The sequence below is a fragment of the Rhinoderma darwinii genome, chromosome 4 (genome assembly GCF_050947455.1).
Source record: "Rhinoderma darwinii isolate aRhiDar2 chromosome 4, aRhiDar2.hap1, whole genome shotgun sequence".
NCBI lineage: Eukaryota > Metazoa > Chordata > Amphibia > Anura > Rhinodermatidae > Rhinoderma > Rhinoderma darwinii.
The window spans coordinates 360326146-360470324 of NC_134690.1; the positions used below are offsets into that span (position 1 = coordinate 360326146).

Sequence of the window (144179 nt, forward strand, 5' to 3'; positions counted from 1 at the left end):
CTTTCTCGTTCTTTTCTAGATTTCTGGCCACAGGCAATAGTTATCATTCGTTGCATTTTGAATTTCTTTTGGGAGTCACCACCATTTCCTTAATTGTCATATCCACCTGTGTCGTGTTGTGGCAGAGGTTAAAGAGCACGGTCATGCCTCAGCCCACGACAGAACAGTGGCTAAGTATTTCAGAGGGATTTCTTAGAGCTACTGAATTTCCAAATTGCATTGGTGCCCTTGATGGCAAACACATCCGTGTGAGAAAGCCCCCACGCAGTGGCTCGCAATACTATAACTACAAGCAGTATTTTTCTATGGTATTGTTAGCCTTGGCGGACACTAATTATTGTTTCACTATTGTTGACATTGGCTCGTATGGAAGCTCGGCAGATGCACGCATATTCCGTACATCAAGAATGGGGAAGCGACTCGTGAATAGGCGACTGGCGGTGCCGGAACCCTCCATCCTCCCGGGCTCCAGCGGGCCCCCAATCCCGTATGTAATCGTGGCGGATGAGGGGTTTGCACTCACAAGGCAAGTCATGCGTCCCTTTGCAAGAAGGGGCTTGGATGTCCGTCGGCGCATGTTCAATCTCCGCCTGGGCCGAGCTCGGCGATGTGTGGAATGTGCCTTTGGCATTATGTCAAACAGGTGGCGTGTCTTTCTGTCAACAATGCAATTGTCCATGCAGAATGTCACACGTGTTATACAAGCGGGTGTAGTTCTGCATAACTTCTGCCGCATTAATGATGCTAACTTTGATGCAGAATATATCCTAACACATGCAGGCACCACTGACAATGTCCCGGTGATTCCTCTCGGCCGATCTGTCTCCTCCGGCCTTCGAGTGCGTGATACTTTGGCGGCATATTTTGAGTGCCCATCTGGACCAGCACCGTGGGGGGCTGATGACCTTTGAAGGGGTGTATGTTGTTTGGCGGCTTCGCTACTCACGTCACATGTGACCATTTTTTAATTTTGTGTTTTTTTGGGGTTGGTGTTGGGTTAGGGACTCGCAAAACATGAGGACCCTTGACGCGGGTTGCGAGCTTACATCTCTCGGGGTTTGAGCAGGACTTTAGACAGTTGCCGACTTACTTTCCCCAGATATCCTGTTGTGCCGACTACAGTTAGGAAAGTCCAATTGTAAGTGTACTTAGTTTGCCTCGGGGCCCATGGCAGGACCTAAACTTTGCCATCGCTTGCAAGCCATGTCAAACCCTGAGAGATTAACTAAAACCTCATATCACGTGGGCATGCATTGGCCCAAAAGGCCAGAAGTGTGTGAGAGTGTAGGCAAAGGAAATGTGTTGCAAACCTTGTGTTGTGTGGTATAAATGAATAACAACACGAATTCAAACCATTAACCATGAAACATTTTATTTACGTCTTAGGACCAAACACAAACTTTTAGTAGCAAAGCATAGACACCAACATGGTGTAAAGTAATCCAAATCAAAAACATGAGCCCACAACAAACGTGGCCAGGCCTGCACCACACACAACTGTGGCGTCCAAATCTATTGGCACCAACACACTCAGAGGTGTTGGTATTGTTGTCCTGGGGAGGCATACGCCTGCATTTCAGCACCACTATGCTGGACCTGGAGCTGGGTAGGTTGTTCCTCGCAAGCATAGTGGTGCTGATGTTGTGGGTGGAATGTTGGCCCTGCGAAGTGGGGAGCCATAGGGCGCATGTACGGATGCGGCCGGCCCATCTGGGGGACAGGGTGGAATTGGGCAGGCACCTTGGGCATGGATGGCGGCATGTATGCACTGCGCCATTGCTCTATTGCCGTGAAACAGATGTTTGGATTGTGGGGCGGTCTGCAAGCGTCGATCAATGTGACTATTGACGCCTGCAGACGGCCCATACGGTCCATGGGCACCAGGCGTAGGAGGGGGACTATGCTGCGGCCGAAGGCATCATTCCCGTCCTCTTCTGCGGCTCGCCTAAGATAGTCGAGGACCCGAGTATCGACCTGGGCAGCTGTGGAGGGCTGTGGTGCACGAACACGGCGACTGCGGGCACGCACGGGGCGCTCCTGTGCTGGAGAGGCGACGGGCCCTGCAGACTGGCCAGGTGCGGGCTCCTGGGGTGTCGGCTCGGGGCTGGGCGGCAGGACATTTTGGAGCAGGAGGTTCTCGCAGAGACTCCCCCACGTCAGTCTCCTCTGCGGTGTCCTCCAAATTGTCGGTGGTTCTACAAGGAGAAAAAAACGTAAGAATACAATATAGAACATTGCCCACACCAACACGTTGGCAAACAGGACATTGCCAAACACACATTAGACACATGCAAAGGCATAAACTCTTACGTGCGCATATCCATGATGTCCTTCAAGAACATGAGCTGCTTGGTGTAAATGTATGGGCGTTTGCGAGATGCCCCATCTCCGCTGCGACCCTTGTCACCCATCTCTCGCCTAAATTGATCACGGCAGCTCCGCCACCGTGTCTTGATATCTTGGACTGTTGGATGTAACAAAAACATAACACGCCATCAGAACTATCACCTCTCACTTCTAAATGAAGGGCCCTGCAGTGCTAATGACGTGGGACACGGGGATGCACCTGCTCCACCTAAGTTTCTCGTGCTAATGAGCGGACTACACATACAGGGCCCCAGGTCTTCTATGGGGATGACAGGCATTGACAGAAAATGCGTGGTACTCACCCAACCGAGTGCGGTCCCGGGTTCGGCCAGTCACCCACTCTTGCTCAAACAGGTTCTGGGCGACCAACTCCCATGCGTCCTCCTTTACCGTCCTGTTGTGGTACTCCTCTGATCGGGTGTCCCATATTGCAGGATGGTCCTGGACAAACAGGATGAGGCGCTCGACATCCATCCCGCGCGGCATGGCAGTAGAATAGATGACACGCTGAAAGCAACCTTGACAGAGTCTCCAGGCACTGGCTAGGCTTGCCCCCTCGCACTGGAAACGCAGGCACTTCCTGGTTTGGGTTTGCTTTATCTAGCTTTATAGACTCTTTTGCATGGACATAACAGCTCTTGCGTGATTTTCGTGCATACAACGCAGGAGCGTCCGTGTGTTATGCGTTGTTTTCACGCACCCATTGACTTCAATGGCTGCGTGTTGCGTGAAAAACGCACGATTATAGAACATGTCGTGAGTTTTACACAACGCACTCACGCTGCGCAAAATTCACGCATCGTCTATACTGCCCCATAGAGTAATATAGGTGCGTACGACACGCGTGAAAAGCACGCGCGTCGCACGCGCGTATATTACGCTCGTGTAAATTAGGCCTAAGGGGGGATTCACACGAGCGTGTATTCGGTACGTGCGGGCCGCGTGGTTTTCACGCGGCACGCATGGACCAATACAAGTCTATGGGGCAGTACAGACAGTCCGTGCTTTTTGCGCAGCGTTTGCTGCGCAAAAAGCGCGACAGGTTCAATAACTCTGCGTATTTCGCGCATCACGCACCCATTGAAGTCAATGGGTGCGTGAAAACCACGCAGGTTGCACGGAAGCACTTCCGTGCGAACTGACTGAAACAGCGCACCAGCTGTCAAAAGGATGAATGTAAACAGAAAAGCACCACGTGCTTTTCTGTTTCCGAACATCCAAACGGAGTGTCTTTGCGATGAGCGAAGCCGGACAAGCGAACCGAACTTCACCGGGTTCGGCCGAACTCGTTTTGGCCGAACCCAGCAAAAAAATTATCGGTACGCGACGTCAGGAGATAGTCACTGTCCATGGTGCTGAAAGAGTTAAACTGTTTCAGCACCATGGACAGTGACTTCCGATCCCAATATACATGAACCTGTAGAAAAAAAAACGAAGTTCTGACTTACCGATAACTCCCGGCGTCTTCCTCCAGTCTGACCTCCCGGGATGACAATTCAGTCCAAGTGACAGCTCCAGCCAAGCACAGGCTGCAGCGGTCACATGGACTGGCGCGTCATCCAGGGAGGTGGGGCCCGATGTCGAGAGGCGCGTCACCAAGGACGCGTCACCAAGGCAACGGCCGGGAAGTTCTCGGTAAGTACGAACTTTTTCTTTTTTTTCAACAGGTTTTTCGATATTGTGTTCGGCATTCACTGTCGAGGGTGCTGAAAGAGTTAGCTCTTTCAGCACCTTGGACAGTGACGGGCGTCGACTAGCCTCATCTCTATGAAGCCGGCTGCGCGAAAATCACGCAGCCGCGCATCAGACACGGATGACACACGCACCTGCAATACTCATAAAACGCGACGTTTTTTGCGCGCGCAAAAACGCAACGTTCGTGTGTATCTGCCCTAAGGCAAAATTCACACGAATGTGTGCGTTTTGCGCGCGCAAAAAACGCTGCGTTTTATGAGTATTGCAGTTCCGTGTGTCATAAGTGTTTGGTGCGTGGCTGCGTGATTTTCGCGCATATGGCATCGTTATTACACTGTTTTTATGTTTAGAAACAGAAATGAAGGAGGTGCTTTTATCTTTGCCTTCATTTCTTGAACAACTGTTGCGCGAATCACGCGCAGCACACGGAAGTGTGTCCGTGTGCCGCGGGTGATTTTCATGCACCCATTGTCTTTAATGGGTGCGTGATTCGCGAAAACCGCTCAAGTATAGAACATGTCGTGAGTTTTACGCAGCGGACACATGCTGCGTGAAAATCACGGACTTTCCGAACGGCCCCATTGAATTACATAGGTCCGTGAGTTACAACGGACGTGAACTACGCTCATGTAAATAAGGCCTAATAAGTACAGAGCCATTTATTCTAACATGCATACAGCTGTTTCAGACGTATTAGCCTTCTTCAGTGCACAAAAACGTGGCTCCATAGAGTTAGGATTGGGGGTGCGTTAATCTGAGTTAGATAACATGTTAAGGGCAAGAAAGGCAATTTGGCATACAATAAGGCCTTCTTAAAACAAAAGGAGTATTGCCTCATAGAATGGTACAGCAAGAAAGAGGCCCAAAGAAACAAATCCTGTACAGTGGAATTACAATCTGTCTGGTTACCATTTTTTTGGGGGGTGCATTATACACAGCACAATCATTTACACCACAATTTCCCCACAAAATTTTTAATAGGAAAGTGTAGTCTGCTGTTGGGCACAGTTGGCTACCATAAAAGAAAAGGGGCCTATGGAAGATGTATGCCACTGTATACAGTCTTTGCAGCCTGTGAATGCTCCCAACCTATGCACCAAACGTAAAGTCCAAATGCAATGTGAACAGAGCCTAAGGCCTCTAGCACATGGTAGAGCAGTGACAAACAGAGTCCCTACTCCGTGTGCTGACCAGTCATGCGGCACAATATTATGGACATATTCTCCCCTATAAGCAATGCTTCTAAGGGAGAATACCAATATAATTTGGCATCTAATAGGGCATGCCATATTTTTCCGAATGAATTAAACAGAAATAAACCTCTGTATGTCTCCATATGAAGTCACAGGCATATAAAGGTGCTTAGTAGTACCATGTATTAAGGCTCCATACGATGTGGGGCTTCTATGGTTGCCGTAACTTGGCCATGTGTATCAGCTATAAAGTGTTGAGCCCCAATTTTACAAAATGATTGCCAATAAAAAAATCTAGTAATTAAAGTGTAACTAAACGTTCGACAAACTCCTGACATGTCAAAAGTTCTGATTGGTGAGCGCTCAGCCGCTTAGTTTCTTTTCGGCCTTTTCCGGAAATCAATGTATCGTGTACGGGCTCAATAGAAAGTCTATGAGCTCGTACTCCGATACATGGGCTTTACGGAAAAGGCCGAACAGAAACCAAGCGGCTGAGCGCTTCTGCTGCTTCGTTTTAGCGGTTGGTGGGAGTCCCAGTGCTCGGACCCCCACCAATCAAAACCTCTGACATGTCACTATGTCATGTGAGAAGTTTGGTGAACGTTTCGTTACCCTTTATACATTCTTTTTTCACATAAAAATGCTGAACAGTAAACTTCTGAAGCTTTCTTGCATGGGAGAGACATTTGTTATGTATGAAGAATTAGAAGTGAGAAATGATCCTTTCATCAATTATTGTTCACCCTTTTTACATGAAGTGATTACTGTTATGTTTGTTTGCTTTCGGCTAATCTTACTAATATCTTTATGCATAAATGCTCCTTTAATCCGGGAGGTTCAGTGCCGTTATTTACAATAGTTTTCATTTGCAAGTCACTGACAAACATTTTGTTGTTCTCTAATGAGGATGTGCTGCTATTGACACAGACTCTGGGATGGAAGCCTAGTCCTTCGAATAAAGGTAAAAGTATACAAACACGAGCACAATTATTCCATTCATTGCTTCTTTGTCGAAGAGAGATCACAAAAATGACACTTTTTATGCATGAACAGTTATCTGCGCAGCAGAGTGAATAAAACAAAACCACCAAGAGGTCGCTTTAAAATATTTGTATTTCCAGACATAACATGGAGATGGTGCATTCATGTCACTATGTCGCCATTGCAATTAAATGAGGGTTACCAAATCAAAATTCCCTTCCCAATTCTAAATATAAGAAACTTTCATAATCGTGTATGAGATTACTTCCATAATACAGGACAAAACTGACCTTGCAATGATTATTGTTGCTCTGGGGTAGCAGGAATTTAGGACCTACACTTCAGTAATACAGAACATTGCAAAAGAAGCTCTGCTGTTATCACTTCACCGATAGGCATAATCCATGGGCAAATATTACTTGTAGGTTGGCGTTGGCCTTCTTCCGTGCTACCTTCTGGTAAGTGGCTAAGGTAGTGTGAACTTAGCCTAAGCATAGAAATGAATAATAAAAAAACACCAACCCTAGAAATAAATCATAAAAAAAACACCAACCCTAGAAATGATTAATAAAAAAAAACACCAACGCTAGAAATGATTAATAAAAACCGCTAAACTTAGAAATTAATAATAAAAGTTAACAACATAAGAACTTGGCCACAGTGTTTATCAGTCCTCAGGACTTTCTGCATGACTTTCAGACTTCTTACAGAGAACACAGTTTCCAAAGTGGCCATAAACGTGAAATAACTGTTGACCGAATGCCCGTTCGGCCAACAGCTATTTCTACCGACTCCGGTTTGGCAAAGTGTGCATGTTTTATTCAATGTGGTGAAGGGAATCAACCGCTGCCAGAGGGTTAATTCTTTTCGGAACAAAGGATCAGGCTTTTGAAATCAGACATCTGGCTTCGGGGGGTGGCTTGGAGGACAGATTTTCTTATGTGTATGGCCTGCTTAAATTTCTGCTTGATACCTTCCATTTTTGTCTTGGCTACAGCTAAAAAAGTCATCTGTGAGATGCAAAAAATGTAACACTTTCATATGTATGAGCCAAAAAGTGTTAAAAATGTGTAAGGCCCCATGCACACGACCATATTATTCATCGTATTTATGGACCGTAATTACGGACCCATTCATTTTTATGGGCTACAGACTCCTTTTTGTATTTTTATGGATGGGTGTCCGTGCCGTAGAAATAATATATTATTACGGCACGGACTCCCCATAGAAGTCTATGGGGGCTTCCGTAATTACGGATGCTACGTATGTGCATCCGTAGCTGTCCGTAATTACGGAAGCATTTCTATGCAACGCCAGGGGATTACCCAAGATTTGTCCTTGTTTTTTTGCGGATCCGTAAATATGGATGCATTACGGATGCACTACAAACTGTATTTACGGACACACTTCCGTATATGCGGATGACTTACGGATGACTATAAATGACTACAGATCCATATTTACGGATGGATGAAAAATACGGTCGTGTGCGGTTTCAGTGCTTTTTCACCATTAATAAAATAAGGAGGATATTAAGACAACACACTACAGCCCCCACCAGGCCAAACAAAAAGACACTATTGAGACATAAAGACACCAGAGAATGAGGAATGAATAAACTGTGCATAATGATTCGTTCAAGATACACCGATTAATCAGCTGGCGTAGAATATGATGAATTATTGAGGACTCGTTTCACATGATGTATTAGTATTATGTCAGTATTATGTCTTATTTGGTTCACTAGTGAACAGTTACCTCCATTTATCTTCATGCTACCCATAATGTGATAAGATGTGATGAATTGTTATGTAGTGCATCACTGATGTGGCGTATCATTGACATTATTAATCTTTTTATTTTATATCCATTTTAGTATAGAATTACCTAGAATAATGAATTCTAGGTAAATAATATTTTTAATCCATTAATACATTTCTAATTATCAATTTGTCTGGCTTCCGTAAGAACTCCAGTCCCCAACTCTCTGTCGGCCCCGAGTCCTTGTTTTCTTGTATTGGCTTTTTGTATTAAGTGGCAACACAGCACCTGGTAAGGAGTGCCCTGCCTGGGGAAAATAAGTTCCAGGATATCGCTGTGGCACCCCTGGCACCAGAATACCACTGGATTAGACAGGTCTTTGGTAATGAAGAATTTATATTGACTTTTTCATATTGACTAACAAATATAATCTAGCGAATGGTATGATCTAAGGAAAGGTCACACATCTGAAATCCAGCATATCCAGACATTGAGCATTACATCAGCAGACATCCTTGAACTATAGTTGACAACCAGTTTGCTTTGCTGCTCAGACAGACAGATAAAAAGCTGGCAATGTAAAAGGTAGAATGACCCCAGACATTAACAAAAGTCAATAAAGCTGCTGCCATGAGCAGACAAGAGAGAATCCGGTTTTACGTGCCACGTCTTATGACACCACACTGCAATACTAAGTTGCACCAATGTTCCAGTTGAATGCAACTTTGCTGTGACATAGATGTGTATGGAAGTCTCCCGACTGCAGATGTCAGGAGAAAAGGGGATCGGACATCTCAAATATCAACATGCCTGATCCTTTTATTCAAAAAGGAGATAAGACCGTCAGAAGTGTCTGGCAGCAACTTGTCTCCATCTCCTTATTGAGCCGAGCAGGCTTGTTTATGGAGAGGGGAAGGGGTAATAATGTATCTTAAAGAGGCTCTGTCACCAGATTTTGCAACCCCTATCTGCTATTGCAGCAGATAGGCGCTGCAATATAGATTACAGTAATGTTTTTATTTTTAAAAAACGAGCATTTTTGGCCAAGTTATGACCATTTTTGTAGTTATGCAAATGAGGCTTGCAAAAGTCCAAGTGGGTGTGTTTAAAAGTAAAAGTCCAAGTGGGCGTGTATTATGTGCGTACATCGGGGCGTTTTTAATACTTTTACTAGCTGGGCGCTCTGACGAGAAGTATCATCCACTTCTCTTCAGAACGCCCAGCTTCTGCCAGATCACGCTGTGACGTCACTCACAGGTCCTGCATCGTGTCAGACGAGCTAGGACACATCGGCACCAGAGGCTTCAGATGATTCTGCAGCAGCATCGGCGTTAGCAGGTAAGTCGATGTAGTTACTTACCTGCAAACGCTGATGCTGCTGCAGAATCAACTGTAGCCCCTGGTGCCGATGTGTCCTCGCTCGTCTGACACGATGCAGGACCTGTGAGTGACGTCACAGCGTGATCTGGCAGAAGCTGGGCGTTCTAAAGAGAAGTGGATGATACTTCTCGTCAGAGCGCCCAGCTAGTAAAAGTATTAAAAACGCCCCGATGTACGCACATAATACACGCCCACTTGGACTTTTACTTTTAAACACACCCACTTGGACTTTTGCAAGCCTCATTTGCATAACTACAAAAATGGTCATAACTTGGCCAAAAATGCTCGTTTTTTAAAAATAAAAACGTTACTGTAATCTACATTGCAGCACCTATCTGCTGCAATAGCAGATAGGGGCTGCAAAATCTGGTGACAGAGCCTCTTTAAAGGGAATGTGTTGTTAGCAAAAAATGTTGTTTTTTTTTAGTTAAACAATTAGTGTGTGGGTGATTAAACATTGTTCTAATTTTTTTCACGAGTCAGGAAATATCATAAATTGGATTCAATTGGATTCTAATTTATAATATTTCCCATTGCTGGTCACTAGATGGAGCAATTCCCAAAATTGCAGCATTGCATGTGGTAAAGCAACCACATTGCTTTATGCTGCAAAATTGGGAAAAAATCCCTCGCTCTAGTGAGCTCTCAGAATCCCCCCCTCCTTTATCCTGGCTAGTGCCGGGAGAAACGAGGGGATTGAACGGTCTAACCTCCTACACTGTGTGTCGCCATTTTTTGAGCTAACACAGTGTAGTAGGTTAACATACACTAGTAAACACACACTAAACCACGAACATACATAGAAATCACTTACCTGCTCCAGTCGCCGCCGCTCCCTCCGGACCGTCCGCTCCGTCTGCTGCCGCTGCTCCATGTGCACAAGTCCGGAAGCCACGACCGGAAGTAGTAATCTTACTGTCCGGCCGCGACTTCCGGTCCACAGGAAAATGGCGCCGGACGGCGCGCATTTCAAATTGGACTGTGTGGGAGCGGCGCATGCGCCGTTCCCACACAGACGGCGTACACCATAGTGGATGGAACGGGCCCCGTTCGCAGTCCCTATGGGACTAGAGCTGCCGTATTCCATGTCTGTATGTGTCGTTAATCGACACATACAGAAATGGAAAAAAAATGGCAGCCCCCATAGGGAAGAAAAAGTGTAAAAATAAAACGTAATAAAAAGTAACACACAAACACACAAATAAATACAAACGTTTTTAATAAAACACTAACATCAAACTGATATAAAAAAAAAATTGTTGGTGACACTGTTCCTTTAAAGAGGCTCTGTCACCAGATTTTGCAACCCCTATCTGCTATTGCAGCAGATCGGCGCTGCAATGTAGATTACAGTAACGTTTTTATTTTTAAAAAACGAGCATTTTTGGCCAAGTTATGACCATTTTTGTATTTATGTAAATGAGGCTTTCTAAAGTCCAACTGGGCGTGTTTAAAGTAAAAGTCCAAGTGGGCGTGTATTATGTTTGTTACATCTGGGCGTTTTTACTTCTTTTACTAGCTGGGCTTTCTGACGAGAAGTATCATCCACTTCTCTTCAGAACGCCCAGCTTCTGGCAGTGCAGACACAGCCGTGTTCTCGAGAGATCACGCTGTGACGTCACTCACTTCCTGCCCCAGGTCCTGCATCGTGTCGGACCAGCGAGGACACATCGGCACCAGAGGCTACAGTTGATTCTGGAGCAGCATCGGCGTTTGCAGGTAAGTCGATGTAGCTACTTACCTGCAAACGCTGATGCTGCTGCAGAATCAAATGTAGCCTCTGGTGCCGATGTGGCCGACACGATGCAGGACCTGGGGCAGGAAGTGAGTGACGTCACAGCGTGATCTCTCGAGAACACGCTGTGTCTGCACTGCCAGAAGCTGGGTGTTAACGAACAGAAGTGGATGATGTTGATTCGTCCGCATCATACACTCCCATTCCTAACGCCCAGCTAGTAAAAGAAGTAAAAACGCCCAGATGTACGCACATAATACACGCCCAGTTGGACTTTTACTGTAAACACGCCCAGTTGTACTTTTGCAAGCCTCATTTGCATAAATACAAAAATGGTCATAACTTGGCCAAAAATGCTCGTTTTTTAAAAATAAAAACGTTACTGTAATCTACATTGCAGCGCCTATCTGCTGCAATAGGAGATAGGGGTTGCAAAATCTGGTGACAGAGCCTCTTTAACTGTATGGCCAGCTTAACAGAAGACGCAACAGACCCATCCAATACAGAAATCCCACATGTTGCAATATTTTCGACTTGTAGTGGCCTTTACACTTTTTTTCTTTTCAGAAGCAGAGCCTCTCTAGTTTGTGGGCTGCATTTGTGGCAGCTTTCAAGTTAATGAACCTAAGTTGCAGTACCAGAAACAGCCAGTAGACAAAGGGTGGCACTTATTCTGAAAAAAAAAATCAGACCCTTTTTTCTAATCACATATAACTTTTCTAATGACATATCACCTGATATCTAAAAGGAGGTTCAGCCATAATTGTCAAAGTGACCATGCACGGTAGACAAAACTCATTTGAAACCAATTTTGTCAGGTTCGGCCGATGATCTAATTTGTATAGGGGCCACTGACAGTTATTTCATGTTTGGCCACCTTTATCTTCTGTCAGTACATACTGGTGGATTAGACCATATCTTTTGTGTCTTCTGTCCTCACCCAGTTATCAAATAATCTATTTCTAAGATCTGGAGGCATATGAAGCAATTCCAGCGGATGATGCTTTTATTGCAGTTGTAATTGGCTTTATAAATGAAGTGCTCAGCTTTTAAAATCATGTAAATTCCTCCTTCATGACCGATCATCTCATTTATTGTAAATGTTGAGGCTTCTGTAAGTAGCATCTGAGGAGCTTTTGTCTTTCTATTAACAGGTCTGGTGAGTCAGAGTGATCTCATTGTCCAAGATTGTTTTAAATTACTTTATTAGATATTTAAGTATGAAATGGTCCTATCTGTAATAACAAATGGGTTCTACCCCGGAAAGTGCTTATTGACCTGTGAGGTTATAGAGAAAAACTATTGGTTCTATCTGAACATAGATCACTATGGACCCCTAGCGTTATGCTGAATCGGACGTATATAACCATTGAACCCTTGAATAATCTCAATTCACTTTAGCAAAACAGTAGGTGTTCCAGGTGTTGCAACCATAATACGGACACAGAAATGAGGCTCACGTATTTAGAATAAGAAATAAGAGGTAAGGATTTGTGGGAGATAAAGTACAGAACTAGCCTAGTGGGCTTAGTGTCAGAAGTCGCACCCCCATTGATCTGACATTAACGAGGAGACCCCTTTAAAGAGGATCTGTCACCAGTTTATTAATTCCCTATCTCCTAACTAATCTAATAGGCGCTTTACTGCTGATCACTACAGTGTGATTTGTTTTAAAAAAACGTTTATTATTTGCAAAGTTATGTGCATTTTTCTAAATATGCTAATGTGGCTCTAATAGCCAAATGGGAGGTGACTCTTTCTTTTCACTCTGGGCGGTGTAATGTTTTCTGTATGATGCTGTCCAATGAGCATACAGCTTCTCCCCCTTCCCTGCAGAGCAACACAGTGTGATCATATAGTATACAGCTTCCCAGAGCCGGCGTCAGCACCCGGTGAACCCGGGCAAGTGCCTGGGCCCACTACACTTGGGGGGCCCACTCGGCCGCCGGGTGCTGACACTGCCATCGTCACGGCATCACTGTCCATATATGGACAGTGATGGAAGAAGGAGAGAAGGAGTCCCAGGCAGAGCGCTAGAAGCGGCTCTGCTCCGGGACTCTGTCACTGGAGAAGCCCCTGACATCACTGTCCATATACTTTATGGGGGGCATTATAATGTATGGGACAGCTATACTGTATGGGGGGCATTATACTATATGGGGCATCTATGGGGGCATTATACTGTATGTGGCAGCTATGGAGGGCATTCTACTGTCTGGGGCAGCTATGGGGGCATTATACTGTATGGGGCATTATACAGTATCGGGCAGCTATGGGGGCATTATACTGTATGGGGGCCATTATACTGTATGGAGCATTATAGTGTATGGGGCAGCTATGGGGGCATTATACTGTATGGAGGCATTATACTGTATGTGGAAGCTATGGGTGGCAATATACTATGGGGGCAGCTATAGTGGCATTATACTGTGGGGCAGCTATGTGGGGCATTATACTGTGGGGGGCAGCTATGGGGGCATTATACTGTGTGGGGGCAGCTATGGGGAGCATTATACTGTGGTGGTCAGCTATGGGGGGCATTATACTATGTGAGCGGCAGCTATGAAGGGGCCATTATATTGTGTGGGGGGCAGCAGTTTTGGATAAAGCATTATACTGTGGTGGCATTATAGTGTGGGGGCAGCTATGGGGGGCATTATACTGTGGGGGAATTCATGGGGTCTGTCGGGCAAAGTATCTGGGCATAGGCGTGCGCAGGGGTCTGGTGGTGTTTGGGAGGGATAGGGGGGCACAAGCTGAATTCTTGCACCAGGGCCCATGAGCCTTTAGCTACGCCCCTGGACCCAGGCATAGTGCTAGTAGTTCTCTGACCGGGACTATGGCTCTGGGGTTGCCCCTGACAACACTGTATGGACAGTGATGTCAGGGGCTTCTGAAGCGGAATCCCCAGCCAGAGCATCGGGAATGCTCTGGCTGGGGATTCCACTCCTAGAGGGAACCCCAAAGGCACTACCTACAGGGAGGATAGGTGTGTGGCACTACCAGGGAGGATGGCTGTGTGGCACTATCAGGGGAACTGTGTGGCACTACCAGGGGGGGCTGTGTGGCATGACCGGGGAGCAGGGCTGTGTGGCACTACCTGGAGGGGAGCTGTGTGGCACTACCTGGAAGGGGGGGGGGCTGTGTGGCACTACCTGGGAGGGGGGAGTGTGTGGCACTTCCTGGTATGGGGGCTGTGTGGCACTACCTAGGAGGGGCTGTGTGGCACTACCTGGGAGGGGGCTGTGTGGCACTACCTGGGAGGGGGCTGTGTGGCACTACCTGGGAGAGGGGCTGTGTGGCACTACCTGGGGGGTCTGTGTGGCACTACCTGTGAGGTGGGCTGTGTGGCACTATCTACAGAAGGCACTAAATTTATGGGGGTACAAACTGGGGGCCTAACTTCTATATGGGGGCATAAACAGGGCCCAACATCTATATGGGGGCACAAAGTGACGTTTTCTGCCATTTTACTGCCGCCGTGAGTTCCCCCGCAAGGGCCCACATAAACCTAGAGCCGCCCTGCAGCTTCTATTCCCGACTGTGTATTCAACTGGTGTTACCTCTGGTTGTTTCACAGCTAGAACTGTGATCCTGGTGTCGTATGAAAGATTAGAATCTCCCCGTTCATATTCCACCGCTGTTATAGGTAGTCCACAGCCCGAGATATGGCTATTTGAAGTGATCCCCCTTCCCTCCAGCTTCAGTCTCTCCCACTGTGTGAAGCAGCTTCATGCTGATAGGACATCGTCAGAGGCTGTGAGGCAGCTCCATCTCAGGAGAATCGTTGGTTTTTACACCCACTTGTCTAATAAAGGCTCATTTACATATTTAGAAAAAAGCTCATAACTTTCAAATAATAAATGTTTTGGGACACAATTTTCACCAGCATAATCAGTGGACAGTGCCTATTAGATTAGCTAGGAGATTAGCTAGGGCATTACTGATCTAGTGACAGATCCTCTTTAAAGGAACAGTGTTACCACAATTTTTTTTTTAATATGTTAAAGATGTTAGTGCTTTATTAAAAACGTTTGGATTAATTTGTGTGTTTGTGTGTTACTTTTTCTTATTTTTACACTTTTTCTTCCCTATGGGGGCTGCCATTTTTTTTTCCATTTCTGTATGTGTCGATTAACGACACATACAGACATGGAATACGGCAGCTCCAGTCCCATAGGGACTGCGAACGGGACCCGTTCCATCCACTAACATGTACGCCGCTGTGTGGGAACGGCGCATGCGCCGCTCCCACACAGTTCAATTTGAAATGCGCGCCGTCCGGCGCCATTTTCCTGTGGACCGGAAGTCGCGGCCGGACAGTAAGATTACTACTTCCGGTCGCGGCTTTCGGACTTGTGCACATGGAGCAGCGGCAGCAGACGGAGCGGATGGACCGGAGGGAGCGGCGGCGACTGGAGCAGGTAAGGGATTTCTATGTATGTTTGTGTTTCAGTGTGTGTTTACTACTGTATGTAAACCTTCTACACTGTGTGTTAGCTCAAAAAATGGCGACACACAGTGTAGGAGGTTAGACCGTTCAAACCCCTCGTTTCTCCCGGCACTAGCCAGGATAAAGGAGGGGGGGATGCTGAGAGCTCACTAGAGCGAGGGCTTTTTACCCAATTTTGCAGCATAAATCAATGTGGTTGCTTTACCACATGCAATGCTGCAATTTTGGGAATGGCTCCATCTAGTCACCAGCAATGGGAAATATTATAAATTAGAATCCAATTGAATCCAATTTATAATATTTCCTGACTCGTGAAAAAAAATAAAAAAATTAGAACAATGTTTAACCCCTTCCCCCTGCTGGCATTCTGGGCCCTAATGTCCAAGCCATTTTTTAGATTTTTCCATTGTCACATTCGAAGAGCTGTAACTTTTTTATTTTTGCGTCGGCATAGCTGTATAAGGTCTTGTTTTTTGCGGGACGACTTGCAGTTTTTATTGGTACCATTTGAGAGTAGATGCGACTTTTTGATCACTTTCTATCACATTTTTTTTAAGTCAGGATTAACAGAAAACAGCAATTTTTCCATTGTTTTTTATTTTATTATTTACGGCGTTCACAGTGCGGGTTAAATAATGTAACAGCTTTATAGTCGGGGTCGTTACGGACGCGGCGATACCAAATATGTGTAACTTTTTTGCTTTATTGTAGTTTTTTTTAATAGTAAAGCATTTGTAAGGGGAAAAGCTGGGTTTTTCTTTTTTTTTTTTTCACTTTTTTTTTTTATTAACTTTATTAAACTTTTTTTACTTTTTTACTAGTCCCACTAGGGGACTTCACTATCCTCCGATCGCTATTATAATACACTGCAATACTTTTGTATTGCAGTGTATTACTGCCTGTCCGTTTAAAACGGACAGGCATCTGCTAGGTCATGCCTGCGGCATGATCTAGCAGGCATTCGCTGCAGGCAGACCTGGGGGTCTTTATTAGACCCCCGGCTGCCATAGAAGACACAGACACTCGGCGATTTTATCGCCGGGTGTCAGTGAGATGAGAGGGAGCTCCCTCCCTCTCTCCAAAACCATTCAGATGCGGTGCTCGCTATTGTGCACCGCATCTGAAGGGTTAAACGGGTGAGATCGATACTAATATCGATCTCACCCGGCAGAGCAGGGACGCCCCCAGCCCTCAGCTGCTTCTGGCAGCTGAGAGCAGGGAGATTTCACGGCTCCCTGCTCTGTTTACTTTATTCTACAGCAGCGACGTAGTTTGGCGGCGCTCTAGAATAAAGCCCACTAATGACCGCCGTAGAAAGACGTATCGGCGGTCATTAAGGGGTTAATCACCTATACACTAATTGTTTAACAAAAAAAAACAAAACATGTTTTTGCTGGCAACACATTCCCTTTAAGGCTTGTTTCTGACTTCAGAGATTGGTGTATACATTAACTCGGCTTTGGTTCCCTCTTTATATGTGATGAGGTTTGCTGGATTTATTCTTATTTATATTTTGTTTTGATTCCCAGAGAGGGTAAAAACGGAGTGTCTCCTTGCTGCCTCCAGCCAGATCATCTTATCTTCTTCATAGAAGAGAGACTTCTACTGTTATGCTGCTGCTGTATTTGGCTGCTGACTGGTAGTTTATTTGTCCGCAAAAGAATCATAGTACCTAAGGGTAATAATTTATTAGGATAGACTTATAATAGGTAGAGAGAGAATAGTGGAGAAAATTAATTTTGTTTGGTATATGGCCTGTTTATAGCATGTGCGTGTTCACACATGTGCAGTAGTCATAGACTCTATACATGCCCAATTTCGACCCAAAAAAACCAAAACATTTACTATAAAAAGAAATGGATGTAATTGTATACAGACTGTATATAGTACTTTCTTTAGACAACTTTGTTCTTTTTTCAAAAGGGAATTAAAGTCTTTTTCTTTTTTTTTTTTCTTTTATACCTATGCACAATGGAAATCTTTGGGTATACCACTGTATACATTATTTCTGTATACAGAGAAATACATATGAGCACCTTTTTTCATCTGAGCGTGGTCTGAGTGAGTGGTTTCATTATGGGCCAAAACATCAATGCATTTTTTTTATCTAGGTGGTATCTGTTACAAGCATATGGTATCTTGTCACATTGTATGCATTTGCGTCTTTGCACTTACAGGATTGTATAGTTTACAATCTCTGTTTTGTCCGCTGATAAACCCACATTCAATGGGGAAACGTGTTCGGACATTGTGTAAGGGAATCTGGAGGGTGAGCTAGTGTTATTGGACGGCACCGCCTCTTTTGGGGTGAGTACTTCATTTAATTTAGGTTACATAGGGCTTAGCGATTGAACAATTTCCCTGGCTTCATCAATGATTTTGTGCCCCTGTCTACCAGTAGCCTTTGTTTTTCTCCTCTCCTTACGTTTGTTTGGCATCTGTAATACCCTTGAGTATCCAGGACTCATATGACTCTGTTTTTTGTGTGATTTCTGATTTATAATTTTGTGTTTTGTTATTTTTTATCTGCACCTTATTACAAGTTGTGTTTTATTTTGCTATGCTCCAGTGATACAGAAGTATACAGACATATATGTCTGTTATAGGGCACAATCCAGAAAATGATGACCTTCAGCTGATAGTTGAATGGGAGCCATGACATTTGGCATTTCTTTAAAACTGTACCACCTTCTTCATTGATGGTGAATTATATTCCATGTGCTTATAGTCCATGCAAAAGGACAATGATCCAAAGGATATTTCTAATCTAGTCAAAGAACTTTTTGGTATAAAGCCCCTTTATTCTAAAAAAGAAGTGGTATCCTGAGACCACAAACTTAAAGCTACTCACCTCTTCTCTGTTCTCTTGTGGCTCCTCTTCTGGCTGCATAAATAAGTGGGCAGATGCTGGTGAGTGATGTCATCAGCTGTGCCCACTCGCTCTATTAATTTGCTGTTGTCTATTACAGGCATCAGCACAATGTAGTGAGCATTTCATTTGACCACTTACTCAATAATGCCACCGTAGGGAAACAAAGTCTCCATGACTAGTTGCTACCACAATCCTATTGATGAAAGGATCTCGGGGATTATTATATCTATTTAGCCCTGAAATCAAAAGTAATGTGACTGCCTAACTGAACAGTCGCTTTAACCAATGCGATCCTCTTACTTTAAAAGGGTTTATGTGGGGACCAAAAATTATTATCAGTGTACTCACTGTAGTATGTGAGTACACTCGCTAATATACATTCCGGTCCCCTGTCATGCTGAATCTAAGATTTTCATAGATTTTTTTTTTTATAGCGCTGGCGGGGGACGGGAAGTCTAGTTGCACGGCCTTCTTTGATGACGATGCGACTCTTTATTATGTGACCGACCCCGCTGTACTCCATGTACAAGTAGTAGCAGTATCACAGTGAGTACATAGTGTACAGTTGGGTCGGTCACATGACAAAGAGTAGTGTCATCATCAAAGAAGGCCATGCAACTAGACTTCCGGTCCCCCGCCAGCGCTATAAAAATTTATGAAAATCTCAGAATCAGCAGACGGGGGACCAGAATGTATATTAGCGAGTGTACTCACATACTGCAGTAAGGTACACTGCTAATACTTTTTGGTCCCCACATAAACCCTTTAAATATGACAGATTTTTAAATATCACATGAACACATAATGTAATAATAAAAATGTAGAAAAACAAATTAAAAATAAAGTCGAGCGCTGTGTTTGACAGTGAGGTGCTGATAATCGGGTTAGCCTTCATTTATACACATAAAATACTCTAGTCTACATAGTAGTATATTTCTGTGCCAACTGTCTGAAGGAGAATCACTGGAGCGTTTGCTTCTTGCATGGCCTGGATTGCTAATGTCCCCAGAGGTTCTTGAGAACCTGCATAGGTCTCCTTCTACATGACTGCCAGGACTGAAGCCAATCCTGAGGCATCAACTAAAAAATACATTCGGGCATTTAGACTGCAGAGTATAAATTAATTATTTATCTCTTGTGAGTCACATCCTGTTATTGTAATATAATTGGTGTAGGGTAGGAATGAATATACGGTACAAAATGCACACCAACATGTTTATATGCCAATCAATATGCCAGGGACTCCTGCGTGTTAACTCATCAGCTGCAAAACATTGGTAATAGGTAGTTCTGTTATTCTAGACAGCTCATGTAATACTGTAATTGTTTCCTAGTCAAATATTTGTTCATAGTGAAGTAAAAGCCATTAAACGTGGTAATTGCTCATCAGTTTGTTGTGGCAAGTAGGCACAATAGTTCATGTAGAAAATCTAGACACTGAAAATCCAACCAGAAGTAAGTATAGCTTAAAGGGATATTCCCATCCTTAAATTTTGTGACCTATTGCTAGGGTATGCCATAACATTTTGATTCGTGGGTGTCCAATCTCTGGGACTCAGGCCGATCCTGAGAATAAAGGGGCCACAGCGCTGGTTTAGTTTTTCCCTGTATAGCTGTGCTCCTAGCCACTCGCGGAGACGCAGCTGATCAGAAAGTGTTGGAATATTCTAGCCATAGCCTCGGCTACTTAGCGCCAGTGAAAAATCTGTATTACCTAACCACCAATGACGCTTTTGCTTTCTGCTACAGAATATTGGTAGAATAATAGTTAAATCATCAAAACTCTGCAGTAAGACAAATAAAATGATGCAATCACAATTTTTTTGGTTTTTGCAATATTTAGATATTTCCCTTTATAAAAGCTTTTCTCACTTTTGGCATTGTCTTACCCAAATTTATGAGGAAACCACTATTGATGATATTCCAACAATCTTGGAGGAGTTCCCATACATGCTGGCCACTTGTTGGCTGCTTTCTGTTTACTCTCTGGTCCACAACTCATCCCGAATCATCTCCATTTTAGATCAGGTTACTGTGGACGCCACGTCATCTGCTTGCATTTGTCAAATAGTCCTTCAATAATCTGTAGTTATGTTACAAGTATTCGTCCTGTAAAAAACGAAATGACACACCAAGTGCAGGTCACTTGCATTGGCCTGTTCCTGGTGAATTCTGAGGTCATGCAGGTTAAGTGTGCTTTCCGTTCAAAATAAACGTTTTTACCCATGCATCAAGGCGTGAACCATACATCCCGATATCATCTGCTCGCTTCTCAGGTGTTTGTATCCAAAAATTGCAAATTTAGACTTACCAGAGTCTGATGCTGATGACGTACAGGTAACTCTTGGTCTCCCTTTCCTGTGGCCAGTGGCGTAGCTACAGCCTCATGTGCCCTGGTGCAAGAGTTTAATTTTGGCCCCAACCACCACTTATGACAATGTCAAAATCATATTTATTTATTTATTTTTATGTATATATGTATATATATGTGTGTGTATATATATATATATATATATATATATATATATATATATATATAGATCCCATAAACACAACAAAAATTGAACAGCACATTCCAACTAAATGATACAAAATACGCAGGTGCAAGAACACCTGTGACTGCAGATATACAGCAGATATAAAAAAATGGCGACAGCACCCTGCAACACTAATGCCACCTAAACCACTAAATATAAATAGATATGCACTAAAGCTCAATCTACCTACAAATAGGGAGGTTCTTAGTGCACATTTTGATCAAAAAGTGTTAGCCCACCTGCCACGACAAGGCGACCTCTGTAAGGTGGGAACCTACGCTGCACATACACCCAGAACTGGGACTAAGCCTACATATATACCTGGGGATGGTAGGATCCAGCATTGAACTGATTAAAATCACCCAGGGCAGAGTGGGAGGAGTGCAAGAACAACAAGTGGAGGCAGTCACTAACCCCACATATATGGATCCCATAAACACAACAAAAATTGAACAGCACATTCCAACTAAATGATACAAAATACGCAGGTGCAAGAACACCTGTGACTGCAGATATACAGCAGATATAAAAAAAATGGCGACAGCACCCTGCAACACTAATGCCACTTGTTGTTCTTGCACTCCTCCCACTCTGCCCTGGGTGATTTTAATCAGTTCAATGCTGGATCCTACCATCCCCAGGTATATATGTAGGCTTAGTCCCAGTTCTGGGTGTATGTGCAGCGTAGGTTCCCACCTTACAGAGGTCGCCTTGTCGTGGCAGGTGGGCTAACACTTTTTGATCAAAATGTGCACTAAGAACCTCCCTATTTGTAGGTAGATTTAGCTTTAGTGCATATCTATTTATATTTAGTGGTTTAGGTGGCATTAGTGTTGCAGGGTGCTGTTGCCATTTTTTTATATCTGCTATATATATATATATATATATATATATATATATATATATATATATATATACACACTGATCAGTGGTAACATTAAGACTCCTGACAGGTGAAGTAAATAGCAATACAATGGCAGCTTTCAATGGCTGGGATATATTAGGCAGTAAGTGAACAGCCAGTTGTTGATGTGTTGGAAGCAGGAAAAATTGAAAAGTGTAAGGATCTGAGTGAATTTGACAAGGGCCAAATTGTGATGGCTAGACGACTGGTTCATAGAATCTCCAAAACAGGTATGGAGTGGTTTGTACCTACCAAAAGTGATCCAAGGAAAGACAAACAGTTAACCAGTGACATGATCATAGGCACCTGTCTACAATGGGCACGTGAGAATCAGAACTGGACAATGGAACAATAGAATGTCAGTCAGTCCTTGATGCTTTTTCTTGTAGAGAAGTGGCTTCTTTGCTGCCCTTCTTTGCTAGCCTCCAAAAACCTTCGCCTCACTGTGCGTGCAGATGCACTGACACCTCCCTGCTGCCATTCCTGAGCATGCTCTGCACTGGTGTTGAACTGATACCGTAGCTGAATCCTCTTTAGGATATGGGGGTGCCCTGAAGCCTTCTTCACAGGAATTGAACCTCTCTGCTTGAAGTTCTTGATGATCCGATTAATGGCTTCATTATGGGGAATTTTATAAGCAGCAATGTCCTTGCCTGTAAAGCCCATTTGATACAAAGCAATGATAACTGTATGTGTTTCTTTGGAGGTAACCATAGTTAACAGAAGAAGACAATAATTTCAAGCACCATCCCTCTTTTAAAGCAACTAGTCTGCTCTAATAATTCAATCAGCATGACAGAGTGCATATCAGCTGCCTTGTCCTTGTTGACACTGTCTCCTGCATTTGCAGATGATACTAATATGTGTAAGGTAATTAGCACAAATGAGGACAGTTTTCTATTGCAAATGGATCTGGAGGCACTGGAGGCCTGGGCAGAGAAATGGCAAATGTGGATGAACATTTGAACAAATGAGGTTATGCATTTGGGAAGGGAAAATACCATTACTTACTAAATGAGAAAACACTGGGTAATACTAACATAGAAAAGGACTTAGGAATTTTAGCTGAGAGCAAACTAAACTGTAGCAACAAGTGTCAAGTAGCTGCTGCCAAGGCAAATAAGATCAGGGGGTGCTTCAAAAGGGGCATAGATGCACATAACGAGAAGATACCGTATTTTTCGGACTATAAGACGTAGTTTTCACTTTGGGGTTGCCCCTGACATCACTAGCCGTATATATGGACAGTGTTGTCAGGGGCCTCCCCAGAGCTGGAGTACCGAGGCAGAGCCTTTACTAGCGCTCTGCATCGGACTTCAGCTCTGCTCCGGACATTACTATCCATATATGGACAGTGATGTCAGGAGCGGAGCAGAAGTCCCAGGCAGAGTGCTAGTAGTGCTCTGCCCGGGACTATGGCTCTGGGGTTGCCCCTGACAACACTGTCCATATATGGACAGTGATGTCAGGGGTTTCTCCAGAAGCGGAATCCCCAGCCAGAGCATCGGCAATGCTCTGGCTGGGGATTTCACTCCTAGAGGGAACCCCAAAGCGCTACCTACAAGGAGGAAGGCTGTGTGGCACCACCAGGGAGGGGGGCGGTGTGGCACTACCAGGGAGGGGGGCTGACTGGCACTACCTGGGAGGAGGGGCTGTGTGGCACTTCCTAGAAGGGGGGCTGTGTGGCACTACCTGGGAGGTGGGGGCTGTGTGGCACTACCTGGGACGTGGGGGTTGTGTGGAACTACCTGGCAGGGGGGCTGTGTGGCACTACCTGGGAGGGGTCTGTGTGGCACTACCTGGGAGGGGGGCTGTGTGGCACTATCTACAGAGGGCTCTAAATTTATGGGGGTACAAACTAGGGGCCTAACTTCTATATGGGGGCACAAAGTGACGTTTTCTGCAATTTTACTGCCGCCTCCCGCAAAGGGGCCTACTAAGTCTGTGTCGCCCAAGGGCCCACATAACCTGGAGCCGGCCCTGCTGAGAGGGGTATATATTCGTGAAATTACAATTGTTAAGAATAAGACTAGGCAGCTGGGGGTTGAGTTGACGCAGAGAGTAACGTCCACTGAAAAGCGACACATTTGGGATGGTACCCCGGACACACTGGTGAATTGGAAGAACGCCCAAAAATCGCTAAGGGATTATAGTTTAGAACAAACCGAAAATAAGAGATTATTTTTGAAGCAGCAGTACTATGAGGTGGGTGAAACTAATGGTAGACTATTAGCCAACATAGCGAGACCGCAGAGAGAGGGAACTTTTATACACCAACTGAAGGACGAGGGAGGGCAAATGGTTACTGAGACAAGAGACATTTTTTTTTTGTAAACAAATTTTATTGAGTTTTATAACATTATTACAAAAAACCAAATGTAGTATATCAAAATTGATACATGAGAAAAGGAAATGTACAATAACAGCCACATATTGCATAGGAGATGACAGAGTATACAGTATTCTACATCATTTACAGTATCACAAATGTGCATTAAGATACTTGTTGTTACAAATAACATTAGAACAAAGTAACTAAACAATCAAGCGTAACCCCCCCCCCCCCACCATAGCTCAAGGACCCATCAGTTTTCAATTAATCTTCAATAGAAACCAATAGACGAAAATAGGACATCAGATCTAATAGTCATATGTAGCTACATGTTCAAGCTTCGTGTACCCCCTCTCCTTGCAGTAGACCTTCACTGAGGCCCCAAGTTACCTAGCGTCCCCGCAACCGCTCTGGTCAAATACCAGGACGTGTAATGAAATGGTGCCATCAATTCCACAATCTCGCTTTGTTGATAGTGTTTACAGATAAAGATCTTCCATTTCTGGAAAAATTTGGAAGCTTTGGCCTCCGGTGTACGCTCTATATCTAACTTATCCATATGTATACCCTTCTTCATCTGGTACATTAGATCTGTAAGTGGAGGTATAAGGAGCATAAGCCATTGTGCCAATAAGCATCTTTTAGCAATCAGCAAAAATACATGAAGGGCTTGTGGTACACGAGGAAGATCGGGAAAGATATGGAACAGCAGAGACAGAGGGTCCAGGGTAAGTGAGATTTCCCAAGTATCCTTTATAAATTGCACTATCTCGGTCCAATACGGAACGAGTTTGGGACACTTCCATAATCCATGTAGAAGATCGGTTTTGGGAGTGGCACATCTTGGGCAAGCCTCCAATCTATCGGGCGCATTTGGGTGTGGGGTATATTGAAACCATAAATAGCACGATGTAGAAACTTAAAATGTGTCTCACGCCATTGCTCATTTACTACCGCTTTTCTCACTTTCAACCACCCTTCCAGAATTTGTTGAGATAATTCTGAGACCGGGAACTCTCTGTTCCAGGCTTTAAACAAAAGTGCTGCCGTAGACCTCCCCTGTTGATCACAAAATGTTTTATAAAGAAGTGATAAGGAGGTTTTAGATGGAGCAGAACCAATCATAGAATCAATAGGGTTTTCCAAACACGCCAGATACATATCTCGGCTTAGGGAGCGTATAAAAGAACGTAACTGACAATAAGCCAAATAATGATGTAAAGGGATATTAAAAGTATCTACCAACTCCTGAAAGTTCATTACACGATTTTCAGAAGGGTGCAGAATGTGCCTAAGTGTTGTGATGCCCAAAGCGCGCCAATGCCGAAAATCAGAGTTCTCTCTCCCCTGTGAGAAACCCGGGTGTCCCCATAGATTCATGTGTGGGGATAGGCACTGAGGGAGCCTAAATGAAGACCTAAGGGTCTTCCATGCCATTATAGTATCCCGTAATAATATGCGTCGTCTCACATTGTCAGGAAGCATACCAAAAGCAGTGTGCAATAGCGATGATAACTGCAGCGGGTATACCAATCCTGCCTCTAGGGAATAGTTGGAATAGTAGTTAGATTGCTGCAGCCAATCTATCCCATGACGAGCAAGGCATGCTAAATTGTACCTACGGAGGTCAGGGAAATTAAGGCCCCCCAAGTCTTTGGGTAGCATAAGCTTCCTCAGCGCTATCCTTGGTCGTTTTTGAGACCAAATAAAGGAAGTAAAGGCAGCATTAAGTTTCAGAATATCAGTGTGTCTAAGGAGAAGGGGTATAGTCTGCATCGGGTACAACAATCTGGGAAAGCTTATCATCTTAAAGAGGCTCTGTCACCAGATTTTGCAACCCCTATCTGCTATTGCAGCAGATAGGCGCTGCAATGTAGATTACAGTAACGTTTTTATTTTTAAAAAACGAGCATTTTTGGCCAAGTTATGACCATTTTTGTAGTTATGCAAATGAGGCTTGCAAAAGTCCAAGTGGGTGTGTTTAAAAGTCCAAGTGGGCGTGTATTATGTGCGTACATCGGGGCGTTTTTAATACTTTTACTAGCTGGGCGCTCTGATGAGAAGTATCATCCACTTCTCTTCAGAACGCCCAGCTTCTGGCAGTGCAGATCTGTGACGTCACTCACAGGTCCTGCATCGTGTCGGACACATCGGCACCAGAGGCTTCAGTTGATTCTGCAGCAGCCTCGGCGTTAGCAGGTAAGTCAATGTAGCTACTTACCTGCAAACGCTGATGCTGCTGCAGAATCAACTGTAGCCTCTGGTGCCGATGTGTCCTCGCTCGTCTGACATTATGCAGGACCTGTGAGTGACGTCACAGCAGTGATCAGGCAGAAGCTGGGCATTCTGAAGAGAAGTGGATGATACTTCTATACACAACGCCCAGCTAGTAAAAGTAATAGAAACGCCCCGATGTACGCACCTAATACACGCCCACTTGGACTTTTACTTTTAAACACACCCACTTGGACTTTTGCAAGCCACATTTGCATAACTACAAAAATGGTCATAACTTGGCCAAAAATGCTCGTTTTTTAAAAATAAAAACGTTACTGTAATCTACATTGCAGCGCCGATCTGCTGCAATAGCAGATAGGGGTTGCAAAATCTGGTGACAGAGCCTCTTTAAGTAAATGACATTTTCCCATAAAAGATAATGGCAAGCTGCGCCATCTCGTTAATTCATTAACCATTTTAGACAACAGGGGAGGGTAGTTGAGAGTATATATGGAGTCTGGGGTACGGCCTATATGGATTCCCAGATATTTTATCGAACTTTTGGCAATGGTCACCGGGATGTTTAGAGTGGACCAGTTAGATGAGGCTCGTGTCCGAGACAAATCTAAGAGTTCACACTTCGCCACATTCACCTTAAATCCGGAGGAGGCCTCGAAAGCCCTCAGCAGGTCAAAAACCCGAGGAAGATCCCCAAGCGGGTCTGATAAAAAGACCAAAACATCATCCGCAAAATATGACGCCTTAACTACTGTTGAGCCTACCGCTATACCATGAATATCCCCATCAGCCTCCAATGTCCTAATAAAAGGTTCAAGGGCAATGTTAAAAAGAAGAGGGGAAAGCGGACAGCCTTGGCTGGTGCCCTTAAATAGAGGAATAGGGGGTGACAGGAAACCAGGAGTATATACCCGTGCTGACGGTTCTGTGTAAAGTGCGGTCAAGTATGTGCGAAAAGGGCCCACTATGTGCATGGAATCTAAAGTCCTACCCAACCATCCCCAGTCCACCATATCAAAAGCTTTTTCGGCATCCACGGTAAGGATCGCTGGGGATGGATGAGCAGAAATATTAAGATTTACGTAGTCTAGGACACTCAGAATTTTCCGTATATATGCGACATTAGAGGCTGGTGGAATCGGCTGTCCGGACAGGTAGCCATTATATAGTTGAAGCAAACATGGAGCCATTTGATCCCTCAGAGCTTTGAAATATTCCCCAGTATACCCATCGGGGCCTGGCGCTTTATTAAGTTTCAAGGAATTGATAGCAGATTTGAGCTCATCTTCCGTAATTGGGGAATCTAAGAAGACTTTCTCTTCCTCAGAATAGGTAAATTTAGGGAGTCTAAAGAAAGAAGAGTCACACCAGGTGTATTCTGGCGACTAGCATATAGGTTGGCATAAAAATCCCTCAAGATGGAGTTGATCTGTTTGGGGTGACTCTGCATCTGACCCAATTGATCCTTCAACCTAGCAATAACAGAGTGTGACCATGGACCTTTTGAAAGTCTTGCCAGGAGACTGCCTGCCTTATTGCCAAATCGAAACAATTTCGCCTCTAAGGCCGAGCGCTTCAGTTTCTCACCCTTATCTAACCATAGCTCGTAGTCACTTTTGGCTTTTTTCCAGGATTCTCTATTAACTGGAGAAGGCGAATTCTGGAAAAGAGTGTAGGATGCCCTGAGAGTTGCACTGTAAGTCTCAATTTTTTGCTTAGTACGGTAACTTTCTTAAAATTGGTGACATACGCCATTAATTGACCCCGCATGACTGCCTTTGCTGTATCCCAATAAAGCTGAGTGTTAACTGCATGAGCTCCATTTGTCAATTCAAACTCCTGCCACCATCCTTTAAGTTTGATTTGGAAGGATTCCTCCATAGCTAGATTAGACGGAAATCTCCATAAGTAATCAGTACCATGGGGGAAGCAATCATGTACTTCCAATAATACAGGAGAATGATCCGAGATAAGCATCTGCTCTATTGCACACCCTCGCATTCGTTGCAATAAAAGTAGAGATGCTAACATGTAGTCAATGCGAGACCAGGATTGATGAGGATGTGAATAATGGGAATACTCCCTACCGTCTGGGTTATGTAATCTCCAGATGTCAGTCAAATCGGTGGCTGTAAGGATTTTTTTTAATATTGTTTCACTTGTGAGCAAGGGGACCCTCCTACCCTGAGCTGCGTTGGTCTTATCTTCACTCGGTTGTAAAACGACATTCAGATCACCTCTTAAAATTTTATACGGATGTCGATCTGCTCCAATTGTAGTGCTTCAATTATGAAAAAAGGATGAGCTACGTGTATTTGGGCCATAGACATTGTACATACTGATTTGTTCTGTGGAGCTAGTAAGTAGCACATTTACCCAGCAACCTTTCGAGTCCCTGGACACCAGTGTCACTGTAGAGGACAACTTTTGGTGTATAAGAACAAGAACTCCAGCTTTCGAATCGACAGCCGGGGATCCGAAATACTTGGCCTTCCCATAGCCGTTTCATCCTAAAGAAATCTGCCTCTGACAGATGCGTTTCTTGTAAGAGCGCTATGTCTGCACGCAAACGCTTCAGGTGTCGCAGTACCATCATGCGTTTATGTGGAGACCTGAGTCCTTTGACATTCCAAGATATAATTCTCATATAAGAGCAATTAAATATACGGTATGGATATATGTGCCCCTGAGCATGGCTTCCCACAACATAAACTGCAAGATCAACCTTTTAACTGGAAACAATAGAACAATCCCTGCACTGAGAGTGTGGATTAATACCTTATCTCCCACCCATTGGTGCAACAAGACTTCGCTTATTTCCGACACGCAGAAATACATTACCAAAAAAGCATATAGGTTATGTATCATAGAACAATTACATTCAGTAGCCTTCCATTCCCCCCTACCTAAGTAAAATCAACTGGGGTAGCTGAATAAAGAACAACATGTAACCGTTAGTATGTCCATACCACATCTTCCATATCGACAAGGCTCAGAAGAAGTGAAGACCCGCCATCCAGACCATTCCCACTTGATCTGGCAGGTAATAGAAAAGACAACTCAAATCAGGCAATCGTCGGTGAATAAAGAACGGCTCTGTCCGTCTGTGTTAGCCATCGAAATCTTGTCAGGTATCAGCTGAAACCAGACGACACACCCGCTGGGGCTTCGGAGAAGATGGAGGAATTGTAGTAATGTCCCGACTGTCTTCTACACTCTGCCTCAGAAATCCAGGGGCAGAGTGAGGAGGGGGCGTAGGAGAATCCTTCGAAGTCGAGGGCTTCAAGCTCGCAAGGGCCTCTTCCGGAGACTGGAACGATTCGAATGATCCATCCGATTGGAAAATTGTTAGAACCGCGGGACACAGTAAAGCAAATTTCATCTTGCGTTTGTACAGATCTGAGCAAATTTGAGAGAATGCTCGCCTTTTCTTAGTAACCTCCGCCGAGAAGTCTCCAAAAATAAGAATACGATGACCTTTGTAGTTTAAACCATCTTTTCTGTTCTTGAAGGATTTGAGCACAGACATCTTGTCAGAGTAATCTAGGTACTTTACAATTACTTGCCTCGGGCGATCTCTCATTGTATTCGCATCACTGCGATTATCCAACTTTGCCGCACGCAGATCAGCGCCAATTCTATGTGCTCTTTCCACCCTGCATGGATGGTGGATGCCCAAAGCTGCCGGCAGATCCAGCTCACATAGACGTCTCAGATCTTTAGATGGCACCGATTCTGGTAAGCCGACGATACGCAGATTACTGCGCCGAGAGCGGTTCTCTAGATCTTCTACCCGCTCCCACAATTTCTTGTTTTCCAGCCGGGTATCTCTTACGTGTTGTTGTAACTCCACAAGTCCAGAATCCATATTCTGAATCGCCATTTCCAGCTTATCTAGACGTTCCTCATGCTATGTCACAAAGGTATGCAGCTGTGACAATGAGGTTTCTATAGTTTTAGATAGGGATTCCTGCAAATCCGGGGTAATTAATTGTGCCACCTGTATCGCCAGTTGCTTATAATCAATGACACAGGATGTGTCGCCTATGCCCAGTACTTGTGAGGAGCTGAGCTCCGAGTGTTCAGGCGAGACACTAGGTGGGTTAGACCCGTCCGCCATATTGGGCGGTTGTTCAGCCACACGGCCTGATTTGCTTTGCGTCTTGGATTTCCCCATTACTGAGACAAATCTGTCCATGCACTCACCGGTCGATCGGGTTCGGCGCCCGGAAGGTGGCTGGGTGATCTGTGCTTCCCCAGAGAGTGTAAGTACGATCTGACAGGGAGATATGTGGAACGAAGGCAGGAGCGCTCTCAGGCGTGCATCTCTACATGACGGGGCCGGAATCGGAAGTCCTCGACAAGAGGCATTTTACAGGTGCTGAGAACATTCTATATGTCTCTGTATATCATGCAGCGAGATGAATGAAAATGCGGCACTCACCCATTTTGGCTCTTATACTTTATTTTGTTGTGAGATCTAGCAAGAATAAAAGCATTCAATGGAGGACATAGCAGATTGCAGGTTACAGCCTGTTTCGTGCTTGGAATAGCGTGTCTTCTGACCTGAAACGTCATTGCTGGCGGTGTTCTTATAAACTCCCGTCAGCTGCAACTTCCGTGGTAACGCGTGTAGCAACAGTGAACGGCCCCTAATACACACCCCTTTATGTTAAACAATCTCGGGAGAAAAGAAGACCTCTTTACATCATAACTGGGGCGGATACTAATGTCCCACCTGATCTTAACATATAAGCCGCTGGGAAGTGAGCGTCTCTTTTGCGGCTGTGTGGGACTAGTCCAGGTAAGAGGAAAGTGGTTAACAGAATCTCTAAAGAGAAGTTAGGAAAATATCTATTAATAAACATGGGGCAGTAAAATTTGAATGATATTTTGTTGTATAGAATAACTTTAGATAAAGTTACCCCATATATTGGGTTTTTATAAGCCGTTCAATGTCCCTTTACAGAACGCAGGTTTACACTTTTGTAGATATAAGTGAAATTAAAATTAAAATGCAGAACATATTTCAATGTGCAGCAAATTAAAAACAAAACCATAAGCACAAAAAATATTATTAAAAAAACTGGCATATCATTTTTATGATTTAGACAGACTGGGACCTGCCTGTCTAAATGATAAAAATTATATGCCAGTTTTTTTTATAATATTTTTTGTGCTTATGGTTTTGTTTTTAATTTGCTGCACATTGAAATATGCATTTGCACATATAATCCATCCTGCTTCTTTTCTGAGCAAAATCTTATGTCTATCTCCCCCATTTTCTGGAATTGGAACATGCTCGATACCTGAGAACCTAAGTGAGGAGAAATCTCCTCCATGGGCCTTTCTCATATGATCAATTAATCTTGGAGCTTCCTCTCCTGTTGCTATTGACTTACAATGCTCTCTGAATCTAACGTACAAACATCTAATAGTTTTCCCTATATAGAAACGTCCACATGGACAATAGATGATGTAGACAACGAATTTGGTCTTACAACTAATGAATTGCTGTATTTTTTGTTTCATACCTCCAAAATTCTTGGAGGTAATGGGTAGTTACCGCAGCGATGGTTCCCTTTCGGGGGTTAGTTTTTCGAGCCAATTTTCTTTAGTGGCTCTGTATAGCTCTAGGGTGGATTATACGACAGACCCTTATGGAATATTTAGAAGAGATCTCATGGGTACCTTGGGTGTGAAGGACAGAGATATGTTGGAAGGTCCATTGACTATTGATGAGATACAGGAAGCGGTGCGCTCAGTGGCGAATGATAAGGCGCCGGGGTTAGATGTCTCACCCACAGAAATATAAAAAACTTATGGAGAAGACTTGTTGCCACACCTGTTGAGTGTGTTTAAAGATGGGTTGAATAGGGGAAGATTGCCTCGCACGATGTTTGGAGCGGACATTGTAGTGCTGCCCAAGGAGGGAAAGGATTTGACGCAACCTGATTCATATCGACCTATTTTTCTATTAACCTCTGACATCAAGATTTTGGCGAAAATACTTGCCTGTAGATTGGCTAGGGTGATTGCATCTGTAATATCTCCGGATCAGACAGGCTTTATGCCCTCCAAATCCATGGCAACGAATTTGCGTAATGTGTTCTTAAACATCCAGGCAACTCCAGAGGGCCCCCATTCTAAAGCTGTTCTGTCCCTAGATGCCGCTAAGGCATTTGATAGTGTGGAGTGGGGGTACTTGTGGGTGGTGTTGGAGTGGTTCGGGTTTGGTCAGATTGTCTGCAGATTGCCCTAGGTGTCTCATGAATATGGCAGACCTAAAACACATGTTCTGGGGCTGTATTGAGCTGGCTAGTTATTGGCTGGCGGTACGGGACCTGATAAAGAAGGTGTTTGGGATGAATGTACCATCAAACCCTAAGTTATGCTTTCTGGGGTGTGTGGAAGGCCTGGGAAGTGACGTGGCTGAGACTCTCAGTAATCGGTAAAGTTAGGGAGTTGGTTTGGTGGGGGGTGGGAATGTTTATTATCTTACTTTTTTGTACCAAGTAACACATGTATAGCGCTTTGTATACCTGTAATGACAATTTACAACATATTGTAACAGCTATCCTGTTTATTGTTGTATCTGAATAAAAGTTATCTGATTAAAAAAAAAAATCTGATTCTACTTGATCCTAATAAAAGTTTATTGGTAATTAAAAACAAAACAAAACAAAAAAAGAACAGCTAGGATGTTCCATACGCTATTACTTGCTTTGTATATAGGGCATAAAACGAAAACATACAATACTTATACAATAAAAATGAATGCAAAATGTAAAAAAGGCTTCATTTACCTGCAACATACCACCATATTTTTTGTGAGAAAAAAACAAAACATGACCAAAAAGTATCAGTTCCCCCGTCTTTTATCAGTGTGCTGGCACATTGGTGCTAGTGCTCCCCCTGCTGTCACACAGCAAGCATTACAAATATACATGCTCCATAATTTTTGCATCCTCATCCTTGGGTGAAATCTCCACTACTCCATCTTGTGATATGACGATAGACATGATCTTCTCAGACAGCTTTCTGTAGTCATTGCTGGAACATTCCTCAGCAATTTCTACCCATCCTTCCGGGGTGCAGACGACATCATTGAGGATGACTTGCTCCAAAGCAGCTTGGTAAAAAGAAAGAAAAGATACATTATATCCTTTTATATTTGTTTCTAAAAAGATGGATGCTGAATAATAACCACATGAATGATATGTATATAGTTCCGACGTAGTAATAACATATCAGTATCTCCCATAACCCTACTGGATATTTTCCATATAGGATGAGTACTAGAAATGTTCATTATGGAGGTGACGGGTTTAAACAGGTTTAACTCATTTTCTTTCTTCCTATTGAGGAGACTCAGGCTCCATCCTGGGGAAAGTAATTGCAAAAGTAATTTAAAAAAAAAATCCTGATTTCAATTAGTTCAATTGTTTCCAGTCATTACCTTGTCCCCATGGCAATTGAACACTTGCCAAATACTGGTTATGTAGACAGAACTGAAGTGATCAATTCTCATGTAAAAATCAAAGTTATATAATAATTCACGGTATTTAACAATGCTCATTTATTTTTTATTTTTTTAAAGCACACTATTTACCAAGTGGGTCTACCATCCCCTGGTGATTTTCAGGTATACACTTTTTCACCACTCTGGGGGCAATTTGGATCCCCTAAAGGGAGTACTTAGTGCGATTTATCAAATAGCTGATTTAAGTCGTAAATAATGTTTAGCAATATATCTGATGCGACCCAAAAACTAGTGAATCTGAACTTTGGATTTAAACACCGTGCGACTTACATTACTTACCTAGGGATTAAGTTAACAATGTCCTTACAATCCCTATATTAGGTCAACTACCCACCAATGTTTCCTTAAGAGAGACTTAGAAAAATGGGATTCGCCGTTTCTGTCATGGATTGTCCACATACATTATGTCAAAATGGTCACTTTACCGAGATTGTTGTATTTATTTAGAACACTACCTATCCTAGTTCCTAAACAGGATATTGACTCTATTCAAAAATCAATCTTTAGGTTTAGAGATGAGCGAACTTATGAAAAGTTCGGTTCGGCTGGTTTGCCGAATTTCATGGAAAAGTTAGATTCGGACCGAACTAGTTCTGACCGAACCTGTAATTGGAGCTCCCGTAATGACGGGTGGCTACATGTGTGCACCCGGCATTACGGCAGCGTTGCTAGGCGACGTCAGTAAATAGTCACTGTCCAGGGTGCTGAAAGAGTTAACTGATCGGCAGTAACTCTTTCAGCACCCTGGACAGTGAATTCCGATCACAATATAGAGCAACATGTAAAAAAAAAAAAAGACGTTCGTACTTACCGAGAACTTCCTGCTTCTTCCTCCAGTCCGGCCTCCCGGCCTTGGTGACGCGTCCCTCTCAACATCCAGTCCGACCTCCCGGGATGACGATTCAGTCCAAGTGACTGCTGCAGCCAATCACAGGCCAATCACAGGCTGCAGCGGTCACATGGACTGCCGCGTCATCCAGGGAGGTCGGGCTGGATGTCAAGAGAGGGACGCGTAACCAAGGCAACGGTGACGCGTCCCTCTCTTGACATCCAGCCCGACCTCCCTGGATGACGCGGCAGTCCATGTGACCGCTGCAGCCTGGGATTGGCCTGTGATTGGCTGCAGCCTGTGATTGGCCTGTGATTGGCTGCAGCGGTCACTTGGACTGAATCGTCATCCCGGGAGGTCGGACTGGAGGAAGAAGCAGGGAGTTATCGGTAAGTAGGAACTTCTATTTTTTTTTACACGTTGATGTATATTGTGATCGGAAGTCACTGTCCAGGATGCTGAAACAGTTACTGCCGATCGTTTAACTCTTTCAGCACCCTGGACAGTGACTATCTCCTGACGTCGCGTACCGGAAAATCAGTGACTCATAAGGTGCCAGTCAGTCAGGGAATGCTGACTACGCAGGCGCCAAAATTTAGCCGGGTTCGGTCAAAACGTGTTCGGCCGAACCCGGTGAAGTTCGGATTCGCTGCGAACCGAACTTTTCCCGATGTTCGGACCGAAACCGGGTTCAGTTGTCCCGGTTCGCTCATCTCTATTTAGGTTTATATGGCGCTATAAACGTCCACTCATCTCAAGGTCTATCATGTGTCTACACAAAACGAAGGGTGGATTCTCTGTGCCTCATTTATTTAAGTATTATCAGGCTGCTAGACTCTCTCAATTGGCTAGTGTGATGTCGGGTGCCCTAGCACCTCTCTGGACTAGTCTTGAAGCCCATTTAGTTTCCCCTATGTCGTGGCCCACGTTAATTTGGACCTCTGCTCTATATCCTAACAATTTCAGACAGGTAGCTCCATTTTCCTACTTTGACCTGGAGTTATGGAGGAGCGTCAGGTTTAAGTTCGCTTTACAGGGTGGTCGGCCTTCCCTACTAACGCCTATATTTGTAATCCTGAATTTCCCCCAGCTTTAAACCCACACTCATTTAGATGGTGGTTAGACAATAAACGGATCATCGTGAGAGACTTTATCATTAATGGCAAATTGATGACTCTTAATTATTTCAATGTTAAGTTTCACCCGCTGTCTACTGAACTTTTCCATGATCAACAGATTTTGCAGTTTTTTTTAGAACAATCACCTCTGCCTCCCAAAAGTTAGACTTAGCACCTATGGAATCCCTATGTCTTTTTAGAGCTAACTTACCAGGATCATTGTCTTTTCTTTATTCTACTTTAAACTGTTCACCTACTGGAGGCAAGTTGCCGTTCATGATCAGATGGGAGGAAGAGCTGGGGATATCACTTGATCATGAGCAATGGGGTTTCATTTGCACTACTGCTAGTAAAGGGAGTTTACAAGTCACCCTGATTAAGACCTCTCATAACTTATTGCATAGAGTATATATGGTACCGACCAGAATACACACCATGTACGCTGATATTCCTGACACATGCTTTAGAGCAGGGGTCTCAAACTCGGCCGGGTAAGTGGGCCGCATATAGAAAAAATGGGAAGTTGACGGGCCGCATTACTTTCAAATTTGATACAATACAAAATTATTGTTAATCAATTCGTTATTTGAACTACTATAACACTATATTACTAGAATAATAATACTACATTACTATAATAACACTGCTAGGTTTAAAATTTGAGATATTTCTCCACGTGCTTATTTCAACAATCCAGCTGTCCAGTTTAAGTGTCGCTAAATGCAGTCCGGCGGCTCAGTTAGCACACATGTCAAGATTGGGCAGCCCCTTTTTAGATAGTGCCGCAGTGCCCTCTGTGGATGCTGCCGCAGTGCCCTCTGTGGATGCTGCCGCAGTGCCCTCTGTGGATGCTGCCGCAGTGCCCTCTGTGGATAATGCAACACACCCCTAGATAAGGCCACAGTGCCCTCTGTAGATAAGGCCACAGTGCCCTCTGTAGATAAGGCCACAGTGCCCTCTGTAGATAAGGCCACAGTGCCCTCTGTAGATAAGGCCACAGTGCCCTCTGGAGATAAGGCCACAGTGCCCTTTGTAGATAAGGCCACAGTGCCCTCTGTAGATAATGCAACACACCCCTAGATAATGCCAGTGTCCTCTTCAGATACTGTCATACACCCACTTGTAGATAACGCCACAGTGCCCTCTGTAGAGGCTGCCACAGTGCCCTCTGTAGAGGCTGCCACAGTGCCCTCTGCAGAGGCTGCCCCAGTGCCCTCTGCAGAGGCTGCCCCAGTGCCCTCTGTAGAGGCTGCCCCAGTGCCCTCTGTAGAGGCTGCCCCAGTGCCCTCCGTAGAGGCTGCCCCAGTGATGTCAGGGGCTTGCCCAGAGCTGGAGTCCCAGGCAGAGCGCTAGTAGGCTCTTCCTGGGACTCCAGCTGTGCTCCTGACATCACTGGGACTCCTGCTCTGGGGAAGCCCCTGACATCATTGTCGATGTATGGACAGCGATGTCAGAGGCTTCCCCAGTCCCGGAGCAGAGCCGATAATAGCGTTCTGCCCGGGACTCCGCTCTGGGGAAGACCCTGACACACTGTCCATATATGGGCAGCGATGTCAGGGAATTCCACGGAGTCCCGGAGCAGAGCCGACACCAGCACTCTGCTCGGGACTCCGGCTCTGGGGAAGCCCCAGACATCGCTGTTCATATGTGTACAGCGATGTCAGGGAATTCCACAGAGTCCAGGAGCAGAGCCGACACCAGCGCTCTGCTCCGCTCTGGGCAAGACCCTGACACACTGTCCATATATGGGCAGCGATGTCAGGGAATTCCACAGAGTCCCGGAGCAGAGCCTGTACTAGCGCTCTGCCCGGGACTCCGGCTCTGGGGAAGCCCCAGACATCGCTGTTCATATGTGGACAGCGATGTCAGGGAATTCCACAGAGTCCCGGAGCAGAGCCGACACCAGCGCTCTGCTCGGGACTCCGGCTCTGGGGAAGCCCCAGACATCGCTGTTCATATGTGGACAGCGATGTCAGGGAATTCCAGAGTCTCCGAGCAGAGCCGATACTAGCGGCTCTGTGTCCCGCGGGCCGCAGATGACAGCCCCAGGGGCCGCATGCGGCCCGCGGGCCGCGTGCTTGAGACCCCTGCTTTAGAGGGTGTGTGGACCCCGGCACTCATCTGCACACGTGGTGGACTTGTCAAATGCTTTTGGAGATCGATTATGACATTTGCTAATTCAGTGATGAACACTCACATAGAGCTAACCACTGAGGTTTGCTTACTAGGGGTGAAACCAGGCGGTCTTTCTTACTCTACCTTTAAATTGCTTCAACTCCTAATGATGTCAGCTCGTATACATATTGCTCAAAATTGGAGAAAGCCGTCACTTTCAATTACAGCAGTAAAAAATCACATGAATAAAATTTGCCGTTAGACAAGATACTGTAGCACAATTTGATAAGATTTGGTCCCCATGGCTGCGAACTATGGCAGTCCCAAACCTTTCTTATTATTTAGCAATGTGATGGGCTCTATGTGTGGTGGAGGAGTGCTCGGGTCCCTATCCTTATTCTTTGCTTTGCCTATTATCGGGACTTTATGGTTTGGTCTACCCCAAGGCTGTTTCTATACCCGCCCATGTGACTCGCTGAGTTTTCAGACATATGTTTGTTTGTTTTTCTCCTGCATGCTTCTTACTCCCCGGACACCATGTTCATAATGTTTAATTTTATCTTGTTCCTTTAAAGAGGATCTGTCACCAGATTCTCAAATCCCTATCTCCTATTCCAGCAAGCCAGTTGTAATCTCGCGAGATTACGAGGTAAACGAGATTTCGTTTCCCTTGCTGGAAATCTCACAGAAAAGATTCAGAAGTGTCAGGATTCTGAATACACATGACGTCCAGGCTGGAGGTCATGTGTATTCATTATCAGGACACTTGTGTATGTGGCTGCACATCGTTCTAGTAAGAACACTATGTGCTGTGTAAATGAATGGAGAGGAGTGCATGATGCTGATTGGTCACTGATTCGTCAGCGTCATACACTTCTATTCACAACGCCCAGTTAGTAAAACAAGTAAACACGCCCAGTTAAAAACACAATACACGCCCAGTTGGACATACAAATAAAAACACGCCCAGTTGTCCATTTCAAAGCTCATTTGCATATATATAAAATAGCTCATAACTTGGCCAAAAATGAACGTTTTAAAAAAAACAAAAAAAACAAACGTTACTGTTATCTACATTGCAGCGCCGATCACATGCAATAGGAGATACGGGTTTGAGAATCTGGTGACAGAGCCTCTTTAAATAATATACCCTGCTGGATATCGTTTATCTGACTTCCTGCGTGAAGTCCTGACTTATTATTTGTAAACTGCCTATTGTATATCAGAATTGTGTTGTAATTCAATAAATTACTTTGAAACTAAATCAGCTATTTGCCAGTAATGTCGGGAGCCGAACCTGCGGCAATCAGCTAATCTACATACCGTCTCCAATATGAAAGCTGTTGTCTGTGAGAAAACCCCTTTAAGTAAGCCTGCTGATTAATTTCTTAATATATCTTCATAGCATTTTCCCGGTACAGAGCACCAAATCCCATGCAAAGACATGGATTTAAAAGATAATATACTGGCTGCCTTCAGCCACCACTAGAGGGAGCTCAGGAGCTTACTACATACTGTTATAAATTTAATTCAACACCAAGACAGTATGCAGGGAGTTCCTAAGCTCCCTCTATGCATGGGATATTTAAACATGGGATTTATATCAGAAAAACTTGCTCTGACCAATGCAAAGATATATATTACGAAATCAATGAGCACAAAGTTTTGGACCAAAAAATGACGTGTTAAACCGTGGAGAATCACTTTAAGTTACTAATAAGAGGAGATGGTAAAAAAGTTCTACTGCCTAATTCATTACTTCTTTTTATGGGGTACTACAGGTGACGTCTATACCTTTCTATATTAAAAGGATACTACACCAAAAGTCTAGACTTTCTGTTTATTGAGCTGGAGAGATGCTGACTCTCGGAAAACCTCAGGAAACTTTTATATATAGTTTATCTTATAATTAAAAACTTTTATAAGTTGTAACTTAGGGACAATTCAATTCAACTCATCCATGTTTTGACTAGTAGAGCCGTTTCCCTTACCCCGCATTTAAGGTGTTGCTATCTAAAACTTTCATCTATCAAATATCTTAGACATATGGCTGTCTCAAATCTGGCACTAAAGAGGGTACACAATACCATTTGGCTGGTACGGTATAAATTGCCACATGGCAAAAGCCACCATGTAGTCTGAAACCATCTGTTGTGATGCATATTGCCACTTACCTTCTCCACACTGGTATATGCTCTCCAGCAGCTGAAATCCATACTCCTTATGATCAGTGCAGAGTAGGGATAGCACAGCCTGCCCGACTGACAGTGCCGCCGGTTTACCATTCCACTCCTTGGTCAATCCATTGATGAGTTCTGCAGTGGGGCATTTCTTAAGCAAGAACAAGTAGTCATCTGTATGGGAAAAAACCTCAAATAAGTATAGATACCGGCTAAAATATTGAATATATGGGAGAATAAAATATGTATAACTTGTATAGACACAGCCTAAAATATCATACATCCAACAATGGGGTTTCCCAACATATTCATTCATGGCGTATCGCTGGGAAATGCTATATATTCTATGATCAGGAGAAACAGGGTTGACCCAATACGATCTGAGAGCTAACCGTGTCTCCCGAGAAAAGCTGAGCGTGGTGAAAGGAAGCAGCAGGGGGTTGGTCTTGGACAAGCGCTGCCACCACTTCGTTTTAATGATCAGTGGTCTTCCCAGTGGTCAGACTGACACCAGTGGTACATTTATGGCATAGCCTAGCAAAATATCATGAACATACATGGTGGAAAAATAAAATGTAGATCTCATTTTATAGATATTATTTTCACTTTTATAATATGGCAGTGTTATGGGTACATTGAATCCCCCCCCCCTCCCCCGCAGGGTTGCCAACCTCCACTTCAGAAATTTCCGGATAACTGAGCTAAAATTCACGGACAGACCAAAATTTTTACGGGCACATTACAAAATCAAGAGTAAGTGATAATAAAGAGAATAAGTAACACCTTTTTATAAGTGATCACATGAGTGGGATAGTAAAGGTGAGTGCGGGCACAACTCAAGTTGGATTAAAAAATTATTGGAGTAATAGAATTGAGATATTAATAGTAATAATAATAATAATATTTAAAAACAAATTCTGCCTGGCTTTGAACCAGGGACCTTTCACTTGTAAACTTTCCAACTAGTACAAGTCAGACCATCACTCGGCCCCATTATGTAAAGTGAACTTGCCAAGCAGTAGTGGTTGGGGGTCAATTCAATTACAGCTGGCACGGTCTCAGTCTCTCTCACCCGCGAGGTCTGTCTGCTGTGTGGGGGATGGTAACTTGTCAAAGACTCTGAGTTAGACTGGCTGTACTGGGAGTGACTGTGAGACTCCCAGCCCGCTTATAGCTTTCCCACGCTAATTAAGCGCAGGAAATCTACAAGCCGGGCTGTGATTGGTGAGTCGGACACTCAATCCACCCCCACCTGACACCCCTGCCTGGTCTCGGTCTGAGCCAAGGTCGTGATGTCAGGAACAGGTGACTCACTGGTCCTGGCACTGACCCAATGATGGTCTGTTTCTGACTGAGGTCACTTCACACCGAGACAGTCACAGACCATCATACGCTTCTCCTCCGCAGCCGCTCCAAGTCCACTCTCCTATTTCCTCCTAATTGCCGGCTGCAGGGCAGGCTGCTGCGGCCCGCTTCCCTTCTTGTTTGCACTGCGCATGCGCAGTGCAAATTACAGCAGATAAAGACAGGGTTTTTGCTGACTGTCAGTAAATTTATGGACAGTTGGCAACCCTGTCCCCACCCCATTGCAGTCTATGGGCCGACCATGTCTCTTTAGAGAAAAGCCGAACGCGGTCGAAGGAATCTAAAGGGCATGATGGTCAGATGAGTGCCTCCCTGGAATTATATAGAATATCAAGTTCATGAAAATGTATTTTATTACCTAACCAGCTGGAGTATAATGGTTATTTAATTATAAAACAATATAGTTCCTAGTGATTTTATATTATTGGTCTTCATGTCTTTGCATAAGCTGATGATCTGCTATTCTATATTTTCTTCTCCTCTGTAATATAAAAACGCAAATCAAAATTACAATTTTACAAATAATTTATTACCTAATAAAAAACGTTTGCTTTGATAGGTGTAGTCAAGAGCCCCTTGGATTTGACTTTGTAAACACATGCAGAGAGCAGCCTTCCGGAGGCTGGAACATTTTCGGTAGATTAGCTGAGCCAGTGCCAGGCATGTGACCTTGTGATATGGCTCTCTCTCTCCGTAATCCAAAATTACATCCCCAAGAGCTTCAGAAAATGTTATCCTGGAACAGAGGTGACAGACGCAAGCTCAGAAAACGACTTATGTAAATCATATACAATTAATAATTAACCGTTTCCTTTGAGTGTAAAAAAAAGTGGATTTAACCCCTTACATTGCTGCCCTAAAACAATAACATATGCAACAAAAAGAAATGTATAATTTAAGAACCATGAGTCTATATGACATAACGGCAGGCCATGCCAAGTAGCTGGCAAAGACAGATGCATTTCTGTCCCACTCCAAGAACCAATTTCTGATTGTGAAATTAGGGTGTTTGAGCCCAGATACACCCATCCTTTCTATGTAATGAAGTGCAGTAATGCTGGCGCTTTATAATGCACTGGCAATATATGCAGCTCTGCTTGTTCTGGAAGCGTTGGTGTTGATAGGGTGCCCAGGAGAGGGGGTACCTTTCTATTTTTGTTATGGGCTCTCCCATCTCATTATATCGCCAATGACTTGCGTGACATATTTGAAGATTTTATTATGGCCCAAGAGCATCAAGCTCTGGAGAGCTGTAGGGTCCCCACCCAAACCAATAGATGCAATAGATACCTTATTATTTCAATTGATGCCATGTCATGAATTGAAACAGCAAAAAACTTGAGGACAGCATCCGTATGGCAAAGGTGTGAAAGTGTTTTATGAATACATCCCAATAACAAAGTGCTACGTTTCGACTCCAGAGGAGTCTTTATCAAGCATTTCAAGTCTTTATCCTGCAGAGTCGAAACGTAGCACTTTGCCATACGGATGTTGTCCTCAAGTTTTTTGCATCAATTGATTGTCAGGAAGGGATCTCTGGACTTGGAATTTGCATTCTGCCGTAATCGAGTTTAGATATTCCAACCAAGTGAGTGCTGTGGATAACCAGTTTCCCATTTGCCATGAATTGAAACGGCCACATCCACATCAATTCTTTAGCTGGTTAGTAAAGCAGAATTTCAATGTCCAAAATGGCCATACATTTAGACAGGCAAATTTGGCCATCTACCCCTTGGACAAAACAACTGGAATTTTCCCACTTGCCAAATAAAAACCTCTGGAAACATCAAAGGTTATATACAATAAATATATTTATAATTAATTTGGCACATGCGCCAACCACTGACCCCAGGATACAGTGATCCAGTCAGTGACATTCTAAGGTCTTATTTACACGAGCGTGTCCGATTTGCATCGGCAAAAAATGGGCCGTTTTTCCTGCATATGACAGTGTAGCGTCAGTGTTTCTACTCTGCAAGTACTTCCTACTTTTACTTTTTTTTTGTTTGCTTTTCTTTAGCAACTGATGCGTGAAAAATTTACAGCACACGGACGTCGTCCATGTGCTGTTTGTTTTTTTCGCGCACCTATAGACTTCAATGTGCGAGTCTGATCTGCAAAAACGGACCAGGATAGAACACGGAAAAAACTCTGATCTGTGAATAGCCCCGTTGAATTGCATTAGTCAGTGCGCTGTCAATTATATAATATATATAAATTATAGGGACAGCACATGGACGTGAAATACGTTCATGTGAATAAGGCCTAATAATATGAGATGATAAAAACATGTCTTACCTTTGTTGGGTTACCCAGTGAACAACAAGCTCCATCTTGTCATAGGAGAGAGCGCACCTAATAGCTTCCAGTGTAAGCGCTGCATTAACAGGATGCTTTGCTAAACTACTAGATTCCAGAAGTGCTTCGAAAAACATCATCAAAGGAGAAAAATCGTCTTTGCCAATTATAACCGCTGAAAAAGACAATGTGGACATGAAATCTTATTATATTCATCATATTTGTAGCATGGAACCCAATAAACCAAAATATCTTTAAAAAAAGAAGAAGAGTACTGGCAAAAAGGATACAATATATTATATTTCGAGGGTTACATTAGTGTCAAGACATTATATCATCCAAAACCGTTGCCAAATAATTAAAGGGGTTATATGAAGTGAGAAAAACATGGCTGCTTTCTTCCACAAACAGCGCCACTCCTGCCCAAGGGTTGTGTCTAGAATTGCAGTTCAGTACCAGTCAAGTGAATAAGGCTGAGCTGCAATACCAGACACAGCCGATGGAAAAGAGTGGCGCTGTTTTTGGAAGAAAGAAGCCATGTTTTTCTAATCTTATATACGGTAACCCTTTTAAAAAAGGGAACTTTTGGAAGATGTCCCTTGCAGTTTCCTGGGATTTTGCTGCTCCGACCATGCCCTTGCTATGTGTATTGCTGCTCTTGCTCTTTTCTGTTTTCGCTCATGATAATCCGAAACTGGAGTCTAAGCTCCCCATGACTTATTCCTCCCCCTACCTTTCCTTTCCCCTTCTCCGTACTTTCTCTATTCTTTTCCCCTGTCTAGGGAACTGTGCCTTTGATTGCATTTATTGGTTCCCGTTGTACTTGATGTTCTATAGGAGTCTGAGCTGTTATTTTTCTGTTTCATCCTTATGCCGTGCTCCTATTTCGTATGTACATTAATGCTGCTGATATATGATGTCTTCTGTCATGGGATATGATGCACACTTTTTTGTTTTGGCTTCGCACTTTATTAGTTGTTTCCTTTTGGCGTTAGGAGGACTTCCCTCCACTATGTTCTGTACTTGTGTGTATTGAAAACCAATAAAAACTTGAATATGAAAAAAAGGGAACTTTTCTCCCTGTAATGTCATATTATGCGGAGTGAAAAAAGAATAGGGGAGACTTGTAAAGGTTGGTTATCACTGTGGAATATGGAGCAGGCTATTGAACAACATCCAAGAAATCTTTCACGGATTTGTTGTATTTTGAGCGACTTGTAATCCACATCCCTTATTATTAATGTTATTTGTGTTGGGGGGGGGGGGTGGTTTTATAAATATGGTGCTAAATACCATTATTCACATTGCCATCATGGTACAAAACTGGAATAACTACATTAAAGGGAACCGGTCACCAACATTTAACCACCTAACTCACAGTCGCTGTTCAATACCAGCTTCTGTAAGTACTGTAATAACTTGTTTCCCATGTTAAAAAAAAAAGCAGGTTCGCAGCTGCGTAATCTTAGAGCTGCCATCTGGTCCCGCGACAACATTTTAAATATGACGGGGTGTATGGGGTTATATCACCTGGTGCCCTCCAGTTGTGCCCCTCTGCCATAGATCTGCTGCTTTGGGGTCCCCTCTCTGTTGTCCCAGCATGGCTGCAGCGCTTCTTAGACTACGAGTCTGAGACACTCCCACTGTCCCCAGAGCTGCTCACGTGAGCGGTCCTTGCCAATCCGAGAACAAATGGAGTGTCCTAAACTCAGTCTGTGAAACGCTGTGACCATTTTTGGACAACACAGAGGGGTCCCCAAAGCGGCAGATGGGCACAACTGGTGGGAGTTGGGTAATATAACTCCATATACCGCGTCACATTTATAATTTTGTCCTAGGACCGGAGGGTCGCTTTATTTCTATCTTTTCCTGCCTGTATGTAAATTAGATGCAGTACATCACCAGGGAGGCTTTCTCCACTCGGTAACCCCTCCTCATGATTGACATCTGCAGACGGGGGATTTTGTCTGTATGAAGTGGGTGGAGTGAGATGTGTGGTTTACTCAGCAGTTTATGGATACACCAGACTCTTCCCCAGTAGAACGCCCAGCGGACTCTTTTCTTTTAATTTACCTACAGTGCGGGAAAGGTTGAAAAGAAAAGGGATTGTAGATACATGACTTTAAATACACTGCTGGACCATATACTCTGTTTAGAGGGTCACATGTTGGTGACTGGTTCCCTTTATTAAAGCTCCCCTAATGCTCCCCTAAAAGTTGCGATGTTTTTTGCAGTTTCCCTACATATCAGCTCCACATAATTCTGAGAACATCTGATTTCTTTACCTCTGAATCTCTCCATCGTCTCCATGTTCCGGAGGATTCCTCTGGGACTGTGTGCGGCATAGACTGCAGCAGCCTTGTACTGACCATTAACAAACAGCTCATTAAATCTGTAAGGACAAAGCACAACCTCAATGTCAGGGAGGCTCGGAGAATAATGCTGTGTTCAGACTAATCACTTATCCTCTGCCAATTGGGCATTGAAGTTAATAAGGTTAATTAGCTGTACACCGGGTTTTCTTTGTCTAAAATAGTTTTTCTTCATCCCATGAGAAAGAAATGTCTGAACTGTTTGGGATATTTTCTAAAATAACTTACACGGGCCTATCAGCGGTATGTATTACAATGGAGCTGTTAGGAAGGGGACTGCTGCAGGACTGAAGCTGGTCCTAGACATGACAATTTAACTGGTCACTAGACATGACTGGTGATCTGTATATTTTTTTTCACTAATAAGAAGGATTTGCCATAAACTTCTGGTTATGAGTGAGTACTAGCCAAAAAAATTCAACATGGCAGATGCAGGTTGTAATAGCTTGTTTGTTGGCAAACGAATGTGACCAAAAATTGGCGGACAGTTGGCAAAAACTGTTCGGCAAAAATAGTTTGGCCAATAATTATCTCAGATCTATGGCCTTATTTAAAGTATGTACATCTTTGAAGCAAATTTTTTTTTTATTAAATCAATGTTTTAAGTGATTTGAAAGAAATTTTTAATTGATCTTTATAGATAATAATTTTTACTTTTTAAGATATAGCTTCTTTGTATCCTGTATACATAGAAGCTGTATCATTCTGTCAAAGCCACGGCTGTCAGTTCAGCTGAGCTGACAACTCGGCTAAAAGCTGGTCCTTTGTGTCTCTGACACACTAGATCCAGCTAATAACGATCACAACTAAGATGTGATCATCATGAGCTTGATCCTGTGTGTCAGAGACACGCAGGACCAGCTTTCAGACGAGCCGTCAGTTTAGCTGAACTGATGGAATCGGCTTTGACAGAACGATACAGCTTCTATGTGTGCAGGATACAAAGAAGCTATATCTTAAAAAGTAAAAATTTCAAAGGTGTACATAGCCCTTAAGCTGGCCACACACCTAATATAGTGATCGCTACAATGTGGCCGATCAATCATCCATGGGGTTCATTTGTGCCAAAGATCCCATCTGCTACATAAAAGGCAAAACAGCCCGCTCAGCCCGTCACAAACCATCATTCGCATTAATTTTACAAACAATTGTCTGACAAAATAATCGGCTTTAGTTGGCTGTTTTTGGACTGTCTGTATATATTTTTTTAATATCAGTATGTGAAATAACTATGCAAAAAGTGCACTTTTCGCTACTTACAAATTCCATATGACTCCTAAGAGTCAAAAGATAATACACACCCTAAAATATAACTTTTAAGACATAACTAAAAATGTATGAATTGTAAAGGAAAGTGCTGTGTCCACATTAAAATCACAACCTCAATAAGTAATAATCCCCAATATGCTGCTGCAGCAACTCCATCCCTATCATTGGCCATATATCACTATCTATACATTTAGCGGCTAACAGTCCGGCTCTATTATATCACTGGTACCAATGACAAACACTATGAAGTCATTGTTAAAACATACACCACAGGCTTCCCTAGACATGTTTCGCCAAGCTGGCATACTCCCTACATATAACTGTATTAAAGTTGAGCTAAAAGAACAGTGGGTGGTCCAGCATGAAAATCTGTGTAGTTTAGGGCTGTGGCCCGGTCACTATCCAGAGCCCATTCACCGATGACGCAAATGACAAGTTGGGAGAACACAACTGTACCTCTCAACATATTCAAGCAAAGCCTCTGCTTCCCGGCTCTTCCGTGGATCCAGATCCTCAAATACATTTGCAGAAGCAGCGTCATCTACAGGAAAAAACAAGATCAGTGATCTATAAAGCTAAATGAATAAAAATGTTCCAAACAATGCTCATGTCAGGAAATAAGACTAATATCTGACTGTATAAGGTAATAGAATGTAACTATCTTAAAGTGTCTGATTAAATACACGGATCAGAGTAACTAGCCATGAGAGTACAGAATAGAAACCACTGCCGGCTGCCATTTTGTATGTGAAGAATATAAGTGATTTCATTTTACGCAGGTAATAAACAATATAGCGAACTGTCCTCAGCAGGAAGAGTGCTGAGGTGTCAATTAGGTCCTAGAGCTGGGATGTCGGAGACGGCATTGTATAGACATCAGTGTTTTTGTAACATAGACATGTACAACATCCACTCACTACAGCAGGGGTCTCAAGCACGGGGCCCGCGGGCCGCATGCGGCCCCTGGGGCTGTCATCTGAGGCCGGCGGGACACAGAGCCGCTAGTATAGGCTCTACTCCGAGACTCTGGAATTCCCAGACATCGCTGTCCACATATGAACAGCGATGTCTGGGTCTTCCCCAGAGCCGAAGTCCCATGCAGAGCGCTAGTATCGGCTCTGATCCGGAACTCTGTGGAATTCCCTGACATCGGTGTCCATGTTTGGACACACGATGTCTGGGGCTTCCCCAGAGCCGGTGTCCCGTGCAGAGCGCTAGTACAGGCTCTGCTCCGGGACTCTGTGGAATTCCCTGACATCGCTGTCCATATATGGACAGTGTGTCAGGGTCTTCCCCAGAGCGGAGTCCCGTGCAGAACGCTAGTATAGGCTCTGCTCCGGGACTCTGTGGAATTCCCTGACATCACTGTCCATATATGGACAGTGTGTCAGGGTCTTCCCCAGAGCCGAGACCCAGGCAGAGCGCTAGTATCGGCTCTGCTCCAGGACTCTGTGGAATTCCCTAACATCAGTGTCCATGTTTGGACACACGATGTCTGGGGCTTTCCCAGAGCCGGAGTCCCGGGCAGAGCGCTAGTATAGGCTCTGCTCTGGGACTCTGGGGAAGCCTCTGACATCGATGTCCATACATCGACAATGATGTCAGGGGCTTCCCCAGAGCAGGAGTACCAGTGATGTCAGGAGCACAGCTGAAATCCCAGGAAGAGCCTACTAGCGCTCTGCCCGGGACTCCAGCTCTGGGGTTGCCCCTGACATCTCTGTCCATATATGGACAGTGATGTCAGGAGCAGAGCTGGTATCCCAGGCAGAGTGCTAGAAGTGGAGAAGCGGCTCTGCTCCGGGACTCCAGCTCTGGGCAAGCCCATGACATCACTGCGGCAGCATCTGCAGAGGGCACTGTGGCAGCATCTACGGAGGGCACTGTGGCAGCATCTACGGAGGGCACTGTGGCAGCATCTACGGAGGGCACTGTGGCAGCATCTACAGAGGGCACTGTGGCAGCATCTACAGAGGGCACTGTGGCAGCATCTACAGAGGGCACTGTGGCAACATCTACAGAGGGCACAGTGGCAGCATCTACAGAGGGCACTGTGGCAGCATCTACAGAGGGCACTGTGGCAGCATCTACAGAGGGTACTGTGGCAGCATCTACAGAGGGCACTGTAGCAATATCTAGGGGTGTGTTGCATTATCTACAGAGGGCACTGTGGCATTATCTACAGAGGGCACTGTGGCATTATCTAGGGGTGTGTGGCATTATCCACAGAGGTCACTGCGTCAGCATCCACAGAGGGCACTGCGGCAGCATCCACAGTGGGCACAGCGGCAGCATCCACAGAGGGCACAGCGGCAGCATCCACAGAGGGCACTGCGGCAGCATCCACAGAGGGCACTGCGGCAGCATCCACCGAGGGCACTGTGGCACTATCTAAAAGGGGCTGCCAAATCTTGACATGTGTGTCTGCCAAATGCCGCTAACTGAGCCGCCGGACTGCATTTAGCGACACTTAAACTGGAAAACTGGATTGTTGAAATAAGCATGTGGAGAAATATCTCAAATTTTAAACCTAGTGGTATTATTATAGTAAAGTAGTATTATTATTATTATTATTATAGTAATATAGTGTTATAGTAGTTCAAATAACTAATTGATTAACAATAATTTTGTATTGTATTCAATTTGAAAGTAATGCGGCCCGTCAACTTCCCATTTTTTCTATATGTGGCCCACTTACCCTGCCGAGTTTGAGACCCCTGCACTACAGCTACATGGGGATTCTGACACGGATTACACCCAACCTTCAGTATTTCCACAGGGAATCCTCGAAACAGCATGGTATGCGAATGAGTTTTCTAAAACCCAATTTACATGCATTGAACTGCATTGCATATGTACAGTGCCAACTAACACAGTGCCCCACGGTAAACAGTGCCCTCAAAAAACAGTGCCAGCGGTGCCCCCAATAAACTATATTGCCAGCAGAGTGCTGCCTGAGAAACAGTGCTAGCAGTGCGCAAGAGCAATTATTATTATTATTATTTTATTATTGTAAATAGTTCCAAAGCACAAAATAAGTCATTATAGGAGTTGGAGCTCCAATTTTGGAGATATATAGCCCAAAATCCCCTGTTACCCTTCAATTCATTCAAGATCCAATGAATTAAATGATAATATTCTGACTGCCTTCCGCTGCTACAAGGTGGAGCTCAATCTTTATGGATTTATACAGCTCCGACTAGTGTCAGTGGAAGCAACAGAAAAAATATACATATAACTCCCCGTAGTGGAGGTTGAAGGCAGACAGAAGTTTCCAGCTTATCCTGGTCCATCGTGGTGAACTGGATTTGTTCTGCCCTCCTAAACAAATACACAAACATCCTTACACTGTGGTGGATTGGGGTACAAATGGGCACTTATTGTACATTCTTAAGTTTATCCACTCTCCATGCCGGGGGGGATGGGGGTGGGGGCAATTCAAACTCCTTCTCACTGCAGTCGTGCATTGAGAAGGACGGAACCGAAGGCTCGGGACCCCTGTTATAGCAATCAGTGGGGTTTCACCGGTGGGGCCACCTGCGATCCAACCTGTGGATAGGTGATAAATGTCCTTTATGGGAAAACCCCTTAAAACTTTACAAGACACAATGGGGAGCAAAATACCTTTTATTTCATTTTCTTTTGTTGCCATTTGCGCTAATGTCTCATAAAGAGAAAGGCTTTTATCCGATCTTGACCAGGATGATATTGTGTCTGCAATGACTCTTTTCTTTCTGTAACTGTAGTAAGAAAACTGTTTAGTAACTTGAATAAGAACTATAGAAATATTCTACCCAAAGGGTCATTTCTTCATGCCTGCTCTCCTCCAAAGCAAGCACTTTGACTAATATGTATATATATATATATTAGGGACTTGCAATAAATTCAAGCAAAAGTTCCCCAAAGGTGAGCGTCACTTCGTGTGCAAAGTAAAAAAATTTTATTGTTTTTTCTCTATGTTATAAAAATAGCATCGCTAATATCATAGGTAAGATCTTAGGGAACTGTATTACCTGGAGCAAGCAAATTCCCTGAGGTTTGTGTATGCGCTATTGATGGCGGCCTGTAGTATGCCAATGAGTGTAGGCTACAGACCATAGATGAGAGGCAGGGAAATTTTTAGCAGAAACAATAGCGCAGTCGACTATGTGATTGTTTTTGCAAAAAAATGGAAACCTTATGGAACGGAAACAAATTGGAAACCAATTGCAACGGAAGCATTACCATTGATAATGCAAACGGAAGCTATGGTTTCCGTTTGGCTTTCGGTTCATGGGTTCCTCCGACAGAAAGGTCTAACGGAACCCATGAACGGAAGCCCGACGCTGGTGTGAACACACCCTAAGGCCCTGTTCTCACTTCAGGAAGTTTGAGGCAGATTTTGACACTGTTTGCTGCGGTTTTCACATTGTTTTTCAGCCGCGGCCATTGAGCGCCGCAGGCAAAAAACGCAGCGAAAACCACCTTCTCTACCTCCAATTGATGTCAATGGGAGGTCAGAGACGGAAAGTGCATGACGCTTCCCGGGTAAAAAAAAAAACTCCACCTCCCATTGAGAGGCGTTTTCGGCTGTTTTTTGGCGCGGTTTTCGCGTAAAAAAAAAAAACATGACAAAAAACTCTATGTGAACAGGGCCTAAAAACGTGAAGCTTTTTTGTGCAGGGTTTTTGTTTCAAACTACAACACCCAATATCCCTCATAGTTTTGGGTCATTTAACTAGTATTTTTCCACCACTTCTTTAATGGAGAAAAAAATAAAATATATGTAAAAACCACATTTACTGATAATTAAAAACAAATTTGACAACTTATCAGGACGGTAGTGTACGGTACATATTACCTTCCTCCAATACGATACAAAGCTGCTAATTATTTTCTATAGAAACCCCACAGATTTGACTTCATATGAAGTAACTATGTTGCTAAACAAATCCCACTACATCCGTATTGTATTAGAAATACCTGTCCAGCAATCTCTGGTTGATAAACTCGACTTTTTCTTTTTCCTGTAAAGCAATGCTGAGCTTCATGTCCAGCTCCTGCTTCCTCTGGATGGGGACGTACTTGGTTTTCATATCAGCTTTTAATGCACACTTCTTGTCTTCTAAGAGCTGCAGGTATTTTATAAGGGCGGCCAGGTTCAGGGAATCTTCTATTGTCATACCTATAAGATGGAACGATGCTTACTATATATTCCTCCAAATATACCCCAGATACGAAATGCTGAGGACCACAAAATGATTTCATGATAAATACCATCAAAGTAGTCTTTAATAACCTGCCAATGAGTTTGTAAGGACATACCCCACAGATATGTATTTACAGATGTGAAAATCCCTTATAATGAAAAAAGAAGTCCCAAGTAAATATACGCCATTGTGTTCTCCGCATCTCTAAACTGATACAAAATCTCATTCAACGATTTCTGAATATTTACTAGGTCTCAGCCCAGTTATACAGTAATAAGGGTGTGAGGGATGTGCCTTTACATCTTTTCCCATCCAGGACTCGGAGGCCATGTTTGGTGTCACCCGGCTTTCCCAGAAACAAATATAGTTAGGCCAGGATCACACACACAGTTTTGATGCAGTTTTTGGCTCAGTTTTTTGAGCCAAAGCAAGAAGTGCAGTCAAAAGGAAGGTATAAAGAAAAGACTGATGAATCTCCTTTCTTATATATCCACTCCTGTTTGGCTAAAAAAACTGAGCCAAAAACTGACACAAAACTGTGTGTGTGATCCTAGCCTTAGCAAAAGTAAAAACAGCACGACTGAAGGACTTATATTTACTGCTTAACAGCATATTTCATCTATCCACTGTATAGATCATAAATGCTAGATTGGTGGGGGTCCGGCTACTAGGACCCCCATCGATCACCAGAACGGGGGTTCCAGGTCCCCACATTCCCCCCCAGCCGCTATAGGGCAGCAAGGAGGAGTTTGAATGGAGCGGAGGCCGGGCATGCACAGTGCCGCTCCATTCAAAGTCTATTGGGCTAAGCACTGTGCTTCCGTTCTGGCGATCAATGGAGTCCCAGTGTATAGGTGAAAAACGCTGCAAGCTGGAGTACCCCTTTAATTTTTTTTTTTCTTTAGGTGGAAATTTGTTTGCTAAATTTCCTTTGCTACTTTGAGGACAGCAAATGATAGAGGTAGAACCGCGAGCACGGAAATATATGAAGGTTACTATTACTTCATTACGTTTTTCCATATGCTTCCCCTACACACCGGGTGTATTTGACAGCTGTTCTTGTATGAATTTGCATATATGTAGAACTGTCAACCTGCAGTATGGGTGAGGGAAGCAGGACTCACAGGCTTTCTCTATGGGTCTTGGTAGCATTTAAACAGCTTTATACATGTAAATACTCAATGAAATGATAAAAACCTATTTATCCCCGAACGTAGCACCTCTATCCTATGCTGATCTCCGATAATAGTGTAGAAGACCTGATAGAGCTACTTTACAGGGGTACTCTCTAAAATAATCTGCCCCAGTGATGAATTGATTACCGCAGGTCCGTGTCCTGTAATACCCCCCAGTGACCAGCTGATATGGCCGGGGGAAGTCTCATCCAGAACCACCCTTCCTGCAGTATATTACATGGTGCCCATTAAGTGAATGCATTGATCATAAGGCTTTATGCCAAATAATACGGACTTCACATAATACCACCAATATTCATTCATAAGGCTTTATGGTCAACTAAGCAATAGCCAGACATTTAGCGCACAACCCTAAATACTACACCCTTGGTCTGATACAGATGACATCCATGGTGACTTGTCATAATAATCCACATACAGATCACTGTCAATACATTATTTATCCAATTAACATTTACAATCAATTTATAATTGATTTACATCCATGACGCCGGCAAATGATACTGAAAAAAATTGCCCGTTATGTGCCAATAGAGGGAATGTGATACCTGGAATCAGAGCTGTGGGGTTTATTTTACTTTGTGGTGGTCCTATATCTTCTCTTGGTGGGGTCTTTACTCTCTTTTGATCCAGCAATTTCTGTAATTGATTTTTAATTCTGACAGAGTCTTTATTGATTATATCAATTCTAGAACAAAATACATGAATATATGTAAAAAATGTAATAAAAAGTGATCAAAAAGTATTTTGTATCCAAAAATTATACCACTAAAAACTACATCTCGTCCCGCAAAATACAAGCCCTCAGACCACGCTTAGGACGAAGAAATAAAAATGTTATGCCGCTCAGAAAATGGCGACAAAAAACCCAAAAAACAATGGAGGAAACGTTTTTTTCCATTCCAACTCACAAAGATTTTTTTTTCATTTTCCCAGTACATTATATGGCACATGAAATAGTGGCATTAAAAATTGCAACTTTTACCATAAAAAAACAACAAAAACCCTCATTAGGCTATGTCAACTGAAAAATAAATGACTGGTGTTAATGCAAATTTTTTTTTTTAAATCTGTTAAAAATATTGCAGAACAAGATTGAAAGTATCGCATGCCTTTCATGAAAATGGCGCAAACCATGCTTATATTTTCAAAGCAGTTGCTTAATTATAGGTCTCCGAAAAAAGTGTATCAGACAGGAGCCAAAGTGGCGTTCTGATTCAACATGCCCAACCCTTCTCTCCACCAACATATACCATCTGTGGAGAGTCAGGACGCCGACATACACATTAGAATGTGCATGGCCAGCTTAATTATGTATATGGCTCCATAGACCCATAGAGGGGGGTCTGGAGCAGGGGACTCCTCCTCTATGGTGCCCATTAAGAATGGGGTTGTCCTGATGAGACAAGCCCTTTGATCCAACTTTCCCCTGATTGTTGACCTTTGTTCTTATTATATATATATATATAGTATTACCTGTCTTCCAGCTCTGCTGCCCGCTTCCTGTAATACATAAGTGTTGTGGGCTCAGAGGCTAGTCTTTTCAACCTTGCATGGATATGAATTGCATTAATTTCTCCTTGTTTGGTGGCGTCAATAAATTCATCATACTCTTGTTTGATCGCAGTAAGAATGCGTTTATAGCCAGCGCAATATTCAATTACCTAGAAACAAAAAACACATTCAGAACCAAGAATAATGGGTAGTTACATAGGGAATACATAGCAATCAAATCATGAATATTGTTTATAGTGTAATATACTCCACCTTATCAAAAGCTTGTCCATAGATGATATATTGTTGCTCAGCATCAAGCTGACCTACAGCGGATAGTTTCTCCACCTCGGACTTTATATACTCCTCAACGCTGGTAAGAAACCTCTTATCACTGGCACTAGTGATAGGCGGAAGAACAGGAGTCCCTGATATTCCATGGAAAGACTTTAGAACTGCTGTAGATGTATGCGGTGCTTCTTCACGCCTGTTTAAAAGAGATGCCAAAAATATATACAAAATATACAAAGCTGATCAAAAAAATGGTCTATCGCTTAGATGGTCATGGTGTATTTATCTTTTTCCCGTTGCTTATATTGCGCCCGCATATCCTACAGCGCTGACACCATTCACATCAATTCCTGTCCCCAATGGGGCTCACATTATAAGTTCCCTTTCTCAGACATACTCTCACATATTTGGGCCAATTTACACCTTGGTATGTTTTTGGAGTGTGAGCGGGAAACTGGAGTACCTGGAAGAAACCCCAAGAAAATAGAAACTCCATGAAGGTGTTATCCTTGGTCGGATTACAAATCAGACCCCAGTGCTGCTAACCGCTGAGCCACCGTATTTACTTTCAGTCCGTTTTTTATTGCACTCGCCAGGCAAAATATTGGAATTGGTTACAAAACATATCTGTCATATCAGCCAAGGGTCCTTATGAATGGAAACCATGACATCAATGTGAACAGAGCCTTGGATGGTGTAAGGGTATGTTCACATGTGACATTTTGTCCTATTTTTTTGCTGTTTTTTCTTTTTTACAGAGGACACACAAAAAAAATGTAACCAAAAAACACAGCAAAAACACTACATGTGAACATATATAAAATATAAACTAGAAAAATATATAGTCCACAGAAGTGAAATACAATGATAATTAAAGCCCTAATATCAACAGTTTGGGACAAAAGAGACACGCGTTATCACACTTGGTTATACTTTGTGGACCACCTTATTCTTCTCACCTCCATGGGTAAGGGCCTGTTCACATCACCGTTCATTTCCATTCCGGGGTTCCGTCGGAGGGTTCCGTCGGGTGAACCCCGCAACGGAAAGTGAAACTGACAGCACAGCTTCCGTTTCAGTCACCATTGATCTCAATGGTGAGGGAAACATCGCTAATGCTTTCCGTTTGTCACCATTCCGGCTGGTTTACGGTTTTCTGACGGAATCAATAGCGGAGTCGACTAAGCTATTGATTCAGTCGGAAAACTGGAAACCAGCCGGAATGGTGACGAACAGAAAGCATTAGCGATGTTTCTGTCACCATTGAGATCAATGGTGACCGAAACGGAAGCTGTGCTGTCATCAGTTTCACTTTCCGTTGCAGGGTTCACCCGACGGAACCCTCCGACAGAACCCCGGAACGGAAATGAACGGTGATGTGAACAGGCCCTAAGACTGTTTTTTACTAAGTTCTTTGTGATTCCAGGCAGGCTCTGACTTAAATTATAGAACATGCCGGGATATTTTCTCTTTTTTGAGCTATGCATAATGAATTATGTAGCAATGTTCGGTGTGACATTTCCCCCTAGTGTCTCTTTTGTCCCAAACTGTTGATATTAGGGCTTTACTTATCATTGTATTTCACTTCTGTGGACTATATATTTTTATAGCACAGGTAGGACACTGCGGTGACATATCACTGACCTATGGTTTTCACTACTGCCTGGTGCACACACGTTTTAATTGTGTGCTTTATACAGCATGCCCGTGGTAATATTAATACCTTCGAGTGGTCCACACATATACTGTATCTTAGATCCTCGCTATTGTTTTTAATAGTTTTTTCCGTGTATGATATTGTATTAAATACAATTTTGTCCTTGTTTCTATTATCTGTGGCGTTGTGACTCCTTGTCCTCAATTTTTTTCACTTAAGATTTATTGGAGTTGTGCTATGTTGTGTATATACCTTGGAGGTGCCTCGACATTGTGTTGGCTGCACCTAACCAGTGATTCTGACCTGTGAGACGTATTTTGATAAATTAGGTATCGCCTTAATTGTATCAACCTGCAGAATTGCAGTTGACATGTAATTTATGGCGCACAGTGAATGCTGAAAAACCCAATAAAAAACTATTCCAGTATTGGCCATTTCCTCTTCCAAAAAATGAAATAAAAAGTGATCAAAAAGTCGTATGTGTCCCAAAATGGTACCAATAAAGTCTATAGCTTGTCACGCAAAAAAACAAGCCCTCGCACACAGCTCCATCAACCGAAAAATTTATGGCACTAGTAATGCGGTAATGAAAAAACATCCCGGGAACATTCCTTCAGTTTCAGGGCCCTAGTATTTAGGAACTAGGAAGGGAAATAGCACATCCGCTGGAAGCGAGGGCGCCCGTATTATACCAGGGCAAGACTTTCCCAGCAAAATTTCCCAAACTACAAAGGAGAAAAAGTCCCCAAAATTTTCAGTGTTACAAAAGGGGGATAAGAAAGAAAACTGTTTATCAGTCTGACAGCGGCCTGTGCATAATGGATCGCTTCACAGCGTAACACACATCTATGGATAATTATATTATTTACCCCATTATTATACCCTCTTATTATGCCCTGATGTACTCCGCACAGATTACATGTACCCCCACATTATAAACGGAAATACCAGTAATACCCAAATCCAAGCTCCAAATGACGCTCCTTCCCTTCTTAGCTCTACAGTGTGCTCAAACAGCAGTTTGCGTCCATATATATGACATTGCAATCCCCGGGAGAACCCTCTAAACAATTTATGGTGTAAGATTCTCCAGTGGCACAACATATTGTGCGGCATATCAGTGGAAAAATTGCAATTTCACTTTGCTTCATCCATTGCGTATTAATTTCTGAAAAACACCTATGGGGTCTAAATGCTCACTACACCCCTTGATAAATGCCTTTAGGGGTGTAATTTCTAAAAATGGATTCACTTTTTTTTGGTACATCATGGGTTTTGCGAATGCGACATAGCGTTTGCAAACCATTCCAGAAAAATCTACGCTCCAAAAGTCAAATACCACTCCTTTACGCCTGAACCCTTCCATATGTGTAACCAGCAGTTTATACCCACATATGGGGTATTGCCGTTCTCGGGAGAAATTGCTTTACAAATGTTGGGGGTCTTTTTCTTCTTTATTACTTGAAAAATGTTGATCTAAAACGACAACTTGTTGGGAAAAATATGATTTTTAATTTTCATGGCTTAATTCTAATTAATTCAGTAAAAAAACGTTGGGGTCAAAATTCTCACTATACCCCTAGATGATTCCTCAAGGTTGTAGTTTCCCAAATGGAGTCACTTTTGTGCTGTTTCCACTGTACTAGTACTACAAGGGTTCAGCAAATGTGACATGGGGCCCAGAAACCATTACAAAAGCCAAATAGAAAAGCCAAACCTTTCCTTCTGAGCCCTACCGTGTGTCCATACAGCCGTTTCTGACCGCATATGGGGTATTGCCATACTCGGGAGAAATTGCTTTACAAATGTTGGGGTTCTTTTTCTCCTTTAGCTCTTGTGGATATTAAAAAAAAAAAGCTAAACCTACATTTTATTGGAAAAAATTTAGGTTTTTATTTCCACAGCTTATTTTGAATAATTTTTGAAAAATTCCTTGAGGTGTGTAGTTTCCCAAATGGGGTCACTTGTGGGGTGGTTTCCACTGTTTTTGCCCTTTAGGGGCTTTGCAAAAGCGACATGGCACCGCAAACCATTTCAGCAAAATTTGAGCTCTAAAAGCAAAATGGCGCTCCTTCCGTTCTGAGCCCTGCCGTGTGTCCAAACAGCAGTTTATTACCACATATGGGGTATTGCCGTACTTGGGAGAAAATGTAGTGGTGCTTTTTCACCTTTAGTAGTCCAAAAATTCTACACTTTATTGGGGAAAAAAATATTTTTCATTTTCACAGCCCAATTCTAATAAAATCTATGAGACACCTGTGGGGTCAAAATGCTCACTACACAGCTAGATAAATTCCTTGTCGGGTGTAGTTTCCAAAATTGGGTATTTTTGTTTCATTTGTTTTGGTACAACAAGACCGCTTCAAACCTGACGGCCCCTAAATCCTCTAGGTGCTCCTTTGCTTCGGAGGCCGGTGCTTCAGTCTATTAGCACACTAGGGACACGTGGTATATTTCTAAAAACGGAAAAATCTGGGCAATACATTCTTAGTTGAATTTCTCTGGTAAAACCTTCTGTGTTACAGAAAAAAATGGATTAAAAATGAAATTTGTAAATTTCACCTCCACTTTTGCTTTAGTTTCAGTGAAACGCGTAAAGGGTTAAGAAATGCTCTAAATGCTGTTTTGAATACTTTGAGGGGTGCAGTTTTTAAAATCGGGTGATATATGGGGGGGGGGTTTGTGATGTATGGGCCCCTCAAAGCTACTTCAGAACTGAACTGGTCCCCGAAAAATATAGCCTTTTGAAATTTTCTTCAAGTACAGTAAAAAATTGTGAGAAATCGCTGGTAAAGTTAGAAGCCTTGTAACGTCCTAGAAAAATAATAGGATTTAAAAAAAACGATGGCAATTTAAAGTAGACATATTGGAAATGTTAACTAGTAACAATTTTGAGTGGTATTACTATCTGTTTTACAAGAAGATGCATTTAAATGTATAAAAATGCCAATGTTTGCAATTTTTCGCTACATTTTGGTATTTTTCACAATTAAATACTGAATATAACGACCACATATTACCACTAACATAAAGTCCAATATGTCATGAGAAAACAATCTCAGAATCGCTTGGATAGGTAAAAGCATTCCAAAGTTATTACCACGTAAAGTGAAACATGTCAGATTTGAAAAAATAGGCTCCCTCAGGAAGGTCAAAAGTGGCCGCAGCAGGAAGTGGTTAACAATCGATCAGTAATTGTTAGCCATAAAATTAATTCGCTCAGGCGTTTACATCTATTAGACATTAGAAGGCTGCTTTAAAGTTACATGCATCAGGCGCAGTATATAACATACGAGGCAAACTTGTGAGCGGCAATCTTAATAGCAGTTTGGGACGCTATTCCGCCAATGCTATAGCAACTACATCGATATGAGCATCGTATAGGTGGTCTTTATTAAGGGGGTGTTTTTCAGAAATGGACATACATTGATGGTTTTTTACACCGGCCAATTATCGGGCAAACGCTCGTTCATCAGCTGATCGTATCGTCTATACAGCTGAAAATATTATCGTTGTCGGCAGCACATCTCCCTGTGTAAAGAGGGAGATGCGCTGCCGACTTGATAGAAATGTATGAGGACGAGCGATCAGAGTAACGATCTCTCTTCCCCAATCATAGCTCCTCGTGACATCAAAGAGTTGTGTTGTTGATCAGCGCTCATTTACACGGCCCATTTCAGGGTCCATCACCCAGGACTGCGGCCCCTCCCTCACTGCAGCTCATTATAATCTCAGCCACATTCACTGGAATTGGGATTTTCCTCAGTACCAGGCACGGTCCCATATACACAAGTGCAGATATGTCTTGTGATTACCGGGGGTCCCTGTGGTCGGACCGCCACCAATCACACATTAATAGCTTATCCTAAGTATAGGCTGTCAATGTTTATCCTTAAAAAAACTACTTGAAGGGATGAGACAGTCATTGAGTCATATCAGAAGGAAAGACGTGTCGACTAGCCCCCCCAAATCCCAGGGACTGGTGCTCAGGACGTGGCATATCATGTCCTTAACGTGATCCATGTACACAGATCTCTACAATATCACCCACCATTATTATATTATCATATACAGGTGCACCATTATAAGATGATGCTTCTGGGGGGTCTCCAAACTGGAGATATAGTTGTGATCCTGGGGGCTGATATGTTCTGCACTTCCTGTCAGTAATCCCATTGGAGTACACTACAGCTTCTCCCCTGTTTGCAATGGCTGATAACAGGAAGCAATAGATTGTATTTACTTGCACAGAAAATGTAGATCTTTTAGTGTTAGTGTCCCTTTAATCACACAGGTATTTGCACCCTTAAATCCTGCCCTGTTACCTCGTCATGCTATGGCACACTCCCTGTCATTCAGCTCAGGATTCTGCCAGGGGGTTCTGTATACAGTCTCCCGTTACTAAGGGCTGTTGATAGGGGCGTGGTCATCAGGGTTTGGGCAGAACAATGTAAATCATAAGCTGGATGCAGATGTATCATGGGAATTGTAGTTTGTAGCAAAATCACTCGAACTTTTTTAACATTTCTCATTCTTTCTTTTTTTTCGAAAAATGATAGTGTAAATATTTTAGTATTTGTACAAATAAAAGAGCAAATGTTTAATTTATGACCGGCAATTTTATAAAAAAACATTACAGCGTAAAATGGGAAAGAACTCCAAGTCCCACAATCCCTTGCACAACGAAGGCCCGCTAGTGACGAACAAAAGGTATAATGAAACATTTCTAAAAATTATATTTTATAATGAACGCTGAGGCAGCAGTACGAGCTCACTGGTCGGTTGGCTCCGTTTGTCATACGGCATAAAGTGGAAAGATTGTAACAGGCATCTCACAAGACAGCTCTCCCCGCCCACCGCCCTGCTCGGCAGCTAGGAAAACCCCGTTGCCACCGGAAGGAGGCCCTCTCTCCAGGATCCGCCATTAGCAGGAGGTGAGTGTGGCGGAGCGGCTCTCGAGGACTGGGGTATAAATGTTATATACTGGGGGCTCCGTGACGGGTTATTCCGTGTACTCGTGCGTTAAATTACGTTCTTTAATATTCTGCAGGTGGATCCGGCGCCAAGATGCAGATCTTCGTGAAAACCCTCACGGGGAAGACCATCACCCTCGAGGTGTGTGCCAGGGGCGGCTGCGTGTGTGGTGAAGGCTGCTGGCGGCCTCGGTGACATGTCGCAGTGTGTGTGGGTAGCGGTGTGGACTGAACGAGTGCGGACCTCATGTGTCGTGTCCACGTGTGTGCGGGCGCCGCTTATCTGCACAATGTCCCCCTGTTCTACATAGAGGAGCAGGGAGTCCTATAGATTATACGGGCAGTGTACCCCTGTATGAGATGTGGATGGTATAGATCTATAGCCTGGGGTCTGATGATTCTGTACTGTATACAAAGGATCAATGTCTTCCATCAATCTTGTAAGACGGTCATTATTTCTCTTCCTGCCACTTGTACGATGTCCCGCTGTCCGCACCTTCACTACACGAATTTGATTATTAAAGGAGTTTAACCAAAATCACAAATTGTCACTTATCCACAGGTGGGACCCCCAGTTGATCGAGAGAGAGGGGGTCCAGATCCTACTCTGTAAAGAGTTTAGTGTTGGTCGAGCAGTGAGGGGGATCTGTGGGTTCGGGACCCGTTCTCACAATTGGTGGGCCCTTAGCAATCAGAAAATGATCACCTATCCTGTGGGTCGGGGATAATTTATTATAGGGAAATCCCCTTTACACATGTTACTCTTTAGGGCTCGTCCATGCTCTGCAGAATTGCTGTTTTTTTTTTCGGCAGGAATTTCAGATGGGAAAAATGCAGCAGAATACCGTAGCAGCATAGTGGATGAGATTTAACAAATCTCATCACACTGCGTAAAAATTCAGAGCAGAAATTGACCTGCGGTCTGTATTTTTCAGACCGCAGAATGTCAGTTCCTGCTGCGGAATGTGGACCGAATTGCTGTATTTTTCAGGGGAGGTGTCACGTTGAAGGCCTCATGCACACGATCGTATTTTTGTCTACCCGTAAATACGGGTCCTTGGTCACACGTATTTGACCCGTATTGCACCAGTATTTACGAATCCGTGCCCGTAAATACGGGTCCGGTGTCACCTGTATTCCACTCGTATTTACGGCAGCCCTTCTCTCTATCAGTGCAGGATAGAGAGAAGGGGCAGCCCCTACCGCAGAAAAAGTAAAAGAAATTCATACTTCCCCGGCCGTGTCCCTGGTGACGCGTCCCTCTCAACATACAGCCCGACCTCCCTGGATGACGCGGCAGTCCATGTGACCGCTGCAGCCTGTGATTGGCTGCAGCGGTCACGGGCTTAAACGTCATCCCAGGAGGCCGGACTGGAGGAAGAAGCAGGGAGTTCTGGGTAAGTATGAACGTTTTCTTTTTTTTTTTTTACAGGTTGATGTATATTGTGATCGGAAGTCACTGTCCAGGGTGCTGAAAGTGTTACTGCCGATCGTTTAACTCTTTCAGCACCCTGGACAGTGACTATTTACTGACGTCGCCTAGCAACGCTCCCGTCACACGTAATTACGGGAGCCCCATAGACTTCTATGGGCTTTCCCGTGCCGTTATTACGGCCTGAAATAGGACATGTTCTATATTTTTCAACGGCACGGACACCTTCCTGTAAGCATGCGGGGAGGTACCCGTGGCCAATAGAAGTCCATGGGCCCCTAAAACCGTGCCGTAATTACCGGCGTTTTTATGTTCGTGTGCATGGGGCCTAACACTGTGAAAAACGCAGCAATTTATGGACTGGTTTCTGCTGTGAAAACCGCAGGAAATGTTGTTTCTGCTGCAGCGGAAAGTCTCTGACTTTCAACGGAATTGCTGCAGAAATTTTCTGCAACAATTCCGTTGTGTGTGTGAACAAGCCCTTAATGTAATTGCAATGGCCAATCCATCCCTTCAGCTGCCTGAGCAGTCTCTGATATGATGGCCTGTAGGAAATATTTCTTCTCCCTGCAAGACCCGGCTGCCATGAAGATGTCTCCCTGCCTTAACACAGAGCGGTCTGCATGGAGTCTACAGGGAATCAGTACTGCAGCCCAGTGTGCCATCATTTATGGCAATCTCCTCTATTCAAGCCGCTATGATGATGGAGCTCCCCTTTATGGCTCCTGCGTATTCCCTATCTGAGGACTCCTCCCTTTTTGGTTTTGCTCTAATGGGATTTGATCACTGGCAAAGGGAAGAAAGAAGTTTCCAAAGGAATACAGAAGGGAACCTTGGATCTATTTTATTTTCAGAAGTGGAGCGTCTTGTATTGAGTAGACTCCTAAGCTGGAGGGCTTTCTAATCCCAGGGACAGTTATTATGCTGCCAGTTATAAACTTCATAATTGAGGCATTAAATCCATTTCCTTCTGTCCATGATGGAGGATCTCTGGAGTTACTTGGTGCGTCCTTTCTACAGTCTTTCCACAATTTCATAGTGGATCTTTCAATAGAGAAGCCAATTTCCTCTTTAAAGGGGGTTTCCATCTTCTGATAACTGATGACCTATCCACCGGATAGGTCATCAGTACATGATCTGCAGGGGTCCGACACCTGGGCCCTGCACAGATCAGCTGGTCCGGTGCCTCCGTGCACCGGACGTACGAGCCGGAAGCAGTTGGCTCTGGCCACGGAATAGAAGCCGAGCTGCAGCTCTTCTATACAAGTGAATAGGAACAGACCTGCGGTTCTGATGCATGGCTGCTGTGCTATCTACGGAGCCAACTGCTTAAGGGTTCCGTACATAGCATTATGGGCCACAACATTCGGTGCCCGCAGGTCACCAGAGTGGCATATCGGTGCGGGGTTGGGGTGTCGGACCCGCACCAATGACATACTGTTGACCTATCCGGGGGATAGGTCTGAAGCTGGACAACCCCTTTAATCTGCGGTGGAGATTTGTGTGACCTGACAGTCGATCATGTGTGCCGCTGCTCCTTACCATGTTTTATTACTGCTATTATGGCAAAGTTGTGGAGTTTTTGCGGTAATCGCAACAATAAACCGTGACTTGACTGCACCGTGGGAATAGCCCCAATTAGATATAGACAGTGGAGTTATATTGCAGGCGTAAGGGCGGATTCACACGAGCGCGCTCTGTGTCATATACGGACCATACGTCGGCAGTGTTTCCCGGACCGAACATACTTCAGGAAGCCGGGCTCCTAGCTTCATAGTTATCTATGATGCTAGGAGTCATTATGTTTTCAGTATAGAACAGTTTTGCTGCAGTGAGGCAGGGACTCCTAGCGTCATATATAAGTATGACATTAGGAGCCCGGCTCTCTAATGTGTGTTCGTTCCAGGAAATACTGCCAACATACGGTCCGTTTATCTCGGACTGAACACGCTCGTTTGAATCCAGCATTACTAGGGGGCACGTTATCCGCCAGTATAATTTCTCTGGTATATGACAGCAGGGCAGTTATGTTTGCTTATTTACAGCCAATCTCATGAGTGGCTTTGTTATATTAGAGGACCCCTCCCCCCCCGTATGTATGTGTGTGATGTCGTGTGTTTTTTATTTATTTATTTTTTATATGTAGTTTTGGATAGTTTCAACCGTTTCTTTCTACCTTGTTTAGGTTGAACCCTCTGATACTATCGAAAATGTGAAAGCAAAGATTCAGGATAAGGAAGGTGAGTACTACAGATATTTTGCAATGGGTATCCATGGGGGATGTCTGCTACTATATTGGCATTTGTCACAGCTGGAGGCGATGTCTGACTCTTCCATCACTCCGGTGAAGGAGCTGTGGGAGGAAGTCCCATCACAGCGTGATCTCGTGAGATCACGCTGTGCAGTGAAACAAGCTGGGCATGAATGAAGAGAAGTGTATGTCATTGATTGGTCAGCGTCATACACTTCTCTTTACAACGCCCACTTGGTGAAAAGTAAAAAACACCCAGTTGGGCATTAAGGACAATTGGCATAAAACTAAAAATGATCATAACTTGGTAGAAAATGAACGATTTTACAAAATAAAACGTACCTACATTAAAGCGCCTATTAGATTAGGTGGGAGCACGGCCCGATATTGTGGACGGCCGTCACCGGCTGTGCCCGCAATCGTGGGCTGTGATTATGGGCACAGCCTTGTGCATGGGGCCTAAGGCAAAATGTCAGTGGCACGTGTTCAGCAAAATCAAGTCATTTTTGTTGACTCTTGGCTAAGCTTTTTAAGAAGAATGACACAGCTTTGTCACAATTATGAAGATCACAACAAAAATTGTAAATACACCCTTGGTTCTTGGTGGCTTCTGTGGCCCTGCATATTACTATTAAAAGTGCTGATTCCCCCTTTAAGTTGTGCTGTTTATCTGTTGAAAGTGGCGGCCCCTTTTCTTATGGTTTGACAAAATAACTGCTCCAATTACGGCCAAAGAAGTGACAGGTCACTTCTTTGACGCGGGCGTCTATTTACGCGCCGTCATTTGACAGCGGCGCGTAAATTACGCCTCGTGTGAACAGACAAACCTCTGCCCATTGCTTTCAATGGGCAGTTGTTTGTCAGCGCTATTGAGGCGCTATTTTCGGACGTAATTCGGGGCAAAAACGCCCGAATTACGTCCGTAAATAGGCCGTGTGAACATACCCTTAAGCTACGAAATGGGCTACCTTCAATTTCTCCAAGGGGTTGGCTTTATGTGCTTGATAGTATACCTACATGAAGAACACCACGAAAAATGTTCCCTAGATACATTTATTGCAGTCAACAATCTGACTTATTGCGTAATAGCTTATGGGGAATGAAGCATGGTAATAACGGTGAACACGCTGAATAATAGCAAAAACCTAAAGTTCGGAGTCTTGACACACCAAAATAATTTAAAACAAAGATTTCTTTATTAACCCCTTAGTGATCACTAATACGCCTTTTTACGTCGGGCACTAATGGGCTTTAGGCTAGGCTGACGCCTTTTCACGTCAGCCTAGTCTAAGTCCTGCACGGGTCTCCCGTGCAGGCAGGAGCCGGGGCTCTGCTGTCTGATGACAGCTGAGCTCCTGCTCCAACGCCCGCGATCGAAGTTTACTTCGATCGTGGCCGTTTAACCCGTTAAATGCCGCCGTCAATAGCGACCGCGGCATTTAACTTTGTTTACAGAGGGAGTGCGCTCCCTCTGTCACCCATCGGCGGCCCGCAAATGCAATCGCGGGTCTCCGATGGGGTGTCATGGCAGCCGGGGGCTTGATAAAAGCCCCCAGGTCTGCCCTGGACATATTCCTGTTAGGACGCGCCGGAGGCACGTCCTAACAGATTGCCTGTCAGATTTACACTGACAGGCAATAATGCTCTGGTATACGAAGTATACCAAAGCATTATAGCAGCGATCGGAATATCGCACAGTAAAGTCCCCTAGTGGGACTAATAAAATAAGTAATCAAAGTGAAATAAAGATTATTAATAAAAAGTACAGTAAAAAAATCCATTTTTTTCCATAAAAAGTGGTTTTATTTAGTAAAAGTGTAAAAAAAAAAAAAAAGTACACATATGTGGTATCGCCGCGACCATAATGACTCCATTAATAAAGTTAATATGTAATTTAAACCGCAAAGTGAACACCGTAAAAAAAACCGCAAAAAACCGTGGCGAAATTGCAATTTTTTTCCATTGCCCCCCAAAAAAGTCATAATAAAAATGAATCAATAAGTCCCATGCACCCCAAAACAGTACCATTCAAAACTACGTCTTGTCCCACAGAAAATAAGCCCAAAAAATCACTACATTGATGGAAAAATAAAAAAATTACGGCTCTTGGAAAGTGACGATGCAAAAACAAATAATTTTAGTTCAAAAGTGTTTTTATTGTGCAAAAGTCGTAAAACATAAAAAAACCTCTACATATGTGGTATCGCCGTAATCGTACCGACCCATAGAATAAAGGTAACATGTTATTTACGTCGCATAGTGAACGGCGTCAATTTAAAAACGCATAGAACAATGGTGGAATTTCAGTTTTTTTTTATAATCCCCCTCAAAAAGGTTAATAAAAGTTAATATAAAAATTATATGTACCCAAAAATGGTGCCATTAAAAAGTACAACTAATCCCGCAAAAAACAAGTCCTCATACAGCTATGTAGACGAAAAAATAAAAACGTTATAGCTCTTTGAATGCGACTAGAAAAACGAATAAAATAGCTTGGTCATTAGGGCCTAAAATGGGCTGGTCACTAAGGGGTTAAATACATCTTAAAAACAACATAAATAAAACAGATGATTTCCACAGTATAAAAAGACAACCAGATAAATTGTATATAGTATATCCAAATATATGGGTAATAGGCGACACTGTTCAAATATAGGATTATATCAACGGTATATTACAATTTATATAATGTACATATACTGATACATACCTCAGTAGAACAAACTAGTCAGCAACAAGACAAATTATTTATATATTTATTCACATTTAAAGTATGATTGGAGTAAATATAAGTTAATGAGTGTACACCAGTGTACATACCCCTGATTAAAGGCAATTAGAAAAATCAGTATTAGTACTATACATGAACCAAATACATGGCTCAGTTAATGAAAAATAGGTTTAATCTAATGAAGATCATTTGCTGAACAAAGTACATAGCTGAAAACCAAGTTCATACCCATTAGAACAGGTCACCGTCGCTGGCGTCAACCCCGACGCGCGTTTCGGCCCGGAAGCCTTCGTCTGGGGGTAGTGTTGGGGTTACAGATGCCGTCCTTTTTTATACTGTGGAAATCATCTGTTTTATTTATGTTGTTTTTAAGATGTATTTAATAAAGAAATCTTTGTTTTCAATTATTTTGGTGTGTCAGACTCCGAACTTTAGGTTTATGTGCTTGATGACTGACTTGTTTCTCTAGGTATTCCTCCTGATCAGCAGAGGTTGATCTTTGCCGGCAAGCAGTTGGAAGACGGCCGTACTCTCTCGGATTACAACATCCAGAAGGTGGGTCTATCCATTTCTCTTTGATAAAGCCCCACAGAACCAAAAGCTTGTTTAAGTTTACAACTTTCTACACATAAAGGACACTTGCAACTTTTGGGGAGGTTTCTTAGATATTCATCTGGGTACCAACAACCTGCATGCATCATATGTCCTAGGGGGAGCTACACTGGCGGATTCACTTGTTGAGAAGGATCTGGGTGTTCTTGTAAATCATAAACTCAATAACAGCATGCAGTGTCAATCAGCTGCTTCAAAGGCCAGCAGGATATTGTCGTGTATTAAAAGAGGCATGGACTCGCGGGACAGGGATGTAATATTGCCACTTTACAAAGCATTAGTGAGGCCTCATCTAGAATGTTCAGTTCTGGGCTCCAGTTCATAGAAAGGCTGCCCTGGAGTTGGAAAAAATACAAAGAAGAGCAACAAAGCTAATTAGGGGCATGGAGAATTTAAGTTATGAGGAAAGATTGAAAGAATTAAACCTATTTAGCCTTGAAAAAAGACGACTAAGGGAGGACATGATTAACTTATAGAAATATATTAATGGCACATACAAAAAATATGGTGAAATCCTGTTCCTTGTAAAACCCCCTCAAAAAACAAGGGGGCACTCCCTCCGTCTGGAGAAAAAAAGGTTCAACCTGCAGAGGCGACAAGCCTTCTTTACAGTGAGAACTGTGAATCTATGGAATAGCCTACCGCAGGAGCCGTCACAGCAGGGACAGTAGATGGCTTTAAAAAAGGGTTAGATAATTTCCTAGAACAAAAAAGTATAAGCTCCTATGTGTAGAAATTTTTCCTTCCCTTTTCCCGTCCCTTGATTGAACTTGATGGACATGTGTCTTTTTTCAGCCGTACTAACTATGGTTTCTTTTGGGTTAAGTTTAATATCGTACTGCTGGGCACTCGTGCCATTAATCATCGTGCAAGTTGTAAACTTTGCTAGTCTGAAAGATTGTCTAGTGAAGGGAGAGACTTGTACACATGTACCACTCAGGTCGTGTGCATATAAATGTTTGTTTCAGATGAGTAAATGGGTTCTGCACACTTGGGGTGCTATTAATTGTGCGGCCGAGTCGCGAATAACCGCTGACTTCTGTGCTGCAACTTTTCTTGCCACTTGAAACCACATCAAATACCAATACAGCACAGCAATGTGGTGATCCACTTGCAGTTACCACGGCTTGGCTGCACATGTAATCGTGCCCTCAAAGGCCATGTACACTTTCCAAAGCTTTTTTTTTTTCAATAAAAAGGTGTTTGCTACTTTATAATTCATTTTTATTACATTTTACTTTTTGATACAGCTGCTCTGTACTGAGCAGCGGTATCGTGCGCAGAGACCTGAATCCTGCACCCGTCAGGTTTGCGGGACTGACTGGTTCATTGTCAGCGGGTACTGCGTGTCTTGGCATGCAGGTTTCACCTGTCATCGATCACATCTAAGTTATGAACTTGGATGTGATGGATATAAGGTGGTTCCTGCGTGTCAGACACGCAGGTCCCACTGACACTGAACCAGTCAGTCCCGCAGACCTGGCAGGTACAAGATTCAGGTCTTGGCACACAATACAGCTGCTTTATGCAGAGCAGCTGTATCTCGAAGTAAAAATTTTTTTTTTATTTTTTAATAAAAACAAATTATTAAGTTGCACCAAACACACTGACCCTTTTATGAAAAAAAATAATCTTTCAAAGGTGTACATAGCCTTTAGGTATGACTAATTTGCTGGCTTTTAATGATGGCCTGTTTTATGATGTTATTTTAATGCAGATTATGGTAACTTTTATGTTTTTGTTTTTTTTTTTGTACTTTTTTATTTTAAGGAGTCCACCCTCCACTTGGTGCTGAGGCTCCGTGGTGGTGCTAAGAAGAGAAAGAAGAAGTCTTACACCACTCCCAAGAAGAACAAGCATAAGAGAAAGAAGGTCAAGCTTGCTGTGCTCAAGTACTACAAGGTAAGATTAGAGGCCGTAATCGCTCAGGACACTAGTCAGCCCTGCTCGCCCTCAGTTCCTGTCTACTGTAGCAGTAGGGGGGGGGGGCTTTCACACGTGCTGTTTTGCTGCAGTTCTTCAAAGCCAATGACCGTTTTGGGTTGTAAAGGGAGAAGTGTATAGGAAAGATAGTCTGCAGTTGTGGCTTTTAAAAAAAAATTAAAATATGCATGTAAAATGGCGTGCAAAATCACCCTAAATGTTGGTCTTCATAGTTGCTTAAAATGTTGAATTGTAGCACACAAATCGATAATTGGAACTGAAGCATTAGGCTTCCTTCACACATTGTGCCAGGTTATTTTGGCCAAAAAATGCATAGACAAACGTTTTTGTTTTTTTTTATTAGTACATGGTTTTTTTTTGTAGCATTTTTTGCTGAATGTGTTTTATTACCAGCATTTTTTTTAGGTGTTTTTGCAGCGCATACATTCTGAAAACTTAGCACACATTAACTGACGTTTGTTTATTTGAAGAGTTAAAGAAAACCTATGGAGGTCTACAAGAAATGCTGTGGTTTCGAAAAAGTGCCACTTAAAAAAACAAAAAACAAACACCAGCCTGTTTATAATGCGTTTTTATATTTTCCCATCGACTTCAGGCTAATATCTGGCTGTGTAGTTTTTTTACAGCGAAAAACAAAACATGGCATTTTTGTTTCATACCCTTAAATGGGTATTCCCATCTTAAGCATTGATGGCTGTGCTGAGTCTACCAGAGCCAGATATTTCATGGTGTTTAACCTGCTACTGTGCAGACAAAGTAAATCTCCAACCCCCCCCTTAACATTGATCTATCCAATGTATGATCAGGGAGAGCCTGACCTCTGGATCCCTCAATGATAAAATGCGCAGTTGGGCTAGTCACCGTCGTTATCTTACTCACTGGAATCCAGTACAAGGCACAACAGTTTGCATGGATGAGCTGCTGTGACTATGGAAGCAATGAAGGGAACATGGCGGAGCAGTTGCATGAGTGCCACGGCCACTTCATTGTGATTGGTGGAGGTCACAACCCCACCAATCAAACATTCATGGCCTATTCTAAGGGTAGGTACTCAATGTTCTAATCCTGGAGAACCTTTTTAATGAAAAAGCAAGCAGAGTACTAGTTCTTCTCTGAATTGAATATAATCATCAAAGTTAATTTATTTCAGTAATTAAATTCAAAAAGTGAAACTCATTTATTATATAGATTCATTACACACAGAGTGATCTATTTCCAGCATTTTTTCTTTTAATGTTGATGATTATTGCCAACAGTTAAATGAAAACCCAAAATTTAGTGTCTCAGAAAATTAGAATATTAAATAAGCCCAATTTCAAAAATTATACTATTTTACTGAAAAGTATGTACAGTATATGCCCTCAATACTTGGTCGGGGCTCCTTTTGCATGAATTACTGCATCAATGCGGCGTGGCACGGAGCCGACCAGCCTGTGACACTGCTGAGGTGTTATGGAAGCCCAGGTTGCTTTGATAGTGGCCTTCAGCTCGTCTGCGTTGTTGGGTCTGGTGTCATCTTCCCCTTGACAATACCCCATAGATTCTCTGGGGTTTAGGTCAGGCAAGTGCTGGCCAATCAAGCACAGTGATACTGTGGTTATTACACCAGGTATTGGTACTTTTGGCAGTGTGGGCAGTTGCCAAGTCCTGTTAGAAAATAAAAACAGCATCTCCATAAAGCTTGTCAGCAGAGGGAGGCATGAAGTGCTGGAAAATTTCCTGGTAGACGGCTGCGCTGACTCTGGCCTTGATATAACACAGTGGACCAACGCCAGCAGTTAACATGGCTCCCCAAACCATCACGGACTGTGGAAACTTCACACTGGACCGCAAGCAACTTGGATTGACGCCTCTCCACTCTTCCTCCAGACTCTGGGACCTTGATTTCCATCTGAAAACAGGACTTTGGACCACTGAGCAACAGACCAGTCCTTGTAAAGGCTTAGGAAACCTTTGCAGGTGTTTTTGTTTTGATTCGTGGATTAGTGACACGAGACGATAATCTTTAACTTTTACCCAATATTCAAATTTTCGGAGACACTAAATTTTGTGTTTTCATTAACTGTTAGCTATACTCAAAAGTAAAAGAAAAAAAATGCTGGAAATAGATCACTCTGTGTAATGAATCTATATAATATGAGTTTCACTTTTTGAATTGAATTACTGAAATTAACTTTTTGATATTCTAATTCATTGAGAAGGACTAGTCTATTTGTACCCTAGATACACTGCTGATAAATACTGCCTGTCACCAAGTAGAAGCAACACATGCTTGACAGGCTAGCAGTATTACATCCGTTAGGGTTTTTAACGAAGCATGAAATGTTGGTTTAATTCTTGCAGTGCCCAAATTCTGTGAAGGCCTCCCTTCTCTACTAGATGTTGTATTTGGGTAGCTTATTAAATGAGTGTCTCACATAAACCTCTAATCTGTTTTTTAGGTTGATGAGAATGGAAAAATCCACCGCCTGAGGCGTGAATGCCCATCAGATGAGTGTGGTGCTGGAGTCTTCATGGCCAGTCACTTTGACAGGCATTACTGTGGAAAGTGCTGTCTGACATACTGCTTCAACAAGCCTGAGGACAAATAAGTGTACATGTGTTAATAAAAACTCCACAAATACTTCACTTTTGTGTATCTTGTAATATTACAGCATTGCTTCTCTTGTATCGGATTTGTTGAAGTTCACAAAAAATAATGTGTCTTAATCCCACACACAATCCGCTATATACAATTACAAACCCCATTTGTCACTTTGCCAAAAAGAAATAACATTTAGCAGATTGCAAGCTGACATTTACAGCAACGTCTTAAGAGGCTGTCACCAGATTATAAGTGCCCTGTCTCCTACATAATGTGATCAGCGCTGTAATGTAGATAATAACAGTGGTTTTTATTTTGAAAACGATTATTTTTGAGCAATTTTAGATTTATACTAATTCGTTTCTTAATGACCAACTGGGCGTTGTACAGAGGAGTGTATGACGCTGACCAATCGGTATCATACACTTATTGTTACAGTGTGATTGTTACAGTGTGATTGTTACAGTGAGATTGTGCAGTGAAAGAAGCTGGGCTGCAACAATGAGAAGTGTAGGACACTGATTGGTCACTGATTGGTCAGCGTCATAGACTCCTGTACAACGCCCAGTTGGTAAAAAGTAAAAACACGCCCAGTTAGTCATTAAGAAACGAATTCGCATAAATCTAAAATTGTTCATAACTTGCTCAAAAATAAGTGGTTTTTATTTTGAAAAACGATCATCTACATTACAGCGAAGATCAGATTATGTAGTAGATAGGGCATTTATAATCTGGTGACAGTCTCTTTAAATTTTGCAACGCTTGCAACTTTTTTTTTTTTTTATGCTGCCTCTGCCGCTTTTCCAGAGAGGGTGTGGTCTGTCGCAGCCCAAAAGATGTATTATAACAGCGGTAAACTATGCCAGCTTCTAACTGGCATAGATTTCCCTTTCAGGCGCATGGATGGCTAGAGAGATGCACCGAATTTGTGTGCGACTCAAGGCAAATCTTACTCCAGCACACTATTTGAGACTGGGGTATAAAATGCCAGTCTTCACAAATCTTCCCCTTTTGTATTTCACTTTATATCTGTCTGAACATTTTCTATAGAGAAATCTGCAAAATTGCTCATTACAATTTTATTCTGGAGAAATCGTGCCCTGTAAGATCGCTTTCTAGTTTTAGTGAAGGGGGTGGAGATGCAATACCGTACATAATCCATGGGTGAGATTGGCACTGTTAGCCGTCCTGGAAATGAGTGAATGAGTTATCAGTGCTGTGCTACACCTCTTATTCTGGTCCGATATAGAATTATTACTAAATGATTTTATAGTCAATGATGCAAATGATCTGTTCCTACTGATAGAAATCTGCCCCAACACTTAATATTTGTGTTTTACATCTTAAGTGATAGTGTACAAAATACAATATTACTCTTCATGGGTCAATGAGCTATATCTAGTACATGTAGTCTAGCATGTTTCAAAAAACCTCATGCTGCTTTTTAAAATCTGTCCGTGAATTCACCATCACACCTTCCTCTGGCCGTTAGATAATCTCACTGCTCTTACAGTAAAGATCCCCTTCTAGTTTGCTCTAGGTAGGAACAAATCTCTGTGCTGACTATATATATATATATATATATATATATATATATATATATATATATATATATATATATATACCTTGTGCACACTATTGCGTTTGTGTCTGAAATCTATCTTTTTTTTACATTATGGAACCATTCATTTCTACGGCTCCCTGCACACAACTGGTTTTCACAGATCCGTGCTGGGGCTGCAAATCCGGATTACGATCTCGGGACAAGTCATTTTATAGTCCGGATCTGCGGCTTCATTAACCCCTTCGCGCTCAGCGACGTAATAATCTGTCGCGCTAACTGTATCGTTAGCGCTCAGCAACGGATTATTACGTCGCGGGGATAACGGCCATTTCGGCCGTCCTCCCGACACATGCAGGAGCTGTGACAGCTGCTGTCTTGTTCAGCAGCTGTCACGGCTCCTACAGCGGGGACTGATCGCTGTGTCCCCGCTGATTAACCCCTTAAAAGCAGTGTTCAATAGTGATCACGGCTTTTTAGGGGTTAAGCTACAATTGCCAGCCTGCTACGCGATAGCGGCTGGCGATGGTGGCTATGGCAACCGGACACCAAACAATGGCGTCCGGCTCTGCCATCGACGGAAGCCTAGTGGGTCCTGACGAAGTCAGGACCCACTATGCTTGCTGTCAGTGAGTAGCTGACAGTTCTAATACACTGCACTACGCATGTAGTGCAGTGTATTAGAATTGCGATCAGGGCCTCCTGCCCTCAAGTCCCCTAGTGGGACAAAGTAATAAAGTTAAAAAAAGATGTGTAAAAATAAGAAAATAAAAGTTTTAAAAGTAAAAATCCCCCCTTTTCCCTTATCAGTCCTTTTATTATTAATAAAAATATATAAACAAACAAATAAACTATACATAATTGGTATCGCCGCGGCCGTAACGGCCTGAACTACAAAATTATTTAGTTATTTATCCCGCGCGGTGAACGCCGTAAAAGAAAATAATAAACCGTACCAGAATCACAATTGTTTGGTCACTTCACCTCCCAAAAAATTGAATAAAAAGAGATCAAAAAGTCGCATGTACCGAAAAATGGTCCTGATCGAAACTACAGTTCGTTACGCAAAAAATAAGTCCTCGCACGGCTTTATTGATGGAAAAATAAAAACGTTCTGGCTCTTAGAATAAGGTAACACAAAAAGTGAATGATTGTTTACAAAACTTATTTTATTGTGCAAACGCCATAAGACATAAAAAAAAAACTATAAACATCTGGTATCGACGTAATCGTATCGCCACGCAGAATAAAGTGAATGTGTCATTTATAGCGCACGGTGAACGCTGTAAAAAAAATAGATTAAAAAAAACAATAGTAGAATTGCTGTTTTTTAGTCACCACGCCACCTAAAAATAGAATAAAAACTGATCAAAAAGTCGCATGCACCCCAAGAAAACTACAATGGATTCCTCAAGGGGTCTAGTTTTCAAAATGGGGTCACTTTTGGGGGTTTTCCCACTGTTTTGGCACCACAAGACCTCTTCAAACCGGACATGGTGCCTAATAAAAAAAGAGGCCTCAAAATCCACTAGGTGCTCCTTTGCGTCTGAGGCCGGTGCTTCAGTCCATTACCGCACTAGGACCACATGTGAGATATTTCTCAAAACTGCAGAATCTGGGCAATAAGTATTAAGTTGCGTTTCTCTGGTAAAACCTTTTGTGTTATAAAAAAAATGGTATAAAGAGGATTTTCTGACAAAAAATTTTTTTTAATTTCACCTCTACTTTGATCTAAATTCCTGTGAAACACCTAAAGGGTTCATAAACTTTCTAAATGCTGTTGTGAATACTTTGAGGGGTCTAGTTTCTAAAATGGGGTGTTTGATAGGGGTTTCTAATATATGGGCCCCTCAAATCAACTTCAGAACTGAACTGGAACCTAAAAAAATTAATAAATGAGGCAATACTTCGCTTCTTACATTATACTGATAATGAGCCGTGCGCACCCCGAGATGACCCCAGTTTTGACCGTTTGTATAAATGGAGACCCCTATTAGACCGTTTCAGTGCCTGGTTTTCCCAAGCATACACCCCCGAGAAGTGTATTTCTATTGATGAGTCCTTGGTGGATTTTAAAGGGAGGGTTCAATTCCGCGAGTACCTGCCGGGTAAGAAGGCAAGGTATGGCGTGAAGATGTATAAGCTGTGCGAGAGTGCATCAGGGTATACATACAGGTTTAGGATATATGAAGGGAAGGACACCAGTGCTCAGCCCCCAGAATTGTGAGTTAATGCAAAAATTGTGTGGAATTTGGTGCACCCACTGCTGGACCAGGGTCACCACCTCTACCTGGATAATTTTTATACCGGCGTCCCACTCTTCAACTGCCTCGCTTCCAGTCCTGTGGCATGCGGCACTGCTAGAAGAAATCTGAGAGGCCTCCCTAAGACTCTGCAGGGCACATTCTAGCAGCAACATATTGTGTGTCAAGGACAAGAGAGATATCACACCAGTACCCATGTACCTGTACGAGGTACCAGTACAGAGACCCCTAAACCAGACTGCATCCTGGACTACAATAGGTACATGGGAGGGGTGGACTTGTCAGATCAAGTCCTGAAGCCCTACAGCGCCATGCGGTGTGGTATAAGAAGCTGGCCAGGCACATCATACAGATGGCATTGTACAATGCGTACATGCTACGTCGATGTACAGGCCAGAGGGGAACTTTACTGGAATTTCAAGAGGTGATTATCAAGAACCTAATCTTTAGGGACCAGGAACGGGGGGGCACCCAGTACTTCTGGAAGCGAGGCCACACGCATCGTACCAGGGCAACACTTTCCAGGAGAAGTTCCCCAAACTGGCAAGAAGGGAAAAAGTCAAAAGAGGTGCAAAGTCTGCTATAAGAGGGGGATAAGAGAGGACACAATATATCAATGTGACACGTGTCCCGAAAAAACAGAGCTCTGTATGAAAGAGTGTTTTAAAATTTATCATACATCCCTTGTTTTATAATTTACCCCAATTCTACTTACCCTGATGTACTCCGCACAGCTTATCCCCCCCTTATCTTTCCCTTCTGAGCCCTGCTGTGTGCCCAAGCAGCTGATAACAGCCACATTGAGGGTATTGCCATACCCGGGAGAACCCACATTACAGTTTATGGGGTGTATCTCTCCGGTCAAAATGCTCACTACACCTCTAGATGAATGCCTTAAGGGTGTAGTTTTTACAACGGGGTCACTTCTTGCGGGTTTCAACTGTACTGGGGCTTCTGCACACATGACTTTGCACGAGAAAATCCCCAGGTGGCCAAATGGTGGTCCTTTCGTTCTGAGCCCTCCCATGGGCCCAAACGGCAGTTTATCACCACAAATGGGGTATTGATGCACTCAGGACAAATTGCGCAACAAAATGGGGTATTTTATTTCTTGTGAAAATAAGAATTTTTGAGCTAAAACGACATATTATTGGAAAAAATATAATTTTTTTAAATTCCCAGCCCAATTCAAATAAGTTCTGTGAAGAAACTATGGGGTCTAAATGGTCACAACACCCATAAATGAATTCCTTGAGGGGTGTAGTTTCCAAAATGGGGTCAGTTCTGGTGGGTTTCCATTGCTTTGATACCTCTGGGGCTCTGCAAATGCGAGATGGCACCCGAAAACCAATCCAGCAAAATCTGCACTCCAAAGAACACACAGCGCTACTTCCCTTCTGAGGCCTCCCATGGGCCCAAACTGCAGTTTATCGCCACAAATGGGGTATTGCTGCACTCAGGAGAAATTGGGCAACAAAATGGGGTATTTTGTTCCCTGTGAAAATAATAAATTTTGATCACAAATGACATCTTATTGGAAAAAATGTATTTTTTTTCATTTCACAGCCCAATTCAAATAGGTGCTGTGAAAAAACTGTGCGGTCAAAATGGTAACAACAACCATAAATGAATTCCTTGAGGGGTGTAGTTTCCAAAATGGGGTCACTTCTGTGGGTTTCCATTGCTTTGATACCTCTGGGGCTCTGCAAATGCAACATGGCACCCGAAAACCAAACCAGCAAAATCTGCACTCCAAAGAACACATAGCGCTCCTTTCATTCTGAGCCCTCCCATGGGACCAAACGGCAGTTTATCACCACAAATGGGGTATTACCGCACTAAGGACAAATTGGGCAACAAAATGGGGTATTTTGTTCCCTGTGAAAATAATAAATTTTGATCACAAATGACATCTTATTGGAAAAAATTAAATTTTTTTAATTTCACAGCCCAATTCAAATAGGTGCTGTGAAAAAACTGTGCAGTCAAAATGGTAACAACAACCAGAAATGAATTCCTTGAGGGGTGTAGTTTCCCAAATGGGGTCACTATTCGGGGATTCCTACTGTTTTGGCACCTCAACACCTCTTCAAACCTGGCATGCTGCCTAAAATATATTCTAATAAAAAAGAGGACTCAAAATGCACTAGGTGCTTCTTTGCTTCTAGGGCTTGTGTTTTAGTCCACGAGCGCAGTAGAGCCACATGTGGGACATTTCTAAAAACTGCAGAATCTGGACAATACATATTTAGTAGTGTTTCTCTGGTAAAAGCTTCGGTGTTACAGAAAAAAAAATGAATAAAATTGAAATTCAGCAAGAAAAATGAAATTTGCAAATTTCACCTCCACTTTGCTTTAATTCTTGTGAAATGCCTGAAGGGTTAAAAAACGTTCTAAATGCTGTTTTGAATACTTTGAGGGGTCTAGTTTTTAAAATGGGGTGTTTTATCAGGGTTTCTAATACATAGGCCCCTCAAAGCCTCTTGAGAACTGAAGAAGTACCTTAAAAAAAGGCTTTTGAAATTTTCTTAAAAATATGAGAAATTGCTGTTTAGGTTCTAAGCCTTGTAATGTCCAAGAAATTAAAAGAATGTTCAAAAAACGATGCCAATCTAAAGTAGACATATGGGAAATGTGAACTAGTAACTATTTTGGGTGGTATAACCGTCTGTTTTACAAGCAGATGCATTAAAATTCTGAAAAATGCTATTTTTTCCAAATTTTCTCTAAATTTTGCAATTTTTCACCAATAAACACTGAATATATCGACCAAATTTTACCACGAACATCAAGCCCAATGTGTCACGAGAAAACAATCTCAGAATCGCTTGGATAGGTTTAAGCATTCCGACGTTATTACCACATAAAGTGAAATATGTCAGATTTGAAAAATGGGCTCTGAGCCTTAAGGCCAAAACTAGGCTGCGTCCTTAAGGGGTTAAACTAGTGAAAGTTTTTTTTTTGCGTTCAAATGGACAAACTAATCCATGGTTTTGCAGACTGCAAAATCGCAACCAGCGTGTGCATGAAGCCTTAGGCTGGGTTCACACAACCTATTTTCAGACGTAAACGAGGCGTATTATGCCTCGTTTTACGTCTGAAAATAGGGCTCCAATATGTCGGCAAACATCTGCCCATTCATTTGAATGGGTTTGCCGACGTATTGTGCAGACGACCTGTAATTTACGCGTCGTCGTTTTGACAGCTGTCAAACGACGACGCGTAAATGGACTGCCTCGGCAAAGAAGTGCAGGACACTTCTTTGCCACGTAATTTGAGCTGTTCTTCATTGAACTCAATGAAGCACAGCTCAAGATTTACGAGCGTCTCAGACGGCTCGCAAAATGCGAGGAGCATTTACGTGTGAAACGAGGCAGCTGTTTTCTCCTGAAAACAGTCTGCCTTTTCACACGTAAATGACAGCTAGCGTGTGCACATACCCTAACTATGTCACCTTTTAAGGGTGTATTTACATGGTGTGGCTTGTCCCGTGCATCTAAAAACCACATCCATTTTTCCCAATCTTTCTCTGTGACCGCATACAGGAGATTGACATTGTCTAATTATTGAGGAAACGGTTAAAAAGGCTCCACTTCCCCCACCATAACAATGTTTTCCTGTCCCAGAATGACAGAGGTTAGACCTGGCTGGTGAAGGTTCAGCTGAAAGGTTTTTGTTTTTTTTTCCGGTTTTCTTACCGGGCAGTAGGAGTTGATCAATGTGCTCTTTTCTCCTGTTACTGCATCTGCTGGTCAGATCTATTGTCCCTTCCACAAGCATTCCAGGTAATGTTGGATGCAGAAAAGATGTGCTTTGGTTTCCATCCACCCTCTCCCCCATCAGGTGGCCAGAGCGTGCAGTCCCCCCTGGTATTTCCCGTCTTTGGAACACGAGCGCGCACTTACATTGCAGCATTGTGAGGTAAGTTGCTCACGTGGTTCTGGGCTTCCAGTTTACCTGGCAGTCCTATGGAATCGCTGTGAGTTGCATTTACCGGTTAGGGTATGTGCACACGCTAGCTGTCATTTACGTGTGAAAAGACAGACTGTTTTCAAGAGAAAACAGCTGCCTCGTTTCACACGTAAATGCTCCTCCTCGAATTTTGCGAGCCGTCTGAGACGCTCGTAAATCTTGAGCTGTGCTTCATTGAGTTCAATGAAGAACAGCTCAAATTACGTGGCAAAGAAGTGCCCTGCACTTCTTTGCCGAGGCAGTCCATTTACGCGTCGTTTGACAGCTGTCAAGCGACGACGCGTAAATTACAGGTCGTCTGCACAATACGTCGGCAAACCCATTCAAATGAATGGGCAGATGTTTGCCGACGTATTGGAGCCCTATTTTCAGACGTAAAACGAGGCATAATACGCCTCGTTTACGTCTGAAAATAGGTAGTGTGAACCCAGCCTTACTGTGTGAGAGAATGCCGCTGCCATTTTCTGGAACACAGTCTATAAATCTCGAGCTACTGGGCAGAGTTGGGAGTGATATTCTCAAACCAATGGATTCTAAATACCATCAGTCATGGGTACAAACTGGAATTCTCCTTATCCCCCTTCCAGGCTTGTTGTCATGAGGATTCCCAGTCCTGTTCTTTAAGAGGAACTTCAGGCAAACCTTCAAGATATTCTCCATCTCCAAGTTATTGTTCCAGAGCCATTACTCAAATCTATTTCTGGTAAAGAAGCCAAATGGCTCCTACAGAACAATAGTAAATTTTACAACCCTTGAACAAATTAATCAAATACCATAATTGCTTCCCAGTCCAACCACAAAGTACTGATCTTTTATTCTCTCAATCCAAGGGATTCTTCTATAGGAATGGATGCTCTAGCTCATCGTTGGGATTATCAACTGGCATATGTCACACTGATCCTAGTGACCCCTCATTAGCCAAAACAGTTGGTTTGGCCTGATAACCTAAAATTGAGGGGTCCCCTGCATCTCCCATTGTCTCACGTCCGTCTCCACCAGGGACCTATTCATCATTCAAATTCCCATCAACAGTCTGGCAGCATGACTTCTGAAGAGAATTTTGAAGGCCAGAGGCTGTTCTGATATGAAAAAGTCTCCCTGCCAGCAGAAAATCTGTTACTAGAGCCATCTACCTGAAGGTCGGGAAGACTTTTTTTTAGATTGGTGTGACAGTAATCAACCAGCTCCTTTTCACCCTAACATTGCAAAGATTTTAGATTTCCTACAGTCTGGCCTAGACAAAGCACCTTGAAAGCACAGATATCTGCATCAAGTTCTTTTTTTTGACCAGGACTGTCTCCCAGGATTCACAATTTGACTGCTTGGGGTCTGAAGATTTTCCTCAGTGGTCTTTCTAAAACTCGATTTGAACCACTATCTCGACTAGACCTGAGAAGACTTTCTTGGAAAACTGCTTTCCTGGTAGCCATCACCTCTGCTAGAAGAATAGGCCAGATCCAGTCCCTATCTATTAGCCTTACCTAAGAATTCTAGATGACAGGATTATATTCTGGACATGAGTGCTGTCAGGGAGGATTCAGAAAGAAATTACCAGTAAGAATTAATTCTATTTTTGGGTGCAATTTTTAGACATGCGGCAATGTGATGTAAATACACCCTAAGCCGTGTTTTTTTTTTTCAAGCTAAATAAAGCCTGAATGTGATCATGGAAGTCCCCATTCGATTTTTCACTTTAGTAGCCCTTCTTCGAACCAAAATCCGCAGCATGTATGGCCTAATTCACATGGCAGTATTTGCTTCATTATTTGGAAGCCAAAAGCAGCAGTGGAATCTACACAAAAGAATAATGTAAAGATTTATACCTCTTCCATGTTACGAATCCGCTCCTAGTTTTGGCTTACAAATACTGATGCAAAATACTGTGAAAGAAACAGAGCTAAATGCCACCAGGGATCGGCAAACCAGCTAACTCTGCAGGACGCTCTGGAACGTCCTTGCAGAGTTAAGTGCAGACCGTCCGGACGTTTATAGTCTATGGGCGGTCCGGTCTGCAAATGGTTAAAAGCACAACTCTTTCATTTTCATGGCCGCATATTCCACCCACTGTTACCACATCACTTTGATAAAGAAGAGACAAGCAGTATAACTTAAAAACACAGGAGCTAGAAATATTTTAATAGACTCAAATCTTAATTTAAGTGTTTTTTTTTTTACAAAAATATAAAAATCTGAAAGACAAAACCGTGATGCGTTTGCAGTTCAACAAAAAGATGCAAATTGAGAGCAAATATTACCATTTCATACACAAATGTAATGCCAGAAAGGGGTCTCATGTTTATCCAAACCAACTGCAATACTGAAGAAATGGGAGAACGGTAAGATTTCACTGTGGACATAAAAGGCAGACAGGTATGACTTATAAGGTCTTCGTCATACATACCATATAGTATTGCAGGTAAATTCTCTCATGTGAGACATGAGCTATTTTAGGATCACTGGTTACTAAAGAGAATCCTCAAGGACACAAAAAAAAAAAAATACACACAGGAAGGTGGCAGGGTGGATGCATTAATGTTTTAAAGAGGCTCTGTCACCAGATTATAAGTGCCCTATCTTGTACATGATGTGATTGGCGCTGCAATGTAGATTACAACAGTGTTTTTTATTTAGAAAAACTATCATTTTTGACGGCGTTATGACCTATATTAGCTTTATGCTAATGAGTTTCTCAATGGGCAACTGGGCGTGTTTTACTATATGGCCAAGTGGGCGTTGTACAGAGGAGTGTATGTAGCTGACCAATCAGTGACCAGTCAGCGTCATGCACTTCTCTCCATTCATTTACACCGCACATAGCGATATAGCTATATCGCTATGTGCAGCCACATAAACACACTATAACATTACTGCAGTGTCCTGACAATGAATATACATTACCTCCAGCCAGGACGTCATGTGTATTCAGAATCCTGGCACTTCTCTGTGATTTACAGCCCATCAGGCGTAGTCTCGCGAGATTACGCTGTAAACTGTAATTTACAGCGAGATCTCGCTGTGCTGTGGTCTCACACAAACGCTACAGAAGTGGTCAGGATTCTGAATACACATCACGTCCTGGCTGGAGGTAATGTAAATTCACTGTCAGGACACTTGAGTAACGTTATAGTGTGTGTAAGAGGCTGCAGATAGCGATATAGCTATATCGCTATGTGCAGTGTAAATGAATGGAGAGAAGTGTATGATGCTGATTGGTCACTGATTGGTCAGCGTCATACACTCCTCTGTACAACGCCCAGTTGGTCATATAGTAAAACACTCCCAGTTGTCCATTGAGAAACTCATTAGCATAAATCTAAAATAGGTCATAACTGTCAAAAATTATAGTTTTTCTAAATAAAAAAACACTGCTGTAATCTACATTACAGCGCCGATCACATCATGTACAAGATAGGGCACTTATAATGTGGTGACAGAGCCTCCTTAAAAAGGTTGTCCATATGTCCAAATAGGGAATATGGAATTCATAGAATGAGGAGGAGTTGGGACCCATTTCTTTCAGCCGAAGCAGAGAGCTGCTGCAGATTGGCTTCTTTTCTCATCACCGCTGATCACTGGGGATTGCAGCAGCCAGACCTGCGGCAGTTAACGGATTGCTGCATTCTGAAAGATGGTGAAGACATTTGTGTCTGGTTTTGTCACTTATACTACCACAATTTTTCTGACCCAGAGTATGGAAAACTAACCTGGAAGAAAAGGACTGTACAAGGTTCACAAGATACACACATAAAATGACACCCAAGTCAGAATCCAGGATCCCATGATATTTTTTGAGGTACTGTCTTTTCCTCAAAGCAAACTATGTCATCTCCAACTTTTATGTCCACATCTTGATCCAGACTCAGGCCGCACTCCACCCCCGTTTTTACTGTTGGCACATCGTTCTTGTGGTGCTTAAGAGAAGTTAATGATCCTGTGGAGGAAGATGTAATTTCAGAACAGGTCGTCATATACAAGTAGATGTAATGAAAAACAAACACTAGAACTCACCTTCCCATAGAACTTTATTGTGACGGACTAATTTAAACTTCATCTTCCGATCTAGAAAGCCCTTCTGCACTCTGCAACCTGCCACCTGAACGGTCTTCTTTCCTACAGAGACATCAAATAAAGCCAAGACAGAAGCCTCACCTGGAAGGAAAAGAAATGTTTTAATGTTACCATCTGGTGGTGCCGAGAACCATCATACCTATGAAAAAAAACCAGTGCATGGACATAAGTAATAAAGTGCCCAATGGGATGCTCTGATTCACAGGCATTTAACTAGTGGAATGCCCACAGCGATTGGGTGGATCTTCAAGACCATCGCATGGACCGCTATTGTCTGCAGTATTGTATGTTGAATAGGGGTTTCAGGTTGTGATGACCCAGGAAAGATCATGGTACGTTGAAAATATTGTAACCTGAGGCACCACTATAATCTACTGAACATTAATTCTTCAGGTTTAACATCCTCAATCATATTTCTAATTATTAATGTTGAATAAGGTTTTGAACGTGGTGAAAAAGCAAATGTAGAATAATTCACAATTATCAAATTATTATATACTTTTATTTGATGTCCATCAAAAGGTCCGTTCTATCATTAATGGGAAAAACCCAGGGGTTTGTTCATTTTCCTGACACACTCGCCTTCTTGAGAACAGATGATATAATCTATACATGCTGCCGTTAAAATGATTCCCACGCAAGACTATCAAGCGTATTTATGTGGTCTGAAATGTGTAGCACAATCTCTCCTCTCCTTGGAAATTAGCGTATTGCCTTCTAAGAAAGAACATTAGATGGTTACAGCAGATAGACAACACAAAGAACTTCAAAGAGAATTGAAAAAAATAAAATAAAAAACCTGTGTCAAATTACTGTCATTTGTGTTGTAAAAAAAAAGAAAAAGTAATATATATATATTTATTAAAATCCACTGGAGAGGTTTGCTAAAAAACAGTGCACCTCTGTCCTTCCAGTAATCAGCAATGCGGTTTATCCTTTCTCTAGCATGAAATCGTTGATAATGCACAGGTACAGGTAGACCTGTAGTATTGTCAAATATTTAAAGAGGCTCTGTCACCAGATTTTGCAACCCCTATCTGCTATTGCAGCAGATAGGCGCTACAATGTAGATTACAGTAACGTTTTTATTTTTAAAAAACGAGCATTTTTGGCCAAGTTATGACCATTTTTGTAGTTATGCAAATGAGGCTTGCAAAAGTCCAACTGGGCGTGTTTAAAGTAAAAGTCCAACTGGGCGTGTATTATGTGCGTACATCGGGGCGTGTTTAATACTTTCACTAGCTGGGCGTTCTGATGAGAAGTATCATCCACTTCTCTTCAGAACGCCCAGCTTCTGGCAGTGCAGACACAGCGTGTTCTCGAGAGATCACGCTGTGACGTCACTCACAGGTCCTGCATCGTGTCAGACGAGCGAGGACACCGGCACCAGAGGCTTCAGTTGATTCTGCAGCAGCATCGGCGTTAGCAGGTAAGTCGATGTAGCTACTTACCTGCAAACGCTGATGCTGCTGCAGAATCAACTGTAGCCTCTGGTGCCGATGTGTCCTCGCTCATCTGACACGATGCAGGACCTGTGAGTGACGTCACAGCGTGATCTCTCGAGAACACGGCTGTGTCTGCACTGCCAGAAGCTGGGCGTTCTGAAGAGAAGTGGATGATACTTCTCATCAGAACGCCCAGCTAGTGAAAGTATTAAAAACGCCCCGATGTACGCACATAATACACGCCCAGTTGTACTTTTACTTTAAACACGCCCACTTGGACTTTTGCAAGCCTCATTTGCATAACTACAAAAATGGTCATAACTTGGCCAAAAATGCTAGTTTTTTTAAAAATAAAAACGTTACTGTAATCTACATTGCAGCGCCGATCTGCTGCAATAGCAGATAGGGGCTGCAAAATATGGTGACAGAGCCTCTTTAACCACATCCACTGAATGGGAGAACAGGGGTCACGTTACAATGCGTAATATGTAACACTACAGATAAGAACAGTAAGAAAATCATAGCTGCCAGTCACATCCTAGCTGTCATTTTATAGGTAAAGGTTAGAAAAAATAAAAGAAATCAGCCATGGATAACACCACCGTTTTTCCTTTGCCCTAGATATTGCATGTGATTCTTTGTCATACGATACGGATTGGATGACTTTACAAACTAGCAGAGGGAAACATTTTTGCCTAAGACTGGGTTCACATATAGGAGTTATGTCCAGCAAGTAGTTGTTATGCCTGACGAACAAAGAAACGCAGCAAGCAACGTTTTTTCTGGTTCGCTCAGGGAGACGTCTGCATAACCAGACATAAAGCTGTTTCCATAAGAAACTATAGGATCAGTTTTTTTCATCTCATCTGCATTTTTGTACTATACATAGGATCCATAAAGACACATGTGTGCGTGTGTGTGTGCGAAAGGGCCATCCGTTAAGAGGGTATCCTGACAAAAATGATCAAGGGAAAATCTGCTGCTAGAAACCCCCAAGATCAGTTGTTATTACTGAAGGAAGAGAGTCTTCCTTTTCCCTGAAGTCTTGCACGAAACGTTAAACTGCGGCTATTGAAATCAATGTGCTGTGTAATGCATGAGTGCGCAGGACCCTCCAGAGTGACATATTCTTTATTGTAGCCCTCTGCCATGGACGATAGGGATGAGGGGTGTATTTTTCCCTCTTTTTTCAGGAAAGGAGCACATCTAAATCCTTGTTCCACGTACCTTTTACAATCTCTTCTGTTAACTCTGGTAATCTTCTGCTGAGTTCTTCTTTCAAATCATCAAAAAGGTGGTAGATGACCTTGTAAAGTTTGATTGGGATATCACTTTTGGTAGCGATTTGCTGAATGGATTTGTTAGCATTAACATTGAATCCGTATATGAAAGCTGAAAACAAAGAAGAAATAATTCCATCAAAATAAATTCTTATCACTCATATAGTAAACAGCCCTAACATTAGGTCTATTGTTTGGCTGCTTTTCTAGCTTTGCTCCATTAGTTAGTATCTATAAACTGCTGCAATACCTTCCTTCACTCTAATCATAGATGAAGGGCCTCTCCACCATCTTTAACACTTCAGCTCTGCTTTTTCAGACTGCTGAGTATAAGCACAGACTTGCCAGGACGTCAGGGCATTAACAAATTTTCATTATAACACTCATTTTTTAGTGTCCCTGGGATCCATGCTTCCTGTTGCAGCCAAGTTAGCCCCTTACTCCTCCCAAGACGTCAAGTATAAACATAAAAAGCAAAAAAAAATAAGCGTAAAACAATGGGTGGCGCGAGCAAAACAGTTCTTACCGTTAAAGCTTTCTGCAAGGGCAACATCACTCTCGCTGATGTCACCAACTCCAAAATGGACCAAATCCAGTTCACATTCGTGATCTGAATCATAGGTGTCCAGCACACCGAGAATGGCTTCAACTGATCCATCAACATCACCTGAAAAACATGAGCAAGGAAGTAATATTTCCTCCTTTTTTGCCACCCACTTTTTCTCTTTTTATTACATATAATGTATGAGGCAGTTGCACTATTAATAGGTATAGGGTATATACCTCAGTCTAAACGACTAGGCATTAAAGGAGTCCTCTAAACATGTTTTTCCTTTCCCTGTCAAGATAGTCAGACTAGGATGGGTTCTCTAAGTGGATTACCTTGTTCTCCTCCAGATACACTTGTTTATAATGTACAGGTGAAGCTTAAAGGGAATGTGTCATTAGAATTTTTTTTGTTTTGTTTTTAGTTAAACTATTATTATTTGAGTGATTATACATTGTTTTAATTTTTTCACAAGTCAGGAAATATTATAAAATTGATTCTAATTTATAACATTTCCATGTGCTGGGCACTAGAGGGAGCAGTTCCCAAAATTGCAGCATGGTCAATGTGGTAAAGCAACCTCATTGATGTATGCTGAAAAATTTGGGGTAGGCACACTCTCTCTAGTGTCCTCACACAATCCCCTCTCCCTTATTCTGGCTAGTGCCAGGAGAAGGAGGGGGTTGAATCTTCAAACCTCCTACACTGTGTGCTGCCATTTTCTGAGCGACTGCACAGTGTAGGAGGATTAGATACAGTGCTAAGCAGACAGTATAACACGAATATAATACACACATCACATCCACAAACATAAATTACCTGCTCCTGCCGCCGTCGCTGCCGCCTCCGCTCCTATTCCTTGCGCCTTTGCTTCCTTGAACATTCGGCCGGAAGTCGTCATCTTACTGTCCGGCAGCGGCTTCCGGTCCACATGAAAATGGCGCCGGATTTCACTCTGCGAACGAGCTTCATTTTGGTCTGTGTGGGAGCGGTGCATGCGCCGTTCCCACACAGATGGAGTACGCTGCAGAGAATGGAACGGCTCCCGTTCGCATTCTCTATGGGAACGTATGTGCCGTATTCCATCTCTGTATGTGTCGTTAATCGACACATACAGAGATGAGAAAAAAAATGGCAGCCCCCATAGAGAAGTAAAAGTAAGAAAAAAGTTAAAAGTAGAACACAAATAAATAAATTTTATTTTATTATCATACTAAAATAAATATGATAAAAAAATAAATACATTTCATGACACCTTCCCTTTAAGTAACAATGTTAATTTAAATGTTAATAAAAGTTATAGGTTGATCAACAAGGGTTGTAAATAACAGATATTTTAAGAGGGTGTAATATAACACATAGATATTTGACAACTACGAAGACCAACATATGCAGCTAAGCTTTATCAAAGTGCAACATATTATGGCTCCATCAAGTAATAATGGCAGATGTGATCATAGCCGAGAGAATGCTGGAGGAGGACTGATACTGAGAGGGCACTCCTCCCGATGTGCCACCCGTATGCCCTTTTTAAAAGGATTGTAGAAGAGGCCTACATTCCCCTACTCAGATTCAAGAAGGCATCTGGTCATTAATGAATTACACAATGTAACCTCTGTCAAATGGTGGAGGAGGGGGAACCTACTCTATTGGAGGAATGTATAGATTCTTTAACTGAATAAATATATGAGTTTGGTGTTAAGTTTCAGAGCAAAAAAAAACAAAAACAAAAAAAAACAAAACAGTGACAAGAAGACTGCTGCTCACAAGACAAAACAATTTAACACTGACCTTTTATTATAATAGGGACTATCGGTTTATCCCGTATTGTCTTTTCCGATGGTCTTTTGCCCATGAGAGTTTTTTTAGCCCTATACAATACAGCATTTTTCTGTTTCCAGGTCATCCCAATAAAAGTGTCCAGGTGCTTCCTGTGAGCTTCTCTGTGCTCCTTCTGTTTGACTTCAATCACTTCCATATCCTCTTTGATTTTCTCCTGCTCCTCCATGTATGTTCTCCACTGAATGACTTCTTTGGCCCGTTGCTAGAAACCCACAAAAGGCTTAGAAAATGTCTAGAACTTTCCCATATAACATTTATAAACACAGCAGACTTAAAGCGTACCTGAATTTTCTGAATAAACGGTCATGTGTGTACATGAGGAATAACACTATTTCTGGCCATTGTATGACTTATGTTCTGCAGGCGCTCTCTACTTCTCAGTTTTCATGAGCTAGTGGGCACAGCCTAACATGTCTTCTAACACACACTAACACGACAATCCAGCACTGGGGTGAGGTATAACTCTTACCAGCAGCATGTCTGTGTCTGAATCTCTCACTCTGATTCTGCTCCTCCCTCCCCTCTCCATAGACTTGTATGGGCAGTGTGTGTGTGTGTGTGTGTGTGTGTGTGTGTGTGTGTGTGTGTCTCTCCCTGCTCTCCCTCTCCTCTCTATTGACTTCTATGGGCAGGCAGTGAAGAGATACACCCCCACTTTCTGCAGTCTGTATTCTCTACTCTGTCACTACAGGCAAATTTTGCTTGACAATAAGAGGTGGACAGATTACAGGAATGGAGACACCTAGTGGCAGTAACTTCACACAGAATTTGCATGGATAAAACAACTAAAGTTTAACAGGAAGTAAATTATAAAGTTAATCTATATCAGGTTTAGTATTAGATTAGCATAAATTGTTTGAAAAGTTAGTTTCCATTTAAGCTACATTAGTGGGAACTGGTCAAAGCAGCTACATGTATACAATATACAAGTCTGCCTGAATGCAATTTAGGAGCTTTAGGTTGTAGGCTGATAACTGGATCCAACTGTAGTTATTAACTCCAGATTGCTTTGCATTCTTTTCTTAAAATAACTACTTACATTAAAGAGGTTGTCTGGTTTAGAAGAAACATTTTAGGAAATTGAGAGTTAAAGACGTTGTCCCAAGATTAAAAGTTATCTCCTAACCGCAGGATAGGCGATAACATACTGATCGGTGGGGGTCAGACCGCTGGGAACCCCACCGATCACTAGAACGGGGTTCCGGTTCCCCCGAATGAATGGAGTGGCAGGTCGCGCACGCACCCTACTGCTTCATTCATTCTCTATGGCACTGTGGTTATTAAATAACTTTTAATATTGGAACAACCCCTTTAACAGAGGGGGGGTGTGTACGTCTAATTTAAGGCCCTCATCTATTAGTCAGAGTGGAAATAGAGAGACTAGGAAATCAAATCTTATACTTTGGAGGACCTGGCACGTTTGTGCATTACATGAAGTGATGGACAATCCAATGATTTCAATAGGCAACATGTAATGCTTTATTTTCCACTGTGGTGGCACAGCAGGGGGATTTAGCACTTGCTGCCAGGTTCCCCCCGAGTTAAGAGTTGATCGCTGTAGGACCCAGCAGCGAGACACCCTGTAATCACATTTCGGTCAGTGAACCCTCCTTACAAAAAAAAAAGATTATCCACAGCAGACCACCCTATAACATCTGTGAAATGTAAAACGTCCTTTTCTCAGGACAGATATTAAAATGTTTGAGATTGAATATACTGGTCAGTCAAATTTTACTAATAATCAGTCATCTTCTGCGAATCTGGAGTCATGGCATATCGTTTATTACTTAAGGGCTGACTAAAATCTGGAGAGAGACAGATCATGTCTCACCTGCACGATCTCCATCATTCATAATAAAGAATCTTGAGGATATCATAAAAAATTATTGCCACAGCATATGTACATCTGAGAAAAAACTACTAATGAATGATTATAGATAAAAGATAAATAAATTAAAAATTCTAAAAACGTTTTTACCTCAGATTCCACTTCCAAGATTTCATCTCCTGCAGACGGTAGCTCTTTCCAGCCAACTATTTCCACAGGCATGCTCGGTGACACTTCACTCAACATGGTGTTGTTTTCATCCAGCATTAACCGTACCTTAGCCCAGGCTTTTCCGGCCACCAGTACTGCTCCTTTTTTAAGGGTTCCGCTCTGCACTATGGCTGTGGTCACTGGACTGCCATCCAAAAGAAGAGTATAGAAAGGAAGATAAAGTTACAAGACAACCTTGAAGTGGTTGTCTTAATGTGATATTACATGGCCCGACTTGGGCCGTCTAAACGAGCGCCAATCAATGAGACAGCTCGCTGATCGGCACTCGCTTGCTCCTGTCACAAGGACAAGTGCTCATTACCGATTGCTCATCCCCATACATTTTTATCATGTCGGCAACACGTCCACAGGGAGATTTGCTGCCGACAACGATAATAGTTACGGCATTTAAAACTATACAAACGCTCGTTCATTGGCTGATCGTTGCCCTGTTTACACAGGGCAATTATCAGGAAGCACAGTTCTGTGAACGCTCATTTCCCGATAACTGGTGTAAAAGGACCTTTAGTGTGTGAACATTCCTGCCCTAAGATGAAGACATGAAATCTATAATGTACAATTACACTGATAAAGCGAAGTTATATACCCTTTCCCTTTATCAGTGCGACATTCAATGACCGTTCCTTCCACCAAGCCTGTGGGATCAGCCTTCAACTCCAACATCTCAGACAAGGTGATAATGGCTTCGGCTAAAGCTTGCAAGTTCTCTCCCTGCAAAAGAGAACGTAAAGATTTGAGCTACAAATGTTCTGGTCTTTTTATATTTGCACTAGTTTTGGTCATGGAAATACGGTACTTTATTTAAATATATATAAGGACCGTGGATTGTTTTTTTCCCTGCAAAAAATAAATTAAATAACACACACACACACAATATGGCCAAAAGTATGTTCACACCCCTTAGATGATTTAACCAAACCCATTGCAAACAGGTGCATGAAATCAAGCACAAAGCCATGTAATCTCCATAGACACACATTGCTCGTAGTAAGGGTCGTATTGAAAAGATCAGGGACTTCAAACATGGCACGGTCATGGGATGCCACAAGTCATGTTGTGAAGTTTCTGATCTGCTGGATCTTACCCGGTCACCTGTAAGTGTTATAATTGTGAAGTGGAAGCGTCTAGGAGTAACAACAGCTCAGCCACAAAGCGGTAGACCACACAAACTCACAATGTGGAGCCGCCACGTTACTGAAGCTCATGGGGAGAAAAAAATAAAATAAATCACTGTTGCATCAGTCACTACAGAGATCCAAACTGCCTCTAGAAGTGACATCAGCACAAGAACTGCGCATCGGGAGCTTCATTTCATGAGTTTCCATGGTCGAAAAGCTGCACACAAGCCTAAGATCACAATGCCAAGCGTCAGCTAAAGTGCTGTAAAGAATGTCATCACTGGAATCTGGAAGTGTGTTCTCCGGAGTCATGACTTATGTTCCACTATCTGGCAGTCGGATGGATGAATCTAGGTTTAGTTGATGCCAGGACAATGATACCTACCAGAATGCATAATGCCTACTGTAAAACTTGGTAGAGTGAACGATCTGGGGCTTTTTTTCATGGTTTGGTCGCTTATTTCCAGCGAAGGGTAATATTAATGCTATAGCATACAAAGACATTATGAACTATTGTAGGATTCCAACTTTATGGCAACAGTTTGGGGAAGGCACTTTCCTGTAGCAGCATGAATGTACGCCTGTGTACAAAGCAAGGTCCATGAAGACGAGTTTGACGCTCAGAGCCACAACTTCAACCCCTTCTAAACAACTTTGGGATGATTTTTAGCAATGATTGCGAGCCGGGCCGCCTCATCCAACATCAGTGTTTGACCTCACAAATGTTTTGGGCTAAACAAGCACAGTCACTGCAAACTCTTGTAATAATCCTTGCCAGAAAAGTGGAGGCTGTTATAGATGCAATCTGGGCAAAACTCCATATTAATGCTCATGGTTTTAGCCATATAGTGTGTAATATATACTGCAGTTTTAAGATCATACGTCCTACTGTCAATAATCTGTTTACTCAACAATGAACAATGCTTTTGGCACAGGCTTTCGTTAGCAGGCAATACAGAGAGCTGGCAGCCACCCATGTGATCTCCCACCATAACAGATATACACGAAACGCAACTAATTGATACAGAAAACGTTCAGAGGCATCCTAATAACATAACTATTCAGGAGTTCCCAAGTATTTCCAATAAGTAATCACCTGTCCAAAATATACTATATGCCCAATAATGTCAGAGCTGCGTTACTTTACAGGGCAGCCAGTGGCATTCCAACCATCACGAATGTTAGGTTATGTAAGTGCCAAGGAAAAGGCACATTGAAGTAGCCTGCAGGCTATCTGAACTACACATGGCATCACTAACATCTTGGACACCACTGGCTGCCTACATGCTACATACTGTACTTTATAAACTGTATAATAAGTACCTGTAAGGCTAAGGTCACATTGGCGGTAATAACTTCCGTTGTTCCCTTCCGTCATAGGAGCAGAACAGCAAAAAATGACAGCAGTGACGGAAACCAAATTTGATAAAACCAATGGCGCCCGACGGAAACCATAAACTTTAATATGTTCCATTGTGTCCATCATTTACATAGACAAAATAGCGCCGGATGCTGCGCTATTTTGTATGAGATTTTTCGGCAGAATCTGTGATGGAGGCTCCTAACAGAATCTCTAATGCTGATGTGAACTTAGCCTAATAAAGCAATCACGATTTCCTGTAGTTCTGTATAGACATTACCTTTAATGCAGAAATATGAATAGCTTGGACATCTCCCCCCAATTCCTCACATACTATATTATGAGATAGGAGCTCCATCTTTACTCTTTCTGGATTGGCCTCAGGTTTGTCACACTTGTTTATAGCCAAAATGACAGGGACTGTAGTATAAATAGGAAAGAAAACACGAAAGTGATTAAGCAACATATGTTCAAAGAAAGCGTCAAACTTTAACACAGATCTGTAAGTCTAACCATCATAAGAGCATTGTGTTTAATCCCTATGATTCTACAATCTACACATTTAAAGGGGTTTTCCCGAGAAAAAGGGGGCAGGGGGAATGCCATAATACAATAAGTCTAGGGATACACGGCGACCTTGGCAGCAACACAGGTTGCACGACCAAAGTCGCAATGTAGCCCTTAGCCCAAGGTGCCATTAATCACCCACCAAATCTCTCAGCGATCCAGCGCAGCTGCTCTGGTCTTCCCCACCGCTCTGTGTTGACAGTGCTGCAGCAGTCACGTGGGTATACGGGCCCGCCATCGCTGCAGCACCGTCAAAGAGCAGTGGGAAGCACTAGAGTAGCTGCGCTGGAACAATCGGAGGGTGGAATCTGTCGGGTGAATAATGGCTCTTATTGTTTTAGGGCATTTTCCCCAGCTCACTTTCTCAAATTTTGGAAAACGCCTTTAAAGTCGTCAGTTTGATGGCTGATTGCCATCAATGCAATTCCCCAAACCAAACTATCAAGTCATGTCAAGAAATGAATTTGGGGCGCTTAGTGTGGTGGTCTTGTGTATGTTAGGGGGACAGTATGCAGCATACCGGTTGGTATTTATTCTAGGACACTGGTTTGGGCCTTATATATATATATTTATTTTTATTGTATTATTTTCTTGTGGAAGTGCACTGATATGCAGTGATATAGTGTGTGTATATATTTGTCTTCCCTTGGAGTATATAATGCTGCACAATGCTCTATTTTCAGTGTGATTCTTATTGTATGTGCTGTGGTCCCCTGACTACCACCACATTCATGTTTTTAAATTGTGTGTTATTTTAGGACTTGATGGCCAACTTGCTTTTATGCGATTTCAAATAAAGAATTACATTTTTGTATGGTACAAATTGTGTGAAATTAGTTATTTTTTGATTTGGATACAAATATGTCTACAGATATGCTTATAGGTATTCTATGTATTGATATACGTGGACAATTATTATGCCCTTTGCGGCCTGGATTGGTATGAATATAAAGTCATGTCATGCTGACAACTTGACCCTACCAATGTGTAAAAGAACAGAAGTAACTACTATGTCCTTGTTACTAAAACGGAAAAAACGGTACTAAATATAAGCGCCCTGTTGCCGAATTCAAGTGAAAGAGGGCTCTGATAAAGGTTTCCCCGTTGCAGGGGACATGTCTGGCCATATTCTGTTTTTCCACAGGGATAAGCGCTGATCACTGCGCCTGATCATGACACAACCCCTTTTACACAGTTGTAGAACAGTCCACAGATTTCCAAGGTATCAATCTTCCCGACTACTGAACAGAACAACCAGGCCTAGTATCGCTGCTCGGGTGAAGGCAACATATATGTGAGTTTCATATGAAATGCAGAGGTCCCATTTCAGTCATTCCACTGCCTGCTTGCTCTCTAACGTTTGTTTATATGTTTAAGCTTCCCGCAAAAAGAATCCATAGGATCCATTAACCCAACATATGCCATCCATAGGCTCTAAAAAAAAATCTGTAATACATTCAGTCCATATGCTGAACACATTCATAGACACCCATTAGCCAAAAAAGTGACCTCTGGGTATACATTTGGGGGTAAGCGCTGGAATACCACTTTTTCAACTGTATTGAAAAGCTTAGTCGATTACACTTCAATAGAGGCATCCTGCTAAGAAACGTATACCGCATGGTATACATTTCTTTAACATTGGAGCCTATGGGCAATGTATGAAACGGTAACTGCATCTACTACACACATTTCATACTTGATGGTGCTCAGTACATTTATTAGTACGCTAAAAGTGCACTAAATAATAAAAGCAATGAGTTTTTGAAGCGAGACAAAATTCGAGATACTACAGCCTATCTTCTCTTGAAACTATGAGGTATCAGGCTGAATTCTCATAAATGTATATGGAGGTGTGCAGACTATACCAATTTACCTCTAGCATTCTTGGCGTGTTGGATGGACTCAACGGTTTGCTTCATGACCCCATCCTCTGCGGCTACTACCAGTACAATAACATCAGTCACGTGAGCCCCTCTCTCTCGCATTGCTGAAAAGGCTGCGTGACCAGGGGTGTCAAGAAAAGTAATCTTGTCCCCTGAAGCTAAACAAACTAGAAAACAAAAATGAAAAATGAATTAGAAAGCACAAACAAGAAACATTCAGCGATGTAAAAACTGTATGCTTTTTAGACTGCACGCTTCAAAGTGCAGAGCGGCCAGTATCGCAACTCAACCCATTCACTTAGTTCTTGTGATCAGTGGGGGTCCCAGGGGCTGGGGCTGAATGGTGGCATATTTTAGGTATACACCATTAATCTTTAAAAACGTGATACCCCTTTACCTCTGTAAGCACCCCGAATAAAGCAGCGGTTTAACAGCACTGGTAATAATACAGACGGCTGCCACTGCCAGGTAGTTGCCAGATTCCTGTTGGTGCCAGTGTGTGCTGCGGATACTTTGTAGTACTTAGGATCAGGGCAGCAGTTGCATAAACAGATTGCTGCCCTGATGGTATAAAAGTACATGGCATAGTAGTACAATATAAGGCACCGCTGGCAAGTAGAACTAGCAAATGCTCCTCTTACAGCAAGTCAAGAAGAGGGATTAGAAACGTAAGGCAGCTGAACATATAGTACAATTGCAAATTTCCTATATCACAAGGTATTGAGAATATCGGTATGGAGCACCATAAGGGGTTGTCCTCTTTATTTATTCATTCACAGAAGAGGAAGTCATAGTTTCCTAATGTACATGTATCAGAAATTTTGCTCACACACCTTATTATACCAGTGTAGTAGGCACGGTCTCTGCGCAGTAGAATGGTAAATCCCACATCAGTCGTATGTAATGCATCCATGGGCTAACTAAATAGGACTAAACATCGTGTCAGTTAAGTGACCCCTCCCCCGCCCTGCCACAAACATTATGTGACCCCTAGTATTCAGTTAGCAACAGGATAGCATGACATACATGTATAGCGGCAACATCCATGGGCTATGGGACTAGGAGTAGAGGTGGAATAATGAAGAAGAACCACTTCACAGTGGGTGTATTTACTTGTATAACATGGCTGCCTGTCTATATAAAGTTAAAAAAAATGGCTGCCTGTCTCTAAGTGATGTCATTATGCATTTGATAAAGTTTACTGTTGTTACTATGGGTAAAAATACTTAAAGAGACTCTGTCACCACATTATAAGTGCCCTGTCTCCTACATAAGGAGATGGGCGCTATAATGTAGGTGACAGCAGTGCTTTTTATTTAAAAAAACTATCTATTTTCACCACGTTATTAGCAATTTTAGATTTATGCTAATTAGTTTCTTAATGGACAACTGGGCGTGTTTTACTATTGACCAAGTGGGCGTTGTACAGGGGAGTGTATGACGCTGACCAATCAGTGTCATACACTTCTCTCCATTCTTTTACACTGCACATAGGGATCCTTTTAGATCGCTATGTGCTGTCTTCTACTAACACATTAACGATACTGAAGTGTTTAGACAGTGAATAGACATGCCACGCCCAGTTGGCCATTAAGAAACTAATTAGCATAAAGCTAAAATCACTAATAAAGTGGTGAAAATAGATCTTTTTTTTAAAATAAAAAGCACTTATGTCACCTACATTATAGCGCCGATCTCCTTATGTAGGAGACAGGACACTTATAATGTGGTGACAGAGCCTCTTTAACTTCTTCTCAATAAATTACTGTTAATCTGCTAGATATCTCTAGACCGTGATATATAGTTACATAGTTACATAGTTAGTACGGTTGAAAAAAGACACATGTCCATCAAGTTCAACCAAGGGATAACTGAATGCCAGTGGTCACATGATGAGTTTGTGGTGGTCACATGACTGACACCATGTTTAGTCCATTCGGTTAAAAACTATGGATGCATTACTATGGACTAATCGGTGGGCTATACTGTGGGATATGTAAAGACAATCATATACCTCATACGTTACTGATATTATTAGGTGTCAGAAAAGCAATATACAGATCTTGTAATATGACACTAGAGAGGGAATATTTACCTCAGGTGGGTGTTTCTGGTGGGACACATTGTAGTGCACACCGAATTACAATAAGCAGGTAGACCCTAATCTAAATATTCGATGTTCATTAGTTATTGCAGGTACAGTGATTATTGATGTGGTCATGATATTGTTAAATTCTGAGGTTTTAATGTTCAGTACATGTTAAAGGCTATGAAAAATACCTTTCAGAGGTTTTTTTTAATTTTTAAATAAACAGGTCAGTCTGTGCGATTGGTGCAACTTTATAAATAGATTTTATAAAAAATGTGTTTTACTTTTTGGGATACAGCTGCTCTGTATTCTCTATACACAGCAGCTGTATCTTTCGCTGAATCCTGTTTCTGTCAGATCCGCGGGACTGACGGGTTCAGTGACTTAGATGTGATCAATTACAGGTGGATTCTGCGTGTCAGAGACACGCAGGACCCGCTTTCCAGCGGAGCTGACAGAAACACGATTTAGCGAAAGATACAGCTGCTCTGTATAGAGAATACAGAGCAGCTGTATTTCAAAAACTAAAAACAAAAAGAAAACTAATTTTAAATAAAAATTATTTATAAAGTTGCACCATTCACACTGACCTTTTTATTAAAAAAAAAAATCCCTTTTCATAGCCTTTAATGCAGCTACCAGCAGTAATAGTTCATCATAATCAAATCCTCACCTGTGTTAGTATCAGATACTAGAAGAAGGCAGATTCTAATCTCTAGATTTGATTGATGTTAATTGCTTATTACATTTGAATGGGTGAATAAAAATAAATAAATCTAAACCTTAGGTGTGCAACATACTGTATACACTCTTTTTCTTTTAGTCTGAGGCTAATAAACTGTGTAAGGGAGGTATTAAATAAATATTACAAAACTATATCATTTCATATTCATTAAATGAAATGTTAAATACTTTTGTGTCAAAAAAGACAAAAGTATAATAGGTATGATACCTTTATTGGCTAACCATAAAAGTTCTATATGCGGCTTTCAGAGCACAGAGGCTCCTTCTTCAGGCAGTTTACAAATGAATGACTTAGAAAAAAGCACAACATTTAGATGTTACACAAAGACAATTAGTACATGAGGTGATACATCATTAAGATAAGCCGGGGCAATAAAACTGAGGTTATAGGGGTGATGACTTAGGAGTTAAGGCATCTGGAGTCAGTCTGATGGGGGACGTGACGTGTGTCCATGTAGTGGCTCATAAATCCTGGTGTTAGATTGAGGCCTTGTGTCAATGACTGGAATTTTATCATCATCTTGAATTCCCAAATTTTTCTTTCTCTGTTGTTTTTAAAATGACCCTTCAGAATGAGTACCTTTAGATCTGCCAAACTGTGGTCTGGTCCAGAGAAGTGTTTTCCCACGGGTGTATCCAGAGAAAGAAAAATTTGGGAATTCAAGATGATGATAAAATTCCAGTCATTGACACAAGGCCTCAATCTAACACCAGGATTTATGAGCCACTACATGGACACACGTCACGTCCCCCATCAGACTGACTCCAGATGCCTTAACTCCTAAGTCATCACCCCTATAACCTCAGTTTTATTGCCCCGGCTTATCTTAATAATGTATCACCTCATGTACTAATTGTCTTTTTTGACACAAAAGTATTTAACATTTCATATTGTCTCTGGCTAACACGGTACTACACTATTTTTTACTGTACTTCATATTCATTAAATGAAACAAACAAAAAATGGACAACCTCTTTTAAAAGTGTGACATTGAGTGAGACATAGCCCAGGAAAAGATTAAACATTGCTTTACCACTGAATGCTCCTATGTGTTGAGTGATACCACCGGCCTCCATTGCTGCGATTTGGGATTTCCTCAGCTGGTCGAGTAATGTTGTTTTTCCATGATCTACATGTCCCATGATCGTGACTACAGGGTGTCTGGGCACCAGTAGAGAAGCGTCTGCAGGACCTCTGAAAATAGAACAAATGTTTAAATAAGATGATTATTCACATGGAGGGATTTCCAGCCCATACTCACTCACGTTTCAAATAGTTTATTTAGGGCATGACTTTGATCTGATCAAGGCCTTATTCACACAAGTGTGTCCGATCTGCATCCACAAAAAAAGGACCGTTTTTAATGCATATAAATGTCCGCATTGTATCCGTTTTTCTAATCTACAAGTACTTCCTGATTTCACTTTTTTTTTCTGCATTACTTTAGCAACTGAACTGTGAAAATCGGACAGCACACAGATGTCATCCGTGTGCTATACATCTTCTTTACGCACAGTCTGGTGTGCAAAAACTGACCAGAATAGGACATGTTATGAGTTTCTCGCAACGGACACACACTCTGTAAAAAAAGAGATAGACGTGTGAGAAGCCTCTTTCAATTGCATGGGTGAGTGTGCTGTCCGTTGTTAAAACAGACAGCATATGGACGAGAATTACACTTGTGTGAAAAAGGCCCAAGGTATCATACACATGGCCGTTTCCGTTCTGCGAACTGCAAAACACGGATCCTAGTGGCTTCCGTGCGCTGTCATTCTTTTTTGCAGTCCCATACATTGAATGGGTGGGACGGACCGCAAATATGGACAATAGTGCCTGTTTTATATAAATTGCGGAAACGGACACACGGATCAGCGAAAAAACCAAAACAAAAACGGATGTGTGCATGGCCCTATAGAAATGAATAGTTCAGTATGTTATCTGCAAAAAAAAAAACATCGGACACTGAAGAAAACAACGGTTGTGTGCAAGAGCCTAAGGGCATAAACCACGTGCTTTGGAGTGATGACAAGGTCTGTAAAGCACAGGAAAATCTATTGGAGCTATACAAGCGAACAATACATGAAAAGACTCCAGCGGATTCTGAAAATACCTTTTCACAGCATCTTTATTTTCCATGACTTTCTCTACTCTCTGCTCCGCATACACGTACTTCATGTCAGTCTTTCTTATGATTGCCTTTATCATTTCAGCATTTAGTGAGGAGGATGGTTTTAAATCGTCCACATCAAATTCTGAGTACATAAGAGTTTCATAAATGTCATCTGAAAAATAGCATCAACAAATGACCAACATTAATATATTTTAATAGGATCCATGATAAATTCTGTTTCTCGTATAAATGCAAGCAATAAAAGTATTGTTCTATTTCAGGCATTTGTAGCTTAAAGGGAATGTGTCGCCAAGTAAACATTTTTTATTTTTTACTGTATTTTTTTTCTTGCACAAGGTGGAAAGTATTAAAAATGAAATAATAATTTCACATGTTTTCCAATGTTGGCCACCAGAGGGAGCACTTCCCAGAATTACAGCAAGGTAAGTCAGGCAGAGCAGCCTGACCTACAGCTGCTGTAAATGTGGGAAGACTCACCCCTTCCCTATTTTTGGAAACAAGCCAGGAAAAGGTGTCTTCAAATTGCTAAGTATTGTCCAGCTCCACTTTGGGAGTGTTTTTGGCAGAAGCTACAGGACACAACAAAAGGCTGAGGGTATGTTCACACGGCCGTAAAGAAAAACGGCCAAAAAATCGGAAGCAGAACGCCCCCAAACATCTGCCCATTGATTTCAATGGGAAAAACGGCATTCTGTTCCGACGGGCCGTTTTTTTACGCGGCCGTTTTGAAAAACGGGCGCAAAAAAGAAGTGCAGGTCACTTCTTGGGACGTTTTTGGAGCTGTTTTCATAGACACTATTGAAAACAGCACCAAAAACGGCCGTAAAATACGTTGCAAAAATCGCGAGTGGCTTAAAAAATTTCTGAAAATCAAGAGCTTTTTTCCCTTGAAAACAGCTCCGTATTTTCATACGTTTTTCACTCAGCGTGTGAACATACCCTTATAATGATGAAAGTGAAGAGGGAAGACCCTGTGGCGAATTACTTTTCAGTTGACAGGTTCACACGGCATGTATTTTACTCGGTTTTTGACGCATTTTACATCAATGGGAAAGCGTGCCGTTCGTACATATGACACGATTTTTTACGCAAGCGTTTAAAAAAAAAAAATGCTTTGCGGGAAAAAAGCGTCTTTGGCACATAAAGTGCGCCAAATGTCAATGAGACTACTTATGAGGGAAAATGCGTAAAAAAAAACACGTGAAAATAGGGGGGCCCACGTAGTTTGTCATTTTTTTTTTTTAAAACGACGTGGGGTCCCCCCCATTTTTATAGCTAGCCAGATACAATAAAAAAGCCACAGCCTTTAGTTCATATGGGGCGTCTTTTTACGCCTCCGTTTTAAAAAACGGAGCATGTTACTTCTTGAGGCGTTTTTTGGAGCTGATTTTCCATTGAACACTATGAAAAACGCCTCAAAAAACGCTCCCTTTTCAGCTTCAAAAACGCCTGAAAATCAGAGGCTGTTATCCCTGAAACCAGTTCCGTATTTTCAGCCGTTTTTTGTTAAGCGTGTGAACATACCCTAAGCCCCGCCATAGTAATGGACATCGTCAAACAAACAACTGCCATTACTAAGGTGGTAATAAAGTATTAAAAAAAAAAAACAGACATAAGAAAATAATTTTGTATTGAAATCAAAACGTAGTTACATGGCGGTTCACAATAGGCGCAAGGAACGACAGAGCAGCGATGCACGCCGCTGATCCTTTAAAACAGCTGATAAGCATCTGTGAAGGATCAGCGGCGCTCGTGTGCCACTGATCCTTCATAGGCGCCAATCAGCTGTTTTGAAGGAACAGCGGCGAGCACTGCTGCTCTGTCGAGCCCCCCCACCGCTCGACGGAGCAGCAGTGCTCACCGCTGATCCTTCATAGCCACCAATCAGCTGTATTGAAGGAAAACCGTCGAGCACCGCTGTTCCGGCGAGCACCGGTGCTCTGTCGAGCGTCTCCACCACCATAAACCCCCGCCAAACATGCAAACGCGCCACACACACACAAACACACAGAAACACAGAGGCAGACACACACACGCACGCCCGCCCGCATGCGCACACACCTTACTTGCAGCCGATCTTCTCCAAAATGGCACCGGCTTTCCCCCGACAAACCAACTTCTATGCTGGGTCGCTCTGAACTGCGCATGCGCAGTAAAGAGCGAGACGGCAGAGGGTGTAACGAACGGCTCACGTTCGTTATGTTCTATGCCCTGTAGCTGCCGTATTCCATCTGTGTATGTGTCGTTAAGGGAAATATACACAGATGAAATAAAACATGGCAGCCCCCAGTAAATGAAAAGAATGTGAATAAAAAAAAAATCCATTTCATGTGAAAAGATAAATAAAAGTACATATAAAACTTTATTAGATAAAACCACAAATTAATAAAAAAAAATAATTCATGAGACCTTTTCTTTAAGGGTAAATTCATAGATTGCTGCAGAAAATGCACAAATTTGTTGTAGAAATGTCTGCGCCTGTCCCATTAATCTGAATGTGGCTTTCAGATATCCATGCTGCAGAAACAGCCCCAAACAAATATACGATTTTCAGTTGCAGAAATTTCTGCACAAATCTATTGTGTGAACGTAGCCTAAGGAGACTTATATCATGATTAGAGCAATGTAAGTGTCTTTACATGGCCGACAATTTTAAAATTACATGGGGTTTCCAAAATGTAAAGGGGTATTCAGTTTTCAGCAAATAAATGTTATTCCTTGTATAATGAGAAATGATAACATTTTCCCACGTACTTTTTGAATAAATCCCTTACTGTTTTCTAGATCTCTGCTTGTAGTCGTACAATGGGAAGTTTCATGGTTTACTCCCAGGGGAAAAAAATCTGTCCGTGTTCATGTGATGTTACAGTACAGTTATCAGAGCGGTGTCTTCTAACATGCCATGCACCTTTGTGCCCCATTCAAATGGAAGGGGCTGAGCTGCAGTGCCAGTAAGACATATGGGAAGGGCATCACAATGTCTGTAATTGCAAGAATTCCCTTAATTCTGCCAGGTCCCAGTTGATTTTCTACCCTAAGGATTGGCCATCAACGTAATATTCTAGCCCCTTTTATAAATATAAGTTTTTGCCAGATTGTGTAAAAGTCCTCTGTTCTAATTACATAATAGCTGGATCTGAATGCAGTAAACGAGAACTCAATCACCCGCTAAATAGAGATGTTGAAAAATTAGGCAAAAAAACAAAAAGGTGAAACTCACCAATATCTCTACCCATGGCTCTGGCCAATTCACGAATGGTCATGTTGTGCCACACTTCTACTAGCTTCTTCTGTTCTTTAGCCTTGATTGGTTGTATCTTCTCTTTCTTCTGTACTTTCTCCTATCAAATGGCAAAACACGTGAGCCAGAGTTTCTATGAATTTGAGATCAGTTTTGTAGACAATAAAAAGTCTATCCGCTAATGTGGAAATACCTTCTTTGAGGCTTTAAAGCAATGACCACCATCAAGGGCTGACTACTCCGGCACCAAAACAAAAGTACTCTATCAATTCTAGACTATAGGATTAGGCCAGCACCATCTCTATTTGTGCCATTATGTATAGATTATAGTACATAACTTAGGCTGTGTTTTAGGAATCTCTTACTGCTGCCCTGGTTGGAATATGAAACATCGATTATTTATTAAATTAGCAGATCTTTTGTTCAATCAGATAGATGACTAAATACTTTCCTTTTTCTCATCCACCTAGCTCTCCACTAGCATTCATAGCAGAACTTTTAACCTAAATACTGCTTGACCTTAGAGTCCTTGCACGCCAGCCAATATGGGCCGTAAAAACGAGCGCCGACGAACGAGCCATCTTGTTGATCAGCGCTCGTTTGCTCCTTTCACGAGGAGCGATGATCAGTAATGTAAAGGGATAAACATACGTTACTACGATCATTCGTCCACATGCATTTCCATCATGTCGGCAGCACGTCTCCCTGTTTACAGAGGAAGACGTGCTGCCAACAACGATAATGTTTTGCTGCATAAACGATACAAGCTTTCAATGAACGAGTGTTTGCTCAATCATTCGCTGATCGTCGCCCTGTTTACACAGGGTAATGATCAGGAACGGGCGTTCATATGAATACGGTAAGGTTATGGGCCACATGATTTCCCATGGACTGGGACATGTGAATTACATTATAGTGCTGGCTAGTCTGTAATTACTGAATGTAGATAAAACCTAGTAGCCAGGTTAATAGTCAGCCTAGGAATATGCTGCAGGTTTATTGAGGTCTATGGAAGTGGCAACTACAAAGAAAAAAAATCAAACTTTCTACTGGAGCCATCTAACTGGCTACTGAAGTCTGCAGTAATCTGTCTATACTGCTGCAAACATCAACCTAAATGCCTATTTACACGGGCCAATAATCGGACGAATAAACGGTCTTTGATTCATTTATTTAAAACATAGTTGTTTGCAGAACATCTCCGCATGTAAACAGGGGATGTACTGCTGACAATGAGCAAACTGATGGGGACCAAACATTCGTAATAACGATCATTCATCCCCATACAAAAAACAGAGTAATGGGCCCTTGTAAAAGGGCTGGTTAATGAGCACCCATAGACTTGTGTGCAGATATTGACCCGTGTAAAGCAGCCTTAAAGGGGTGGTCTGGGCATAAGGCGGTTTTTCATACTGATGACTTATCCACACTGATCAGCTGTTTCGGCTGCCTCTGGCACCAGAAGTTTTGCAGTGGTCGGTGCCGGAAGCAGATGGCTCTGTACACTGTAGGGAGGCTGTGCTGCAGCTTCGCTCCGATTCCCTTCAATAGGACCAGAGCTGCAGTGTGCAGGAGGCAGCGGATCAATTCAGGGTTCAGGTGTCGGACCCCCACCGATCTTATACTGGTGATCTGTCAGGTGGATAGGTCATCCGCATGAAACCCCCCCCCCAGACAATCCCTTTAATGTTGAGATCGGTGCTGCGTGCAGTGTGGGGTGTTGGAAGAAGCGCTTGTGATTGCGAGATGGGAATTTGTACCTTTTTGACAGACAAGAATCTGCATTGCTGTGGTGTCACATTCAAGAAGCTTATTTGAGGACAATGGTGGACTGCAGTCAAGGGCTGAGAAGGGAACTGTTCGGGTCTCCATTGTCTGGTGGAAAGATTTCTGAGGCAAAAGATATTCAACTGTCGGCATACATTGTGAATCTGGACAACTTGTTCTATCCGCTGTAAAATATTCCTGTTCATTTTCCTACACGGGACAAAATCAGAAACAGAAATGAATTGAAAATGTGACTGAAAAATCATAAGGTAACATTGCAGCAGGTTTACGCTGTACAGTGGGGGACACTACATATAAAGAGGGGCTTCTACAGCTTCTTTTAGGCCCTGTTCACAGCAAGTTTTTTTACACTTTAAGTTTAGCGTGTCCGTCGGGAAACCTTCTGAAGTACATGCTAAACGTGTCTATAAGGCTCCATTGTCAGGCGGAGGCCAAGAGTGTCCTTTTGGCCAGAATATGTCAGTTTAACGCACACACAAAAAAGTTATGGAATAGCGCATTAGACTATGCTACTCCATCCCACAGAGTCCAGTAAAAAAACATGGCCACGTAATTTTTTTTTAAGAAACGTGACCTGCACGGATTGCCGAGCTGGCTTCATTGATAAGGGGTTTATCTTGATGATTCAGTTGCTGCGGAGATCTCAACATGTTCATACAAGCTATGGATCGGCAGTGTTATTTGTCTGGAAACATCGCGGTGCACGCATATAAAAGCCGCCGCATTCCCTCAAACATATTACAAATTTCCAGCAATCTAGGGCTGGATGACGACTTCGGTCATGCAATTCCCAGCGGCAGTAAAATAACACACGACTATTCAGATCTCCCAGAATGCCATATCCAATATTTTTATTTGTTGCTATAGTGGCGACATGGAGATCCGCAGTGCGGTCGGCCCCATTCGAGTGAGTGGGACCAACTGCAGTTCCCTGCACAGGCAGGTGGTGGAAAGCGCCGTTGTGCAGGGAAAACGTAGAAAAGGACACCGCAGTAAATTTAGCACTGCAGCCCCCTTATTCTCAGGATCAGTGGAGTCCCAGAGGTTGGACCCCCAGGATCATAAAGTGATGGATTATCTCATCGCTTTATTAAGTGGGAATCCCACTTTAAATGTCTGAGTGACATTTATATTTACTTGGGAAATCTCCAGTTTGGGAAAATCCTAAAAAAAAACTCGTCATGGCCTCAACGTTTTCTAATTCAGATTTTAAATAGTGGCCGAGATGAAGTACGAGGACCAGCACCTCCCCCACATATGACACTTTCATTCAGAGCCGGCCTTTACTTTAATGAACCTACTACGACATACAGTCCCACATGACACCCTGAACACCCGGCATGACAAGCGTTACCTCTGCGGCTTATAGAGTGCACGCCGACCTCTGCCGCTGATCACGTGACACGCGCCCTCCTTTACGTCACGCTGAGTAACTCCAAACACTAGAGGTACAAGCGTTCTCTATGCCCGTGTCCCCGAAAAGGCAATTGCTGTGTCAAGTATACTGAGGTTAATAGACAAGAAGTATTTAGGCAATGAATGATTCGAGAGCAGCGCTAACAATATGTTAACGCTACTCTGGAGGCACTTATTTCATTATTTTTCTGTGGATATTTTTGAGCTTCGGTAAAATGGCGCTTAGTCTTTACGATCCTAATATAATGGGAGCCTTGCCTCCATTTTTGTTTTGGGCTGGCAACAGAATTAGCTATAGAGTCATATGTAACTATACACCCCACCCCCATGCAATAGACAAATCTGTTCTATGTAGTATGTTCCATATTATAATACACAATGTCACCATGTGTCTTCCACAGTGCACACATAAACAGTGAACACTAAAAGAATGTCTTTCATGGAGAAATTAAATCAAGAAATATCTTTGTACATAAGCCCCACCCTTAAAAACTGTCCACACCCCCATATCAACAGTTAGGGCTCCCTTATTACCAGTGACAGCCAGATAGTGCCCCCTTTGATAGCGCCAGTCAAACCATTCAAAATAAAAGCCTTCCTTCATACTTTGCTGCATGCTGCCAGGGAGTGGCACGTGAACGGAATTTTTTTTACCTTACGCCATACATCCCAACTTTTGAATTTGGAAAAAAGGGACATTTTAAGCCACGCCCCCTAACCATGCCCAATATCTCGCATAAACGCATCAAATCACGGCCAGATCCTTCTTCAAATAACAAGCGCACATTGTCACTGCGGATCTCTAGACTGTCTGGAAATCACAGATATTATATTTCAGGTTATATCGTCTTTGTGTTACTTTTCCTAACTTGGGTATAACATTTGCTCATCACGGCGGCAGCAGCTGCAGGACAAACCAAAAGGCTGAGAACAATGAAAGTCAAGAAGGAGACCCTGTGCCGGATGACTTTTCAATTGACAGGTAGCAGAGTTACATGATGGGGATTTTTTTTTTCCAGTTGTGTAACTCTGCTACCGGTCAATGGAAAAATCATCCATATGAGCTCCCTTGTAGATCGCTCCACACACAGCCCCCCTGTAGATAGCTCCACACACAGCCCCCCTGTAGATAGCTCCACACACAGCCCCCCTGTAGATAGCTCCACACACAGCCCCCCTGTAGATAGCTCCACACACAGCCCCCTGTAGATAGCTCCACACACAGCCCCCCTGTAGATAGCTCCACATACAGCCCCCCTGTAGATAGCTCCACATACAGCCCCCCTGTAGATAGCTCCACATACAGCCCCCCTGTAGATAGCTCCACACACAGCCCCCCTGTAGATAGCTCCACACACAGCCCCCTGTAGATAGCTCCAAACACAGCCCCCCTGTAGATAGCTCCACACACAGCCCCCCTGTAGATAGCTCCACACACAGCCCCCCTGTAGATAGCTCCACACACAGCCCCCCTGTAGATAGCTCCACATACAGCCCCCCTGTAGATAGCTCCACATACAGCCCCCCTGTAGATAGCTCCACATACAGCCCCCCTGTAGATAGCTCCACACACAGCCCCCCTGTAGATAGCTCCACACACAGCCCCCCTGTAGATAGCTCCACACACAGCCCCCCTGTAGATAGCTCCACACACAGCCCCCCTGTAGATAGCTCCACACACAGCCCCCCTGTAGATAGCTCCACACACAGCCCCCCTGTAGATAGCTCCACACACAGCCCCCTGTAGATAGCTCCACACACAGCCCCCCTGTAGATAGCTCCACACACAGCCCCCCTGTAGATAGCTCCACATACAGCCCCCTATAGATAGCGCCACACACAGCCCCCTGTAGATAGCTCCACACACAGCCCCCTGTAGATAGCGCCACACACAGCCCCCGTACATAGCACCACACACAGTCCCCCTGTAGATAGCTCCACACACAGCCCCCTGTAGATAGCGCCACACACAGCCCCCCTGTAGATAGCTCCACACACAGCCCCCTGTAGATAGCTCCACACACAGCCCCCCGTACATAGCACCACACACAGCCCCCCTGTAGATAGCGGCACACACAGCCCCCCTGTAGATAGCGCCACACACAGCCCCCCTTTTGTACATAGCGCCACACAACCCCCTACCCCTAGTACATAGTGCCACACAACCCCCTCCCCCTTGTACATAGTGCCACACAACCCCCCTCATCCTTGTACATAGTGCCACACAACCCTCTCCCCCTTATACATAGTGCCACACAACCCCCTTATACTTTGTGCCACAATGCCGCCAGAGCGGAGAGCGGTAGAGGTAGCCGGCCCTACTGCTGCCACTCTCCGCTCTGTTTTGATGTCACTCACCGTCAGAAGAAGGCAGGAGTCTTGCAGCTGCATTCTCACTGGAATCGATGCCGGCCCGGGAGTGGATCAGTCCAGTCACCTGCCCTGTCACCTGACCAGTGAGGTCAGATGACAGGTCAGGCGACAGGAATAGTCCACTCCCGAGCAGGCATCGATTCCAGTGAGAACACCGCCACAAGACTCCTGCCTTCTTCTGATCGCTGCTGCAGACGTCTGGCATGCAGGGAGCCTGTCAGCAGCGATCAGCTGTTTTGATACAGCTGCAGCGCCCAGCGAGACATTTTGCAGACTCGGGGCGGCGGGACAGCGGTGAGAAACCGGGACTGTCCCGCCGGATCCGGGACGGTTGGGAGGTATGGTTACGCCCACCCATTTATATAAGTGATTACCCCAACCTACAGCATTTAAATCACAAATAATGCATATGGCCCTCCCTCATCACACCCCAGAATGAATACAGACCCCAGACCAGACTCCCCTAAATAAACATATTCAGATGCCAGACCTCCTAAGCAAACACAGACCTCCTAATCTAATACAGACCCTACACTAAACTCAGAGGCCAGACCATACCTCATAAACTAATGCAGACCCTAGACCAGACCCCCTAAACAAATGCAGACACCAAACCCTCTAAACACAAAACAGACCCCCTAAACTAATACAGACCCTCTAAAATAATACAGATTCTAGACCAGACCCCCTAAACAAATACAGACTCCAGACCAGACCCTCTAAACACAAAACAGACACCTTAAACTAATACAAACCCTCTAAAATAATACAGACCCTAGACCAGACCCCTAAAAAATACAGGCCCCCAACCTGGACCCCCTAAACTAATACAGACCCGAGACTTCCTAAAAACAGCCTAGTTATGTGCCCACTGTATACAAGAAGAGATTGCCCCCCCTCACCCCCTAACCATTGTATGCACAGTGGCATTCAATCAATGTGAGGGGGTGAATGGAGGCGGGGGGAGCGCTGTCTTTATGAATATGGTGGACACATAACTATGAGTTTGTTGTATTCTGTCTCAGCTGCTATTAACCAAATGGCAAAATATTTTTTTGTGCTGTTTATTTCAATAGCCCAGCAGACCTGACACTTTTGATATGTCATAGAGACATAAGAGAAGTTTTGATTGGGGAGGGGGGGGGGGGGGGGTTCTGGGTGCTGAGACCCCCACCATCACTGAAATAAAGGTGCAGTAATACTCACCTGAGCACCCTGCACCTTTGGGTGTGATCGGCACTCCTTGCTAGGCCGAAGATGGGTTCATAGACGTTCTATGTGAGGGGCACTGAACACAGTAGAAGGCGCAGGGTGTTTCAGCTGAGCGCTTCTGCACCTTCATTTCAATAATGGTGGGGGCTCAGCACCCGGACCCCCACCAATCAAAATTTCTCATAGGTCTTTATGACATAGAAAATTAATTTGAAAGTACAGTTACTCTTTAACTTCCAGAAACATTTACTGGTGACAGATCGGTTTTAAAATAATTTCTCAGGACTTTCCTCTGTGAGCCAGAGCAGAGAACCACTAAGTATCAGTGACTCCTACTCCAATGGACCTGGCCCATCCATTTATTACATAGACAGCTATTCATCAGCAGACGGACCAACAGCAATCTGCTGATCGATGGGCTAACATTGTTTTTGTTTTGTTTTTAAAAAGACACTACATGTCAGTCAATAAAACAAAAAAGGTGATTTTTTTTTGTGCTGTTTGTTCTAAAATCTAGCTAGAAGAAGCTGCCTGTTAGGCCTCATGCACACGACCGTATTTTTTCCCACCCGTAAATACTGGCGTAAATACGGGTCCTTGGTCACACGTATTCGACCCGTTTTGCACCAGTATTTACGAACCCGTGCCCGTAAATATGGGTCCGGTGTCACCCGTATTCCACCCGTATTTACGGGCACGTTTTTGGCGGCAAAATAGCACTGCACTAATCGGCAGCCCCTTCTCTCTATCAGTGCAGGATAGAGAGAAGGGACAGCCCTTTCTGTAATAAAAGTTAAAGAAATTCATACTTACCGGCCGTTGTCTTGGTGACGCGTCCCTCTCTTCACATCCAGCCCGACATCCCTGGATGACGCGGCAGTCCATGTGACCGCTGCAGCCTGTGATTGACCTGTGATTGGCTGCAGCGGTCACATGGCCTTAAACGTCATCCAGGACGTCGGGCCGGATGTCGAGAGGGACGCGTCACCAAGGCAACCGGCGGGAGACCGGACTGGAGGAAGCAGGAAGTTCTCGGTAAGTATGAACGTCTTTTATTTGTATTTTTTACAGGTTTATTCTGATCGGTAGTCACTGTCCAGGGTGCTGAAAGAGTTACTGCCGATCAGTTAACTCTTTCAGCTCCCTGGACAGTGACTATTTACTGACGTCGCTTAGCAACGCTGCCGTAATGACGGGTGCACACATGTAGCCACCCGTCATTACGAGAGCTCCATAGACTTCTATGGACTGTCCGTGCCGTTATTACGGCCTGAAATAGGACATGTTCTATCTTTTTCAACGGCACGGGCACCTTCCCGTGAGAAAACGGGAAGGCACCCGTCGCCAATAGACGTCTATGAGCCCGTTATTACGGGTCGTAATTACGACCCGTAATAACGGGAGTTTTTACGGTCGTGTGCATGAGGCCTAAGGGATATAGGTTTATAGGGAAATCTTATGTAGAGTTTCGAAAAAAACCTTTTTACATTTTTCAGCCCTTTAATTTGTTCTCTATCCTATCCATATATGACAGAAAGAGGCACAACATTTTAGGCATATGTATAGGGTGGTAATGTGCTTGGAATGATGATATATACTTTTCTGCCAGGGTGACAGTAGTCGTAGGTTTACAAGTAACACATGAAGTGCCTAACATACAGTTTTCTTTGATAATGTTTTGTTTCGTTTTTGTGCTAAATGGAATGGATGTTACTTATTTATTGTGCTAAAACCTTTCATGTGTACGCCACGAGAGGGCACTGCCACTCTACATCACATAGTTCTGTTCTCCTGTACAAGCCAAGAGGAGAATATATAAACAGAGAGCATGAAGTATGTATGTGTGAAGGAACTGTATACAACAATGAATAGTATGGACTTCATGTACCAAAACTAGAGCCAAGTAGAGCAAAAAAGATAAAACTTCCTATGTCCCCAGACACTGCTGTTTTTCTAGATAAACAGACACAACGTCCACATAAATCTTCACGACCAGATAACTTTTATTGGAGCTTTCCTATGCAACAAGTTTCCATCCATTATAAATTTGCCACATTCAACATATTGGAGTAAACTTACCGAAACTAAAACTGTTACAAAAATGTCGTAATACAATAAATTAAATGCTACTTCTGGAACATCAATATCGAGCTTTCCGAGCACAGCATTAATATTCTGATCTGTACTAGGAAAATGAAACTGATTAGTTGCAACTGCTCCATTTTTCGACTGTGGTTCGTTTCTACACATATAAGTCCAAGTATGCAACAACTTAAAGGAGTTGTCCCACTGTTATTCTGTATGGACATCATAGAGATGGGGCCACCGGCTTGGGACCCCCTCTATGTGCCAGAGGGAGAGGCCTTTTTTGTCACCTTTTTTTGAGAAAATGGTGATGATCCTAAAAACTTTATTCTTCATTAATTTACCAAAATGCAAATCACTCTAATTCAATTAAAATCTAATACTTGGTAAATCAATCATACGATCTCAGGATCCTACAATAATACGGGGCTCTAACCAATCTGATGAATAAAGCTGTGTAGTACTAAAATTGATAGGCAGAAAAGGTCCGGATGGTCCCAATATGGATTTTATATAAGTGCATTGCTAAACATGGCGGTCAAATAAAAATATGGGTCAAATATTGATAACGGTAGTCAGGGCCGGCCTTAGGTTGGATGGCGCCAAGTGCGGGACTCTCTATTGCTGCCCTTTACAAACCAAAAATTAACCACATATATAGACCCGCACATACTGGATCATATATACTGTACATACATAAAAGCACATATTTAGACAAACAGACAAATATACATACACATTCTGGAATATATACATACATAAAGGTAAATACACAGACAAACAGAAACATATATGCAGACACACACATGTACATAAATACACAGACAGGAACATATATACAAGCACAAAGACTAATTCACATACAGACCCATATACACTACCGTTCAAAAGTTTGGGGTCACCCAGACAATTTTGTGTTTTCCATGAAAACTCACACTTATATTTATCAAATGAGTTGCAAAATGACTAGAACATATAGTCAAGACATTGACAAGATTAGAAATAATGATTTTTATTTCAAATAATAATTTTCTCCTTCAAACTTTGCTCTGGTCAAAGAATGCTCCATTTGCAGCAATTACAGAATTGCAGACCTTTGTTATTCTAGCTGTTAATTTGCTTAGGTAATCGGGAGAAATTTCACCCCATGCTTCCAGAAGCCCCTCCCAAAAGTTGGATTGGCTTGATGGGCACTTCTTGCGTACCATACGGTCAAGCTGCTCCCACAACAGCTCTATGGGGTTGAGAACTGGTGACTGCGCTGGCCACTCCATTACAGATAGAATACCAGCTGCCTGCTTCTTCCCTAAATAGTTCTTGCATAATTTGGAGGTGTGCTTTGGGTCATTGTCCTGTTGTAGGATGAAATTGGCTCCAATCAAGTGCTGTCCACAGGGTATGGCATGGCGTTGCAAAATGGAGTGATAGCCTTCCTTATTCAAATCCCTTTTACCTTGTACAAATCTCCCACTTTACCAGCACCAAAGCAACCCCAGACAATCACATTACCTCCACCATGCTTGACAGATGGCGTCAGGCACTCTTCCAGCATCTTTTCAGTTGTTCTGCGTCTCACAAACGTTCTTCTGTGCGATCCAAACACCTCAAACTTCGATTCGTCTGTCCATAACACTTTTTTCCAATCTTCCTCTGTCCAATGTCTGTGTGCTTTTGCCCATATTAATCTTTTCCTTTTATTAGCCAGTCTCAGATATGGCTTTTTCTTTGCCACTCTGCCCTGAAGGCCAGCATCCCGGAGTCACCTCTTCACTGTAGACGTTGACACTGGCGTTTTGCGGGTACTATTTAATGAAGCTGCCAGTTGAGGGCCTGTGACGCGTCTATTTCTCAAACTAGAGACTCTAATGTACTTGTCTTGTTGCTCAGTTGTGCAGCGGGGCCTCCCACTTCTCTTTCTACTCTGGTTAGAGCCTGTTTGTGCTGTCCTCTGAAGGGAGTAGTACACACCGTTGTAGGAAATCTTCAGTTTCTTGGCAATTTCTCGCATGGAATAGCCTTCATTTCTAAGAACAAGAATAGACTGTCGAGTTTCACATGAAAGCTCTCTCTTTCTAGCCATTTTGAGAGTTTAATCGAACCCACAAATGTAATGCTCCAGATTCTCAACTAGCTCAAAGGAAGGTCAGTTTTATAGCTCCTCTAAACAGCAAAACTGTTTACAGCGGTGCTAACATAATTGCACAAGGGTTTTCAAGTGTTTTCTAATCATCCATTAGCCTTCTAACACAGTTAGCAAACACAATGTACCATTAGAACACTGGAGTGATGGTTGGTGGAAATGGGCCTCTATACACCTATGTAGATATTGCATTAAAAACCAGACGTTTGCAGCTAGAATAGTCATTTAGCACATTAACAATGTATAGAGTGTATTTCTGATTAATTTAATGTTATCTTCATTGAAAAAAACGGTGGCTTTTCTTGCAAAAATAAGGAAATTTCTAAGTGACCCTAAACTTTTGAACGGTAGTGTATACCCATACAGGCACATATATACACAGTGCAGATAATGTAGTAGATGTCACCTGCAGTCCTATGTAACACCACAGATAACACACAGTGATAACTCTCTTAGTACAGATAATGTAAAACCCCTGGTAACACAGTGATAACTCTGTGTACAGATAATATAGTAGATGTTACCTGCGGTCCTATGTAACATCAGAGATAACACACAGTGATAACTCCCTGAGTACAGATAATTTAGTGGTTTTTACCTGCAGTCCTATGTAACACCACAGATAATACACATAGTGATAACTCTCTGAGTACAGATAATGTAGTGGATGTTATCTGCAGTCCTATGTAACAGCACAGATATCACACAGTGATAACTCTCTGAGTACATATAATGTAATGGATGTAACCTGCAGTCCTACGTAGCACCAGAGATAATACACATAGTGATAACTCTTTGAGTACAGATAAAGTAGTGGATGTTATATGCACTCCTATGGTGTTACCTGCAGTCCCATGTAACACTACAGATAACACAGAGTGATAACTCGGAGTACAGATAATTTAGTAGTGTTACCTGCAGTCCTATGTAACACCACAGATAATACACAGTGATAACTCTCTGAGTACAGATAATGTAGTGGATGTTATATGCACTCCTATGTAACAGCACATATAACACACTCTGATAACTATACTCACACAGGCACATATTAACACATATAGAAGCGTATATGTATATATATATATATACAGTGCCCACCAAAAGTTCCGGAACACCCTCATAACTTTTGAACGGCTCGAGGTAGAGAGTTCAAATTGGGTGGGATTTAATGGGGGTCATAAAATCTACCAGTTAGCGCCCAAAATAACCACACCCACCCCCTTGGAGGCGGTGGGGTGGGCGGAGGCAGCAAAATCTAAAATGGCACGGGGTGTCGAGTGGGGGCTCATTTGAAAGCTTGAGATATTTAACTTTAAAGTTATCATCTTCATTATCGGCTACCGCCGGTGTTAGCATTACGCAAAATGTACCGCGCGGGTATGTAAAATGTACCCCTTTTGTTTTTAGTAATCCATCCAGTTTTCTGTTGGCTTTTCCTTTTTCTACCAAAAATCTGCTGTTCTCATCTGGTCTGTAAAGTAGTTATTTATAAAGAAGTAATCAAAACCTGAAGCTCTTATTCTTTGAAGCCTCTGATTGAAAAAAATATCAATTTTGAACAGTTCTAAGTGTTCTTTCATACAGTGTTACCAGGCTAATATAAATATCCCATCACACCGAGGTGCATAAACATGGTGGCTTGTAAAAAGCTCAGGATGACACAAGCTGATTGTACTGTACTGTTATATTTTCTTCCAAATGTAAATGAAGTTAAGAAAAATGACTTTTGAACACTTCTTCCAGTACTTTATATTCTTTACTGAAAGACTGGAATTCCATATGTTTGCATTTTGAAGATAATATTTATTGTATATGTGGTGGCCCGTGGGTGGCGGGGAATGCAGGAACCCAAAATGGTGGATACTGGGCTCTCTGTCTTGTGTCACGGTGGTATTTTGCCTTGCAGGCCTTCCCACCTCCCAGGGACACACACACACAGTGATGAGGGGGTTGCACAAGATGATGATGATGACTGTTGTTTCCCCCGGGGCACTCCCTTGGTGGCTGACTCCTGTCTGGTGTTATTTGGGGTGCCCTTGGTGTAGAGTGCAAATAGAAGACAGGAGACGGTGGTGGCAGTTAATCAGGAGAGCTTGCAGCACACTTTTACTTTTCAAGATGGAGACTGTACAATACAAATATGTCATCCAAATTCAGCTCAATCAGTGTAGCCCAATGCTAAATGCAGGAGTGCTATTATCTCTCTACTCACAGTCTCTCTTTCTGGACTCTTCTGGCTCCTTGAGCTGTTATTCCAATGAATCTCTTTAGGCCTGTCTTTCTCTGTAATCCGCAAATGGCTGAACTCAGGAGCACCTTCACTGTGCTTCCTGCTGCATCCACTCCTAGCTCACCACTGCCCTGACTCACTCTAACCACTCCCTAATTAACTCCTCCCAGCTTCTGTTACATTATAGAAAAACACTCCGCATAGGCTGAAACACAATGTCATAACATTTCTGAACCTGTAGATGGCAGCATAACACAACACATGAAGACAAACATAGTTTTCATAGTAGTGCTCCTGTGGGACACTACATATACCCTGACCTCTTGTTGAATGTTGTTGTATATTTTGTGAAAATGTTTTGTACAATATTTTGGAAAACAAAAATACTGAGGGTTGAAATCTAAAGAAAAATGACTTTTGTTGTGTGAATATTTTTAAGTCATGTTTTGTAATTGTTCTTTGATTTATTCTTAATCATTATAAATTTTTTCCCATTCATCCAAAAGAGAATTTGTGTGGTCAAACACTGATGTTGGACGAGAGGTCCCGGCTCATAATCTCCATTCTAGTTCACCCAAAAGGTGTTTGATGGGTTCGAGGTCAGGGATCTGTGCAGGCCAGTCAAGTTATTTCACACTAAACTCACCCAATTATGCCTATATGGACCTTGCTTTGTGTAATGGGGCACAGTCATGCTGGAACAGAAAAGGGCCTTCCGCAAACTGTTCCCACAATGCTTGTCCATCAGACTGCTAGATAGAGAAGTGTGATTCATCAATCCGCAGAACATGTTTCCACTGCTCCAGAGTCCAGTGGCGGTGTGCTTTACACCACTGAAGAGGCCGCAGCGTACTTCCGCAGGGCCCCTTTAGTCAGCTGATCATGGGGGTGCTGGAATACTTGTGACTAGTTATTTATCTAGCTATAGAAAGCCAGATGCCTCACTGACTATCAGCCAGTGCCGCACCCTTTAATTTCCCCAGCAGTTGCAGCAGCATTACTTCTTTCTCAGTAGTCAGAGCAGGACTCCCCCCATGTCTCAGTGCATAATTATTATGGCACCCACAGGCTATACAATGAAAATGCTAAATATGTTAATTGAAAAATAAGCCCCACACATGCACAAAAGCCGGTTGGCCTAGCAGTAAGTGACCTCTCTACTGTCAGCTTCCGATGTGTTAGTCCACTCCTAGACATTATGGGTCCTGTTGTGGCTGGGCCCCATAATCATGTCAGAGTCTGGAGTATCCTCTCATGGGGCAGTCTGTCCATCTGTCTAGTTTATATCAAATTATTTGGTGTATTTATTTTATTATTCCTTTATGGTGTCTGTAATGTTAGGATGTTCTGTCAAATGGGGTGGAGCATGTGACCGGACCTGAACGCCCCGGGTGCCACCTCTGCTGGAAGAGCTCCCATGTAACAGTTGTTCTCCCTTCTCATTTTCCTGCCTGATGCTTACATCACGTCCAGCTGAAGACGCCAACCCTGCGAAATGGATGCCCAGTCTTTTGCACTCTGCTCCAGTGTAGGCTGAAGTTGCCATTCTAGTCTGTCTGAAGCCAATGGTAGGTGTCGATCAGGGTAGTTTACGCCCGGTGTGCCCAGATTGGAGGGTAGGAGGTATACTATCCTGTATGCCGACCTTACTGACACTGCATTCTCCTGGCTGCCTTGCGTATTCCCCTACTGCAGAGCATCAATTGTTTCTAGTGACTGGACTCTCTCTTCATGCTAGCCATGTAACCTGGGACAAGTAGAGGATGTATGGTGTGAGACACATTCCCTATTTTTGTACCTATTATAACTCTGCTGGCCTGAAGAAGGTCCAACCTGTCCTTGCCTGTTTTTTGCTTTATACGGATCATACATTGGTGTCTGGATTTGGCCACTATAACTCAGGCCAATTATATTTGTGAATGACTCCATATCAACATGACCAGGAAAAATAAAGAGAACAATGTAATACCAAGGAATGGCAAAACTATTCGAGCTACATCTTAGGAGAAGCACAGTAAAAGTAAAATGGAAACTGCATCCAAAATGGACAAGTATTTCAAGTCACCCGCAACTGAAGGAAAGGTAAAACCTTCTATGTCTGCCTCAGGGTGGTCACCTGCTGTGTTGCATTGAAATCCCAGTAAAGGGAGTACGGTCAGCACGTTTGCAGGAGGTGCAAAGTATGGAGAGGAGGGGAAAAGGCAAATCGAGGGTGCCATGTTCGATATCATGGACATCACCTCTGAAAAAGAGTGGTCAATGATAACAGTTAAGGCGACATGTGGAGTATATCTAACTTTGGAACACCATTAGTTGCCAATGAGGTACACAGGGATATGTCTAATACAAGTAAACCCTGAAAACCAGCAGACGCCCTCCTTGAGTGATGTTCTAGTGGATGTGAGTAATATGGCACTTCAGCCTGGTTATGGATGTTGGATGTGTCAGGAAGGACTTAAAGAGGCTCTGTCACCAGATTTTGCAGCCCCTATCTGCTATTGCAGCAGATCGGCGCTGCAATGTAGATTACAGTAACGTTTTTATTTTTAAAAAACGAGCATTTTTGGCCAAGTTATGACCATTTTTGTATTTATGCAAATGAGGCTTGCACAAGTGGGCGTGTTTAAAGTAAAAGTCCAAGTGGGCGTGTATTATGTGCGTACATCGGGGCGTTTTTACTACTTTTACTAGCTGGACGTTCTGACGAGAAGTATCATCCACTTCTCTTCAGAACGCCCAGCTTCTGGCAGTGCACAGACACACAGCGTGTTCTCGAGAGATCACGCTGTGACGTCACTCACTTCCTGCCCCAGGTCTTGCATCGTGTCGGCCACATCGGCACCAGAGGCTACAGTTGATTCTGCAGCAGCATCAGCGTTTGCAGGTAAGTCGATGTAGCTACTTACCTGCAAACGCTGATGCTGCTGCAGAATCAACTGTAGCCTCTGGTGCCGATGTGTCCTCGCTCGTCCGACAAAAATACAAAAATGGTCATAACTTGGCCAAAAATGCTCGTTTATTAAAAATAAAAACGTTACTGTAATCTACATTGCAGCGCCTATCTGCTGCAATAGCAGATGGGGGTTGCAAAATCTGGTGACAGAGCCTCTTTAAGTCTCATAAGGGAGGACATGAACAAGTTCAGGGGGAGGTTTTCGGTGGCCGAGGAAAATATCAGCAACATAGATAATTATGTGGTTAAAAGTAAGCAAGCAATTAATGGAAAGGCCCAAGGCCAGTCAGACTTTACTTGGTAAAGTTACCGACCTGGAAGACAGGTCACGTAGGTACATTGTGAGATATATCAGATTCCCAGAGAAATCAGAGGGCTATTACTGTGCTTCTTTTATGTAGAGTTGGCTTCTGAAACACATAGACCGCTCGTGTTTCTCAGATCTATTTTCCATTGAACGAGCCTGCAGGGTTCCAGTCAAACATCCCCCTCCGGGTGCAAATACAAGAACAATCTTGGCCAAATTTTTAAGTTCAAATGATATGCACTGAGGAAAGCAAGGGTATTGGAAAGCTTATCGTTTGCAACGGCTGCAGCCGCGGACTGCCGCCACCCCTACCGTCGGACGACTAAAGGTAAATTGTGGTGGCCGGATCCCTAGACAACGAGCTACAAACAAAGAGGGACTGACAGCGACTTCAAGAAAGAATATCCAGAAAACGACATTGCTGGGATAAAGAAAGGTAATTACAAAAATTAATAGCTTTAGAAGGGTGAGCTTAATAGCTAGATTTTTGTAGATGGGAATAACCCTTTAATGTAGCCAAGAGCAAGTCTCCGGGCCTTAATGGAACTCCCGTTATATGTAAAGAATCAAGAGGAAATATTACATCGTCTTATGGTAGTACTCAATGAGTTCTTTCAGATAGGTATTTTACCTAAATCAATGACTGAGTGCTGATTATATTAATCAGGAAAAAGGACAAAGATCCATTGAGCGCATATTCATACAGATTCATACCACCTGATTTGCATAATTAATTGTGACATTAAATTGTTATAGCAAGAGTGATGTCTACAAGGTCGGCTAGGGTCGTATCGTCGGTGATCGGAGATGACCAGACGGGCTTTATGCCAGTCGCGTTCTTTAATATCAGAAGGGTTTTTGGCAACCTGGAGCTGAGCGCAGAGAAAGGTAGACAACGGGCCATTTTATCCAAAAAGAAATTAGTATATTGTATTTATATACTGTATTTATATAATGTTTGCACTGATATGCAAAAAAAGCTTTAAATATAAATGTTAGGCTGTTCTGTGACTGAAAGTTCTTCTGTAATGCTACATTATCCTGACCTTTACATATACAGATTGTGTACTTGGGTTCCTCTTGAGTCTTTTTTAATAGTACCGTTCAGAAAATAAATGTTGCATTATTAATACTCTTTGGGGCCATAACTTCAGGGTTACCTGAGACATCAACAATTTTGGAAGGGCCATTAGCGGAAAATCTGAGCCTATAATGCTGCCTTTTGTATTCAAAATGTGATGCTTTATCAGAGACTTTCCCAAAAATTCTTTGTTTCAGCATCTGATTTACAGATTAATATAAAACAAGTTACATGGATGCCTTTATTTCATAGAAATAGATTAATAAATATTTCTAACAAAAATTCCTAATAAACATATCCAGATGGTTTCTCAGAAACATGGAATATTTTTGCTCAATGTCTGCTGTTTGAGGACTTTGTGTTCAAGCGGCTGTTGGCGTGTTTTCGACCCTTATTAGAAACATATCATGTGTTTAATGTGCTTTAAAAGATACATATCAACACATTGATTTACTTAAAGATGACCATGTCTGTTACAGTAAATACTTGTATTCCCAATGAGATAACAATTCTTTAACATATTTTCTTAGAACTCTGCGTTGTTATGTTTCGCTGTTATTTCTTCTAGAAATGTATGAGTAAATTGACAACTGGGTGTTACCAGTTGGGTGTGTGTCCCTACACAAACTGACAATGTCCAATCAATGCTGACAGAGTGAGTCTCTGTAGGGACACGCCCATTTGACAAGGGGAATAGCAACACCCAGTTGGCAATTTATTCATAAATTTCTAGGATAAACAAAAAGGATGACACAACGCAGAGTTGTAAGAAAATATGTTCCATAATTGTTACTTTATGAGAAATACAAGTATTTACTAAAACGGACATGTCAGAATAGGTAACAGTTCCTCGTTACAAAGGAACGGTCAACTGATATGCCTGTTTTAGAAAATACTTGCACTCTACATGAGATAACAATTCTGGAGCACATTTTCTTAGAACTACATATGTGTTCTGTTGTTCCTCTGTTACAACACGGGGGAATGTATGAATAAATTGAATACTGGATTATACCTTTCCATTGTGAATAGGGTGTAGCTCTATAAAGGAATGTGTGTTAGGACACATCCATTTATAAAGGGGAATGGTAAATCTGCTTCCACACTGTGTGTAAGGCCGGATTCACATGAGTGTGTGCGTTTTGCGTGCGCAAAAAATGCTGCGTTTTGCGCGCGCAAAAGGTACATAACAGCTCCGTGTGTCAGCAGCGTATGATGCGTGGCTGCGTGATTTTTGCGCAGCCGCCATCATTATGACACTGTTTGTATGTTTGTAAACAGAAAAGCACGTGGTGCTTTTCTGTTTTCATTCATAGTTCTTACTGCAGTTGTGCGAATCACGCGCGTCACACGGAACTGCTTCCGTGTGCTGCGCGTGATTTTCACGCACCCATTGACTTCAATGGGTGCGTGATGCGCGAGAAACGCACAAATATAGGACATGTCGTGAGTTTTACGCAGCGGACCCACGCTGCGTAAAAATCACTGACTGTCTGAACGGCCCCATTAACTAACATAGGTTCGTGCGAGGCGCGTGAAAATCACGCGCGTTGCAAGGACGTATATCACGTTCGTCTGAATAAGCCCTTAGGAATATCATCAACCATTACCACCTCCAGCCACAAGAGGCCACAATAGCCCACTGAACTTGCCCTTTTCCAAGATGGCCAGTTTTACCTCGGAAGAATCCATCTTAGTTCCTCTTTCCTGTTTGGGCCTATAAATAGGTACTTCCTAAATTAAGCCTTTGCTTGAGTATTTGTTTGCTCTGCTCCTGCTGCCTTGCACTTGCTCCTGTTTGGAACATCTACCTGCTTGTGTACCGACCCGGCTTCATCTGACTATCTTGTGTACCGACCCGGCTTCATCTGACTACCTTCTTGTGTACCGACCCGGCTTCATCTGACTACCTTCTTGTGTACCGACCCGGCTTCATCTGACTACCTTCTTGTGTACCGACCCGGCTTCATCTGACTACCTTCTTGTGTACCGAACCGGCTTCATCTGACTACCTTCTTGTGTACCGAACCGGCTTCATCTGACTACCTGCTTGTGTACCGACCCAGCTTCATCTGACTACCTGCTTTTGTACCGACCCGGCTTCATCTGACTACCTGCTTGTTTTACCAACCTGGCTTCATCTGACTACTTGCTTGTGTACCTACCCGGCTTCATCTGACTACCTGCTACATGTGTATAGTTGCTCTCAGCTCACTGAGTCTGTTTGAAATCAACTCTTCAGCTAAAAGGACACAGCTTAATATACCAGTAACGTGACACTGTGTTTGCGGTGTCCGTCAGTGGTATACATCAAGATTTCCTGATATATACCTCAGCCGGATGCCTCCAATAGATGCCACTGTATAGTCATACAGTAACATCTGTCGCCCATAGGCTCCCAAACGTGGTATAGGTTTTTCAACTGGATCACTCTACATGGAATATCACAGCAGACTGCACTATTCTATACAGCAGAAACAAGGTATACCGGCGTATACTAGCCCGACGGATGCCAAAAGTACACTCTTCAGGTGACTGGGGGCCTATGGCTACGTTTAACTTTTAAGCTGGGAAACGGAAAACAGACACTATAAACGCAGTGTGAAAGCATTCTAACACCCTATTGTCAATTTATTTATACACTTCCTGGAGGAATAAAAGAGGAATAGCACAACTCTAAGAAAAGTTCTAAGAAAAGATGGTCCCAAATACATTTTTTATTAGGAATGGAACTATTTACTAAAACAGTCATGACAACTGACAGGTCTTTAATGACCACTATTTCATGCTAAAGGGATTGTCTGCTTTAAACAAAAATCTTTACATATGACCTATTAGGGCAGAGTTGGACAAATCCTAGGAGCCAGGTAATCAATGGAAGCTTTACTTATTGATGTCTATGGGAGTTCTCGCTATGGGATTGTCTGGCTCCTAAAGTTTACAATAAATTTGTCCACCCCTGTACTAGGGCGTATGTGGCTAAAGTGGACACCCCTTTTGTTAGTTGAAGCTAAGAGCTACATTTAGTGAGTCTCTCTGGTCTGGGGAGCACAAGCAACCTCTGAAAAAAATAGGTGCCTATATTCTTAATTTAAATGATTATTTTTTTCCCCCTGCAGTGCTAGGCACATTTGCATTGTGATTCCCCCAATGTTCAGATTTTGAGTTAGGAAGGTGTAATGATGGGGGTAGGGAAACAGACAAGTGAGCCCTAATCTACCCGCCACTCAGTCCCTGCCTACTTGCAACGACCCGCCCTAGGCGACGGGGTACAACTGGGCGACGGTCCCTATGCTCAATAAGTGCACGACAGACAAACAGACAAGGGTGCACAGAAGCTAAGGGAAATGGGGCCGTTGCCCACGGCAACACCGTGAGCAACAAGAGTGGTGAACGAGCCGAGTCAAGCGAGGAGTGTACGAGGTACCACACGCAGAGCAGGAGAGTAGTGAACAAGCCGAGTCAAACCAGTAGTGTACGAGGTACCAAACGCAGAGCAGGAGAGTAGTCAGTAAGCCAGGGTCAATATGAAGCAGGGTCAAATAGTTCAGAAGCTGCAGCAGGGCCAGGAAACCAAACGAGAAGAATCACAAGCAAGGAGGAACAGGAAAGGCAGGTATAAATAGACAGAGGGCGGGAGCTAGCTCCGTCTGGCCAGGCTGTGATAGACACTCCCTCTCCTAAGCCTGCCATCCTGAGTGGTGGAAGATGGAGCCAGTCTCACAGACATAGGAGCAGGTGCAGACTGATTGCCTATGGACGTTGACACAGAAGCTGTGCCTGGCAGATCCTTTACAGAAGGAGTGTAAAAAAACGTCAGTCTGTAGTATTGTGATTAGAGAGCTGGACTGTACAGGTTAGACATTATTCTATTCACAGTATGTTTTTGCATTTATGTGCTGCATATTTATCAGGAGATTTCCCCAGGGTATACTCTAAACGCTAAAGGCCCGCCGTAGGCCACTATAGACCACACAGTAGAGTAAGTCATACATATCCCCATGTTAACAAAGACATTTGCAGTGTACTATATATATATATATATATATATATATATATATATACTCCTCAAAATTGAAATTGCAGCGCCACTTTTGGAATTGTGAAAATCACAGGATCGATAGACATGTTAATAATATGCAAACAATAAAAAAATTGAAAAAAAATATTCCAAATATCTTGATTTATTCAGTATCGAGTATGAACACCACGCACAGAAATACACGCACTTACACGCATTGGATATGATATCAATGAGGTTATTAATGGTTGTCTGATGAATGTTATGCCACGCTGAATGCACTTGTACACGCAAATCATCAAGCTTGGCTGCTGGCAGCTCCCTTTGCAATTGCCGACCAATAACGTCCCAGATGTGCTCGATGGGAGACAAGTCCGGAGACGCTGCAGGCCATGGTAGCACGTTTAGGCCACGCAGGATGCTCACAGTAGCTCAAGCAGCATGTGGGCCTGGTGATGTCCTATTGAAAAATGGCTTCGGGGAAACTTTGGAGAAATGGTCGTACCACTGGTTCCATGACCAAATCAATGTAATGCCGAGCTGTTACTGTACCTATATTACAGGCTAGAGGGGTCCGGCTACCGTACATTATGCCACCCCACACCATAATGCCGGGAGTAGGAACGGTGTGATGTTCCTTTGTGAAGGCCTCTTCATGGCGTTGCCCGCGTAGTTTCCAGACCAACCTCCGGCTATTATTGCATCTGAGACAAAAGCGGGACTAATCGCTGAAGAGGCTAGACCTCCATTCCAACCTCTATTTCCATCTTGCTCTGCACCATGATAACTTTTGAGAGTGGTGGCGTGTGGTCAATGCAATACCTGTAGATGGACATCTGGCTCGTAGCCCAATGCTGTGCAAATGCCTTCTGATGGTTTGTGTCGGCACTGGTTGCCGCCCTAGGCTTGGGATGTGACGTCCAATTTCACTTGCAGTACAGAATGGATCAGTATGTGGCACAATCATATGATCCGTCCGTGCAGAGGTTTGCCTCCGCCCACCTCTTGCTGTCATTCCCTTTCGTTATTGTTCTCCCAGCTTCCAGGACATGCAATATTGAACAGTGCTGACATCTCGGCCTAGCCACGTAGCGATCTGCCGGAGTGAAAAACCAAGGTCTCTCAGTGATAAACTCAAGGATTCTATCCCCCTCAGTTTGAGACAAGTGGCGATAACTGGCACGTCGACGAACAGAAGGCATCACACAATCATCCCACACCACTTGATCCGATTTTTGAGGTTTCATGTGGCTAAAAAAAACTTTGCTTTCAATGTGGCTTTTATGCCCCTTCCACATGCCACAGATTTAAGCTAGGCGCTTGAAAATTTGACCATTTCAGAACTTAGCGACACCGGATACTCAATTTGCAGAGCTTTACGGCATGCCCTTCTTGGTATATATATATATATATATATATATATATATATATATATATATATATATATAATAAAGTAACATTAAATTGATCACAAATGCACTATAGACATTTCTAAATAACTGTGGAAATTACTTTTTTTTTATATTGGTATACCTACATAGGCATACAAAGACCCAATTTCAGCAACCATCACTCCTGGGTTCCAATAGCTCATTGTGTTAGCTAATCCTAAATCATCATGTTAAAAGGCTAATTCATTATTTAACCAGGATACTAGAAGTGAGAGTTTCTGTGGACAACTTTTCAGGAGGGTAAACACATCAGAGTCTCTAGTTTGAGAAACAAATGCCCCACAGGTCCACAGCTAGAAATTTTTTTTTTTAAATTTGAACTAAATAAATAAAACACTGTTTAATCTTTAATTGTAAAGAGGCAACTCTGGGATGCTTGCCTCATAGGCAGATTTTAAAAGAAAAAGCCATATATGAGACTGGCCAATAAAAGGAAAAGATTAAAATGGGCAAATGAACTCAAATATTGGATGGAGGATGATTGGAGAAAAGTGTTAGGAACAGACAAATCTAAATTTGAGGGCTTTATGGATCACATAGAAGAACATTTGTGAGGCGCTGAACAAATGAAAAGATGAGGACAGCTTGACGCCATCTGTCCAGCATGGTGGAGGAAATGTGACGGGGTGCTTTGGTGCTGGTAAAGTGTTAAATTTGGAGAAGGTAAAAAAAATCATACACAAGCAAGATCATCACTACATTTTGCAATGCTATTGCCTATACACACTGTACAGCGCTCTATTGGAGCCAATTTGATACTACTACAGCAAAATGACCAAATGCACTGCTCCAAATTATGCAAGACCTATTTAGAAACAAAGCAGTCAACTGTTAGTCTGTCTGTTTTAGATTGGTTAGCACAATCACCAGGTCCCAACCTTATTTTGCTGTCATGGGAGCAGCTTGACCATATGGTACAAAAAAGCGCTCAGCAGGCCAACAAATTTCTGAAAATTATCTCCACAAATCAACCGTTAAAAGCCTAAGACTGGCATTGCTGTAAATTGAGGATTCTTTGATGAAAGCAGACTTAGGCACAATATTTTTTTGTAATTGTCTTGATTTTATTTTCTAATTATTTTACAAAATTTTTCAAGGACATTTTAGAATTTTCGGAGTGATTCCAAACTTTTAATTGTAGTGTGTATATCAATATACACACTATATACAAAATTAAAGTAACACTTAATCATCACAGCATAACCCTAACTTCAGGTATATAAATCTTTTCAGTTAAGAAGTATTAGTGAATGTGATTCAATTTCACCTGCATTACTGCAAATGAAGGTGACAACAGGTGCACTAGAGAGGCATCAGCAAGACAAACACCAAAAAGGGAATGGTTTTGTAGCTGGTGGCCACAGACAATTTCTCTCTCCTTTGACTTCATGACTGATACTTCTCTAGTTTTGCATTTTGCTAGTGTCCTTGTTGCTACTGGTATTCAGGTTGCCCAGGTAGGCCAACTCTTCCAGGATGGCACATCCATATATGTCATCGCAGGAAGGATTGCTGTGTCTCCCAGCACAGTCTTAAGAGCATCGGGCAGATACTAGGACACGGGCCGTTACACCAAGAGAGCCGGATAGGGTAGTAGAAGGGTGTCAGCCTATCAGCAGGACCGGTATCTGCTTATTTGTGCAGAGCTGTACAAAATGGCCTCCAGCTGGCTACTGGTGACCAAACTGTCAGAAAAAGACTCCATGATGGTGGCATGAGGGCCCAACGCCCTGTAGTGGGACTTGTACTCATAGTCACCGTGCAGGTCAATTGGCATTTGCCAGAGAACACCAGAATTGGCAGGTCCGCTATTGGTGCATCGTTCTCTTCACAGATGAGAGCAGGTTCACACTGAGCACATGTGACAGGTGTGAAAGAGTCTGGAGACACCGTTGTAAACAACATCATCCAGCATGACCAGTTTTGGGTGGGTTAGTGATGGTCTGGGGAGGCATATCCTTTGAGGGTCGCACAAACTTCCACGTGATAGCCAAGGGTACTCTGACTGCTGTTAGGCAGTATATGATTTTTTCAGAATTATTAAAACATAGCTGCTGTCTTTTAATAACAGCATCACATCTGTCAACAGGTTGTGTGCGGTATTGTAGCTCAGCCCCATTCACTCAATGGAGCTGTGCTGTAATACCAGACATAAACCAAGGACAGATGTGGTGCTGTTTTTGGAAGAAAGTAGCCATGGTATTCTAATACTGGACAATCCCTTTAATTGATCTAAAATAAATAACTAAAATAATCTCCTGGCACATTAATAACCTCTAAGTATGAGAAATAACAGTTATATAATCATTGCATCCTTTTAAAATTATGAAGCGGCGAATCCTTGATTATAATGATCTTAGAAGCATCTCAAAGGCTGTTGAGACCAGCTTGAATGCTTAAAGCCCTTTTAAAAGAAACCTGCATAGAAAAGCAAAAATAGATATAGAATCAAGGAAATTAGAGTTCAGTGAGGGCATCAAAGTGCTGAAAATTACAGTAGTTATCCGTAATAAACTAAAGCCGACTTGAGGTCAAGAGCAAGACATATAAATGTTTATCTGGATTGTTGTTTTTTTTTCGCTGAGCTACGCTGTTTCCGTAAGTCCCATACAACTGAATGGTAGTTACGGAAACAGTGTAGCTCGCATGCAACGCTGCTTCCGTAACTGCCATTCACTACTATGAGAGTTACGGAAACCGTGTAGCCCAGCGAGCTACGCTGTTTTCATAACTCCCGACAATGAAGTCAGGAAGTGGTCGGGAGGCAGCGAGAGCAGAAAGAAGTAGAAAGGCGTTTAGGGGACCCCGTTCTAGGGATAGGTGCGGATTGGTGGGACCCGCATCTATCTGCCATTTATGACATATCCTGTCGATATGTCATGAATATGTCCCTCTTGGGAAAACCCCCATAAAGTGTAACTAAACTTCTATAAAACTTCTGACATGTCATAGTGAAATGGCAGAAGTTTTGATCGGTGCGGGTCTGAGCACTGAGACCCCCCCACCGATCGCTAAAACAAGGTGGCAGAAGCTCTCAAATGACCACTCTGCCGCTTCGTTTCTGATCTGCTTTTCTCGGAAAGCCGAGCAAGCGGTGTACGGACGTACACCACTCCGAAGAAAGGTGTTACAATTTTTTTTATTATTATTATTATTCTTTTTTTTTTTATTTCTTTAACCCCTTAATACTGAAGGTGTTTTAAACCTTAGTGACCAGAGCAATTTTCACAGTTTTGCTATTCACAGATGTAACGCAGTATAACTCTGTATGTGTTTTATGTATCGATGTGAATTTTGCAGTTTTCTTGGGACATGTAGTGCTTCCTTTTTTTGGTATATATGTATAGGTAACATTTTTGTTACTTTTTTTTATAGCCGTGGAAAGACAGAAGAAAAATTTTGATTTTTCATCATTTAAAATACTTTTCATACTAATGGATTGAAATATATTTTTTCATTTATCCTGATCATAAGGACACCTGACTTGGAGGTGTAGTTTATTTTTTTGGACCAGAAATATAGTATAAAACACAAGTGCCCCTTTTTTCAATTGCGCACTAAAATGTCTTCATTTCGTTTTTTATACCATGGTATTAATGTATGGGTAATGGACTTGAAGTCCAATAAATAATGGTAAAAAAACATTGTATTCTACAAACTAGACACTCTAAAGTCTATTTCTAGCGGTTCAATTTCCGTTTTAACCCTTCACACTTTTTACAGAATTTGTCCAAACTTGTGCCAAAATAATGTAAATTGCATTTTTTTTTTTACAAAAGTGGCATTTTTCTTAAGCCATTTCGAAACACCATATGACATACTGGTAAAAGTGACACCTTTCCACATTCTGCTCTTTCTCCCGTGTACGGTGATACCAAATATGTTTGTCTAATCTATTATACGGACCCATTATAGGGCATATCATAGAAGGAGTCCATTTTGACTTTTGGAGGCCTTTTTACGCCAGAGCTGATTTTAGGGAACCACACTATATTTACTGTGGAACTGCAGGTCATTTTGACAAGTATAAATGTCCTGCTAATATTCATCTAGGGGTATAGTGAGTATTTTTTTATAGGTGGAAAGAAATAAAAAATCGTTTTTTCCAGAAAATGCAGTATTGCTGCATTTTTACACTGAAACATTATCCAATAAGCAACCCTCCCTTTTGGTTTTCCCTACAAAAACAGTGTAAAAGTAAATGAGTTAATAATGTGGGTAATATCACGGTCTTTGCCTTCATAAATTCTAAAGGCAGATGTGTAGCCTGCACCGCTCTCACAGAGCTCGTAGATTTTAATCCCATATTTTGCTCTCTTCGAGGGGATGTACTGGTGGAATGAGATCCTGCCTTTATAACTCATGAGCGATTCATCCACCGCTAGGTTTTTTTCGGGGTTGTACACCGGCATAAATGACTCCTCCAAAGTTTTTGTCAGGGGCCTTATTTTATACAGGCGGTCATGGCCTGGATCACTACGGGGGGGGGGGGGGGGGGGTTGGGGGGGCTGGTGATTGTCGTTAAAATGAAGACTGCAAGGACCCATTATCCACTTTACCTGCCCAGGACCTTAACCATCCTTCTTTGAATTAACACACCAACACCTTCTTTATGGAAATGTGGAAGTGGCCACAGCTTTATTCTTATTTACAAACATCGGCATGAAGACATATATATATATTTATTTTTCTCTCCTCCTGAAATGCCGATGCTCCCTGTCTCCATCAGGCATGTAGGGTGCTACCTCCGTCTTCATCTGCCGTACTTTCCGCCAGCTGTGACATCTACGAAAAAAACAGAAAAACGCCAGAACAAGAATATAACCGTAGAAAATTTTTTCAAAAACAAAACCAAAACCACCAGGGGAGGGAGGGCGGGTGTTTCTTCCACTGCAGCTTGAAGGTAAGAGGGCTTTCTGCTCCAAACCCCTGCCTTATATCTTCTTAACCACGCCCCTCTTACCCCTTGTTAACCAATCCTGGTCCTGGGCATTATTTTAAACCGTTCCATCCTTTCTTAACCCCTTGCAGTCCCTGACACTCTCCCTAGGCGCTTCAGTGTCTGCAAGACTGCAAGGACCCATTATCCACTTTACCTGCCCAGGACCTTAACCATCCTTCTTTGAATTAACACACCAACACCTTCTTTATGGAAACGTGGAAGTGGCCACAACTTTATTCTTATTTACAAACATCGGCATGAAGACATATATATATATTTATTTTTCTCTCCTCCTGAAATGCCGATGCTCCCTGTCTCCATCAGGCATGTAGGGTGCTACCTCCGTCTTCATCTGCCGTACTTTCCACCAAGAAGGGGGAACTGAGAAACCTACTCAGTCCCCCGACCACCCCCACCAAGCAACACCAACCCTCTCTCGGCACCATCCAAGAGATCCAATAAAAAGATATCGAGCCCGATATCATTCAGATGCACTCCATCCGGCTCCAGCAAATCTGCATTATCCCCCTCCAGGGATTGGTGTCGCAACCCGATCCCCCCTATAGAGCGAATGAACCGCGACACCCGCACATTAATTAGCCTGCGCACTCTCTCCAACGCTGCCATGTTCCTCGCTCCTCGCCACACCGTGCGCGCCACTATCTCGGACCAAACTACCACGCAACGGGCGAACAGGTCCTGAAAACGCGCCAAATCAGTCCGTATAAATGACAATAACTCGGCCATTTTTACTTGGCCGATATCATTTCCACCAGCATGTATGATCAGGACAACAGGTCCGTACGTGTGCCTTGTAACTGCCACTACTTCTGGCAGTAACTGCACCCACCGTAATCCCCGGACACCTCTCCAATGGACGTCGGCCTGTGAGAGGCCCAAATTCGGACCTAACGGCCTCCGTCCCGCTCGAACCGCTGCCCAATGCACATACGAATGCCCCAAGATCCACACTTGGGGGTGCCGCGACCCTAACAAAGAAATTAAGCTACATTCCGGTCAAATGAAGATACAGGCAGGATTAACATAACACTCCATATAAAACAAGGAAGGAAAACAGGGGTGGGGGGGGGGGGGGGGGTAGGGGGGGAGGGGGAGGGGGGGGGGAAGGGGCGACATTTTTACTATGAAAACTTCCAGCTTACACACTCTTTAAAACCAAATCAGGTCGCACATATGACTTATAGCTATTAGAACGCCATCTACCCAGACTCATGATAGCCGCCGAATCCAAGCCCTTAGCATCCTAAACGAATGTGTACCAAACTCGCCCGGTGGCAAACCCAGGTACTTCAAACCGGCCTTAAAAATCGCCTCAAATTGAAAACGCGACATTGCGGATCCATCCTGATGGATCAAGAATTGAGCCCCGGGCACTCGGACCAACACGAATTCCTGGACCCATTTTACCGGGCAATACTGCCCCCCAATCGACAGCCAAGCCCCCCTCCCTACCATGTCAGTCTTTGACCTCCGCACACAGACCCTGAGAGAATCTCCCAACGTCACTACATCCAATCCGAGAAGACCACCGCTTGCACCCACGCTGTGCGGAACCAGCTCACTAACCCGTAATGCGGCAAAGAAAGCCAAAGAAAACGCCGCGCCGAACAAGGACACTTCATATTCATCCCGACACACAAAACATAAAACGGCTAGAAGCCGACCCAAAAGCGAAAAAGATACTGGCCGCCTCGTGTCCCTGGAACACGCCTCTTTTTTCCACCCTTTTAAAGACTGCCGAACTACAAATTCCTTTGTAACATCTCTGCATCCCCACAATTTCAACATAAAGGCCACCCCTGCTAAAAACTTGCTCGCCGTGGCCGCACTACCCCCTTCCTGACGTATTTGTACCAAACTTGCTAACGTGACGTCCAGGTGACACCCATCCTGTGATGGGAAGTTATTCCCCGCAATCTCCAACCACCGATCCCACGCTCTGCAATGACTCTTCCAAGTCGCCGGTACCACCGAACCCCTCAACAGCCTCATAAGTTGTCCTCGACCAGGGCCCATAAGTGAAGGGGGGGGGACACCCCTTCTGCCAAAGCTGCCGGGTGCAATTCCCGAAACCGGGACATCTGTGAACGAGACAAAGCATCAGCCATCACATTACGGACTCCCGGAACATGTTTTGCACGAAACCACACATTCAAACGCAAACACTTCAAAACCAACCGTCTTAATAAAGCTAATACCGGCAATGAACTAGACGACAACCCGTTCACCGCATGCACCACCGCCATGTTGTCTGTCCAAAATACAATCCTCTTATTCACCATCACGCTACCCCACAACTCTATTGCAACTATAATAGGAAACAATTCCAATAGCGTCAAATTACGTAAAACTCCCAAATCACTCCAATTCAAGGGCCAAGGGGACCTACACCAACTTCGGCCCAAAATTGCTCCAAAACCATCACTTCCGGCTGCATCCGTAAACAATTCCAAGTCTACATTAGACAACTCCGCGTCCTGACACACCGACCTCCCATTAAACGAACTCAAAAACGAATGCCAGACAAACAAATCCTTCTTCATCCAAGAGGTTACCCGGATAAAATGATTTGGCTTCGAGATACCTCTAGTGGCTAAAGACAAACGCCTAGAGAAAACACGACCCATTGGAATTATACGACAAGCAAACACCAGCAATCCCATTAACGACTGTAACTGTTTCAACGTCACTTTTTTCGACCCCATGACCTGGTCAACTTGCGTCACTAGCCTTGCCAATTTATCATCGGGCAAGCGAAAAATCATCCGCTCGCTATCTATTTCGATACCCAAAAATGACAAAACAGTTAAAGGACCTTCCGTCTTATCTTCGGAAATAGGTACACCGAAACGCGACATCACCTGTCGAAACACTCTCAGCAACGTGCTGCACAACCCAGAGCCCCCCGGGCCTACAAAAAGAAAATCATCCAGATAATGAATGACCGAGTCACAACCAGACTCCAAACGAACTACCCATTCTAAAAATGACGCAAACATCTCAAAGTAACTGCATGATATTGAACAACCCATGGGAAGGCACATATCCACGTAAAACCCTTTATCTAAACAACAACCCAGCAGGTGAAAACACTCCGGATGAACCGGCAGCAAACGAAAAGCCGCTTCAATATCAGATTTAGCTAACAACGCCCCCTGTCCAGCCGCCTGTACCAGCCTTACTGCAACATCGAAAGACGTATACGAAACCGCCGCCTCCGCCCTAGAAATACCGTTGTTAACAGAACCACCGCGAGGAAAGGAAAGGTGATGAATCAGCCTAAACTTTCCTCGTTCCTTCTTTGGAACTAAACCAAGGGGGGAAACTCGCAGATTCGTATACAGCGGCTCGCTGAATGGACCTGCCATTCTCCCTAATTCCACTTCTTTCGCCAATTTTAGCCGCGCAATGCCCACATTCTCATTGATCGACTTCAAATTGTCAGCCAATGACAATGTCGCAGAATATTCAAAAGGAATCTCAAAACCAAACGAAAACCCGCTAGTGAGCACCTCTGCTTCCCGCCTCCTGTGGTACCGCTCTAACCATGGGCCCATCTCGAGAACGTTGACCGGCGTTCTCCGCTGCGCCGGAAGGAGGTGCCTTAACCGGCTGCTTACCTCTCCGGAAACACCGGAGCGCCGCATGAGCGCCCCCACAGATGGAGCATTCATGTCGGAATTTGCACGTGGCAAAGAAACGACAGTGGCCCTCGTTGTAGAGCCAACAGGCACCCGTGGGCCTAGCGGCCGCAACTCCAGGGGCGGGGCCCGGCGCTGCGGCCGCACTGGGAAAGGGGCGTTGTTGTCTGCTCCCTTGCGCTAAGATAAGCTGCAACCACACGTCCGTTGCCTTCGTTGCCCAACTAATATCAGGCGACAAAGCCAAACGACGCCGAAATTCTTCATCATATCGCCACCAGGCCGCACCACCGTGCAGCCTGTGGGCGCTGAAAATTGTGTCAAAATAGACAAACAACTCGGCCCCTTTCCCAGGATAGCGTTGGCAAATAACATGAGCCAGTGTAGCGTAACACTGTACCCAGTTGCCAAATGTTTTCGCGACTTTCGCTTTCCTATCTGAACTTCTCTCAAAACCCCGCTCCTTGTCGACAGTCACCTGCTCCACCGAGACCAAGGACCAAATATCAACAAATTCATTCCTCCAAATCTTGTCCTTGATCTCAGCTGACAAATGAGTCCCGAGAGGAGCGACTCCACAAAACAATGAATCTCTAAACGTCAAACTAGCTAAAGCATTCTCTTTCTCAGACGGGGGCATAGCTCCCTCTGGTGGCACCGAGGGACACGACGTTCCCTCATTCACTTTTAAACCAGCCACCACGGCTTTTAAAACAGAAATCAAATCCGCACCCGCTGCATTAGATTTATTAAGCCATGCGTCACCGCAGGCCGACTCACCGCTCCCAGAGGTCCCACCGACTCCAGAGGGTCCTTCAGCCACTTGCCGCGGCACTGGAACCACGGCCTGCACCTCCTCCACCGGCCCGGCGGGAGGGACAACCTGGGACAGCTGCTCCTGATCCACCGACAAGCGCTGCACCTCCCGGCGTCGACTGCGTCTCTGCGGCCGTGATGATCTCCTCGACGACCTCCTCCACGATCCTGATGATGCAGACGTCGTCGCCGACGAGGAGGAGAATCCATCGCTGGAAGACGAGGAATACCGCCGACCACGCCTCTTCATGTCACCTGATCTGCGACGTCTATGATGGCCGTGCCGGCGATGTCCTCCAGCCCGGCGTTTCCTCCCTCGCCTGGAATGCTCCCTCCTTGGACCTGCAGGAGAAAAAGATGACAAGGCAGGAGAAGGGCAAATCGAGTCCAAAACACCCTCGACCCTATCTTTCCTAGCACACTCCCCCCCTGGCCTTGACCCATGCTGACAGGGGCCCGGGGGGGACCGGGGTGGAGAAGCGACAGGCACCGCAGAAGCCCCCGCCCGCTGGCTGGGCTGCTTGCTCACCGCCCGCTTCCCCGAACCCTCCGCCATCTTCTTTTTATGTGAGCCGCCATCTTGTTTCCTGGCCGCACTGCGCCTGCCAGGACGTCCCGCCCCTGTTCCCCCCGCCGCCAATTCTGGCTGCGCAGAGAACAGCACGGGGAAAGATGGCGCCGACCCCGGCTGCACACAGGCACCGGAAGCAAGTCCCAGCTCCTGTGAACATGCCGCATGGTAAGCGACCATGTCGGACCAATCATCTGAGTCCGCCATATTCACCCCACTGTCACGAAAGTCGACCGCTGCCTCCGCGCCCGCATCAGCAGCTCGAGGCGGGTTGTACCGTGCCCGTGCCGGTTTAACAGCCGCCCTCTTACCGCCATGGGGAAGGACGCCAGCGCGACGAGTGGGCGGGGGGGAGGGGGGCACTATGTCGACCGACGAAGTGCCCGTCGACATAGGCCTAGGGGACCTGCTGGGACCACCGCATGACTGTGCAGCAGTCACAGCACCCCTCATAGCAACGGGGCTAGGGCTCAGTCGAACCGGAGGGCGTGTAACGCGCTGCGGCCTACCTCGGGTAGCCGCTCCCGACTGTTCCGTGCCGCGCTCAGATCCTCCCTTCTCTCCTTCCTCCAACAGGGATTCCAGCCAGGCAGGTCCCTCCGACGCTACCCGCTGTGCCACCTTCCGCAACAGTTCTTCTGCCATCTTCTTGAAAAGAACACGCTCTGAATCTCCACAGCAGCAGCAAAGGTGTTTCTTCCACTGCAGCTTGAAGGTAAGAGGGCTTTCTGCTCCAAACCCCTGCCTTATATCTTCTTAACCACGCCCCTCTTACCCCTTGTTAACCAATCCTGGTCCTGGGCATTATTTTAAACCGTTCCATCCTTTCTTAACCCCTTGCAGTCCCTGACACTCTCCCTAGGCGCTTCAGTGTCTGCAAGGAAGCGCATTAGCACTTCATATCTGCTTCTGGTCATAACGGCTGGAAAGACAGGTGTGGCATGTGTAGGGCTTGTTGCCCAATATGTCCGGATTGAGGGCTTTTTCACTAACCCCATGTTGAGGATGAGCCCCACATTTTTTTTTAAGTTCGCCAGTGTTTGTGGCACTGCTTTGCATAGGAAGACGTTGACTTTTCAGCAAAGAATTGGCGAGCATACAGATTGGTTTGGTTAACAACCAGCTCCAATAGTTCATCTGTAATGAATATTTAAAAAAAACGGGGGCTGTAAAATTTTCCACATTAATATTTATCCCATCGTGTGGCAATAAATTCTGGGATATTAGGGGAAAATGACTCGGTGGGTACCCACTCAATATATTCTGGGGGAATAGAGTGGGCCGTGTTTTGTGGTACTTCTGCGACATGCCCTGTACTTGTGGACTCTGCAACAACACTTGAATTGCAGAAAGCGGAAAGCGTATCCCTGTCGTCGCTATCACTGGTAGACAACATTTTACCTTGGACGCGGTTTCTGTATCGCTTTCATCAGAGTGAGAAATTAACATGGCGTATGCCTCTTCCACCGTGAACCTTCTATGGGCCATTGTAATTACACACACGTACAACAAAGACTGTAACCAGACGCACACGCAGACAAATGTTATTTTTTCTTAATTTTTTTTTTTCACAGGCAAAAATACACGGACGTCACAAAGGCACGCTCCACAATAAAGTGATGGCGAACAAACACGTAGACTATAAAACTTTTTTTTTTACATATATTTTTTTTTACACAAAAAAAATACACAGACGTCACACACGTACGCTACACAAAAACCCTAGGCTAAACCTAGACTAAACCTAGGCTGACCCTAGACTAAACCTAGGCTAACCCTAGACTAAACCTAGGCTAACCCTAGACTAAACCTAGGCTAACCCTAGACTAACTCTAGATTAGAACCTAGAATAACCCTAGACTAACCCTAAGGGCACGTTCACACGTGGTGGAATTGCTGTGGAATTCCGCTGCGGACAGTCCGCAGTGTAATTCTCCAGCGGCCGTTTTTTTACATTTGTTTCTATACATTTTTAGGAAAGTTAGTTCAGACGTTGCGGAAAACTCAGCTGCGGACCATAGGCTGCGGAGTGGAATTTTCCCTCTGTTGCGGAGAAGAAGCGGAATTTCACTGCGGATTTCAGCCTTTGCAATGCAAAAACTGAAATCTGTGGCAAATCCGCTGTGATTTCTGCAACGTCTGAACTACCTGTCAAATATGCAAATGTTGGTGCAGATTCGTTGCGTAATTGCCCCAAATCTGCACCAACATTTGCAGCGGAAAAACTGCCACGTGTGAACGTGCCCCAAGGATAACCCTAGCCTAGGCATACAATTGAAGTTTATATAAAGTTTATATATTAGATTTTTTGTAATTTAGTGTCTTTGGTGTCACAGTAAAATTTTCTCTCTGTCTCTTCTTATACAAAGTAACAAGTGTGAGGAGAGACAGGTAGGAGAAACACTTTGTTTTTCATTTTGTGATCACTGTGAATGGTTCTCAAAGTGATCACATGAACGGAGACCACTGTTATTAGTCTCCGATCATCACTCTGAAGCCAAGGCTGTTGCTAACAGCCTTGGCTTCAGAGACAGATTATCCCATGACCGGGAAAACTGCTCCGATGCGGCCCCCTCCCTCCCAAACCACTCAGATGCGGCACTTGCTATTGAGTGCCGCATCTGAGGGGTTAATTACGATTGGAGACCACTGCTAGTGGTCTCTGATCGTTGCCCTGAAGCCCGAGGCTTTTACTAACAGCCCGGTCTTCAGGAGTTCCCTGCGAAAACCGCTCCGATGCGGCCCCTCTCTCCCAAACCACTCAGATGCGGCACTTGCTACTGAGTGCCACATCTGAGGGGTTAAATACGATCAGAGACCACTGCTAGTGGTCTCCGATCATTGCCCTGAAGCCTGAGGCTGTTACCAGCAGCCCGGTCTTCAGCAGAACCCCGCACGATGCGGGGAAAGTTCTTCTGAAGTGCCGACGTGAAAAGCCGACACTTCAGAAGAACTACCCTGAACGGCCGACGTAAAAACACTATACGCCGGTCGTTAAGGGGTTAATTCCATGTTTGTAATTTTTATTATGAGCAGACAAATCACAAAAAATTTGAAAAAAACACCTTTTGTAATTTTTTTAATCTATCTATCTATCTATCTATCTATCTATCTATCTATCTATCTATCTATCTATCTATCTATCTATCTATCTATCTATCATCTATCTCATATCTATCTATCTATCTCATATCTATCTATCTATCTATCTATCTATCTATCTATCTATCTATCTATCTATCTATCTATCTATCTATCTATCTATCTATCTATCTATCTATCTATCTATCTATCTATCTATCTACAGAAATACAGAAATATGTACATTTGCCATGGTAACATTGATATATTAATTCATCTATACTTACAAAAAAATATAATAACGAAATTAATAATGTGTTAAATAATGATTATATCAATTTTCCTATGGACAGGAATATTATACTTCATAGACATACGTGTTACTAGCAATTAATCCAAAAAATCTGGAACAAACGCTACCAAAACGCACTATGTGTACAGTGGCAAAGGACACTGACGTTTGTGTCTCAGATACTAATATATATAATTAGGATTTCGATATATGTATAGTTATAAGACATATTTTCGTAGACAATAATTTTTGACAAAATCTCAAGTATTCTGTATGTCTACTTTGGATCCTCTGTTCCGGTGTGTAAAAAATGTGTCCATTCTTAAATGGTATTATACGCGCTGTCATTTTTTTGTCAAAAATTATTGTCTACAAAGATATGTCTTATAATTATACATATATCGAAATCCTAATTATATATATTAGTATCTGAGACACAAACATCAGTGTCCTTTGCCACTGTACACAGTGCGTTTTGGTAGCGTTTGTTCCAGATTTTTGGGATTAATTGCTAGTAACACGTATGTCTATGAAGTATAATATTCCTGTCCATAGGAAAATTGATATAATCATTATTTAACACATTATTCATTTCTTTATCATATTTTCTTGCAAGTATAGATGAATTAATATATAAATGTTACCATGGCAAATGTACATATGTGTTGTAGTTTCTATTCAAATTGTTACCTATATGCTTGTTCAGTTGCGATGAGTCTGCTGCATAAAGCGCTCTGCGCATGCGCCGCTGGTGTATCGTAATAACCATGGATATAGATTCCTTTACCAAGATGGCCACCGCTGGCTTCAAATCTAGTATGCGCATGCGCGGAAGTTCGCCTCCAACTCACTGAAACACATGGATATACATCATAGTCAAGCGCCATTCAATTCCTAGGATGCCGGAAATACACACTGGAACGGATCCACAGTACCACATGGTATTGTTTTTAATTATGGGAACACTGGGAGCAGGATACAACTAAGGGACGGTTTGTATAGATGATCACAGGAATACAAACAATGCTCAGGCAAGGAGAGGAGGGCAGAGCCCTTTTAAAAGTCCAGGGTGTTAATAGGTTGATTGGGAAACTTTAGACAGGTGTGCATGCTGGCCCTTTAAGGCCGGGACTGAGCATGCGCGCCCACCCTCCAGGACACAGGAGAGCACTGCAGCCGTGTGTGTCGACGTCTCTGAGGAGGGACACGCTGACATGAAGATACAGTTCTACGGTCACAGCTGCCGGAAAGTGGGATGTGCCAATGGTCAGCGACCACGGGCATAACATTATACATGTATTGTTTTCAGTGCTGAATCCACCCTGAAAATCTGTGGCAATTCTGCAGCGTGTGAATTTACCCTTACCTGACAGAGCTCACAGATGAATTATCTCTCTAGGATCACTGTTCTAAAGGTCAGTATGATATTGTAATGTCTGCCAAGGATAGTTAATTAAGTTTATGATACGAAATCATACGCACTGTGGAGATGACAGAAAACAGCCAGCTGAAGTCAAGGTTGCTACACTGTGTGATTATGTCTTTAAATTAAGTCTGTGCCATTAGGATTCTGTTACATCAATTAATATGCATAAAACTGAGGTTAATGAAGTCACCCAGGCAAAAATAGTTAATTTGTAAAGTACAAATGATCGGTCTAATTATGTTCTGACTTGGAAAGCTGCTGGGATTCAC

General features: G+C 43.2%; 3 protein-coding genes across 7 annotated transcripts; 1 reads left to right on the forward strand and 2 right to left on the reverse strand.

The window, feature by feature from the left end:
* Positions 1-33307: 33307 nt before the first annotated feature.
* On the reverse strand, positions 33308-61791 carry CLHC1 (clathrin heavy chain linker domain containing 1). 2 transcript variants are annotated; one of them, XM_075863030.1, is made up of 12 exons: positions 61684-61791; positions 55684-55897; positions 55393-55580; positions 54465-54604; positions 52494-52695; positions 51156-51271; positions 47991-48075; positions 46179-46285; positions 43894-44068; positions 42129-42331; positions 40225-40404; positions 33308-33577 (listed from the first exon to the last, which is right to left on the reverse strand). In XM_075863030.1, exons 1-12 carry the CDS (start codon positions 61689-61691, stop codon positions 33381-33383), a joined length of 1815 nt encoding a protein of 604 aa, XP_075719145.1. In that variant the 5' UTR covers positions 61692-61791; the 3' UTR covers positions 33308-33380. The 2 variants fall into 2 exon arrangements, with proteins under 2 accessions (XP_075719145.1, XP_075719146.1); XM_075863031.1 differs by lacking the exon at positions 61684-61791 and having other exon boundaries at positions 55393-55419; positions 55684-55771.
* Positions 61792-62214: 423 nt separating this feature from the next.
* Positions 62215-73929, forward strand: RPS27A (ribosomal protein S27a). 2 transcript variants are annotated; one of them, XM_075863032.1, is made up of 6 exons: positions 62215-62292; positions 62409-62473; positions 65949-66003; positions 69215-69300; positions 71128-71259; positions 73743-73929. In XM_075863032.1, the coding sequence occupies exons 2-6, from the start codon at positions 62426-62428 to the stop codon at positions 73890-73892; spliced, it is 471 nt and encodes a 156-aa protein (XP_075719147.1). In that variant the 5' UTR covers positions 62215-62292; positions 62409-62425; the 3' UTR covers positions 73893-73929. The 2 variants fall into 2 exon arrangements, with proteins under 2 accessions (XP_075719147.1, XP_075719149.1); XM_075863034.1 differs by lacking the exon at positions 62215-62292 and adding an exon at positions 62301-62325.
* Positions 73930-85082: 11153 nt separating this feature from the next.
* On the reverse strand, positions 85083-119430 carry MTIF2 (mitochondrial translational initiation factor 2). 3 transcript variants are annotated; one of them, XR_012883245.1, is made up of 15 exons: positions 109203-109273; positions 107821-108037; positions 106040-106160; positions 102799-102970; positions 101722-101882; positions 97845-98021; positions 95682-95821; positions 93510-93634; positions 92843-93047; positions 90814-91066; positions 89002-89142; positions 88423-88587; positions 85691-85831; positions 85387-85613; positions 85083-85303 (listed from the first exon to the last, which is right to left on the reverse strand). XR_012883245.1 is itself a non-coding variant. In XM_075863036.1 (14 exons), exons 2-14 carry the CDS (start codon positions 108031-108033, stop codon positions 85444-85446), a joined length of 2184 nt encoding a protein of 727 aa, XP_075719151.1. In that variant the 5' UTR covers positions 108034-108037; positions 119290-119430; the 3' UTR covers positions 85083-85443. The 3 variants fall into 3 exon arrangements, 2 of the variants coding, with proteins under 2 accessions (XP_075719151.1, XP_075719150.1); XM_075863036.1 differs by lacking the exon at positions 109203-109273 and adding an exon at positions 119290-119430 and having other exon boundaries at positions 85083-85613; XM_075863035.1 differs by having other exon boundaries at positions 85083-85613.
* Positions 119431-144179: the final 24749 nt, after the last annotated feature.

What these genes read in the sequence shown, in the direction of transcription:
- RPS27A (XM_075863032.1), top strand. Translation starts at nt 62,426, where the DNA reads ATGCAGATCTTCGTGAAAACCCTCACGGGGAAGACCATCACCCTCGAG. An exon ending in GGAAGACCATCACCCTCGAG is followed by an intron (nt 62,474 to 65,948) that starts GTGTGTGCCAGG and finishes TACCTTGTTTAG; the next exon opens with GTTGAACCCTCTGATACTAT. An exon ending in CTGTGCTCAAGTACTACAAG is followed by an intron (nt 71,260 to 73,742) that starts GTAAGATTAGAG and finishes TCTGTTTTTTAG; the next exon opens with GTTGATGAGAATGGAAAAAT.
- MTIF2 (XM_075863036.1), bottom strand. Translation starts at nt 108,033, where the DNA reads ATGAACAGGAATATTTTACAGCGGATAGAACAAGTTGTCCAGATTCAC. An exon ending in AGTCCCTATTATAATAAAAG is followed by an intron (nt 89,143 to 90,813) that starts GTCAGTGTTAAA and finishes CATGTTTTTCAG; the next exon opens with GTGATGTTGATGGATCAGTT. An exon ending in CCTTGCAGAAAGCTTTAACG is followed by an intron (nt 88,588 to 89,001) that starts GTAAGAACTGTT and finishes CTTTGTTTTCAG; the next exon opens with CTTTCATATACGGATTCAAT.
- CLHC1 (XM_075863030.1), bottom strand. An exon ending in CCCCACAGCTCTGATTCCAG is followed by an intron (nt 52,696 to 54,464) that starts GTATCACATTCC and finishes TCCATCTTATAG; the next exon opens with GTATGACAATAGAAGATTCC. An exon ending in CACTGGGTAACCCAACAAAG is followed by an intron (nt 42,332 to 43,893) that starts GTAAGACATGTT and finishes CCTCTGTTCCAG; the next exon opens with GATAACATTTTCTGAAGCTC.